General features: G+C 45.1%; 1 protein-coding gene across 1 annotated transcript; it reads left to right on the top strand.

Annotated features, from left to right (window-relative positions):
* Positions 1-62948: 62948 nt before the first annotated feature.
* XPO6 (exportin 6) lies at positions 62949-138362 on the top strand. The gene is given in 28 exon segments (XM_032230646.1): positions 62949-63647; positions 84250-84340; positions 86456-86568; positions 88478-88502; positions 88505-88537; positions 88540-88590; positions 88593-88619; positions 88622-88671; positions 90503-90662; positions 92385-92462; positions 93749-94202; positions 99055-99181; positions 101728-101837; positions 104872-104980; positions 109762-109854; positions 114804-114873; positions 117563-117722; positions 117864-117956; positions 118697-118841; positions 120234-120380; positions 121431-121620; positions 125668-125823; positions 127012-127126; positions 128618-128789; positions 130841-131002; positions 132454-132552; positions 134163-134393; positions 137594-138362. Coding segments are annotated over 28 exon segments (3387 nt in total). The 5' UTR covers positions 62949-63623; the 3' UTR covers positions 137696-138362.
* The last annotated feature ends 5817 nt before the right edge of the window (positions 138363-144179 follow it).

Genomic DNA, 144179 nt, shown 5'->3' with positions numbered 1-144179 from the left:
GCAGGTGGGGAAGGAGGGAGGTGGGCGGTGGAAGGAGCTCTATTGTTCCAGCCGCGCTTTTGTGCCCAAAACTGCCAAGCGACTTGGGCTTGGCCAACCGCTCTTCCCTTCCCCGCCGTCTCCCTCCCTCCCTCTCTCCCTCCCCCCCGCTCTCCTCGTTCCACCCCGTTCCTTGCACCGCGCGATCACCTTTGGCGAGCCTGGTGGAGAGGAGATTTGGGGAGGGGTCTGGGCCGTGGCAAGCGTTTCTCTCCCACAAGCCTCCCGCCCCATCACTGCAGGACCAATATTCTGCATGCAGGCATAAACCCACCCACCCAATCCGTTCTCTGGATAGGATCCCCTCCCCAGGTACCTGAACGCCCCCTCCCCACATCCCTCCAGCTCTTTGCATCCTCTCCTCCTTTGTCACAGCCCTGGCTTCCACGCCCCTCCCTCCCTCCGCGCGAAGCCCCTTCCCCGCCTGGGGTCGCCGTAGCACCTCCAATGCCCCCCCACCCAATTGCTCTCGCCCCTGCCCCTGGGCTGTGACTCCGACCGCCCGGCGAAAGACACCCATCCCAAAGACTGCCATGCCCCAGACGCACCTGTCTGGAAGGGTGGGGTGGGGGGTTTCCGGAGCGAGGCAGGGTCTGCGGTCTCAGCCGAGGCTGGCCGGGCGAGGGGTGCAGAGGCTGGGATCTCGCCCTGCGGAGCCCCGCGGCGCACGAGGGTCCCTCTGGGTCGCCGAGGCTGGGCGGTGGAGGCGAGGCGAGGCGAGGGGCGGCGGGCAGACGAGCCGGGGACCCCTGCCAGGGGGGGAGGAAGAGTTGGAGGAGGAGGAGGAGGAGGAGCGGCGGCGGCGGCGATCGCCCTTCTTCAGCGGCCCCATCGTCGCCTGCTCGGGGGGCAGCCCGGGGGGCGCGCAGACATTGTTGCAAAGCGGGCGAGAGAAAGGCGAGGAGCCGCACGCACGCACGCGCACCTTGCACACCCGGGGAGGGGGGGGGAGAAGCCTTAAAGGGGGGGTGCAAGAGGCAGGCAGGCACATGCACCCCCGGCGGGAGCTGGGGGGGGGGGGTCCCTGGGGTTGCAGCGCTTTAGCCGATGCCCCCTCTTCCTTCCAGGGTCTTCTCTGCCTCTGCGCGCGGCTGGCGAGAGGCGAGAGGCGAGCGGGGCTCCCTCCGCGGCTTCTCCTCCCTCCAGTCTCGGGCTTTTTTGCGCGGAAAGCCCGCTGCCCTCGCCGGGTCCTAGAGCCGATCGGCTTCCTCGCCGGTCTTGCGCCCCTTCTCCCCCCCTTCCAGGGTCGTGGGAGGCCGCTGCTTCTGCTCACCCTCCCTCCCTTGGAGAGCGAAATCCAGAAAGCATCTTCCGAGGGTTGGGAATGTGGATGAACAGAATGAACAGAATTGGAAGGGGCCTTAGAGGTCTTCTAGTCCAACCCCCTGCTCAAGCAAGAAGCCCTACGGATAGCGAACCTATGGCACGCAGGTGGCATGCAGAGCCCTCTCTGCGGGCACGCCAGCCGTCGGCCAAGCCCAGCTCCACCCTGCATGCACACACGGCTCCCGCCAGCCAGGTCTCTGCCGCGCATGCACAGGGGGCAGGGGGCATGCAGGAACATGAATGTATATGCACAGGGCAGGGCACATGCATGGAGGTGCTTGCATTGCATTTTGGGGGCTCACGCAGCACCCCAGTGCCCCATTTTGGCTTCTAAGCTGGTGCAAGACGCCTTCCGGGTCCAAAATGGGGCGCAGGGGCGCAGCACGAGGCCTCCCCCCCCGCCCCATTTTGGGCTTGGAAAGTCTCCTGCACCAACCTGGAAGCCAACAATGGGCGAGGGGGAGAGGCGGGGTCATGCCCGGGTGGGAGAGAGTGAACATCTCACATGCATTGCATGATGGATGTGGGTGTGCCCGCTTTTGACACGCAACGATAAAAATGTTTGCCATCACTGCCTTGTACCCTATCTGACAAACGATTGTCTGATCTCTTCTTTAAAAACTTCCAGGGTTGGAGCATTCCCAACTTCTGGTGGCAAGTTGTTCCACTGATTAATTGTTCTCACTGTCAGGAAATGTCTCCTTAATTCCAGGTTGCTTCTCTCCTTGATTAGTTTCCACCCATTGCTTCTTGTCCTGCCTTCAGGTGCTTCGGAGAACAGGTTCCCCCCCCCCTGCTCTTCTTTGTGGCAGCCCCTCAAATATTGGAACACTGCTATCATGTCCCCCCCAGTCCTTCTTTTCGTTAAACTAGACATACCCAGTTCTTGCAGCCATTCTTTGCACCGTGTTTTCCCGAAAATAAGACAGGGTCTTATTTTCTTTTGACCCCTGAAATAACCACTTGACCTTATTTTCGGGGAGGTCTTATTATTTTTGAGGTTGGAAGGGACCTTGGAGGTCTTCAACCCCCTGCTTAGGCAGGAAACCCTAGACCACTTCAGACAAATGATTGTCCAATCTCTTTTTAAAAACTTCCAGTGTTGGAGCATTCACAACTTCTGGGGGCAAGTTGTTCCACTGATTAATTGTTCTGTCAGGAAATTTCTCCTTATTTCATCCAATTGCTTCTCCCCCCACCACACACACCCACACACACTCCCCACCAAGTTTTCTATTTTTACAGGTAACATCCCACACCCAGAGATGGGTCATCAAGCCAGGGAAAATTCATTAGGGGATGGGCTGTCTCCCCCTGTCCCGCCCCCAGGATAGTGAGGCCTTAATTAAATATTTTGCAGCTCAAGGTTTGAAAAGGAGGGCAAAGGGGATTCCTTAGGCCTGATTCTGTCAGGGATAGAGGGGGATGGATGAGGGGTTTACTAGAAAGGTCCGTGGGGTTTGGGGGAAGGGGAGAAAATGGGTTGGGGTCCCCGGTGCTCTTTAAGCTTGACTTCTTGCATTTTTTCCCCAATAGAAAAGAATATTTGTAGCTCAGGGTTGCTTTTATTTTTTTTATTTTTTTGCTGGTGTTTCATTACCCAGTTAGGTAACATCATCAGGGCTAGAAGGGAGCGGATTTGCTCTCTGCTTGCATACAAGGAGGAGGACGTGGGCTCCTTGGGGCTTTCTGAGCTTGGTCGGCTTTTTGCAAACGTTTCATTACCCAGCTAGGTAACATCATCAGTATGTTACCTGATTTTCTCTCATCTGTAACTGATGGTGTTACATAGTTGGCTAAAAATAAAATGTCAGGCTCAGAGAGCATTAAGGACTCTGGGCTCCAACCTGAGATATAATTAGTAAAGGTTAAAGTAAAGGTTCCCCTCGCACACATGTGCTAGTCGTTCCTGACTCTAAGGGGAGGTGCTCATCTCCGTTTCAAAGCCGAAGAGCCAGCGCTGTCCGGAGACTTCCAATTTTAATTTTCCAATTTTAATAGATTTGCATGCCGCCCAATCCCAGTTTAAAAGTATTTAAAAAGTTTAAAAAGACGTCTCCAGGGTCATGTGGCCGGCATAACTAAATGCCAAATGTGCACGGAATGCTGCTAACTTCCCATCAAAGGTGGTTCCAATTTTTCTACTTGCACTTTTTATGTGCTTTCAAGCTGCTAGGTTGGCAGAAGCTGGGACAAGTCACGGGAGCTCGCTCCGTTAGGCGGCGCTAGGGATTCAAACCGCCGAACTGCCGACCTTTCCGATCGACAAGCTCAGCGTTTTATCCACTTAGTCAGGGGATAGAATTATTCTCTTCCAATGGGGGCAAAGTGCTTCTTTCGTGAGCTAACATCAGAAGGCTCCCCCACCAATCCAATCCCATTGGAATAATGGTTGTTGTCTCTGGCCGCCATCTTGACTTTTTTTACTTCCTTGTCACGTCATGTCCCGACAGCCACAAAAGTCCTTGCTTCCGTTGATATTTCCCCCCCCCCCAAAGTGTAGGCATGGACATCACCACCTCCTCATTGTTTAATTTATATTTCCATAGGGCCATAATGAGAACCTATGGCCTGGCAGTGTGTGTGGGGGGGCGGGGGTGTTACTCTTTCTGTGGAGAGTAATAGCTGCTTTCTTTAAAAGAAGCACCTAAGCATTTATGGAACATCTTGTCCTTATTCATGTATTTTATTTCCAATGCTTGTCAGGCCCATTAACTTTGCAATGTTTCATTACTTATGAAATGGATCCATTTATTTTAAATGAAAGCTAAATTAAAACCTCTTTTCAACTGGGTAGCTATCACAAGGCAAGCAAGTCCACCCATTTAGTAATTTCCCAAACATGTGTATGGGAGGTAGGTTGCCCTTGGGCACAGGGGTTCCTCATAGCCGGATAATTTGCAGAACATTATTTTCCCCCTCCAAAAATACACCCCCAAAAGACAAATCTTGAATGAGAGGATTTTCCGATTAAACAAAACAAGAAAAAAGCAAGAGAGTGAATTGAGAAATAAAGATAGTTTTCCTTATGTCTGTCTCAATGTGATTTCAGGGAAAGAGGAACATAGATCAAGATGAAGATTTAAATGAGTTTATAATAATAATAATCATCGTCATCATCCTTCCTTCCTTTCCCCAAAACCTTTCCTGAAAAGAATGAAAAGATCTTATATCATATATATAATGTAGTAGAATAGAGGATAGGATAGGATAGGATAGGATAGGGTAGGGTAGGATAGGATAGGATAGGATAGGATAGGATATAGAATAGAAAATAATAGAAAATAGAAAAAAGGAATAGGAACAGGAACAGAAATAAAAATGGACTGGACTAGACTATAGAAATAATAGGAATAGAATAGGAATAGGAATAGAATAAAAATAGGAATAGAATAGAAACAAAAACTGGAACAGGAACAGGAACAGGAACAGAACAGAACAGAATAGAATAGAAAAAAGAAAAGAAATTAGGAAAGAATAGAATAGAATAGAAATTGGGGAAGAATAGAATAGAAATTAGGAAAGAATAGAATAGAAGAGTTGAGTTGGAAGGGACCTTGGAGGTCTTCTAGTCAAACCCCCTACTTAGGCAAGAAACCCTACACCACTTCAGACAAATGGTTATCCAATCTCTTCTTAAAAACTTCCAGTGTTGGAGCATTCACAAGTTCTGGAGGCAAGTTGTTCCCCCGGTTAATTGTTCTCACTGTCAGGAAATTTCTCCTTAGTTCTAAGTTGCTTCTCTCCTTGATTAGTTTCCACCCATTGCTTCTTGTCCAGCCCTCAGGTGCTTTGGAGAATAGTTTGACTCCCTCTTATTTGGGACAACCCCTGAGATATTGGAACACTGCTATCACGTCACCCCTAGTCCTTCTTTTCATTCAACGTGAATTAATTTTTTCCTTCTGCTCCATTAACAAGTACAATTTGGGAGTGGTTTTCAGAATCGCTTTGGAGATTTGTGTCCAGTGTTGTTTAATGATGTAATGGATATGGCCACGCTCAGTTGAGGGATGAGCCCGACATAACCATGCGCATGATGCTTAAGGCTGACTGTGAATTGGGTCACCAGAGAATCTACACTTTATACAGCTTTTTAGGTGTTCAGCCTTCATTATGCACTTTCATTGCTGTTGGTGGCACAGTGGTTAGAATGCAGTATTGCAGGCTAACTGCTCACTGCCAGCAGTTCAATCCTGACCGGTTCAAGCTTAGCCTTCCATTCTTTCATGGCTGATAAATTGAGGACCCAGATGGTTGGGGGCAAGAGGCTGATTCTGTAAACCGCTTAGAAAGGACTGTAAAAGCACTGAGGAACAGTATATAAGTCTAAGTGCTAGTATTGCGACTACTTCTAAGGACAATGGGTCCACCAGGATGGGAAGCCCACCATAAAATTTTCAGCTCTGAATCCTGATGGACTTTATGAAGGTGGGGAGAATAAGAGCTCCCTTCTAGCACACTGAATTCTGGGAGTTGAAGTTCTTGAGGTTGGTGAGGTTGAGAAACTCTGGTTTAGGCAATAGAGTCGGTTATCAACACTTAGCAGACTGTTAAGAGCCCTGATGGTGCAGTGGTTAGAATGCAGTATTGCAAGCTGACTCTGCCCACTGCCAGCAGTTTGATCCTGACCAGCTCAAGGATCCTGACTCAGCCTTCCATCCTTCTGAGGTGGGTAAAATGAGGACGCAGATGGTTGGGAGCAAAATGCTGATTTTTTAAACCACTTAGAAAGGTCTGTGAAGCACTATGAAGTGGTGTTTAAGTCAAGGAGTTATTGCTATTACTGTTGTTATTCATTGTTCGATGGTTCAAATCCCTGGCGCTGCATAATGGAGTGAGCTCCCATTATTTGCCCAAGCTAGCAGTTCGAAAGCACGTAAAAATGCAAGTAGAAAAATAGGAACCACCTTTGGTGGGAAGGTAACAGCATTCCATGCACCTTCGCCATTTAGTCATGCCGGCCACATGATCACAGAGATGTCTTTAGACACCGCTGGCTCTTCGGCTTTGAAACGGAGATGAGCACTGCCCCCTAGAGTCAGGAATGATTTACCTTCATTGGACCCAACCAACTCAAACCATGTGACTCTGGGTTCGATTGACTGATTCTGTGCCATCAAGTCATTTCCGACTTCAAGAGATGATACAGATAGATTTTCTCCATGTTGATCTTTCCTAACCTGATCTGTCCAGGGCTTCCTACTTTGGACACGTTATGGGAAGACCCAGCTCTTTGGAGAAGACTATGATGCTGAGATAAAGGTGGAAGGACAGAGAAGAAGAGGACAATCAGAAGCCAGGGGGATGGGCTCGGTTACAGTGGTGATGGGGGCATTTTTGGAAGACATGAAGTACCAGTTTGGGACATATTGTCAGAGGAAAATCAATCTCCATGGCCTTTAAGAGTTGACACTGATTTGAAAGTGCATAATCAATCAGTCAATGCAAAGAGCCAGCTCTCTGCAGAACGCTGCAGTTTTGGGGGAAATGGAAGGAAAGAGAAGAAGACAACTAGCAAGAAGGGGAAATGAACTCAGATATGATGATGATGATGATGATGATGATGATGATGATGATGATGATGATGATGATGATGATGGAGACACTTTTGTGATTGATTGATTGATTGATTGATTGATTGATTGATTGATTGATTCTTGGGAGCAATATGCACTCAGAGTGCTGTAAAGAACTATGGAGCAGTATACAAGTCTAAGTGCTATTGGTATTGCTATTTATATCCTACCTTTATTAAGGTAAAGGTAAAGGTTCCCCTTGCACATATGTGCTAGTCGTTCCCGACTCTAGTGGGCGGTGCTCATCTCCGTTTCAAAGCCAAAGAGCCAGCGCTGTCCGAAGACGTCTCCATGGTCATGGGGCTGGCATGACTAAATGCCGAAGGTGCACAGAACGCTGTTACCTTCCCACCAAAGGTGGTTCCTATTTTTCTACTTGCAGTTTTTACGTGCTTTCAAACTGCTAGGTTGGCAGAATCTGGGACAAGTAACAGGAGATCACTCCGTTACACGGCACTAGGGATTCGAACTTCCGAACTGCCGACCTTCTGATCAACAAGCTCAGTGTCTTAGCCATTGAGCCAGGAAGGAAGGGACCATCCACCATCCAAGAAATGGTGAACCATTAAAGATGCAAAAGAGGGATGAACTGTAATGTGAATGACAAAAATGACCTTTATTACTTTCCAACAACTCAAGGCATCGAAGATATCCGACACACCTTCCTTCTAGTTTCCCTGCAACAAAAACCTTGTGAGGTGAGATGGGCTGAGAGTGGCCCAAGGTCACCCAGAAGGCTTTCATGGCTAAGGCCATGCTAGAACTCACCATCTCCTAACTGGCACAAAATCACATAGCTGGCTTTCTTGGCTAAGGCAGGACGTGAACTCACAGCCTCCTGGTTTCTAACCCAGTGCCTTCACCCCTAGACCAAACTGGCTCTAGATAAAGCATACAATACAGTGAGCGATGGGATGCCAACCACTTCTTGGCTTTCATCTCCCAAGTACCTGCCCTAAGTATACATTTAGACCCCAAAACAGCACCATGGACAGTTCCCTGTGTAGCAGTGGCTGGTTGAATGGCACAAAGTGAGCATTTTCCTGGCCTGGAAACTGTCCACCTCCTGTGATTCCAGGTAGATGGGTTTGGGGGTGAGGCTGGGGGAATTCAAAAAGTCAAGAGGGCCATTGGAATTCTGCAAAGCTCCCCTTGTTTATGCACAATGTGTTTAAAAGGGGGGGCATTGCTCACACAGTTGCAGCCACAACCTTGATTTGAGGAGAGGGGGGACACTTCCTCACTGCGGGGCAACTCACCACAGCCACCTTGCCATGGGACAACTCACCACATGAAAAGAGTTATCCCAATATCCAAGAAATAGGTAAATGTAAAGGTCCCCCTTGCATATATGTGCTAGTCGTGCCTGACTCTAGGGGGCGGTGCTCATCTCCGTTTCAAAGCCAAAGAGCCAGCACTGTCCGAAGATGTCTCCATGGTCATGTCGCTGGCATGACTCAACACCAAAGGCGCACGGAATACTGTTACCTTCCCACCAAAGGTGGTTCCTATTTTTCTACTTGCATTTCTTATATGCTTTTGAACTGTTAGGTTGGCAGAAGCTGGGACAAGTAATGGGAGTTCACTCCGTTATGCAGCACTGGGGATTCGAACTGCCGAACTGCCGACCTTTCTGATCGACAAGCTCAGTGTCTTAGCCATTGAGCCACCGCGTTCCTTCAAGGAAGGAAGGGGACCATCCACCATCCAAGAAATGGTGAACCATTAAAGATGCAAAAGAGGGACGAACTGTAATGTGAATAACAAAAGTGATAGTAGTTTTTAAAACTATTTTAAATAATTCAATTGTTGAATTGTCCCACCCCAAACTGTCCCGTGGTGGATTAGCCACCGTGAATAGTCCCTTGGCGAGTAGGCTGGGTCACACTGGCTGCATGGAATGAATAGAATAGAATAGAATAGAATAGAATAGAATAGAATAGAATAACAGAGTTGGAAGGGACCTTGGAGGTCTTCTAGTCCAACCCCCTGCCTAGGCCCGGGCATCTTCAAATTGCCAAGGTTGAGAAACACTGACAGAACATGTGTCAGTGCTTCTGGAGCCCACTGTTTGGGAGCTGATCTCAAAGGCAGGGAAAGCAAAAACCTACAACCAAAACTGAATGCAGTATTCCAAGTGTGGCCTTACCAAGGCTTTATAAAGTGGTCTTAACACTTCATGTGGTCTTGATTCTGTCCCTCTGTTGATGCAGCCTAGAACTGTGTTGGCTTTTTTGGCAGCTGATGCACACGGCTGGCTCATATTTAAATGGTTGTCCACTAGGACTCCAAGATCCCTCTCACAGTTACTACTTGGCCATGGTGAGTTGGGCGTGGCGAATTGGCAATGGCAAATTGTCCGACTCCCAGATCCAGGAATATACGTTCTCTCCTGGATCCCTTCATACAATCCTTGCATCCTCCTCTGACCAAGAATATCAAAAACAGCAGGCAGGCAGGCAGGCAGGCAGGCAGGCAGGCAGGCAGGCAGGCAGGCAAGAAGGAAGGAAGGAAGGAAGGAAGGAAGGAAGGAAGGAAGGAAGGAAGGAAGGAAGGAAGGAAGGAAGGAAGGAAGGAAGGAAGAAAAACAGTTGATGGATTGTTTTGATGAAGAGAAAAATGGATCTGATCCAAGGCTTTCATTCCTCATATATAAAACCAAAGTCTTTGAAGAAGCGAAGGCTAAATAATAAAAGTCTTTTTCCCTGTCTCTCACCAAAGAGTCCCTTACAAATGTCCGGAAGATTAGATGCCTCGCTTTGCTTCTTCCTTAACCCACTCTCTGCCTTGAACTCAATTCGCTCAGCAATGCCTGTGAGCATGGCATTGCCATGTGCCCAACGCTTCTGCCCATTTACTTTCTGAATTTGAATTATTTTTAGCCCTGACAGCCACATTCAGAAATTTCCGTTACTCAGAAAGGCTCTCACAGCTTGCCTGATGAATAATATTTATAGTGCCTATAATCTTTGGATGCGGAGGTGGGCTTTAGCGAGGGGGGGGGGTCGGTTTTAAAAAAAGAGAAAGGGAGAAGAAAAAGAGACGATTTTTTTTTTTTTTTTGCTTCCTATCTCCTGAGCTGGTACAAAAGGTTTCTCTGAACTTTTGTGCAGTGTTCAAAAGGGTTTGGGGGTGACAAAAAAAATGCAGAAAATGGAAGCTGTTCTAGTCGGGAAATTGGCTCAGCGGGAAAAGGAAGATCTGTTCGCTCCGGCTTAGAAATCTTTGGCTGTAAATGGGAGCAGCAGTTTAGAGGCTGTCCTGGGGAGGGTTATTACCAGCTGTGCTCACTCCCAAAATATTCCTTTCCTTGCTTCCCGATTTTCTCTTTCCTCCTCCATCCGTAACTTGGTGCTCTAAAGGCTTAAAAAATGCCTTTGTTTTGGTTAATAGGGAAATTTCTCCTGGAGGCATCCTGAGTTCCCATTTTGTTGATGGAGATTCTCAGTCATCCAGGTCAGGGTTGTCCCAAAGGTGCTTTTTTTTCCCAAGAGGCAACTGGACTTCCTTTGATTTTTTTTCCTTGAAGGCATTTCCCTCCCCATCCAAGAAGCTTCTTCAGTTCTGAATGAACGGTGGAGAAGGGAAAGGTTTATATGCCTCGCGGTCATCTGGTTATTAGTGCTCTCCTAGAACTCAGAGAGAGAGAGAGTACTAACGGCCAGACGAATGCAAGGAATACAAATCCTTCCATTCCTCCCTTTGTTCAGTCAGAACTGAAGAAGCTTCTTGGAGGAGGAGAGAAATGTCTTCAAGGAAAAAGAAAGAAAGTCCAGTTGCCTCTTGGAAAAAAATCACCTTTGGGACAACCTCCCATTTTTCTTCTGAAGCTCAAGAAAATACCCACAAACAGGCCCTCTGCAAAGGCTAAAATTCTCCCACACCTGGTACGCAGGTGCCCTCGACTTACAACCATAGCTGAGAGCAGAATTTCAGTGGCTAAACAAGGCAGTGGTTAAGTTACTTTAAAGAGAGAGCTAGTGCTTCTTGGCTTGGTCTACCTCGCAAGGCTGACAGTGTCAGGGTTCCAAATAGCATCCAAAATTAAATCAGAGTCCAAGGCAAAGGATTCCTCAACGTTCCAATTGATTAAGAGAGCCACGCTGGCACATCTGGGAAAACCCGAATCTGAAAGCTTCCTGGTTTTCCCCACCCAGTTGAAAGTTCAAGATCTTGACCCCCAAACCCACAAGTCCCATCCCATGGTCCAATCTCCCTCTGCCATGCTAGTGGTTCCACCCATCCAGTTCCGGTCAGGTGCAGAGGTGCAGAGACAAAGGATGACCTTGTCTTTCTAGAAAGAATTTTGTTATGGCTACATAGCATCTAACTCCGTACAATCCTCCCCTCCCATTTTCCCACCATAGAAAATGCCTAGTAGAATAACAGAAAGTATGGCGGGCCAAAGACCCAAAAGAAAAAATGGCTGTGGGCCTGACAGAGGGTACATGTGGATGAAAGAAGGTGGCGTACTCCATTTTTTACTCCTGACTTTTTGTGCAGGAGGTCAGGCTAACGAATTATTTTTTTTAAAAAAAAAATAGTCAGCAGTTTTATAAATGCAAGATTCCTGAATTTGAGGTGGCTCTGGAGGTCTTCCAGGGCCCCCTCCAGTTCATCACCTTGGATGATTTCTTGCCGCGCGGACTGTTTTCCTCCCTCCTGGCAGAGCGCCGGAGGAGGAAAATGTTGAGCAACTCAGTTGGTCCAATAAAGACCTAATATTTATCAGGAATGGCTGCCTGGTCCTGGAAACGCTCCAAAGTTAGTAATCCGATACCTCGTAATCAAAGAGGGCTTCTGTGAAGGGGAGGGGAGGGAAGATGCCAGCTTCAGACTCAACTGGGAATTGAATTGCAGGGTGCAATTAAGCATAGCCCAATTAAGCATTTGCTCAGGTTTGAAATCCTGGTGCAAGAGAGAGGAGTGGGGGAGTGGGGTGGGGGGGAGAGAAATGGCTTGCTTAATACGGTCACAAAATAGAAATCCTTGGGAAATAAAGCATGAAATGTTCTTTCCTTTACAGCGTTCGATTAAAAGCCTGCTTACTGCCTTGCCAAAGAACATTGATCTAATAAAGCAAAATGCGCATCTCAAGAGCTATGATTATTATTATTTTTTGAGAAGGAAAAAAAAAAGCCAGGCTGAAAAAATTAATAATCGGCCTCTAAGCAATTCAAATAGTTCCCCCATAAACGTTTTGCAGAGCCGAGGCCCCGGTGTCAATGTGATTTCTTCCCCACTTCTCTAGTTGTTGGGGTACAACAGTGGGACAGGCTGGTTCAATGACTTAGGCGTGGTATTTGAAAAGGACACTGAGGACTAGAACCTTGGCTGGCTTTTGTTTTTATTTGTCGAGATGGAACAGAATGAACCAAAGTCCCACATGATTCTTTCAGTTCTACTGCTCTGCGTGGCTCTTGGGAACCCCACATTGAGATTCAGATTATAAATGATTGTTTACTGGGGTTCCCCTGGGGGAGGGGTCCGGGAATGGTTCTCTTGATTGACCTCCATTTGTTCCCTCCCAGCTTGTTCATGCAAAAGACATTTTTTATTTAAGAGAGAGAGAGAGAAAGAGAGAGAGAGAGAGAGGAAGAGGGAGATAGAAAGAGAGAAAGACAGAGAGAGAGAGACAAAGAAAGAGAGAGAGACAAAGAAAGAGAGAGAGAGACAGAGAGAGAGAGAGACAGAGAAAGGAAGAGAGAGAGAAAAGAGAGAGAGAGAAAGAAAGAGGGAAAGAGAGAGAGAGAAGGAGAGAGAGACAAAGAAAGAAAGAGACAGAGAGGGACAGAGAAAGAAAGAGAGAGAGAAAAGAGAGAGAGAGAAAGAAAGAGGGAGATAGAGAGAGAGAAAGAGAGAGAGACAAACAAAGAAAGAGACAGAGAGGGACAGAGAAAGAGAGAGAGAGAGACAGAGAAAGAAAGAGACACAGAGAGAAAGAGACAGAGAAAAAGAAAGAGAGAGACAGACAGACAGACAGACAGACAGAGAAAGAGAGACAGAGAAGGAAAGAGAGAGGGAGAGAGAAAGAGAGAAACAGGCAGAGAGACAGAGAAAGAAAGAAAGAAAGAGAGAGAGAGAAAGAGAGAGACAGAGACAGAGAAAGAAAGAAAGAGAGACACACAGAGAAAGAGAAAGAGAGAGAGAGACAGAGAAAGAAAGAAAGAGAGACACACAGAGAAAGAGAAAGAGAGAGAGAGACAGAGAAAGAAAGAAAGAAAGAAAGAAAGAAAGAAAGGGAGGGAGGGAGGGAGAGAGAGTGGGAGGGAGGGAGAGAGAGAGAGAGAGACCAGGTGAGACATTATCCATTTTTCTGTTGTTGTTTTGTCGTCATGATAAACAACAGAAACTGGTGATAGCTCTTGAGAATGGGCTAACTCTGGTTCATGATGGAAGAAAGTGTGGTTATAATGTCCCTGCTCTCAAATCTGAGCTTAAAGTGCCCTCTAGTGTCACTTTATATTACTGTAAGGAAATCTCTGGCTATCCACACAGCAGTGAGCCTTCCTCCAGCAAGCAATTTCCCCCACTCTTTTAATCTGTTTTGCAACCCTTAACAGGCAGGGATCCTGCCCCCCCCCCAATTGCTTCTTCATATCCCTGTTGATCTAGTTATTTTAAAGCACTTCCCCAGGCTGCATTTCAACGCAAAAGTTTCAACAAAATATTGGCTCAGTGCCAGCAGGACAAGGAAGCAGGAGAGAAAGTTAAGAGAGATGGATAAGGAGAAAATATATTAATAAAATGGAAAAATGCTTATAGCCAAAATAGTAGTATATACATTAATAGGCAATACATTCTTACTACAAACCCCAATAAGTTGTGTGGGAATTTATGATTAGGCAATTTAATCCAATTAATAATATTAACAGTGTGTTGAAGTATATTGTGAATTTAAAATGGTAAGGACTAGAAATTGTGGGAATTATGAGATACACTCTCGGGACTGATTAACTATTGTCAATATTTGGTATTATTAGTAATCCTACACATTTAGAATATTGGAGCTATGGTGGAATAATGAACCATTTTAAAAATATTAAATGATAGTATTTAGTAGGGGATAATAAATATAGGGCTCAAAGAAATGTTATTCATGTTTAAACAAATTAATGAGGAAACCATAAAGGATTATGAAAAGAGACTAATATTGTTGGGTTTGGAAGATTAGAATTATACATGTTTATTTCTATTACTATTGTTAGTGTTGTTTAAAAAAGACTTGACCAGTCAACATACTGCATACTCCACAAAATATGTATGTTTATATTGGAAAAGTGGGAAAAATGACAAAAAAAAGGATGCAGTTCAAAAAAAAGTCAAGATGGACACCATAACTGCCCAAATTAAGGTCTCCCTCTTTTTACAGATACTGCAACATCCTGGATGACAAGATAAATGAGATTGTGGGGAGGGCAGTTTCCAATGAGAGCTACAAAATGCTATAAATGCATCCGAAACTTAATTCTGGCTAAAATGCAACCATTAACTGCTTCACTTAGAATAGTGTTTCTCAATCTTGGCAACTTGAAGATGTCCAGACTTCAACTCCCAGAATTCCCCAGCCAGCGAATGCTGGCTGGGGAATTCTGGGGGTTGAAGTCCGGGCATCTTCAAGTTGCCAAGGTTGAGAAACACTGACTTAGAACATGTGTCAGTGCTTCTGGAGCCCACTGTTTGGGAGCTGATCTCAAAGGCAGGGAAAGCAAACGAGAGACCAACAGGAGATCAGATTCCCCCGGGGGGGGATCCGTGCGCCTGCCAGCCATGCGCTGCGTTGCCAGCTGTTTCCTCTCTGGCTTCTAAAACCCCGTTAGCAAGCCGAGGGCAGGGCGGGGGGAAACAGCCAGCTCTCACTGAGCCCCAAAATAAACAGAAAATGTCAAATTAGAAAAGGGTGCCGGGAGCTTCTTCGGAGAAAATGAAAGATGTAGCAGCCTAAAAGAACATGGGATTTCTTTGTTTAGATCCTGTGAAATGCACAAGAGCTGGAAAGGGAAATAAAAGCATTTGATGGGATTGATGCTAACATCTGCCCCCAAATCAGTGGTGGGTTTCAAAAAATTTTTGAACCTACTCTGTGGGTGTGGCCTCCTTTGTGGGAGTGGCTTGCTGGCCATGTGACCTGGTGGGAGTGGCTTGCCAGCCATGTGTTTTCCCTCTCTCTCTCTCCCTCTCTCTCTCTCTCTCTCTCTCACTCACTCACTCACTCTCTTTCCTTCCTTTTGTCTCTCTGTTCCTTTTTCCTTTTTTTCTTTCATCTCCCTCACTTTTTCTTTCTTTTTTTCTTTTTTTCTTTTTTTCTTTTTTTCTTTTTTTCTTTTTTTCTTTTTTTCTTTTTTTCTTTTTTTCTTTTTTTCTTTTTTTCTTTTTTTCTTTCTTCCTTTCTTTCTCTTTCTCTTTCTCTCTCTGTGTGAGTCTGTGTGTGTGTGTGTGTGTGTGTGTGTGTGTGTGTGTGTGTGTGAGTGGTGGGTTTCAAAAAAATTTGGAACCTCTTCTGTAGGTGTGGCCTGCTTTCTGGTAAAACCTCTTCTAACCGGTTCGGTAGATTTGACGAACCGGTTCTACCGAACTGGTGCGTACTTGTAGGAACCCACCTCTGTCCCAAATCCAATGAAGCTCTGACTGCATCACCAGAGGGAGAGCATCACAGTGTTGGAACCACTTTATAATGTCTTGGTAAGACGTTATATTGGAGTGTTGCATCTAGTTTTGGAGAATAGAATTGAAGAGAATATAGACAGAAAATAGAGAATACAAATATATGGAGATATAAATAATGAATACTATTATAAGTGTTAATACTATGTTTGTTACATTGTAGGACAAGGTTATAGTGAGAGGAAGGCAATGCAGAAGGGAGAATTATAAAAGCTAAGAAGTAAAGCCGATAGAGAAAGCGGTAAAATTACTGTATATTGTTATCAGAGGTGGGTTCCTACCAGTTCACACCTATTCGGTAGAACCGGTTCGTCAAATCTACCGAACCGGTTAGAAGAGGTTCCACCAGTGGACCCGGAAAGCAGGCCACACCTACAGAAGAGGTTCCAAAATTTTTTGAAACCCACCACTGGTCCTTGGATATGATTATTCTACACTATCATGCTCCTATTTATAAAACTCAGTGCCTCTGTGAAAGGTAAGGATGACTCCTGCGTTTGTGGTGCAATCAGAACATTGCATGTGTTGAAGTTGTTTTAACGCAAACCAAAGATGCCTTTTAAAAAACAAGTTGACATCCTATTCTTATGCATGACAGTGCTGTGTGTGAGGTAATTTAAGGTGGTTCTGACAAGTGTCATCGGCATCTTCATATCCGGTCACATGGGCGGCAAGCCACTCCCACCCGGTCACATGGGTGGCAAGCCACTCCCACAAAGGAGGCCACACCCACAGACTATGTTCAAACAATTTTTGAAACCCACCACTGATTGTTATGTATGTTCTGTGTTTTGTTTTGTCTTCTTGTGTTTTTTTTCTTTGCTGTGTCTTTCCTATTGTTTTTAAAGATCAAAACATTTAATAAAAATTATTTTAAAAAAGAATAGAATAGAATAGAATAGAATAACATAGTTGGAAAGAACCTTGGAGGTCTTCTAGTCCAACCCCCTGCCTAGGCAGGAAACCTTATACCGTTTCAGACAAATGGTTATCCAACATCTTCTTAAAGACTTCCAGTGTTGGAGCATTCACAACTTCTGGAGGCAAGTTGTTCCACTGATTAATTGTTCTAACTGTCAGAGAATTTATCCTTAGTTCTTGGTTGCTTCTCTCCTTGATTAGTTTCCACCCATTGCTTCTTGTCCTGCCTTCAGGTGCTTTGGAGAATGGCTTGACTCACTCTTCTTTGTGGCAACCTCTGAGATATTGGAAGACTGCTATCATGTCTCCCCCTAGTCCTTTTCATTAAAGTAGACATACCCAGTTCCTGCAACTGTTCTTTGTATGTTTTAGCCTCCAATCCCTTAATCATCTTGGTTGCCCTTCCCTGCACACTTTCTAGAGTCTCGACATTTTTTTTACATCATATTACATTTACAAAAAATATGTTGAGGTTCTAGAAAGAGTACAGAGAAGAGCAACAAAGATGATTAGGGGACTGGAGGCTAAACAATGAATGATTGCGGGGACTAGGTATGTCCAGTCTAAAGAAGAGAAGAACTAGGGGTGACATGATAGCAGTTTTCCAATGTCTGAGGGGCTGTCATAGAGAAGAGGGGATTGGCTTATTTTCCAAAGCACCTGAGGGATGGACAAGAAGTAATGGGTCGAAAGAGAGATCCAACCTAGAATTAAGGAGGAATTTCCTGATAGTGAGAACAATTAATTAGAGAAATGACTTGCCTCCAGAGGTTATGGGTGCTCCATCACTGGAGGTTTTAAGAGAGTTTGGACAAACTCTCTTGAGCAGGGGCTTGGAGTAGAAGACCTCCAAGATTCTTTTCAAATCTGTTATTCTGTATTCTATTCTACGTCCTCACCAGGCCAAAAAGAAGGGTTAGAATATTGTCCAAAATTTTTCAGGTATCCAATAGCAATAGCACTTAGACTTATATACCGCTTCACAGTGCTTTACAGCCTTCTCTAAGCGGTTTACAGAGTCAGCCTCTTGCCCCCAACAATCTGGGTCCTCATTTTACCCACCTCGGAAGGATGGAAGGCTGAGTCAACCTTGAGCCAGTCAGGATCGAACTCCAGACTGCGGGTAGAGTCAGCCTGCAATACTGCATTCTAACCACTGGGAGGGAGGGAGGGAAGGAAGGAAGGAAGGAAGGAAGGAAGGAAGGAAGGAAGGAAGGAAGGAAGGAAAAGAGCAGTAGCAATAGCACTTAGACTTATATACTGCTTCACAGTGCTTTATAGCCCTCTCTAAGCGATTTACAGAGTCAGCCTCTTGCCCCCAACAATCTGGGTCCTCATTTTATCCACCTTGAAAGGATGGAAGGTTATGTCAACCTTGAGCCAATCATGATCGAACTGCTGGCAGTGGGTACCCTTAATGTATTAATGTTCAGGAGGAAAAGAAAGGAAGGTGGAGATATGTTGTTACATACATTATATAGGTGATATATATGCATGTTACTCCCCTTTACTCCAGCAAAATTTGAATATCTGGGATATCCAGACGATAGATTCACCCAGCAGTCTAAACTATATTATATTTAAATATGGTTTATAGGCTAAATCACCAATCAACGTTATCAGGTGTACCAGACAGGAAACACAGCCAGATAAGTTAATTCTGCTTTATTGCAAAGCTACATTATCAGAATCTTGCAGATCTGAAAGTACAAATCATCCACTGCCTCTTTTGCAGCCCGATGATATAGGAAGGAGAATCTTTCTCCATTACCAGGCTCCAAAAGCCAAGAAATAGAGGTTCTTCTAAGCAGTTTCCTTTCTTGTTTCAGAAATCTTGCCAAACTAAAGCAAAGTATTTGCACCCTAAAACCCTATATTCAGGGAACTACTAAGGAGGTGCCGTCTTCACTCTCGTTCTCCAAAAGATTGGCTGAACTTTGCTGTCTCTTGGTCCCCTGGAAAGCAGCCTCTCATTCCTGGAAATATGGTTTACATTACACATCCACCACCCATTGTGCAGCTCTGGGCTATGCTTCCTCTTATCTGACCATTCAATAGGCAGCTTCTCTTTGCTTGGTCTCCCAAAGTCTTTCACACATCCCATCCCATCACCATTGATTGGTTTGACACAACAATTAGGACTAGGAGTGATAGCAGAGTTCCGATATCTCAGGAGCTGCCACAAAGAAGAGGGAGTCAAGCTATTCTCCAAAGCACCCGAAGACAGGACAAGAAGCAAAGGATGGAAACGAATCATTGAGAGGGGGAATAGAATAGAATAGAGTAGAGTAGAATAGAGTAGAGTAGAGTAGAGTAGAGTAGAGTAGAGTAGAGTAGAATAGAATAAAGAGTAGATTACAGTAGAGTAGAGTAGAATACAGTAGAATAGAATAGAATAAAGAGTAGAGTACAGGAGAGTAGAATAGAACAGAACAGAATAAGGAATAGAGTAGAGTAGAGTAGAGTAAGGTAGAGTAGAATAGAATAGAATAAGGAGTAGAGTACAGTAGAGTAGAGTAGAACAGAACAGAATAAAACAAGGAATAGAATAGAGTAGGGTAAGGTAGGGTAGGGTAGGGTAGGATAGAATAGAATAGAATAGAATAAGGAGTAGAGTAGAGTAGGGTAGGGTAGAACAGAACAGAATAAAACAAGGAATAGAATAGAGGAGGGTAGGGTAGGGTAGAATAGAATAGAATAAAGAGTAGAGTACAGTAGAGTAGAACAGAACAGAAAAAAATAAGGAATAGAATAGAGTAGGGTAGGGTAGGGTAGAATAGAATAGAATAGAATAGAATAGAATAGAATAGAATAGAATAGAATAAGGAGTAGAGTACAGTAGAGTAGAACAGAACAGAACAGAATAGAATAAGGAGTAGAGTACAGTAGAGTAGAACAGAACAGAATAAAATAAGGAATAGAATAGGGTAGGGTAGGGTAGGGTAGGGTAGAGTAGAGTAGAACAGAACAGAACAGAACAGAACAGAATAAGGAATAGAGAATAGAGAATAGAGAATAGAGAATAGAGAATAGAGAATAGAGAATAGAGAATAGAATGGAATGGAATGGAATGGAATGGAATGGAATGGAAGGGACCTTGGAGGTCTTCTAGTCCAACCCCCTGCCTAGGCAGGAAACCCTACATCATTTCAGACAAATGGCTATCCAACATCTTCTTAAAGACTTCCAGTGTTGGGGCATTCACAATTCTGGAGGCAAGCTGTTGCACTGATTAATTGTTCTAACTGTCAGGAAATGTCTCCTCAGTTCTAAGTTGTTTATTAGGAGAGATTCAACAGCTGCTTGTTAACCAGAGAAGGGCGTGTCGGTTTGGAAGCAAGAGAAAAGGGAGGCCAACACAACTGTGCCGTGTCGGGTTGCACCAAAAGTTGTGCTGCTCATGTTTCTCTTTACAAGGTGGGGCTGAAGGACTTCCACGTTAACAGATAAGAAAGAGCATTGACACACTCTTCCCTGCGTCGATTTGATCCTAGCTTCGATTTTTATTGCAGGAACTCCTCGACTTACGACACCACAGTTGAGCCATAAATTTCCACTGCTGAGCAAGAACAGCTGTGAAGTTATTTTTGCCCCATTTTATGACCATCCTTGCCAGGGTTGTTAAGGGAATCACTGTAGTGGTTCAGTTAGTAGCAGGGCTGTTAAATGAATCTGGCTTCCCCATTGTCAGAAGGTCGCAAAAGCTGGGATATGGCAACCGACACAAGTACATGCCAGTTGCCAACTGTTTGAATTGTAATCATATGATTGGAAAGATGCTGCAGCCGTCATAAATACCATGTTTTCCCCAAAATAAGACAAAGGTCTTATTTTTTTTGGACCCCCAAAAATAAGCACTTGGCCTTATTTTTGGGGAGGTCTTATTATTTTTGAGGTGCAGGAGGCCCTTAACCTCAGCCCGCAGCCCACGGATCAGCTGATCCAGAGAGGGACGGAACTTCTGTCTCTGTTTCTGGCACACTCTTGCCAGCCCTGGCATCCCTGGGCCTGCCGCTCTTTTTTGCGGCTGCCACTAAGAGAAGGAGCGCAGTAGCTAGGGTTTGTGGGAGCGTTCCGTGTGGATGGCAGGTGCATTTGGGGGCCATGGGGCATGTTCCCCCTTCCCCTCCCAGGAAATGGCAGGGACTGGCTGCACATGCATTTAAATATTTAAGGGGAGGGCTTATTTTAGCGCATGGGCTCAAAAGCCCAATTGGGCTTATTATCCGGGGAGGTCTTATTTTCAGGAAAACAGGATACATACATCCCAGTTGCCAAGCACCTGAATTTTGATCGTGAGACCTAGTTCAGGGTTGAGAAAACTGCGGCTCTGAAGCCGCATGTGGCTCTTTCCTCCCTCTGCTGCGGCTCCATCACAGTTCGGCGCCACAATTTTGAGAGGAGCTTCCGGTGGGAGGGGGGGGAGAAGCACAGTGCGCCAGGAGAAGACTCTATGGCAAGGGGAGGGTTTTCCAGTTGTCTCCACAATTGATAGGGCTTTCGGTTATGACAGGAAGAGTCTCCTCCTAGCTGTGCTAGGAAGAGACTCTATGGTGGGGGAACTGAACTTCTGGTCAGCTCCAGAATTGAACAGGGGGCTTCCGGTTAGGACCTTTGTGGCTCCCGCTGTTTTTTCTGTGGGAAACGGGTCCAAATGGCTCTTTGAGTGTTTAAATTTGCCAACCCCTGACCTAGGAGATACTGCAATGGTCATTAAGTGTGAAAAACCGTTATAAGTCCATTTTGTTCAGTGCTGTCACAGATAAATCAAGCATTATCTCTGTTACTTCATCTTTTCCCACTAGATTTATATAGGGCAATGTCAGCAGAAGCCCAGCCAAACCAAAATGGAGCTTCAGTGTGTAGGAAGCCCCCACCCACAAGATTAAAATAATCATAATATTAAAAAGAAGCAAGATAGAATATTTCCCCTAAAGGAGGAGAAAAAAAAATCTTAACAAAGGCAGACAATAGTCCCAGTCTTCCTGCCCTATGAAAAGAGCCTCAAGCAGAAGCTCGAAGAGAAGATTTAGGAATTGAGATTTTGTATCCATTCAGAAAGACTGGGCCAATCTATTGAGACTCCAAATAAGCAACACAAAACAAAGCTGACAAGATTAGCTCAGACAAACACCTAAGATTTGCACTTCCTCTGTTGCCTGTCAGCCATGACCCCTATGTGACCCCATAGGAATCTGGCAACAGCCATTAAAATATTAAAGGTCACATTCTTACCAGAGGTGATATTCAGCAGGTTCTGACCAGTCTGGAGAACCAGTAACGGAAATTTGGAGTAGTTCGGAGAACTGGTAAATACCACCTCTAACTGGCCCCGCCCCAATCTATTCTCTGCCTCCTGAGTCCCAGCGGATCGGGAGGGAATAGGGATTTTGCAGTATCCTTCCCCTGCCACATCCACCACCATGCCATGTCCACCAAGCCACGCCCACAGAACAGGTTGTAAAAAAATTTGAATCCCACCAGTGATTCTTACACAGGAAAATAGGCATCTCGATCATAAAACTCCAAAGAATGTATAAAAACCCACCTGTTCTCACCCACTTTTTGTCAGCTACCCCAGAAACATGCTGCTGTCACTGAAGTTACTGGCTAACCAAATAAACAGAGTCCTTCTTTCCTGCAGCCTGCCTCCATTTTATTTCCAGCATCTTTCTCCCAGCTTGGAACGAGACCGGATTTTTATTCCAACAAAAGAAAGGTGGGGGGGGGGGGGGGAAAGTATCGTTGTTATTAAGGAAGCCTAATTTTTTTAAGCCAAAGGACCAATTTCCTTCTCTCTGACCCGGGAAGGACAACTTATCCTCTGATTTAAAAGAGCAATAAAATTTGCATTCATTTTTTCTCTCCCCCCCACTTCACATCAATGTCAAGGTTGAGTAAGACAGAAACTTCCTATTTATTTTTAATAAGTACATTTAGATCTGTATATCACAGCGGTTTTCGAAGGCTGTGTTGCCACAATGGCCCAGTGGGACTGGCACAGGAGCAAAAACAAGAATGCAGTGCTGATCAAGTTTTTAAAAAACAAAATTGTGTCTCCCTTCCAAGTATCTTGGAGCCTTCTGCCCCCCCCCCCCCCGCCTTCCCCCAAGGGAATCTTAACCATTCCTACTGCCTATTTCTTAGCTCAGGGAAGTTTTGGAAGAGGCTGCTTTGCTTAAGGATCCCTAGAACACAGAATAATAGGCTTCGAAGGGTCCATGAAGGTCTTCTAGTCCAACCTGCTGCTCGACAGAATGGGACAACTTGACACAGGCAACTCACTGTGGCCAGCTCGCTGAGGGACAACTGGCTGTCGGTTAACAATTTAACAATTCTATTTAATTATTTAAAATAAATGAAAAAATGTTTTAATTTTTGCCATTCACATTTCGTTCTGTCCCTCCTTGTGCACACTTTTTTAAATGAGACTGTTCCACCATTTCTTTGATATTAGTGTAACTCTTGTCCCACAGTGAGTTGTCCGGCACCGAGGTGACTGTGGTGAGTTGGCCATGATGAGTTGACCGTGGTGAGTTGACCGTGGTGAGTTGGCCATGGTGAGTTGGCCATGCCAAGTTGGCTGTGGTGAGTTGGCTGTGGTGAGTTGGTGGTGGTGAGTTGGCTGTGGTGAGTTGGCCATGGTAAGTTGGCCATGCCAAGTTGACTGTGATGAGTTGGCCATGGTGAGTTGACCATGGTGAGTTGGCTGTAGTGAGTTGGCTGTAGTGAGTTGGCCATGGTGAGTTGGCCTTGGTGAGTTGGCCATAGTGAGTTGGCCATGGTGAGTTGGCCATGCCAAGTTGGCTGTGGTGAGTTGGCTGTACTGAGTTGGCCATGGTGAGTTGGCCATGCCAAGTTGGCTGTGGTGAGTTGCCTGTGATGAGTTGGCCATGGTGAGTTGGCTGTGGTGAGTTGTCCGTGGTGAGTTGTCCATGGTGAGTTGGCCATGGTGAATTGGCCATGACAAATTATCATAGACCCCTGCTCAAGCAGGCCTTATACCTCTCCAGACAAATCCAACTTGTATTCCTCTCTTGCTCTTCTGTTACTTGCTTTGATTCCCCTTACCATTACCAAATGGTAAACATGACTTCCCCTTTCCCATTACCAAACTAGGTAACGTGATCAGTGCTAGTAATGAAATGTCTGCAAGCAAACAACCAACCTGAGAGAGCATCAAGAACCTGATCGGTCAAATCCTGGTCTACAAATATTATCAATTCTGAAGTTTCTTCCCATCCCTTAAATCCTGAATCACACTTCCAAGTGGCCACCTATTCAGCTCGAGAGTCAGCTACACCAGCCGAGATGTTTGAGACTGCCAATTTCTCTTTGTATTTTTTTAAAAACGACCTTGGAAAGTGTTCATTTGAAAGAATCCCCCATCCATCACCATCTGCTTGGCACCATCAAATCCATTTAAAACAGAGGTTATGGCCGTCACCCAGCAGGAGGGGCAGGGATGGAGAAGTGGGAGGAGATGACCAGCTCAGGGAGACTGGTAATGGGAAGAACACTGGATGAACTGGTTAAGTTTTGGCTTTGGTGGGCATCTGGCTGATGGCAGAGCAGGATGACTGAAATAGAAGCAGAGGATAATTGTCCTGAGTTGCCAATTATAAAGGCAAGCACCCTGTCAGGTTTGGATACAGGTAGTCATTGGCTTACAACAGTTCCTTTAATCATCTTCATTTAACAGCCCCATAATCTCTTATGGAGTGGAGTCTGGGCAACTGAATGGAGCTAGCAGAGTGTGTTAATGGCCGGATGCCTTTCCCTGTTGCCAATGAGGAGTTTTGTTCAGCAGATATAGTCTCAGTGTGCCCAGAGAGAGAAATATCTGCCTCTACCTAGGATCGAACTGACAAGGAAGGTTCCCAAGTGCGAAGCGAGAGCTCCACTTCTAGATTGCATTAAATGACTTTTAATGAATTACTAACATTTATAACGAATGTTCAAAATTACAACGGCACTGGAAAAATGTGACTTACGACTGTTTTTCACACTGACGACCAGGGGTAGGTTCTAGCTGGCTGGCAGTTCGCTTGTCCATGTGCTGGCTGGATGCATGCTGCATGTTTGTGCGCAGTTCAATGGAAATTGTTCTGCACATACACAGAACTCCCAAAAAAGATGGCGGCAGCAAAGGCAGCGACTGGGGAACCACTTTGGGGGCGTGGCCAGCCTGGGTCACTGCTGGTTCTGCAACCTAGGCTGGCGTACCCCTACCGCTTCGGTTGAACCCACCTCTGCTGACGACCGTTGTAGCATCTTTGTGCTCACATTCAGATGCCTGGCAACTCATGTTTATGACGGTTGCAATATCCTGAGGGTCACGTGATCACCTTTTGCGACCTTTTTTTACAAGCAAAGCCAATGGGGAAGCCAGATTCACTTAACAACTGTGTGGGTAATGTAACCACTGCAGTGATCCCCTTAACAACAGTGGCAAGTAAAGTCATAAAATGGGGCAAAAAACCCCGTAACCTCTGTCTCACTTAGCCACAGAAACATTGGGGGATACAACTGTGGTCGTACGTCGAGGACTAACCATATTGGAAAGGATCAGAAGGAAGATCCAGTTGAAATCTGCAGTGCAGTTAGTCCTTGGCCTACAACCGAAATGGGGGCCTGCCAATTACAGCAGCAAGAAGAGGAGAATGGACGTAAAGCAGGTAATCATGCGACTGTCAGTGTCCCAAGTAACACCCCCAATGAAAGAAGACTCCGAGGCTTGAGTTTCCTCAAAGTCCCATTTTATTAGAGATGTCCTATTGTCACATCTGGGAAAACCCGAATCTGAAAGCTTCCAGGTCACATGGCCCAATCAGGCACCGTCCCAACTGGAGATGCCTCCCAGTCACACCCCTCGAGGTGCAGGGCAAGTTGTCCTTGACTCTCTGAGAAAGAAATGTTATTATGACTGTATATCTCCCCAGCTCCATATAATCCCCCCCTTCTCAGTTTCCCACAGCACTAAATGTGTCACGGCTGAAAATCCAATGCCCAAAATGGCTTCCAGTGACTGATCAAATTTTACAAACTTTTTTGTGGCAGTTGTTAACCCATTTTTTTTTTTTTTTTGGTATCGGGCATTTTGTTGCCCAAATATGAAAGATATTCCAACAGGAAAGTATCCAGATTTGCTTTCTTCATTTTGTTTTTTCTCCAAATAGAATGTTCCCTTCTGAGAAATATTGTTTTTCAAGACCAAAAGGACAGTGTCCTTAGCACAATCTGGGCATTTCTCCAAGCGCAGGAGTTCGCCCTGCCCCGCAAGGGACTTTCGTCACCTCCGAAATCATTCTGCAAATTGGTTTGGCTGGTGGCTCATGCGTTGCACTCCTGTGATTAATTGAATAAAGCCACCGCGGCTGAGTTGTGAGTTCACACATCATCACGTGAAGCCCGAATCGAGCCAACCACCCTCTGCACGAGCTGAATACTTTATAATTGTCGGATAATTTTCAGCATATGGCTTCATGTGCCAACAGGTTGCCCACTGCCGAGTGTAAATGACCCCAGCAGTCAGGGATCTAGGAAATTTTGTTCACGTTAGATTTAGACGAGACTCTTGCCATTCCTCTTAGAAGTTGCCTTCAATATTAAGGTTGTTGTTGTTGTGAGTTGTGAAGTCATGTCTGACCCATTGCGACTCCATGGACAACATTCCTCCAGGCCTTCCTGTCCTCTACCATCCTCTGGAGTCCATTTAAGCTCACACCGACTGCTTCAGTGACTCCATCCAGCCACCTCCTCCTCTGTCATCCCCTCCTTCTTTTGCCCTCCATCGTTCCCAGCATGAGGCTCTTCTCCAGAGAGTCCTTCCTTCTCATTAGGTAGCCAAAGTATTTGAGTTTCCTCTTCAGAATCTGGCCTTCTAAAGGGCAGTCGGGGTTGATCTCCTCTAGGACTGACCGGTTGGGTGGCCTTGCAGTCCAAGGGACTCGCAGGAGTCTTCTCCAGCACCAGAGTTCAAAGGCCTCCATTCTTTGGTGCTCAGCCTTCCTTATTGGACTGGATTACTGTAACGCGCTCTACATGGGGCTGCCCCTGAAGAGTGTTCGAAGACTACAATTGGTCCAGAACGCAGCCGCGCGAGCGATATGGGGTGTATCAAGATACACCTATATTACACCTATCCTCCGCGAGCTGCACTGGCTTCCTATTGGTCTCTGGACGCGCTTCAAAATACTAGTCGTTACTTTTAAAGCCCTTCATGGTTTAGGACCTGGCTATCTGAGAGACCGCCTCCTGCCACTTACCTCCCAACGACCAACAAGATCGCACAGGTTGGGCCTCCTCCGGGTGCCGTCAGCCGGACAATGCCGGCTGGCGACTCCACGGGGGAGGGCCTTCTCTGTTGCTGCGCCGGCCCTGTGGAACGATCTACCTGCAGAGATCCGGACCCTTACCACTCTCCCGGCCTTCCATAAAACCGTCAAGACCTGGCTTTTCCGGCAGGCCTGGGGCTGTTGATTGATATCCAGCCCCGCTTAGATGGAATGCGTGATATGAATTTTAATATTGTATTTTTATTTTTTTTATCTCTATTTTTTAAAATTAAATGTTTCTTGTCTGTTGTGAGCCGCCCAGAGTCCCTATGGGAGTGGGCGGCATACAAATCCTAATAAACTTGAAACTTATGGTCCAACTTTCACAGCCATCCATTGCAACTGGGAAAACCAGAGCCTTGACTAGACGCACTTTTGTTGGCAGGGTGATGTCTCTGCTTTTTAGGATGCTGTCTAGATTTGCCATAGCTTTCCTCCCCAGGAGCAAGCCTCTTTTGATTTTTTGGCTGCAGTCCCCATCTGCGGTGATTTTGGAGCCCAGGAAAATAAAATCGGTCACTACCTCCATTTCCAGCAATTCAGAGGGCTGGATGCCATGATCTTAATTTTCTTAAAGTTTCAAGCCAACTTTTGCACTCTCCTCCTTCACCCGCATCAAGAGACTCTTTAGTTCCTCTTCAATATTCAGATTATAAGATGATTTTAAGACATGCAGATTTTACATCAGATTAATAGAGGGAAATACAATTAGTCGTTGACATACAGCTGTGATGGGACCTGCCCATTGTGGTTGCAAAATCATGACGGTCATAAATCACAACCCAATTTTACGGCAATGCCATGATTTCCTGTGGGTGCTGTTTTACTAAAACCTGGAAGTTCTAGATGCTGAGCTTGTCGATCAGAAAGGTCGGCAGTTTGGCGGTTCGAATCCCTAGCACAGCCTAACAGAGTGAGCTCCCGTTACTTGTCCCAGCTTCTGCCAACCTAGCAGTTCGAAAGCACATTAAAAAATGCAAGTAGAAAAATAGGAACCACCTTTGGTGGGAATGTAACAACATTCCATGCGCCTTTGGCGTTGAGTCATGCCGGCCACATGACCAGGGAGGCGTCTTCGGACAGCGCTGGCTCTTCGGCTTTGAAACGGAGATGAGCAGCACCCCCTAGAGTCAGGAACGATGTGCGAGGGGAACCTTTACCTTTACCATACAGTGCATTATGCCTGAAGCTTTGGCCTTAGACAAAATAGGTCAAATGTTTCTTTTTCTCACTGTGGGGGTTTCTTCCTGTATGCAATTAATCCTCAATCTTGATGCCATCTTTCACAGCCAGGAAACGAGATGAAGACCGACTGTTCCATTCCACCAAAAAAAATCTGTTTTTAGGCTCCCCTGGCTGTGTTCAGAGGCAAGTGGGCCACGACATATCAGTTACTGGCTCCATGGAGTGTGAAGTTCTAGCAGCACAGTTGTCGGTGTGTGTGTGTGTGTTTGTGTGTGTGTATGTGTGTATGTGTGTATTCATGTCTGCATGTGTGTGCCTAATTTGCTTGTCTTTTTTGCACTTCCGACATGTAAAATTAGCAGGTGACACTGTTCGTCTCCCCCCATCTTTTCTCCTACCTAGAGAGAGGGGGTGGGGGTGAACTGCTACCTGTTAAGATTTGTGGTGTGATCTTCTGCTGTTTCTGAGGGCAGAAGGGAAGAAAGAAAATGTCACTCTTCTCGGAATATAATCTGAAGTTGTGTAATGAAGCAACCAACCAGAAACAACACTGATTTCCCCATAAAAATATACAGTAATCAGGGCAGAAGGGAATAGAATGGAATGGGGCTAGGCTAGGCTAGGCTAGGCTGGAATGGAATAGAATAGAATAGAATAGAATAGAATAGAATAGAATAGAATAGAATAGAATAGAATAGAATAGAATAGAATAGAATAACAGTGTTGGAAGGGACCTTGGAAGTCTTCTAGTCCAACCCCCTGCAGGAAACCCTACACCACTTCAGACAAATGGTTATCCAACATCTTCTTAAAGACTTCCAGTGTTGGAGCATTCACAACTTCTGGAGGCAAATTGTTCCACTGGTTAATTGTTCTAACTGTCAGGAAATCCCTCCTTAGTTCTAAGTTGCTTCTCTCCTTGATTAGTTTCCACCCATTGCTTCTTGTTCTGCCTTCAGGTGCCTTGGAGAATAGTTGGACTCCCTCTTCTTTGGGGCAGCCCCTGAGATATTGGAAGACTGCTATCCTGTCTCCCCTAGTCCTTCTTTTCATTCAACTAGACATACCCAGTTCCTGCAACCGTTCTTTGTATGTTTAATTGTTCTTTATCTGTAGGGAGAAGTGTCCTGAACTAGTCTAAGCACACATGGCAGGCTCTGAGTGCAGGAGGTGGGGAAAGGGGGTCAACAGATTCCCTGGGGAAAAGTCCACAAGTCTTAAAGTTACCACGGTTGAATACCCCTGACTTTGATATCTATGGAGATTCTCAGTCATCCAGGTCATGGTTGTCCCAAAGAGGCTTTTTCAAAAGACAAGAGGACTGTGGATTTCCTTTTTTTTTTTTACTTCTGTCACCTAATGCACCTAATGTCTTGTAGCAGTTGTTTCTTCACTATCGTGACAGCCAATCACTCTCTCTCACCCCAGCCCACTTCACTGGGTTGCTGTGGGGAAAATAGGAGGAGAAGGGAGTAGGTTTACTGCCTTGAGTTATTTGTAACAAAAAAATAAAATAAAGGTGGGTATAAGTATAAATATAATAAATAAATACAATAAATAAAAAATAAATAAGGCTGCCTTTTCTCCAAGGGTTCAAAGCAGTTTAGGTGGGCATCTCTTCATTTTCATCCCTGCCACAGCAACCCTGTAGAGCAGGGGTGAGCAATTATGACAACATTACGACCTATGGACTTCAACTCCCAGAATTCTCAAGGTTCGGGAATTCTGGGAGTTATAGTCCACAGGTCATAAACTTGGCAGAGTTGCCCACCCCAGCTGTAGGGTAAGTTGGGCAGAGAAGACAAAGGAGACTTGATGATTGAGCTTGATCATTTTATTTTATTTAGTTGTTTAGTTATTTAGATATTTAGTTATTTAGATATTTAGTTATTTCTATATTTAGTTTTTTAGTTATTCAGTTATTCAGATATTTAGCTATTTAGATATTTAGTTATTTAGATATTGTTATTTAGTTATTTAGATATTTAGATATTTAGATATTTAGATATTTAGTTATTTAGTTATTTAGATATTTAGTTATTTAGATATTTAGTTAGTTAGATATTTAGATATTTAGATATTTAGATATTTAGTTATTTTGATATTTAGTTATTTAGATATTTAGATATTTAGATATTTAGATATTTAGATATTTAGTTATTTAGATATTTAGTTATTTAGTTATTTAGATATTTAGATATTTAGATATTTAGATATTTAGATATTTAGATATTTAGATATTTAGATATTTAGATATTTAGTTATTTTGATATTTAGTTATTTAGATATTTAGTTACTTAGATATTTAGTTATTTAATTATTTAGTTATTTAGTTTGTCAAGCGTGTATAAGATAGCAGATAGAAATATAAACATGATTATGAATACAGAAAATGGATACTAATAAATGGGGACAGTAGGATAGGGACAGTAGGGATGTTGGTATGTTTATGCATGCCCCTTACAGACCTCTTAGGAATGGGGTGAGGTCCACGCTAGATGGTTTAAGGATGAAGCTGTGGGTGGTTTGAGGATGTAATGATGGAGTCAGATAAAGCATTCCAAGCGTTGACCACTCTGTTGCTGAAGTCGTATTTTCTGCAATCGAGTTTGAAGAGGTTTACCTTGAGTTTGTATTGATTGCTTGCCCGTGTATTATTGCGGTTGAAGCTGAAGAAGTCGTTGACAGGTAGGACATTGTAGTGGATAATTTTGTGTGGCATAAGGGATTCTATTGTGAGCAGAGGAGTGAAGAACTCTTCTCATGAAATACCTCTAGACTCGCTCGATTGTATTAATGTCCGATATACAGAGTGGATTCCAGGCAGACGAGCTGTATTCGAGAATTGGTCTGGCAAAGGTTTTGTATGCCCTAGTTAGCAATACAATGTTTCCGGAGAAGAAGCTTCGCAAAATTAGGTTAACAACTCTTAATGCCTTTTTTTTGCAATGCTAAAGTGAACATTGAACATGGGGTCTGTCTGACTTGCTTACCCCACAGCCCGCTTGCTGCTTCTCTTCCTCCGTCTTTCTCCTCCCGGCTTTCAATCCGGCCCCGTCCTTCTCTGCAGCCTTCTGACATAGTTGCTAACGCAGATGGCCCCAGGAGAAATAAATTCCTGTAATCCAAGCTGCTCAATTAAAGTTGACAATTGCAGACTCCGGCACTAATGTGTATCATCGGGAAGGCCAGAAAGGGGTAGAATTCTCAAATTGTTGCTCTGTTCATTTTTATGCATTTCTTTTATCATTGCAATTTCTTGGCGCTTTCTGTCCAAGAACTGAAGGCGATGTACAAAGGGGCCCTTTCCCTATTTGCTTCCCACAACAGAATTGCAAGGCTGGTGGGCCTGAGAGGTACAGGTAGTTCTCAACTTACAGCAGTCCGTTTAGTGGCCATTTGAAGCAGAGGGGGTATCCAGCCAGTTCTCACAGGTTCTGGAGAACCGGTAGTGGAAATTTTGAGTAGTTTGGAGAACCGGCAAATAGGCTGGCCCTGCCCCGGTACCTCCCAGCCTCCCAGCTGATCTCCTTTCATTGGAGAGCCGAGGTGGCGCAGTGGTTAGGGTGCAGTGGCGCAGTGGTTAAATGCAGCACTGCAGGCTACTGCTAGATCAGCAGGTCAGCGGTTCAAATCTCACCGGCTCAGGGTTGACTCAGCCTTCCATCCTTCCGAGGTGGGTAAAATGAGGACCCAGATTGTTGGGGGCAATATGCTGACTCTCTGTAAACCGCTTAGAGAGGCCTGAAAGGCCTATGAAGCGGTATATAAGTCTACTGCTATTGCTATTGCTATTGCAGTACTGCAGGCCACTTCAGCTGACTATTATCTGCAGTTCAGCGGTTCAAATCTCACCGGCTCAAGGTTGACTCAGCCTTCCATCCTTCCGAGGTGGGTGAAATGAGGACCCAGACTGTGGGGGCAATATGCTGACTCTGTAAACCGCTTAAAGAGGGCTGAAAGCCCTATGAAGCAGTATATAAGTCTAACTGCTATTGCTATTGCTATTTCATTGCCCTGAATAGGAGAACAGAACTGGAAAGCAGATTAGTAGGGTGGGATGGGAATGGGGATTTTGCAGTATCCTTGCCCCAGGAGTGGGGAGGGAATGGGGATTTTGCAGTATCCTTCCCCTGGAGTGGGGTGGGAACTGAAGAAGCTTCTTGGATGAGAAGCAAAACATTTTCAAGGGAAAAAACCCCAAGAAACTCCAGTTGCCTTTTGGAAAAACACATTTGGACAGCGAATGGGTGGTTGGCCAAGTGAACTGTGTTGGTGTTAGTTGCGAAGTCATGTCCGACCCATTGCGACCCCATGGACAACATTACTCCAGGCCTTCCTGTCCTCTATCATCCCCCAGAGTCCATTTAAGCTCACACCGACTGCTTCAGTGACTCCATCCAGCCACCTCAGTCTCTTCTTCTTTTGCCCTCAATCGTTCCCAGCATGAGGCTCTTCTCCAGGGAGTCCTTCCTTCTCATCAGGTGGCCAAAGTATTTGAGTTTCCTCTTCAGGATCTGGCCTTCTAAAGAGCAGTCAGGGTTGATCTCCTCTAGGACTGACCGGTTGGATGGCCTTGCAGTCCAAGGGACTCGCAGGAATCTTCTCCAGCACCAGAGTTCAAAGGCCTCCATTCTTTGGTGCTCAGCCTTCCTTATGGTCCAACTTTCACAGCCACTCATTGCAATTGGGAAAACCGTAGCCTTGACTAGACGCACTTTTGTTGTCAGGGTGATGTCTCTGCTTTTTAGTCTGCTATCTAGATTTGCCATCGCTTTTCTCCCCAGGAGCAAGTGTCTGTAGTATTTAGGAGATTCAGAATATCATTTGTGCTTCGAGTCACAACGCCTTATCGAAACTGGAGCACCATTTAGCATCTCAAGAATCCTCGTGGTTGAAAATCCACCTTCTCTCTTCCTGTTCTCAAATATTTTTTTTAATCTCTGCTCCTGCCCCCATTCTGTCTCTCAAGCTATTGCCAAATTCATCTACCTTTGCTCAAGTCAGAGAGAGGTGTGTTTCTAAAAAAATCGACACCTATCCGAAATGAATTCAAAGCTTGGTTCACACCGCTATTTTAAGCAGAGGTGTGGGCAGTGTGAAGAGAAGACAGGAGATCAATCTAATAAGTAAATAAGCTGGGTTCTGGAGCAGGCTCACCAACCATTCAGACCTCAGGGACCACTAAATTCATAATTTTAAATCCCTGCAGACCACTAATATGATCTGCCTAATGACTGGCTGGGTGGGTGTGGCTAGGTAGTCACGTGACTGGGTGGGTGTGGCCAACTCAGTGTCACTCACGTCAAGGGGTGCCTCGCCAGCAGGGCTGGATTTAGATGAAAAGAGGCCCTAGGCTATTCCACTTATGAGGCCCTTTCACCTCCCATTTTTAAGTTTGTAAATTACATGAGAGACAATAAAATACATCATTACTGTGATATATCAATATATATCAATATATATAGCTGGCCTCCCGATGGAGGGCGGCTCTGCTCTGCGGCAAAGGCAGTGAGGCCAGCCGCCTCCCCTGCTGCGCTCAGCTGCCCGGCTCGACCCCCTCGCCCTCACCTGCCTGGCCTCTGGTGGGCTCCGCGTCGATGGGGCGGCTACTGGGAGCGGCCGCGCCTCTCGCCTGACCACCGGTGCCGGGAACGTGGGTGGGCTCCCCAACTGCTGCGGCGCTGGAACGATCTTAACCAATACCAATACATTTTTATGTTTATTAGTCATATGCATAGAATTTCTCCTTATTTTCGGTTCAGTGTTTTAGTGTTCACTGTTTTTAGAATAGTGTAATTTTAATTTTGCTAACAATTTGAATGTAGGCCCCTCTTGATCTTGAGGCCCTAGGCTGAAGCCTAGTTAGCCTATAGGAAAATCCGGCCCTGCTCGCCAGCCTCTACTTGCCCCTCCTCTTCCAGTCCCCACTTGCCTGACCATCTGGGCTTCTTAGGGCCCCAACAGGAAGCAGTTGTTGGAGCTAAGCAGCCGCCATGAGAAAGAGTTGGCAAAATAGCTCAGGTCAAATTAGATCTAACCGAGAAGGAGGCTCAGCAGAAGCACCTCACTGAGGACTAGGAGCATAGGCTTTCCAAGCAGAGGGAAGACCTGTGGGAGTGCGGGGGCAAGTACCGGCACCTGGAGGCTCAGCGGGCTGAGATGGTCAGCCAGTTCCAGGCCGTGATGCAGTCCCACTGGAACAAGGCCCTCCGGCTCTTCGCCACCAGCGGCTCTTCCCTCCAGCCTTCGCCCAAAGCCCCACACCAGGAGGCAGAAGCAGACCCCAAGTCGGAATTTCTGACCCCCTCCGACCCACACAAAAAGACCCCAAAGGGGAGGACTCTCTGCAGCAACACAAATATTCATTGCACGCATCCGGCCCAGGGGCTGTAGTTTAAGGACCCCTGATTTAGTGCAACATAAAAAATGCAAATAATTTTTCTGCGGACCACCAAAATTTTCTCATGAACCACCAGTGGTCCACGGACCACCAGTTGGTGACCCCAGTTTTGGAGGACAATTTAGCACCAAATGCCCACCATTTTGATCAGATGTTGTTGAAGTTCCTCAGCATTTTAACACCTTCTGGCTGAGAGGTCAAGGAGGCTCAGCTCTCACACAGCCATCCGGTCATTCATAATTTGAGCCAAGGGGAAAGCTGGGTCAGCAATGGGACACCTGCTTTGTTGCTGGCCTGATTGTACAGTGCTAACATGTCTTTCTCAGGCGGGATTCACCCGACATGCAAAGCTGAACTTCTTGTGGTTTCAAACCATCTGTCTGAAATGGTATCAAATGTCCTGCTTTGAGCAGGCGGTTGGACTAGAATAGGGGTCTCCAAGCCCTGGTCCGTGGCATGCCAGCAACTGGGTCATGCAAACAAGCAAAGCCCCACCCATGGGATAGCAATAACACTTAGACTTATATACCATCTCACAGTGTTTTACAGCCCTCTCTAAGCGGTTTACAGAGTCAGCCTCTTGCCCCCAACAATCTGGGTCCTCATTTTACCCACCTCGGAAGGATGGAAGACTGAGTCAACCTTGAGCCAGTCATGATTGAACTGCTGGCAGTTGGCAGAAATATTGCATTCTAACCACTGTGCTATAAGGAAGGAGAATGAGAAAGGGAATTAAGAGAGGAAGGAAGGAAGGAAGGAAGGAAGGAAGGAAGGAAGGAAGGAAGGAAGGAAGGAAGGAATAGCAATAGCAATAGCAATAGCAATAGCAATAGCACTTAGACTTATATACCATTTCACAGTGTTTTACAGCCTTCTCTAAGTGGTTTACAGAGTCAGCCTCTCATCCCCAACAATCTGGGTCCTCATTTTACCCACCTCGGAAGGATGGAAGACCCAGAAAACCTTGAGCGGATCAGGATCAAACTGCTGGCAGTGGGCAGAGTTAGTCTGCATTCTAACCACTGCACCAGCAGCGCTCCTACTAGCAATAGTACTTAGACTTATATACCACTTCACCGTGCCTTACAGCCCTCTCTAAGTGGTTTACAGAGTCAGCCTCTTGCCCCCAACAATCTGGGTCCTCATTTTACCCACCTCGGAAGGATGGAAGGCCGAGTCAACCTTGAGCCTGGTAAGATTCGAACTGCCAAATTGCAGGCAGCCAGCAGGCAGCAGAAGTCGCCTGCAGTACTGCACTCTAACCACTGCAGGCAGCATGCAACTCCATGCCCCATCTGGTCCACAGAAGAACCTTTCTCCATGGAACCAGTCCCTAGTGATCAAAAGATTGGAGGCTGCTGGATTAGAAGACCTCTGAGGTCCCTTCCAACTCTGTTATTCTGTTACCCTGACCGCACAGACCACAGAATACCGGGGCCCGTGTCCTCCACTATCTCCTGAAGCTGCCCAAACTCATGTCCCTTGTGTCGATGACACTATCAAACAGTTGCAGAAAATGACAGGCTTTAGACTTCTCAGGATACAAGAAAGGTTTATTTGATAGTCAGGTTCAGAAAGCTAGCCCATGGCTAGCGTTGCAAGTTCTGAACCACCTTCATTATCGAAGCACACGTTCTTATACATTCTCAAAAGCATTGCAACACGGAAATACTTAACTCATTTCTTATTGGTTATTTTGGGGGGAAAGCCTTATAAGTAGGTGAGGGTCTTTCTTCTCCTTTTGTTATAGGTATGGACCACGTGCCATTAATGAACTTTATCTGAACCTTGTGGTTTGGACTTTTGACATAGGGACGTTGGCTGGAACATCTTGTGGTTAGCGGCTGATGACATTTCCTTTAAGCAGGCTTCTAACTGTCCCTTTTATGCCACGTCTTCATTCTTATATTTTTAATCCATATGTTATTCTACTGCATAACTATCTCCTCTGCCATCCCCTTCCCCTTTGACCTTCCATCTTTCCCAACACCAGGGTCTTTCCCAAGGAATCCTCTCTTCATATTTGACGGCCAAAATAGTTGAGCTTCATCTTCGGTATCTGTCCTTCCAAAGAACAATCAAGGTTGATTTCCTTTCAGATTGACTGATTTGGGCAAATCTTAATAGAACGTCAAAGGTTCCAAATAGCATCCAAATGTAAGCCAGAGTCCAAGACTAAGTATTGCTCCAATTTATTATCTGAAAGCTTCCCGGTTTTTCCCACAAGTTGAAAGTTCAAGATCTTACCCCCACACCCACAAGTCCATCCTGTGGTCCAGTCTCCCACTGCCATGCTGGCAGATCCACCCATCTAGTTCCGGTCCGGTGCAGAGGTGCAGAGACAAAGGATGACCTTTTTAGTTTAGTTTACTTCATTGTCGTTACAACTCATACAACAAAATTAAATGCCATCTGCAGTGTACATTATAACTATAATTATAAAACACAAAAACACATCCTTGGCATGCTATACAATTGAATTGAAAACCCCTGCTGTTATTCAACAAACTATGGTCAAGTCAAACTGGCTTAGCCTGACTGAGGAGAATCATCCTAGTGCAGGGGTTGGCAACCTTCAACACTCAAAGAGCCACAAAGGTCCTAACCAGAATCTCCCCCCACCCCCCATTCAATTCTGGAGCTGACCGGAAGTCCACTTTCCCCACCATAGAGTCTCCTCCTAGCATGGCATCCTTTTTCCTCTACCTGTCCTAACTGAAAGCCCTATCAATTGTAGAGCTGACCGGAAAACCTGCCCCTTGCCATAGAGTCTCCTCCTGGTGCGCCGTGTATTCCCCCCCTCCCAACTGGAAGCTCCTCTCAAGATTGTGGTGCCGACCGGTGACCGGGAGCCGCAGCAGAGGGATGAAATAGCCACATGCAGCTCCAGAGCCACAGGTTGCCGACCCCTGAACTAGTATAAAGCAGATTGACCTCAGAACTAGTCAGAGACAGCACAAAAATCATTCTCTCTTTGGGGAAAAATCAGAGGAGGAAGGAAGGCATGCTGGATATGTTTGCCACCTTGAGTTATTTGTAAAAATAACAAAGGGGGGGATACCAATAAATACATAACTAGATAAGCAACATCACGCCCAGGGGCTTCCCGGCTGAACTATTGCTGCTGTAGGGAAAAAGAAGAGATGAATGAGTTGGAGGGACGGGACAACCTGGTTGCATCGACTCTGTTGGTGATTGAGAAGAGTTACAAACTTGTAAGGGAAAGGATGTCAGGAGTGACGTCATCTCTGGCCTCTGGTTGAAAATTGGCCAGGCACAAAGCCTCAATCTCTGCAGAGAGAACCATGGCAACTCTACGCCTGTGAGAAGTTTCAACAGACTTCTGAACCAGGTTTATCCAGCTAACTTTGTGTTTTGCATTCACAGCCTGCAACCTAAAGATAAAGGTTCCTCTCACACATATGTGCTAGTCGTTCCCGACTCTAGGGGGTGCTGCTCATCTCCGTCTCAAAGCCAAAGAGCCAGCGCTGTCCGAAGACGCCTCCATGGTCATGGGGCCAGCATGACTCAATGCCGAAGGCGCACGGAACGCTGTTCCTTTCCCACCAAAGGTGGTTCCTATTTTTCTACTTGCATTTTTTACGTGCTTTCGAACTGCTAGGCTGGCAGAAGCTGGGGCAAGTAACGGGAGCTCACTCCATTACGTGGTGCTAGGGATTCGAACCGCCGAACCGCCGACCTTTCTTATTAACAAGCTCAGCGTCTTAGCCCTTGAGCCACTGTGTCCCCCTTAGCCTGCAACCTAGACCGACCCAAATTGCTAAGCTAAAAATGTAGCCGGTGGGCTTGGTATGCCATGTGCGTTGAGGTCCCAGCCTACCCTTGAGAGCAGGTAGTTCTGGGTATTAGAATTAGAATAACAGAGTTGGAAGTTCTAAGTTGCTTCTCTCCTTACTTAGTTTCTACCCATTGTTCCTCGTCCTGCCCTCAGGTGCTTTGGAGAATAGCTTGACTCCCTCTTCTTATACGTATATGGTGGAATAATAGTCTGATTTGGTCTAAGGGAGGTTTTTAACTCCTACCATTTGCCACAGTGAAATGGGCCACAGAGCCCGCTTGCAACATCAGACTGTTTTTCTAGGATGGGAGAAACAAGGGCAACAGTGTCCCTGAGCATGTACAGACAACTCCACTCCTCTGCTCACAACAGAATCCCTTATGCCACCAGACTTGAAATTTTCGGTTTAAACAACTTAGAATTACGCTGCCTTCAGTCTGACCTAAGCATAGTATTATCTGCTACAACGTCCTACCTGTCAATGACTACTTCAGCTTCGTCCGCAACAATACACAGGCATACAATAGATACAAACTCAAGGTAAACCTCTCCAAACTCGACTGCAGAAAATACGACTTCAGCAACAGAGGGGTCAACGCCGGGAATGCTCTACCTGACTCTGTGGTTTCATCCCCCAACCCCAAGAACCTTAACCTTAGACTACTGTGGACCTCAACCCATTCGTAAGAGGTCTGTAAAAGGGGGTGTGCATAAGCGCACCAACATGCCCACCGTCCCTGTCTTAATGATCCCTCTTATTCGTATCCATTTCATATATTCAAATCGTATTTATATTTATATATGTTATCTAATACATGCTTGACGAAATAAATAAATGCAACACGATAAATAAAATAAAATCATTCATAATAACAACCACCCTCCCTGCACGGTAGAGTTTGGGATCAAAAGGTTAGCATTTCCTTATTTCCGACCTTCCACCCGAATATCAGATTCGGAACACCTCGACTCTTGCAGATTTGCCCACCGGTGCGCAGAGAAATATGGGGAGCCTACCTGTTGGATTGCAAAGGCTGGAGCTCCTCCTTCTGAAAGCAGGTGAAGCAGAAGGAATCCATCTCTCCGAGGAAGCAAGGCAAGGGGCGATCCTGGCCAGGCCACACCTGACAGACGTCAGCATTTTGCGAGGGACGGGAAGGGCCCTCCGCGTTCAGCTGTCCTTCTGGCCCAGCTTCCGTGGGCAAACATTTCGCGCCTTCGCTTCTCCAGTTTCCCGCTGCTCCTTCCAGGGTGCAAAAGGTTCCCCCCCACCTCCTGTTGTGGGGTTGCTGTGCTGGGGATGGAAATAAGGAACTTTGAGAGCCGGTTGCTTTGTAGGTATCTAGCGAATTCCTTGGCAGGTCCCGGCTTCCATTGAGGAACGGCTTTTCCTTGAAAATTGGGGCCACCTTCAGAAGACCTTGCTTAGCAGATTTTAGAGGGTGCTCTTCCTTGGAGAACGTTTCACGTTGACGTCTTCTCTGCAGCCGAACAAAGAGGCCACTGCTTCTGTTCTGTGTCTTCTCCTCTTGTTAAACCTTGCAACGGCCTGTCGGTTGCAGGCATGGGCTTCCAAAGAGACCTTATTCCAGAACCAGAGAAGAAGTCAAGGAAGTTCTCAATCTTCAGCCAAAAAGCTTGCCAAATGAGAAATCAAGCCTTCCTGAGATTTCTCCCATGTCTCTGTTGGTCACTTCCCAAAAAGTAGGTTACCATCTGCTGGAGATGTTTGTCTTTGCTGACTCTGGTTCTGCTGGAGATGATGGGGAAAATCCTAATTCAGCCCTGTAGCCAAGCCAGACTTTGTCCTCTGGTCTTCCGGACATCCCAGGACAACTTGCCTTATGGAAAGTTTTCTTTTCCCTTTGGGTAGAAACAGCCAGCGCTGCACTCTGGACCTCTTGGTTAGGAAGAGGAGAAGTGATGCCTTGGTAGAAGGTAGCACCTCTATGAATGTGTGTGTGAGAGAGAGAGAGAGAGAGAGAATATGTGCCTGCCTGTGCATGCATGCACACCGAAGAGAAAGGAAGGGAAGGATTTACCCTGGGCAGCCAAGGCTGAGTTCCATGCTCACAATCTCTCTCTTTTCTGCCCTGGGAATCAAAACTTCAAGACCTGCTGAATAGACCGAGATTCACAGGGCTGTCTGGTTGACCGAGCCGCCAGCTCTCTCTGACAGATAAAGCAGGCAGGGTATTAATAGCTCCAGCTTCACGCGGTGAGGCTGGAGGGTTAACTCTTCCTCTGCCACAGTTCTGGTCCACATGCCTTGAAGACTGAACAGCAGCCTTCATGCGCCTCTCTCTCTCTCTCTCTATTAGAGAGAAGTGGGGGGGGGGTGTCTCTGGATGACCAGTCTCTGGAGGCTGGAGCAATAGGGTGCCTCCCCCTTTTTAGCTATTCATACTCTAGAGTTTTTGACAGCAGCCTCGCCTGAAGGAATGGAAGGGAAGAAATATGACAATAAACATAACTGAAAAACTGGATTGGTTAAATTAGGATAAAGGTAAAGGTTCCCCTTGCACATATGTGCTAGTTGTTCCCGACTCTAGGGGGCGGTGCTCATCTCCGTTTCAAAGCCGAAGAGCCAGCGCTGTCCGAAGACGTCTCCGTGGTCATGTGGCCGGCATGACTAAACCTCAAAGGCATACAGAATGCTGTTACCTTCCCACCAAAGGTGGTCCCTATTTTTCTACTTGCATTTTTACACGCTTTGGGACTGCTAGGTTGGCAGAAGCTTGTACAAGTAAGGGGAGCTCACTCCGTTATGCAGCACTAGGGAATTGAACCGCCGAACTGGCGACCTTTCTGATCGACAAGCTCAGCGTCTTAGCCACTGAGCCTCTGCATTCCTCAATTTTTGAGGTATTGCTAAAAATACCAACTTGCAAAATATGTGCTACTTGAAAAGCTGCTTTTGTTGATTTGCTAATTGAATTCAGTGGGGAAAGTAATTATTTACAATTAAGAGGTGAGTTCTGATTCATAGAAGGAAATAATTCATGCTAGTAACTAATACTAATACTGAGCCACCACGTCCCCTTAAATTGGGTTACAGGGCATAAAAAGGGGTGTCTTAACTCAACTAGATTCCCAAGACATGCTGGACTTGGTTCGAAGAGGCTGAGCTGCTTATGATTCAGCATCTTGTGGCAAACAGGCAATGGCCGTAGCCCCTCGCATGAATCAGAGTCAACATTTAGTCATCACAATAGTGTCTTATGGGGAAAGGTGATAATAATTTACAGTAGAATAATTGATGATATTTGTCCAGTGTGTTCGAAGAGGACCTTGACATCTAACAGATTGTGGGGCTGTTCACGATGTCTCCGCAGGTGCCTGGTAAGGCCTATACCGACAGAGAATGGTCTGCCACCTGTCGGGCAGACATGCGGGGGCACCATTGTTGCAACATTGGCAGCTTTGGCTTTGCAGAGTGCTCGCTTCTCTTGTGCTATAGTTGTCCTTCTGGGTTCACCGACAAAAGGGCGAACGACAAAACCGCGCCCGACTAAACCGCATCGCTGACGTCATCAACAAGGCGACAACAGCGCGGAGACAGAAGCACACTGTAAACCCTAAACCTAAACTTAACCCCTAACCCTAAACCTAACTCTAAACCTAATCCTAAACCTAACCCTAACCCTAAACCTAACCCTAACCCTAACCATAACCATAACCCTAACCCTGAACCTGAACCTGAACCTGAACCTGAACCTGAACCTGAACCTGAACCTAAACCTAAACCTAAACCTTAACCTTAACCTAACCCTAACCCTAACCCTAAACCTAACCCTTAACCTAAGCCTAAGCCTAAGCCTAAGCCTAAACCTAACCCTTAACCTAACCCTAAACCTAACCCTAAACCTAACCCTTAACTTAACCCTAACCCTAACCCTAACCCTTAACCTAACCCTAAACCTAACCCTAACCCTAACCCTAAACCTAACCCTTACCTTAAGTTAAATCGGCTTTCTTTCAACGCTCTATTTAAAGCGCCCTTCTTTCTCCGCGCTGGCTGTTGTCGCCACGTTGATGACGTCAGCGACGCGGTTTAGTCGGGCGCGGTTTTGTCGTTCGCCCTTTTGTTGGGTCACGGTCCTTCTGTCCTCAGATGGCAGGTTTGGTGGATCAGCGTGCGCCATGTCACTCGATCTTGTGCAAGGGTATCCCCAGGAGGTGGGGTTGGATATCCAGGGACTTGAAGGAGTCTTTCAACGTGTCTTTGTATCGCTTCTTTTGTCCCCCGTGCCATCACTTTCCTTAGGACAGCTCACCACAGAGGAGCTGTTTGGGGATGCGGTGGTCTGGCATTCTTGCAACATGGCCTGCCCATGAGGTTGGGCTGATTATGATTGAACATCTTGTGGCAAACTGGAAATGGCCTTAGCCCCCTCCATGAATCAGAGTCAACATTTGGTCATCCTAAAGTTGGTGGGAGCACACAATCGTGTGTTATGGGGAAAGGTAATAATAATTTACAATCAGGGGTGGGATTGAAAAATTTTAGCAACTGATTCTCTGCCCAGTTGCCGGGTGGGTCATAACACATGGTGGGTGTGGCCTAATCAGCCTCCTGCACCACAGCAGGGGGAATGGCATTTTCACCCTCCCCAGGCTCCGGAGTCTCTCCTCGAGGCTCCGGGAGAGCGAAAACAGCCTCCCCTAGGCTCCAGAGGCCCTCCAAAGGCCACAAATGGGTCTGTTTCCAGACTTCCGGAACTTCCAAGAGGCCTGTTTTTCATCCTCCCAGAGTCTCTGTTCATACCCTGCACTTACCCGGCATCCAAAATGGTCCTCATAGAGACTCCTTGGAGGGGAGGGGTGGGCAGGGCCAGCCAGTCCTTTCAACTACTGGTTCGGCAAACCAGATGTAAAATTAGCATCCGGTTCGCCCAAACCGTTCTGAACCAACCGAATTCCACTCCTGCTTACAGCATAATAATTATTATACTTGCATGCCGCCTCACTCTCAACAATTCTGGGTAGTTCACCCCAATCAAACCAATAAAGCACGAAAGTTAAGGGGGGGGGGAAAACACGGCAATTGCAGTGGTGGGATCTCACATTCCTGTGCTAAAATGCTATAATGAGGCAGCTAATTCGGGTTTAAAGTATGTTGTGTGAATGCAACCTTACACAGAAAACCAACAGCTCTTTCTCAGGAAAGAAGGTGACCTTCTAGTGATCTTAATCTGTACGTCCCCCAATTTGATGTCTTCTGGGTATGAAAACACTGGAAATCCAACTGATTTGGAAGCTGTTCTACCCAGGCTGTTTTTTTGTATGATGTTCTAGACTCAGTTTAGTGAAACGTTTGTTTCCCAAATGAACCCAGTTGCCTGAAGTTGCAAAATATAACTATGAAATAACCCACTGCCCTCCAGCTTAAGAGCCCTGTGTGAATGTAGCTGCTGATGAGCAAATAGCTCTCTTCAGAATCTTAGACAATAATCTTTTTTACCTTCATCTAGATCAGCGCGCTGGCTGGGGGATTCTGGGAGTTGAAGTCCACAGGACTTAAAGTCACCAAGGTTGAGAAACACTGATCTAGAGATTTATTTATCCATTTTATATAAATGACCCTAAAGAGCTTCTTTAAGGCAAAGAGAAACTCCACCGCTAGGCTAAAAACTTTCTGCCAGGGCTTAGCACAATAACAGAAGAACAGAGCTGGAAGGGACCTTGGAGGTCTTCTAGTCCAACCCTCTGCTCAGGCAGAAGACCCTATATCATTCCAAACAAATGATTGTCCAAACTCTTCTTCAAAACTTCCAGTGATGACCCACCCACAAGGCAAGCTGTTCCACTGATTAGTTGTTCTCACTGTCAGGAAATTCCTCCTCAGTTCTAAGTTGCTTCTTTCCTTGATTAGTTTCCATCCGTTGTTTCTTGTCCCGCCCTCGGGTGCTTTGGAGAATAGCTTGACTCCCTCTTCTTTGTGGCAGCCCCTGAGATATCAGAACTCTGCTATCCTGCCTCCCCTGGTTCTTCTTGTCCTGCCTTCATTTGCTTTGGAGAATAACCAGTGGTGAGATTCAAATAATTTAACAACCGGTTCTCTGCCCTAATGACCAGCTGGGTAGGTGGGGCTCGGTGGTCATGTGACTGGGTGGGCGTGGCCAACTCAACATCACTCATGTCGATGGGCACTTCACCTTAGCTGTTACAATGTACTAAGGGTTAACCAGAGAGGCAGTTTCTGTAAGCAGGGCAATAAAGATTAAGCTAGAAACAACACCAGAATGTTTCCTTCCTGCTTTCCTTATAGGATTAGCCCTGTGAAGTGGGGAAAAAACAAAATGAGATTTCTTCCAACAACCGGTTCTCCCAACTGCTTAGAAAGTTAATAACAGGTTCTCCCGAATAGGTGCAGACTGGCTGAATCCCACCACTGAGAATAACAGAACAGAATAAAAGAATAAAAAGAATTGGAAGGGGCCTTGGAAGTCTTTTAGTCCAGCCCCCTGCTCAAGTGGGAGACCCTATACCCGTGATGGCAAAGCTATGGCACGCATGCCAGAGGGGGCACACAGAGCCCTCTCTGTGGGCACGCATGCCATCACCAGCTGCTCTTCTGGTTTCTGGCAGCTGGTGTTCATGAGCGCTGGAGCACTGGAAAAACGGCCCATAAAATGGCTAGAAATGCCCCCAAAACAGGCTGGTTTTCGGGCCATTTTCTGGATCATTTTCAGGCCATTTTCTGGGCTGTTTTCAGGCTGGTTTTTTGACCATTTTTCTTTTCTTTTTCTTTTGCCGTTTTTAGGCTGAAACTGGCCTGGAAAATGGCTTGGAAACAGCCAAGGAGGTATGCATGTGCCATCCAGTTGGTAGTCGGGTTTCTGGCACTCTGGCACGTGGCCATGCACACACGATTCGCTTTGGGCACTCAACGCTGAAAAGGTTCACCATCCCTGCCCTATACTATTCCAGACATGTGGCTGTCCAGTCTGTTCTTGATCGCTTCCAGCGATGAAACTCCCACAACTTCTGAAGGCAAGCCTGGTTAATTGTTCTCACTGTCAGGAAATTTCTCCTTCGTTCTAGATTGCTTCTCTTCTTGGTTCGTTTTCATCCATTGTTTCTCGTCCTGCCTTCTGGTGCTTTGGAAAATAGGTTGACCCCCTCTTCTTTATGGCACACACACCAGAGGTGGGATCCTACAAGTTCGGTCTGGTTCAGCCAAACGGGTAGTGGTTTGGCTGCCTGGGGTCACTAGAACCGGCAGTGACCCAGGCCTGCCACGCCTCCCCCGAATCGCTTCTCCTACGCCAGCGCCATCTTGATTTTTGGTTCTGTGCATGCACAGAAAATTTTCACTGCAGAAATGTGTTTTTCCCTTTTTCTAACGTTTTGTCCATGCGCAGAGCTTTTTAGTTGCAAATGTGCATGTGTGCGGTGCAAATTGTTTTTTTTTTTTCATGCTGAACCGGCAGTAATCCGGGCAGCAACCCACTCCTGAAACACGCCCCTCAAATTTTGGGACAGTGCTTCGACCCGTGTTTCTCAACCTTGGCTCCTTAAAGATGTGTGGACACCAACTCTTCAGCTCTCGTCATTCTTCTGTCTCTCTGTTCTGGCCCAGATTGATCAGGAGAGGGGCATAATTGAAAGCAAATGGTTGCCAAGGTCGAATAACCAGAGAAAAACAATTCTTCAGACGGCCTTCAGAAGCCTCGTCATGTTGCAACAAAGCCTAGCGTCTTCTGAGAAATGTTTGTTTGGCTTTTGATGGGCTTTTACAAAGTCCCAGCAAGGTGGTTGCCTGTGAGGCCAGCTCTTTGTCAAAAAGGAACTCCGTGCCTGTAATACATTCCCTGTAATGCCAGTCAGTGCCAAGCCCTGGGGTATTGATATGCCGCAGGAGCCAAAAGACGAGCTTAATAATATATCTTGCAGAAAGAGATGGAAATTGCAGAAAGTGGATTGACGCAACCGCCATTATCCTGGCCTCCAATCAATGAACTGGAGAGCTTCAGATTGAATTTGGAAACGTAGGTGCCTAAAAGCAGGTGCTCCCTGAACATTGAGAAGTGAGTGTGTTTGTGTGTGGGCGCGCACGCACTTGTATAAAACTTTGACTTTTAAAGTAACGTGACTGCACTTGTATACTGTTGCTCTTTAATTCCACTGTAAAAATAGGATAAGCTGAATATGTTAATAGATAGTAGAAATACACCGAAGGGAGGAGTAGAGGGATAGAAGAAAGAGGGGTAGAGAGGGTGGGAGAGAGGACTGGAGGGAGGGTGAGAAGGAAGGGAGGGAGTGTACCGGGAGAGGGGAGTGGTAGAGGGGGAGGGGAAGTAGGGTAGAGGGGAATGATGGAGGGAAGATGGAAAGTTGGAGGGGGGCGAAAGAAAGGGTGTATGGAGGGTTGAAGAGGTACGTTGGGTCTTTATTTTGGGGGGTATTGTTGACAAGAGGAATGGCTGTGTTTATTGTTTAATGTTATATGACCCCGGTTATGCACAGTATATATGTGACTGTACAAAAATGAAAATAAAAAACACATTTACAAACTAAAAAAAAAAACTTTGACAAAGTTCACAGCGGCAATAAAAGTAAAAGCAAAAATAGTAAAAAGAAAAGAAGAGAAGAGTAGAAGTGAGCAAAGAGAAGGGGAGGGAGAAAGAGAAAATGAGAGGGAAAGAGAAGGAGAAAAATATATTTAAAAAACCTACTTTGAATCTTCTTTGGAGATTAACATAGTTAATTTTCACCCTTCTACATTACTGTATATCTCATCATTCTCTTTTTCCTGTAAACATACTTTTTAATCAAGAAGTTATCCATTTGTTTTTATTTATTCTCAACAAAAAAAAAAGCCCATAAAAGTCCTTTTGCATTGAGCACCAAGCACTGATTCCTCTTCCAATTTGGGGGGAAATCAAACAAGACCAGATTTAAATAATTATGAAGAGGCTTTCAACTGAGCGCACAACAAACAAACAGATTCAAAATAATGAACATGCCAAGACATCAAAGCCAACCAGTCCCTTCAAATATGTACATATCAAAACTACAAACAATACCTATAAAAATCTTGCAACCTAAGGGCAAAAAGCCCAATTCATTTACAATGGGCCAAAGAACTGCAAAAACAAGAAAAGCAACGAAGAGTTCCTGTGTCTTAAAGTGGACAAAGTTGAGAAACGTTGAGTTAAACTGCAAATGGGAAAGCTGGAGCTTAAAACCCTCTAGAGCAGTGGTCTCCAACCTTGGCAACTTTAAGACCTGTGGACTTCAACTCCCAGAGTTCCTCAGCCAGCTGGCTGAGGAACTCTGGGAGTTGAAGTCCACAGGTCTTAAAGTTGCCAAGGTTGAGACCACTGCTCTAGATGACTCAGCTTTTCCCAATCCAAACCTTGACAAGCATATGTTGGAAGAAATGCCCTTCTGGGTTCAGTTCCAAGGGGGTGGGGGCGGCGGAGACACTGGAAACATGGAAGCTGCTTGGAAAGATGGTTTAATGGTGGACAGGATGGTATGGCTTCAGCTCCTGAACAGAAAAAGGGGAAATCACATGCTTCCAGATGTTGGATGAAGAAGAAGAGAGAGGCAGAGATGCTGAAAGTCCCTGGTTTTATGCCCTCTCTGGCCTTTGATCTTGTATTTCGATTGGTCATCAGATTCCCAAAGGGCAATGCAGGGGTAACTCTCTAGGCTGTGTTTTGAGTCCAGGTTTGGTTGGGCATTACTTCTTCCCAGGTGCCCTGTGATGAGATGGGTAAAGGGCTAATACTATCATGCCTTAACCCCATCACCCTGGAGCTGAAGGGGGAGATCTTTGTTATGTAGAGTAGACTGCCCCAGGTTTTTTGTAAATGGCTCATTGACGAAAGGTGGGGGCTATTCAGCGCGAGTCTCTTTCCTGCATAAAAACATGTTTCTCCATTTCTTATCCAGGGAAATGCAATATCTGCCTTTTCAATATTTCCCAGGATATTTCATTTTTCTAGGAGAGGGGTGGGTGCTAATTTCCTACACATATTAAAAAGCAGAGACATCGCCTTGCCGACAAAAGTCCATATAGTCAAAACTATGTCCCAAAGATTCATTTTCTAAAGGCAACTGGACTATCTTGTTTTTTCTTTGAAGATGTTTCGCTTCTCATCCAAGAAGCTTCTTCAGTTCTGAAGAACCTTCTTCTCCAAGAAGCTCAAGAAGCTTCTTGGATGAGAAGCGAAACGTCTTCAAAGAAAAACCAGAAAGTCCAGTTGCCTCTTGAAAAAAAAGCACTTTTGGGACAATCATGATCCAGATGATTGAGACTCTCCATAGACAGTCAAAGCTATGGTTTTCCCAGGAGGGGTGCAGGGCTGTGAGAGTTGGACCATAAGGAAGGCTGAGTGCCAAAGAATTGGTGCTTCCAAATTGTGGTGCTGGAGAAGAAGTGTTAATACCACTTTATAAGGCCTTGGTAAGGCCAAACTTGGAATACTGCATTCAGTTTTGATCGCCACGATGTAGAAAAGATTTGGAGACTCTAGAAAGAATGCAGAGAAGAGCAACAAAGAGGATTGGGGAACTGAAGACCAAAACACATGAAGAACGGTTGCAGGAACTGGATGTGTCTAGTTGAATGAAAAGAAGGACTAGGGGAGACATGGTAGCAGTCTTCCAATATCTCAGGGGCTGCCACAAAGAAGAGGGAGTCAAACTATTCTCCAAGGCACTTGAGGGTAGAACAAGAAGCAATGGGTGGAAACTAATCAAGGAGAGAAGCAATATTGAGACTCTAGAAAGAGTGCAGAGAAGAGCAACAAGGAGGACTAGGGGACTGGAGACTAAAACATGTGAAGAACGGTTGCAGGAACTGGGTATGTCTAGATTAATGAAAAGAAGGACTAGGAGAGACATGATAGCATCTTCCAATATCTCAGGGGCTGCCACAAAGAAGAGAGAGTCAAACTATTCTCCAAAGCACCAAGATGGTAGCGCCATAGAAGAACTGGTTCAGGGGTGTGCCAGTGCCAATGACCCAGGCCGCCAAACCACTACCGGTTCGCCTGAAATGGTCCAAACCGGTAGGAACCCACCTCTGCTAGGATTGTACTTGCACAAAATTGGAAAAAATGACGATATCCCTATGGATGAGAATGTGATTCGGAAAATATTAGAATGTGCAGAAATGAATAGGTTAACACTTGAAATGAAAGAGAAGAAACAATCTGATTATTACAGTATATGGGAATTATTTTATCAATGGTTAGAGAATAAATATGAAAAATGGAAAAAAGCAGAAGAGTGAAATAGAGAAAACGTTTTAACAAAGTTAAATAAGTGAAGAAGAGGATTGTTTTTGAATATAAAGTTTTTTATTTTTTGTTCTCTGTATACAATTATAAGTATACATTCACATAGTTATTCTTTTTTTTATATTCATGGTTCTTATTCATTCGTCATTCCATTTATAGAATTATAATATTCCATTTGGGTTGCTTTGTTTACCATCCCTCACCTGTTTTGACACCACCTTCTTCTCCCTTTCTTTTCTCCCTCCTTCCCTTCTCTACTTCCTTCCTTCCTCCTTTCCTTTCCTTCTTCCCTTATTTCTCCCCTCCTCCTCTCTTCCTCTTCCCCTTCTCTCTTTCTCTCCTTCTCCCTTCCATCTTCCTCTCCTCCTCTCTAGCTTCCTTCCCTCCTCTTCCTCTTATCTCCTCTCAAGAAGAGGATTGTTATAGTATTAGGTATGGTATATATTAGCATTAGCATTAAGAATAGATAAAACAGTTAATATGGCTGTAATCTGTAATTGCTATTGTATAAAATATTTGCACAAAAGATATGTACCCAGATGACACACTGTTTAATGGAAGATGTTTGAATTGAAATAAAATAAAATAACATTACAAATTACATATTACAAAAAATAATTTGAACAAACTCCAGGAACCAATGGAGGATGGGAGCAAGGGAAGGGGAGAGAGAGGCTGGCATGCCATGGTCCGTGGGGGTTGGGAAGACACAACATCGCAACTGGACAACAATAACAACCACTTATCCTAGTAGATGGCTATGGAAAAGGAAAGGGGGGGGGAGGTGAAGACTCCATGTGTATATCAAAGGTGGGTTGCATTGCTGCCGGTTTGGGTGGAAACAATTTTCATGCCAAACGTGTGCTCTGCCTGCGTGCCCATTTGGACCTAAAAAGTCCTGTGCATGAGCACAATGTTAGAAAAGGGGGGGGGGTTGAATTTCTGCAATGAAGATTGTTCTGCGCATGCGCAGAACTGGAAATCAAGATGGCACCGCCGCCGATAGAAGCGGTTTGGGGTTACTACCTACTCGGTTGAACCAGCCCGAACCGGTGGGAACCCACCTCTGGTGTATATCAGTGGTGGGTTTCAAAAATTGTTGGAACCTACTCTGTGGGTGTGGCCTCCTTTGTGGGAGTGGCTTGCCACTCATGTGACCGGATGGGAGTGGCTTGCCGCCCATGTGACCGGATATGAAATTATGAATTAGTACTTAGGTCGGTCCAAGTAGCTATTCAGAAACTTTGGCATTGAAGCATGCAAGTCTTAAAGCTGTCAAGTTACAAGATCCTTGCCAGTGGTGGGTTTCAAAAAAGTTTGGAACCTCTTCTGTAGGTGTGGCCTGCTTTCCGGGTCCACTGGTGGAACCTCTTCTAACCGGTTCGGTAGATTTGACGAACCGGTTCTACTGAATAGGTGCGAACTGGTAGGAACCCACCTCTGGTGTATATGCTGTGAGTTCGTTGCGGTGGGAGAGATGGGAGATAAATGCAAGAAAGAAGCAGGAACTTTGTCCCTCTGCTGGGTTCCTTTTCTTTACCTGTAACTTGGGTGGGGAGCGTAGCGGCGGTTGTGATGCCCTTGCGTTGTGGTGCCTGTGGAGAGCAGGGAAGGACTTTGTTATCTCATCTCCTGAATTATTCAGCAGGCCCTTCGTTTTTCTCCGCACCATTCAAAGCCAGACCTGGGCTGGCTAATAGGGAAAATCAATTGTGCCTTAATTTCGAGGGCCAGGAGGCTTTCAGTGGCTGTACACAGGAGCGCTGGGCATCTTCGGCTGGGACAGCTGCGTGGAGAGGCCGTGGCCACATCGGAAAGCCAGAGAAGGGATTGAAGATGGGGCAGATCCAAGCACAGAGCTGACACGTGATTATCAGCAGGTTCTGACAGGTTCTACGCTGATCTTTCAAACTTAATTTCTGATCCGCCCCCTCCCCATTCATCATGCTTGAGATGTCTCATCCATTTTGACTTTAATTTCAGCTCTTGGAGTTACACCTTCCATTTTGCCTTTAGTTTTCAATGCTCCAGGAAAACCTGGATGTGTACAATAGCAGAATTAGAAGGGACCTTGGAGGTCTTTTAGTCTAACCCCCTACCTAGGCAGGAAACCCTATACCATTTCAGACAAATGGCTATCCAACATCTTCTTAAAGACTTCCAGCGTTGGGGCATTCACAACTTCTAGAGGCAACTTCTGTTCCACTGATTAATTGTTCTCACTGTCAGGAAATTCCTCCTCAGTTCTAAGTTGCTTGTCTCCTTGATTAGTTTCCACCCATTGCTTCTTGTTCTACCCTCAGGTGCTTTGGAGAATAGTTTGACTCCCTCTTCTTTGAGGCAGCCCCTGAGATATTGGAACACTGCTATCATGTCTCCCCTAGTCCTTCTTTTCATTAAACTAGACATACCCAGGTCCTGCAACCGCTCTTCATATGTTTTAGCTTCCAGTCCCCTAATCCTCTTTGTTGCTCTTCTCTGCACTCTTTCCAGAGTCTCCACATCTTTTCTACATCATGGCGACCAAAACTGAATGCAGGATTCCAAGTGTGGCCTTACCAGGGCCTTATAAAGTGGTATTAACACTTCACGTGGTCTTGATTCTATCCCTCTGTTTATGTAGCCTAGAACTGTGTTGGCTTTTTTGGCAGCTCCTGCACACCGCTGGACTCCAACAATTCATTGTCACCTCAGGGGCAGATAAGGTAAACTTTCTGTGCATGAAGTCTCAGGTCAATGAAATGTGACCAATATCCATTAATATTAGGAGCCCTGGTGGCACAGTGGTTAGAGTGCCGTATTGCAGGCAAACTCTGCCACAGCCTGGAGTTTGATCTTGGTGGGACTCAAGGTTGACTCAGCCTTCCATCCTTCTGAGGTGGGTAAAATGAGGACCCAGATTCTTGGGGGCAATATACAAATAATGCTGACATTGTAAACAATCAGAGAGTGCTATAAAGTGCTATGGGGCAATATATAAGCCTAAAATCGGGGGTAAAATCCAGCAGGTTCTGACAGGTTCTGGAGAACCGGTAGCAGAAATTTTGAGTAGTTCAGAGAACCAGAGTGGGGAGGGAATGGGGATTTTGCAGTATCATTTCCCTGCCATGCCCACCAAGCCACGCCCACCAGGCCACACCCACAGAACCAGTAGTAAAAAAAATGAATTTCACCACTGATGATTACCCTAAGCTGGGATTCGTTTTAATCAGGGCTTGTTGAATAAGTGACAACTGGGTGGGTTGGCATGTTGTGCCGTCAATATCAGGACCCACAAACCGCACAAGGGTTATATTATATGAACGCAGGGAACCAAAATTAAATCAGTGATATTGGAATTTAATGATATCTATGAAGCCAAGAGACATGGGGGCTCAGGGGCTAAGATGCTGAGCTTGTCGATCAGAAAGGTTGGCAGTTCGGCGGTTCGAATCCCTAGCACCCCATAACGGAGTGAGCTCCCGTTACTTGTCCCAGCTTCTGCCAACCTAGCAAAATCCATTCTCACCCCACTCCTGGGGCAAGGATGTTGCAAAATCTCCATTCCCATCCCACTCTGGGGCCAGCCAGAGGTGGCATTTGTCGGTTCTCTGAACTACTCAAAATGTCAGCTACCAGTTCTCCAGAACCTGCTTAATTTCACCCCTGGATTACATCACGGTGATTTGCATGGATTGTCTTCCATCTCTTTCCTCCTTTTAATGATTTTGTCTGCAAAATAGGAATGCTCTTACTGATCTACCTTATAGATTTAATGAGACGCAGCCTGGAGACACAAAATTCTTGGACTGTCCAATCAGGAGGGTTCAGTTCTCAGGTTTCCTTTCAAAGATGAAAGGAGTGTCCTTCAAGGACAACAGAATGTCTTTGGCCCCGGTCTCTCCCTGAGCTACTTAGACCATTTTCTCCTTCTCTCCCCCCCCCCCCGCCTTGCGGATGTTCCCCATTAGCACAAGTCCTTTTAGGACCTCAATGTTTTCCAAGGATATTGAAAGCCTCGGGAGATTACCCAACAGAAAAATGGAAAGAAAAAAAAAACCTACCTAACTCTCAGAATAGAATAATGGGATGGGGTGGGGGGGTTTCCTCCTGAAATTGGGAACCAGTTCCAAAAAGGAATTTAGTCTTGGGTAGTCTTGGGAACTCTGAATTATGGGGAAAATTTAAAACCAGCATTTTGGAGGTTGGGTGAGGTATAAATGGAAAGGGAGATAGGGAGGGAGGGTGAAAGGAAGGAAGGAAGAAAAGAGCTGAGGAGGGAGGAAGTGAGGGAGGAAAGAAAGCTGAAGAGGCAGGGAGGAAGGAAAGAGCTGAGGAGGGAGGGAGGGAGGGAGGGAGGGAGGGAGGAAGGAAGGAAGGAAGGAAGGAAGGAAGGAAAGAGCAGAGGAGAGAGGGAGGGAGGGAGGAAGGAAGGAAGGAAGGAAGGAAGGAAGGAAAGAGCTGAGGAGGGAGGGAGGAAAGAAAGAGCTGAGGAGGGAGGAAGGAAGGAAGGAAGGAAGGAAGGAAGGAAGGAAGGAAAGAGCTGGGGAGGGAGGGAGGGAGGTGGAAGGAAGGAAGGAGCTGAGGAGGGAGGGAGGAAGGAAGGAAGGAAGGAAGGAAAGAGCTGAGGAGGGAGGGAGGAAAGAAAGAGCTGAAGAGGGAGGAAGGAAAGAGCTGGGGAGGGAGGGAGGTGGGAAGGAAGGAAGGAGCTGAGGAGGGAGGGAGAAAAGAAAGAAAGAGCTGAAAAGGGAGGGAGGAAGGAAGGAAGGAAGGAAGGACCAAACCTTGTTTGTTGGTATTATTTAAAGTAGTAGATATTTTAACCAAACTTTTGTTTTTAAAATAGAAGACTGGGAAATCTGGTGTTATACAGCATGCTAAGACCCTAAACCAACCTCTTTATCACTTAGGGCAAATTGTAAACCTAGAAAAAGTAAATGTTAAAAATTGAGGGAGTCAAACTATTCTCCAAAGCATCTGAGGGCAGGACAAGAAGCAATGGGTGGAAACTAATCAAGGAGAGAAGCAACCTAGAACTAAGGATAGTGGGATAGTGAGAACAATTAACCAGTGGAACAACTTGCCTCCAGAAGCTGTGGATGCTTCAACACTGGAGGTTTTTAAGAAGAGGTTGGATAACCATTTGTCTAAAGCAGGGGGGGAATTGCTGATGGCGATGCTGCTGGTTCTCTGTGCGTGCATAGGTGCACAGTTGCCTATAAATTATAAAAGGACTAAAAAACATGCCAGCAACAGCATGGGTGACTGGGGAACCGGTTCAGGGGTGCGGCCAGCCTGCCGTCCATACCGGTTCACCAACCCAGTCACAATTTCCACTACCATTTCACTCGAACCAGTATTAACCAGTAGCAACCCACCACTGCTCTGAAGTGGTGTAGGGTTTCCTGCCTAAGCAGGGGGTTGGAGTAGAAGACCTCCAAGGTCTCTTCCAACTCTGTTATTCTTTATTCTATAAATCAGCATGGTCTGGATCCGTTTCTGCCCAACTCCAGCAAATTTGCAAACCGCAGGTGCCCCCAGCAAGGTTATCACAGGTGTTATTTCTTCTTCACTGGCTTCATTCTTATCACTTCTGCCTTCCATGCGAAAAACACAAAGCAGAGCTTTAAAAAAAAGCCATGTTGGTTTAGGAGAAATGGGGAGGTTTTAAGAGCTGTCAGGGGGGTGGGGTTATAGGGTCACGGATGGCCCTGCTTGGCTCTGTTCTATGCCCTGTCCGTGAAATAACTGGGGAGATTTTCATGCAGTATATCCGGGTGGACCACTGCTACAAGGCAGTGGTGAAATTCAATTTTTTTACTACTGGTTCTGTGGGTGTGGCTTGGTGGGCATGGCTTGGTGGGCGTGGCAGGTGAAGGAAACTGTAAAATCTCCATTCCCTCCCCACTCTAGGGGAAGGACACTGCAAAATCCCCATTCCCTCCCCACCCCACTCTGGGGCCAGCCAGCGGTGGCATTTGCCAGTTCTCTGAACTACTCAAAATTTCCGCTACTGGTTCTCCAAAACCTGTCAGAGCCTGCTGGATTTCATCACTGCTACTAGGGGCTGTGCAATGGGGTGGAGGCTTCCTAAATTAACAATTTCACTTTGCAGAGAAGCAGATTGTACTTTAATGCAGCTGGGGGTCGATGCTTTCAGAAGGGCATAACTGTCAGGCCCAAAGAATCGGGACTACGCATTACGTTCCAGTTAAGTCAATTTATTGTTCATGTACTGTTGGAAGAAATGTGCATCTGGGTTCAGTTCCAAGTGGCAAGAAAGACACTGGAAACATGGAGACTGCTTGGAAAGTTGGTTTAATGGGGGACAGGATCACATAGGTTTTTTGGTCCTGGGCAAAGAAAAGGCACAGGGAATGGAGAGAGGGATATATTTATACCCCCTCTTGGGCCCCGCCTTGGAGCTTCCTGTTCCTGTGTAAGAAATGTATTCTGATTGGTTGTCAGAATCCCACGGGGCCATGCAGGGGTAACTTTGTAGTGTCCTGAGTCCCAAGCTTGGTTGAATCTTGCTGGGTGATGTCATCTCCCCAGGCACCATGTGGTGAGTTCTGTTGCTAGATGGATAGAGGGCTAATCCTACCTTTGTTGGGTCTTGGGTGAGGACATTTGCCTATGAATAGACCTAGCTCAGTGATGGTGAAGCTTTTTGGCACCAAGTGCCCAAACCAGAACAGGCATGCATGTGCATGCGCCGGAGTCCTGGAAAGACCAGCTAGCTGGCATGTGCATGCCTGTATTGGGGGCATTTTTCGGGTTGTTTTCAGGCCATTTTTGAGCTGTTTTCAGGCCATTTTCCAGGCCGTTTTCCGGCAATTTTCAGGCTGTTTTTCAGGCCATTTTGGGTTAGGCCCTTTTTAGGCCCTTTTCCCACACTCCAGAGCTTGTGAAGACCAGCTAGCAATGGTGCGCATGCCCACAGAGAGGGCTGTGCGTGCCACCTATGGCACCATAGATTTGCCATCACCAACCTAGCTATCTCTTTAGCTCTTAAGTGCGAACGTTTGCTGTGGGCTATTGAGGATAGTGTGGGCTATTAAGAATGAGTCTGTTTCCTGCCCTAAAAACATGTTTCTCCATCTCTCATCCAGGGAAATATAATATTCTGCCTTTTTAATATTTTCTAGAATATTTCATTTTTCTAGGAGAAAGGTGCTAACTTCCTACACATCTCCTCCTCCTCATTCTCTATCATCATCATCATTATCCAGTTTGGTCTAGAGCAGTGTTTCTCAACCTTGGCAACTTTAAGATTGGGAACTTCAAATTCCAGAATTCCCTAGGCCAGCCAGGAAGGAAGAAGGAATTGTCCAATCACTTCCAAAATCTAGCCAAAAAATATTACAGGAGCTTGTTCAAGACTCAACATTGATCAGAAGACACAAAAAGAACAAATGTAGTCTACAGCCCTGAAATTCCTTGAAAGCCTCCTAACCAACCCAACTCTATGTAGACTTTTGAGAGCAGCCAAGATTAGCTGGGTGCTGCCATCTAGCTGAGAACAGTCACAGATACATTAGAAGATGGGTATCTTTTATATAAAAAATAACTTTATTAAGTTTTATAGAACATAAAAAACTAACACGCATTAATAGCCAAAAAGAATAATAAAGAGAATGAATAAAGAGAAAGATAGAGCATAGGAGTGCCGAAAACAAAAGCTTTATAAATAAATAAATATATAAATAAATAAATAAAGCATAAATAGAAAGTTACTTCCAACTTCTGTTACAAAGGATAGAAATAAAACTTAAATCCAGCTCTTAATTTAGGGCTGCATCATAGAAACAACTTTCCCAACAATCAGTAGTTTTTTTACCCCTAATCAAATCCACATGTCATAATTTGGGTTGTTTTTTTTCCTATTTCTCGCAAAATGTCCACCAAATAGTTCCAGTTACTGTTGATGTTCACTAATATCTTTTCTCTAATGAGAGCTGTTAATTTTGCCATCTCTGCCCAGTTCCATGACTTCACTAACCATATCTTCCTACTATCATTGTGGAATATTTCCAAGATTTAACACAGAATAGAATACTATCCATTAATTACTATTAATCTTCTTATTGTTCCTATCACCCATCTCCTCCAACTTATGACTGTATGACTATAACTTTGTTGCTTGTATCCTTATGATTCATATCCAAGGTGGCGCAGTGGTTAAATGCAGCACTGCAGGATACTGCTAGATCAGCAGGTCAGTGGTTCAAATCTCACCGGCTCAGGGTTGACTCAGCCTTCCATCCTTCCGAGGTAGGTAAAATGAGGACCCAGATTGTTGGGGGCAATATGCTGACTCTCTGTAAACCGCTTAGAGAGGCCTGAAAGGCCTATGAAGCGGTATATAAGTCTACTGCTATTGCTATTGCTATATTGATCGTTTCCTAATATGATTTGATTGCTTATTTGTACCCAACGACTATCATTAAGTGTTGTACCTTATGATTCGTGACGAATGTATCTTGTCTTTTTATGTACACTGAGAGCATCTGCACCAAAGACAAATTCCTTATGTGTCCAATCACACGGCCAATAAAGGATTCTATTCTATTCTATTCTATTCTATTCTATTCTGCCATGAATGAGGGATTCTAATTCATAGTAGGCTGAATCTACACATTGCCAAGAATAAACAAATCATATTATGGATTATGTGTCGTAGGAAGTAAGGAAGAGAACCATGATTGTGCAGTCCAAAATTGTATAATTTGAGGGGTTGGACCTGACATGGCTTTGTTAAAAATAGCCAGATTGTCTTATTTCCAGACCATATGTGAAACTCTTGCCAATAAAAGATGTTTTATCTGATGCTTAATTTTAACCAGTTTCCAGAACAATTGTGGGATGTTCTCTTTAATGGAATGTTCCTCCGGGCTTTTAAAGATTGGACTACTTAGGCATCAGGGTTTATAAAAAATATAATCCTTTTTCATTACAAAATCGTCTTTAATTGCCAAGCCAGAATGATCCTCTTTGATCCTCTTTGATCCTCTTGGATGCTTTTTCTGAATCCTATTCTTAGCACCATGACTCGCTTGATTGGATTCCAATGGATCCACTTGAAGTTCTGCAACATGCAATTTGGAGAGAATCGTTATAAAAATGCTTTAAATTTATACCAGGAGCTTTTGCAAATGAGATAATGGCTCAGAAGCTGAAAATCGGATAGAAAATCTCATCTTTTTCAGGAGTACTATGCAGCAGTTGAGGAAAAAAGCTCAAGAATATGGATTACTGCAAAATATCAGTGTACCATTAGATGGCAGTAAAGAGACACAGAAAACTGCTTCCATCCTGTGGTCATCTTGTTCGTTGTTGTTACAGTCAATGGAGTCAGTCTTCACCTCTGCTGATTGCAGGAACAAGAACATGTGAGGGGAAGTTGCATCGTTCCATAGTCATATGATGTTTGACAATCACGATTGGTGGTTTCCAGTGGAATAAATGGACTCGCTTTACGACTGTCACAAATAAAAATCACAAAATAAGATCACTTACATGGGTGCCTCAACCTAAGACCATCATGATTTATTGACAGTTATAGGCTCCATTACAGTTGTTAAGTCAAGGATTACTTATAGAACTCAGTCTTAGTTTCTAATCCAATAAGTAGAAATTTCTTGACAGTGAGTACAATTAATCAGTGGAACAGTTTGCCCCCAAAAGGCATGGGTGCTCCACAGTGGTGGGATTCAAATAATTTAACAACCGGTTCTCTGTCCTAATGACCAGGTGGGTAGGCGGGGTTTAGTGGTCATGTGACTGTGTGGGCATGGTTAACTCAACATTATTCAGGTTGATGGGCACTTTGCCTTAGCTGTTACAATGTGATAAGGGTTAACCGGAGAGGCAGTTTCTGTAAGCAGGGCAATAAAGATTAGGCTAGAAACAACATCAGAATGTTTCCTTCCTGCCTTCCTTACAGGATTAGCCCTATAAAGCAGAAAAAAACCAAAAGAAGATTTCTTCCAACAACCGGTTCTCTGAACCTCTTAGAAAGTTAAGAACCGGTTCTCCCGAATAGGTGCAAACTGGCTGAATCCCACCACTGGTGCTCCATCACTGGAGGTTTTTAAGAAGAGATGGATAGTCATCTCTTCCGGGATGGTATAGGATCTCCTGCTTGAGCAGGAAGTTGGATTAGAATACACCCAAGGTCCCTTCCAACTCGGTTATTCTATATTCTGTATGTTTAAAGATAAAGGTTCCCCTCGCGCATATGTGCTAGTTGTTCCTGACTCTAGGGGGCGGTGCTCATCTCCGTTTCAAAGCCAAAGAGCCAGCACTGTCCAAAGACGTCTCCGTGGTCATGTGGCCAGCATGACTAAATGCTGAAGGCACATGAAACACTGTTACCTTCCCACAAAAGGTGGCTCCTATTTTTCCACCTGCATTTTTACATGCTTTCGAACTGCTAGGTTGGCAGAAGCTGGGACACATAACGGGAGCTCACTCTGTTACGCGGCACTATGGATTCAAACTGCCAAACTGCTGACTTTCTGATCGACAAGCTCAGCGTCTTAGCCACTGAGCCACCGCATCCCTCTGTATGTTTAACTACTACACCAAACGGGCTCCCTTAGATCTGATAGCCATACTCAAAACCCAATTCACTTAAGTTTGTGGCTGCCCCATTTTTTTTCTATCATCTGCTTTGCTATTTTCCTCTTTGGAATCTCAGAGAATCACAGTCTCTCAAACATTCCAAAAGTCTGACTTCGTGTTAAGTAGTATTTTTTTTCTCTCTCTCTCTTGAATTTCAGTCATTTTACTAAACTTTTGCAGCCTTAGGATTCCAACTGTGTCTCAGCATTAAAAAAAAATGGAAAAAATAAGAGAGGTGCAATCTGATGCAATCTCTGTGTTCAGCACAGGATGTTCTTCTCCATCTGGGAAATTGATGACATTTTCATGCTTGCAAAACTGCAAAGTCCTGCCGTCACGGCCACCTCCTTAACAATATGCTAAATTTCTCTCCCACTCTTCGTGGCACAGTTATTCTTCAAGTTGCCTTGGGGAATGGATGCAAAGATTTAGCCCTAGCAATTCCTGTGAAATCAACATCTGTATCATTTTTCAACTGCAAATCGAAACCAGTTCATGGCGACATCCTCCTCCAGTTTCTTTATACTGCATTTGCCAGGGGCAAACTATGATTTCACATAATCCTTGGATTATATCTGCTTATCTGTATATTTGAATTGCTGTTTTAGTAGCTAGTGGACCAACCTCTGGGTAACAGGTTTTGTCTTTCTATGTGTCATTGAGGGTGAAATTAGGAAGTATGAATATATTTTAATGTAAGCATGTGTATTAATAGAAGAATTATATGGATTAGAGGATTGGAATAGTGATAGGAAACATAATAGTGAAGGAGGGGGGAGTTAAAATAGAGATAGAAATAAGAGGGGAAATATAGTATATGTATATATTAAGGTATATGAAAGAATAAGAAGAAGGTTTAGAACTGAAGAGCAGTAATAAAAGATATGGGTATATAATATGAAATAATGAAAATGAAATATAATAATTATGAGTAATAATACCATGTCTATCTGTATTGAAAAGTATGATACTCAGATATCACATCATTCACACATTGATATGTATAAACAATATAAAATAAAAAACTTGACCCAAAAAAGGAAGGTTTGTGAATTTGGTTTTGGTCAGATTTATCTTCTAGTCTAAGTAAAGCAAGGTGCATTGTAAAAGGGTTGCTTGGTGGTGAGATGAACAACATACATATTTAATAAATTAATTAATCAACAAATAAAAATAGTACAGGCTTTAAAAAAGGTCTTCTAGGTCAGCTGAAAAGTTTTTTCAGCCTTTTGCACAGATAGACGAGTTGAATTTTCCACAAACATAAGGGCGGATATTTATAAAAACATGAAGATTATTTACAAGATCCTGCTTTTTTAATGTCTAAATTTCTGCAGTAATTTTAGTGCATGTTTATTATTTATTTGTTCATTGTAAATATACTGCTTAATGACAGAGTTGCCAGCCGTAATGAGGGACATTAAGAGAGGACTACCAGTAAAACCCATTAGAGAAGTTTTATTTATTTATTTGTTCGTTTATTGTTTATTTATTTGCTTGACATCCCAGTTTTCCATTCAATTCAAGCTAATTTTTAATTAATTTCTCAATATTTTAATGTTTATAGTTTTGATAACATTTTAAATATTAAATTCATTATGCAAACATATTGAAACAAATAATAAATTATCATTTTAATATTTTATTAAATTTTAATCAATATTTTAGTTAACATACTTAGTAACACTGTAATATTAAGATTTATTTAATATTTTAATCAATATTTCAATTTTAGTCTTGGTAAGATATTACTTAACATATTTAAATTTGTAGTCTAACAGTAGGTGCAATGTAAAAATTAATTATTTAATAATACTGTAATGTTAATTAAACTGAAGCTATTAATATTTTATTTAAGTAATTTTAGTCCTGATCATATTTTACATTTAATTAATCATCTTAAGACATTTTAATTAAATATGCCTGTTTATTTAATCAAGGAATACATTGAATAATTCTATTTATTAAATAAATGGATGCATTTATTTATTAATGTTATCACTTTATTTTAATCAGACATTTTAATTAAATGTCATTTGATTTAATCAATGAATACATTGAATAATTCTATTTATTAAATAAATGGATAAATTTATTAATTTTATCACTTTATTTTAAAATGTGTCATATTTAAATTGTTTTAACTAATTTTAGTTCTGATCATATTTTACATGTAATTAATAATCTTAAGACATTGTAATTAAATGTCATTTTATTCAATCAAGGAATTCACTGAATAATTATATTTATTAAATAAATGGATAAATTTATTTATTAATTTCATCACTTTATTTTAATCTTAGACATATTAATTAAATCTTTTGATTTAATCAATAAATACATTGAATAATCCTATTTATTAAATAAATGGATAAATGTGTTTATTAATTTTATTAATTTTAAACGATGTGTCATTTTTATTATTCTTTTATTACAGCTCTCGATTAAGTCGAGGCTTCAAGGTGAAAAAAAAACCCGCTCCCTATTTTGGCGGGAAGAATGTGGATCCCACTACGCATGCCCACTGGAGGGAGGGGGTGTGGTTTGTGTGTGTGTGTGAGAGAGAGAGAGAGAGAGAGAGAGAGAGAGAGAGAGAGCGTTGGGGGCGGGGCTTCGTCTCGCGAGCGAGCGTTAAGCGCGCCCGCGCGGCCTCTTTCTCCGCGCGGCCTCTTTTCCCTGCGCGCCCCCGCCACTTCCGGCAGAGAGAGAGAAAGAAAGAGAGAGGAGCCCGGCCGTGCACCCGCGGGGAGGCCGGCTTGAGTGGGTCGTTTCCGGTGCGGTTGGATTCCGGAAGTCAGGCAGTGCGAGCGGAAAGCAAGGGAGGGCGAGCCCGCGGAGGGGGCGGGCCGTGGGCGGGCCATTTCCCCACCACCACCGCCACCGGAGAGGAAGACGAAGGAGAGGCGGAAGTCCGGATTTGGGGGCGGTTGCCAAGGCAGGGGCTGCGAGGAAGAAGGAGGAGGAGCAGGAGGGGGCTAGCGAGGAGAGACCCCCACCCACCCACCCCATTAGGCCAATCCCACCCTCTACCCCAGAAGACAGGTAAACCCCCCCCACTTCAAGCAGAAGCCCCTCCCCATTAAATCCCGCTATTCTGCCCCCTCCAAGACCCCCTCTTATTGGAGGCCCCTGCCCCCCATGGGAGGAGCCCCCCTATAGGCTGACCCCCTTCCCACCCACCCCCCTTCTTTATTTTATTGCATGGGCTCCTTTTAAAATGAAACCTTGGGCCAAGTTGAGGCTTTTTAAATAAATAAACCCCTATTATTTCTTTTTTTTTTCCTGGCTGCTGCTTGCGCCTGTTTTGATGGGTCCCTGAAGCCCCCAGGCTAGGGGAAAAGGTAGCTTCTTCAAGGGGCCTTTTATTATTTTTTAATTCTTCTTCCTTCCTCATGGAGGAAGAAGTCCTCCCGAGAAACCATGACCTGAGCTGGGTCCAAACCTCCCCCACCTCCCCCCCAAAAAAATCCCCATCCGAGGAACCCCGGGGGATCTCGCTAATCTTGGATGGACACTTCCCATCAAACCATGGTGAGTTGGAAAGGATCCCGGCTTTGCTTCCAATGCAGGGTCAGGAGTGAAAAATAGGTTGCAAAAGAAGAATGGGTAAAAATGGTTTCGGTTTCCTGCATCCTCGCAGCTTTGTGAATTTCCTGGGTGGTTATATCCTCGTGGCAGATATTCGGGATGTGGAAGGGGGGCACCGGACCCAAAGGAGGAGGGGGGGTATTTGCTTAGTTTCTCCTATGCCAAAATAATGATCCCTCTAAGCTTTGCTTTGCTAGTGATTGGGCTTGTGCAACATCATATATGTTGCACAGCACATAGTACATGCAATGATAGATGCCATCATTAGATAACAGTCCTGAGTTCCTGCATTTGGGCTGTCCGTGGAAGGAACAGATTCAGAGGCTCTGCTTAACAAAGAAACTTGGATAGTTGGAGGGGGCTTTGTGGCTCATTTTCTTTCTAGTCAAGCTGGTGTCATAAAACTGGCTATGGTTAAAGAAAGGATGTTTCATAGAGTGGGTAGGACCTTTGGGGGAAGTCCCACTGCATGCATTTGTAAAACTGCTGCAATCTGTATCATATCCAGTACCTTTTGATAAGCCTCAAGTTTTTCAATTTAATGGCATTTTCTCTTTTTTTTAAAAATAAAACCTATCTGAAAATTTGAGATCAGGAATTCCATGCTGCCTTCAGAGCTTGGCAGATCAAATCAACATGCCAAGTCCAAGATGAATTCAGTGAGAATTCAAAATTCAAGGGAAAAAAAATCTTATTTACAGGTTTTCAGAACCTCCAAATGACTATTAGTTTTGATTGCCCACATCTGAGAAAACTGTTTTGTGCCATCTCAGATCCAGGAAGGATGAATTTCATTAGCATTTAAAAAAAGAAAACCACTATATTTTTCTGCCAATAAGAATTGTAAAAAAAATATATGGTGTCACTTGCAGTAGCACAAAAATTAGTTACGTTTTCTACAGTTGTTACATCATGAAAGCGATACATCTGGGTGTTGTGGCATTAAATATAGATAAGCTAGATAATAAATATTTGTGTATCTTTTCAGATTATTCAAAGTATTTCCCTGGGTGATTTGTTACATCAATGTAACTTTAGCTACAAACTTAACATGAGATGTTCAGTTTTCATTGTTACTATAGTTCAGCTATAGGTATCATAGGATTTTAAAAGCTGGCTTGAGCTACCAGATGGCAAGGTTGCTTGAGATTCCAAATGATCTCAAGAGAAGTTATGTGCCACTCTACCTTGTCTGAAAATTGAATGCATCATTCCCATTAAGAAAATGCTATTTTTTCCTGGGGTTATTGCTGTGTAAAATGCTATGCAAAATTAATACTCTTCTTATATCCATCTGGCCTGCAATGCAATTAACTGTGAATTCTCACAGCTCTGTAGTCTGGGCATAAAAGTTGCAAGTTTGATCTAAAGGAGGCCATCTTTTCTTTGTATATCTTTCTAACAATAATTTTTTCCCCTTTATAAGTTAGAAAACAATAGCCAGTACATATTTGAGATGAGGATTCAATAAAGGCATGAATGAAGAATTAGCAATAATGGACAAACTATCCAGGAAGTAAGGCTGCTGCATCGTTCATTAAGTCATCTAACAATGCCAAAGAAATATTTTATACTTTAAAAATTTGGCTACAGTTACAGTGTTACCTCTGAGTGGTCAAGTAACATTGCTTTTTCATATTTTTCCTTAAATAAGATTTGTAAGGGTCTGCGTTTAGTTTTCTTTCCAAGCACACCAAAGCCTGTTGCCTTCTTGTTAATTTTTGAAAATTGTTGGTCGCCGCAGCATTTCCTGTTCCTTTGCACAATTTGAGTCATACAAATTCATTCTCATGGTTCCTTTATGTTGCAAGGTGAAAGAGAATCATGCTATTTGCTTGGCTTGAGTCTAGAGGAGAAAACTACTCTCTACCTTCATCATTTATCTGACAGTTCTTTCCCCCCACCCCTATAAAGACAAATACTGTACTAAGAGCAAAGACAAAAGGCAAGTATAGTTTAAAAAATACTTTTAAGGCATGTATAATAAACAAAATCTTTTCTCATTCTAATTGAAGAAAGATCTCTTGGGAGTCGATCTTATGAGAAGGGTCTGGCTATTCTGACAGACTATAGACTCGATTTCATTGAGAATAGAATAGAATGAAATTAGGAAAGAATAGAATAGAATAAAATTCTTTATTGGCCAAGTGCAATTGGACACACAAGGAATTTCTTTTTGGTGCAGATGCTCTCAGTGTATATAAAAGATATTCGTTAAGAATCATAAGGTACAACACTTAATGATAGTCATAGGCTACAAATAAGCAATTCAGGAAACAATATCAATAAACCATAAGGATACAAACAACAAAGTGCACTCATAAGTGGGAGGAGATGGGTGATAGGAACGATGAGAAGACTAATAGTAATGCAGCCTTTGTGAATAGTTTGACAGTTGTGAGGGAATTATTGTTTAGCAGAGTGATGGGAAAAAACTGTCCTTATTCAATTCAATTCAATTCAATTTATTAAATTTATATGCTGCTCTTTTCCCCCGAAGGGGTTCAGGGCGGCTCACAACTCGAACCGGGGAGGGGAATACAGACAAAAGATTTAAAACAACAACACATAACAATATAAATTTAAAAACTCACAACAGTCATACCATTCGAGACGGGGGCAAACAGCTCTTTAGCCCCAGGCCCTGTCGGAACAACCAGGATTTGAGGGCTTTGCGGAAGGCTGGAGGGTGGTGAGGGTTCGAATCTCCACGGGGAGTTCGTTCCAGAGGGTCGGAGCAGGCCACAGAGAAGGCTCTCCTCTGGGTAGTCACCAGTCGACACTGGCCGGCGGATGGGATTCGGAGGAGGCCTAATCTGTGGGATCTAATCGGTCTAGTGGAGGTAATTGGCAGTAATTATGTCCTAGTTGTCTTGGTGTGCAGTGCTCTAGGATAGGAGTTGAAACAATTTATGTCCAGGATGCGAGGGGGGTCTGTAAATATTTTGGGGCCAGCATCAGTGTTGTGTTTGACCTCGGGTGCTGTGTGAGTGTGGCTGGGGGGGTGGGGGGCGTGACTGCTTGGCGTCACTCCTGTTTCAGGGGGAGCACCTGTGGTCGCCCAAGTGCTCTGCCAGCAAAACTGGAGCTTGGGCGGGGCGTATGTGGCCCTTCCCCAAGCTCTGTCTTCACTGGCAGAGGGTTGAGGAGGCCGTGGAAGCCTAAAATGGAGCTCGGGAGCCTGGTTTTTTGACACCCCCTGCTATAGACTAAACCTAAACTAGCCATGTGCTATAGCTTTCAAATAGACCGGCGCATTTTGTCCTGCATTCTTAAAGGTACAGTGTTGAGAACATGGGAATGAATTGTTCCTCCATGAGCTGCATTAGGCATGTTTAACCTGAAAAAGAAAGGAGGAAAGAAGGCACGATAACCATCTTCTGATATTTGAGACGCAGGGAAGAGAGTGTGATTTATTTACCAGAGGCTAGGAGTAAAAATCGATGGAAACTTAACAAAGGGAGGAGTCAAACTTGGAATAAGGGGGAATTTCTTGGCCATCAGAGCAATGAAGCAATTGAACAGTTTAGCTTGCCTTCCTAGTGATGTGGTTTTCCATCCCTGGAGGCTTTCAAGAAAAGATTGGACAACTACTTGCCTTAGGATGATACCAGGATTTCTTCCCTGAGCAGCAAGGTAGATTAAAAGTCATCCAAGACCTCTGAAACCTTATGTTCTATAAATATAATATTTACGGGCATGTTAATTTTACGGCCATGTTGATAATCAAAAACAAAGTGATCACCAAAGAATTGACTCCATACCGAGGAGGATAGCCTCTCTCAAACTTCCCTGCCTGTGAATTTGGCACTTTTTTAATTCTTTCTCAAGCTAGAAAGGATTGTTGTTGATTGCGAAGTTGTGTCTGACCCATACGCGACACCATGGACGACGGTCCTCCAGGCCTTCCTGTCTTCTACATCCTCTGGAGTCCATTCAGCTGGATGGAGCTTCAGTGGCTCCATCCAGCCACCTCATTCTCTGTCGTCCCCTTCTTCTTTTGCCCTCCATCGTTCCCAGCATGAGGCTCTTCTCCAGGGAGTCCTTCTTCCTTCTCATTAGGTGGCCAAAGTCTTTGAGTTTCCTCTTCAGGATCTGGCCTTCTAAAGAGCAGTCAGGGTTGATCTCCTCTAGGACTGACCGGTTGGATGGCCTTGCAGTCCAAGGGACTCGCAGGAGTCTTCTCCAGCACCAGAGTTCAAAGGCCTCCATTCTTTGGCACTCAGCCTTTCTTATGGTCCAACTTTCGCAGCCATCCATTGCAACTGGGAAAACCATCGCCTTGACTAGACACACTTTTGTTGGCAGGGTGACATCTTTGCTTTTTAGTAGGCTGTCTAGATTTGCCATAGCAGAAAGGATAGTTAGGGTTTATTTTTATTTTTTTAAGGACAAAAATAAGTTCTTGACAAAGAAAAAGAGGTGAAGATTATGTTAAAATTTCAATGTTGTAGAGCCTAAAATGGGATCCTGGGATTTTTTTCCAGAAGAGTAGAACCCAATACTTGTCATTACCGTAGGAATCCTGGTCTATTGGCATTATCGTCGTTACGTAGCACTGAACAAACTCCTATACATTATGCTTCAACTAATTTCTTGATAGAGCTCAGGATGTTGTCATGCCTTTGTTCCTCAGAACAGCCTTGTGAAATTCAGCCGAGATGGTAAGACACCCAGCCAAAACGTCAGTTCCACATTGCCCTGGTATCACGGGATGGGTCGGTACTGTTAACTTCCATATGGTAGATGGGGGGTTAAAAAATGAGCCAGGTTAATAGTGAGAAGCCATTTTAAGGAGGCTATGGCAGAGTGACATTCGAATGGGTGATCTCCAGGTTCAGAAAGCAAGAATTTCAGGCTCTATGGCAGCAGTTCCCAACTGGTGTTTCGTGGACGCAAGAAAATTTTGGGGGTCTGCAGAAAAATTATTTGCATTTTTTATATTGCACTAAATCAGGGGTCCTCAAACTACGGTCCCTGGGACGAAAATATGCAATGAACGTTTGTGTTGCTGCAAAGAGTCTCCCCTTTCGGGGTCTTTTTGTGGGGGTCGGAGGGGGTCAGAAATTCCGACTTGGGATCTGCTTCTGCCTCCTGGTGAGGGGCTTTGGGCGAAGGCTGGAGGGAAGAGCCACTGGTGGTGAAGAGCCAGAGGGCCTTATTCCAGTGGGACTGCATCGTGGCCTGGAACTGGCTGACCATCTCAGCTCAGTGATCCTCCAGGCGCCGGTCCCTGGCCTTGCATTTCTGCAGGTCTTCCCTCTGCTTGGAAAGCCTATGCTCGTAGTCCTCAGTGAGGTGCTTCTGCTGAGTCTCCTTCTCGGTCAGATCCAGTTTGAACTGAGCTGTTTTGCCAATTCTTTCTCACGGTGGCTGCTTAGCTCCAGCAACTGATTCCTGTTGGGGCCCTAAGGAGCCCAGGCGGGCAGGCGAGGAATGCCTGGGAGGGGAGCAGCGTGTAGAGGCTGCGAAGCGCCCCTCGGAGTGAGTGACATCAAGTTGGCCACACCCACCCAGTCACATGACAACCTAGCCACACCCACCCAGCTGGTCATTAGGCAGATCATATTAGTGGTCCGCAGGGGATTTTAAATTATGAATTTAGTGGTCCCTGAGATCCAAAAGGTTGGGGACCCCTGCTCTATGGGGTAGTAGCTTCTAAAAGTTTAATCCTTTTCTTTTTAACTTTGTATTTAAAGCTTTATTTCAACACCACATTGCTATTCATCTGTAGTCATTTGCAGTATTATTATTTTGCAAAGCCAGATAAGGCACCGGTGGGCTGTAGACTTCAGCCAAATGCCAAAGGATAAAAGCCAAATATTGAAATTTAAAAATTGGTGGAGGTGGTACAGTGTTTAGTGTTCTATTAAAGCTTTGGCTCTAATCATATTTCTGGGCTTACATTTATAAAGGTTCTTTTATTAATTTATCCACATGTTTCCAAGCAGAGGCCAACTGAAGATAGCTTGCGGTAACTTATTTGTTTGTGCAAAGTATTTCTCACGAAATGAAAACCAAACAAAAGCAAAATTACAACACCAATAGTACAGCTGCTAGGAAGGCCATAAATACATTAGAGGAGGTGGCAGAATAAATAAATCTAAGCCCCGCTGGGGAGAAAAAAAACTGAAAAATTGGCTTTGAAAGCCATGCTGAAAGTGACAAAACGGAGACCCACTACTCAAAACCATTTTGTGTTGGCTTTTCTCAGTTCAGAAGAGAAAGGGTGTGTTGCAGGATTTAGGAACTGATATGCTGACAAGATAAAAGGAGGGATGCGGTGGCTTAGTGCCTAAGATGCTAAGCTTGTCGATCAGAAAGATTGGCGGTTCACATCCCTAGCGCCGCATAATCAGGGAAAAGGGCGGCCTATAAATCCTAATAAAATACTAAAAAAAATACTAAATAATGGGGTGAGCTCCTGTTAACTTGTCCCAGCTTCTGCCAACCTAGCAGTTCGAAAGCACGTAAAAATGCAAGTGGAAAAATAGGAACCGCCTTTGGTGGGAAGGGAACAGCGTTCCGTGCGCCTTCGGTGTTGAGTCATGCCGGCCCCATGACGACGGAGACGTCTTCAGATAACCCTGGCTCTTTGGCCTTGAAATGGAGATGAGCATCACCCCCTAGAGTCGGGAACGACTAGCACATATGTGCAAGGGGAACCTTTCCCTTTATGCTGACAAGAGTCTCATGCTGCCATTATGGAGATTCTCAGTCTTGTGGGTCATGGTTGTCCCAAAGGTGCTTTTTCCAAAAGGCAGCTGGACTTCTTTATTTTTTTTTTAAATTTGAAAACAATACTTTTAAGAATTGAAGAAGCTTCTTGGATGAGAAGTAAGGTGTTAAAAGGGGGGGATACCAACCAAGAATGTCCAGTTGCCCTTTGGAAAAAAACCCTATGGGACATTTCTACCTTAAGGTGCAAGTACTCCTTGACTTATGAGCACAATTGAAGGCCAGAATTTATGTTGCTAAGCGATGCTTTTGTTCATGGAGTTTGCCCCATTTTATGACCTTTCTGGCCACAGTTGCTAAGTGAATTGCTGTGGTGAATGAAGTTAGTAACCTGGTTGTTAAGTGAATCAGGCTCCCCCATCAACTTGGCTTGTGAGAAGGTCACCAAAGGGGACCACGTGATCTTCGGACACAGCAAATGTCGTCAGTATGAACCGGTTGCCAAGCATCTGAATTCTGATCATGGTCATAACTGTGAAAAATGGTCAGAAGTCACTTTTTTCCATTGCCACTGTAACTCTGAATAGTCACTAAATGAGCTGTTGTAAGTACCTTGTGGTTTATGGGTGTTGCTTTCTACAGTGACAGGCCAGAAAATCGCTAATCCAAAATGAGATAGCTGTTTATAAGCCATGTTTTTGTAACGTCTTCTCTGCATGTGCATTGTGAAATCATAGCTTACATTTAACTAGCTTTCCCTTCAACGGCAGGAAAGGAGGACTTTCCAGCCACACATTCAAACTAGGCCTTAGGTAAACAATAATGCTTAACGACACACACAATGACTCTGTTCACTGAAGGTCTAACTCAGGGGTGGGCTTTATAATACAATAGCAAAGTTGGAAGGGACCTTGGAGGTCTTCTATTCCAACCCCTGCTTAGGCAGGAAACCCTATACCGTTCCAGACAAATGGCTATCCAACATCTTCTTAAAGACTTCCAGTGTTGGGGCATTCACAACTTCTGGAGGCAAGTTGTTCCACTGATTAATTGTTCTCACTGTCAGGAAATTTCTCCTCAGTTCTAAGTTGTTTCTCTCCTTGATTAGTTTCCACCCATTGCTTCTTGTCCTGCCTTCAGGTGCTTTGGAGAATAGTTTGACTCCTTTTTGTGGCAACCCCTGAGGTTTGAGGTTTGAGGTTTTATTTAATTTGTATGCCGCCCTATTCCCGAGAGACTCAAAATACAAAATAAAAATAAAAAAGACAATTTAAAATAGAGCAACAGTCGTAACCCCAGATGGGGCTGGAAAATTCAGCCCCAGGCCTGCCAGAACAGCCAGGTCTTAGTTGCTTTGCGGAAGGCCGGAAGGGTGGTAAGGGTCCAGATCTCAACAGGGAGATCGTTCCAGAGGGCCGGAGCAGCCACAGAGAAGGCCCTCCCCCGGGGAGTTGCCAGCCGACATTGACTGGCAGATGGAATTCGGAGGAGGCCTAGTCTGTGGGATCTAATAGGTCTTTGGGAGGTAATTGGCAGGAGGCGGTCTCTCAAGTAACCAGGTCCAATACCATGTAGGGCTTTAAAAGTAATAACTAGCACCTTGAAGCGTGTCTGGAGACCAATAGGCAGCCAGTGCAGCTTGCGGAGGATAGGTGTGACGTGGGTGTACCGGGGTGTACCCAGAATCGCTCACGCGGCTGTGTTCTGGACAAGCTGAAGTCTTCAAACACTCTTCAAAGGCAGCCCCATGTAGAGCGTGTTATAGTAGTCCAGTCTTGAGGTGATGAGGGTGTGAGTGACTATCTGAAGGGCCTCCCGGTCCAGGTAGGGTCGCAATTGGTGCACCAGGCGAACCTGGGCAAAGGCCCCCCTGGTCACAGCCGACAAATGATGTTCTAGAGTCAGCTGCGGATCCAGGAGGACTCCCAAATTGCGAACCCTGTCTGAGGGACGTATAATTTTACCCTCCAGGCTGAGAGATGGATAGCTGGACTGTCTATGAGATATTGGAAGACTGCTATCCTGTCTCCCCTAGTCCTTCTTTCCATTAAACTAGACATACCCAGTTCCTGCAACCGTTCTTCATATGTTTTGGTCTCCAGTCCCTAATCATCTTGGTTGCTCTTCTCTGCACTCTTTCTAGAGTCTCCACATCTTTTCTACATCATGACAACCAAAACTGAATGCAGTATTCCAAGTGTGGCCTTACCAAGGCATTATAAAGTGGTATTTGCAGCAGTGGGTTTCTATGCTCCATTGCTGGGTGAGCATGGCCATGGTGGGCGTGGCTTACTCGGCTCCTGCACCACGGTATGGGTGGGGCAGTGTTTTTCGCCCTCCCCAGACTCCGGAGTCTTTCCTTGGGTCTCCGGGAAGACGAAAACTGCTTCCCCCAGACTCCGGAGGCCAGAAATAGGCCCGTTTCCGGGCTTCCAGAACATCCGGTAGGCCCGTTTCCCCCCCCCCCCCATCCCTGAAACTTCATGCGGGCCGTGCACTTACCTGGCATGATGAACAGGATGCGTGGAAACTCCTGGGAGGAGAGGGGTGGGCGTGGCCAGTCAGGGGAGTTCACCGAACTGGGCAGAATCTGTTTTTTCAGCCTATTTGTCCTTGTTTTTATTGTCCTGTACCGTCTGCCAGATGGTAATAGTTCAAAAAAGGGAGCCCAGGATGAGATGGATCTCTAAGGATGTTTTGAACTTTCTTAAGGCAGCGGGGGCTATCAAGCTCTTCCAAGGAGGGGAGGGGGCAACCCATGATCCTCTGGGCAATGACGTTGACCCTCTGGAGCGCTGTCCTATCTGCCACTGTCCAATTGGCAAACCAGACACAGGAGCAGTAAATTAAAATACTCTCTATGGTGCAGCGGTAGAAGGTCACCAGCAGTTTTTCCTTCAGTTGTTGTTTCCTGAGAAGTCTCAGGTAGTATAATCTCTGCTGGGCCCTTTTGACCAGGGCTGCAATGTGAGTTGCCCCAGGTCCGGTCCTCTTTTATGATAACACACAGAAACTTAAAACTGGCCACTTGCTCCATTCGGTCTCCATTGATAAACAAATACAATTTGTTGTATTTGTTAAAAACCTATACCGTGTACGGGCTCTGGGAAGTCGGGGGGGGGAAGGGAGGTGGGGGGGAGGGGGGAGGGGGGATATATAGTATGTGTTAGATTTTATAGTAACGCGATTGCACTTGTATACTGTTGCTCTTTAATTTCACTGTAAAAATAGGAAAAGCTGAATATATTAATAGATAGTAGAATACACTGAAGGGAGGAGTAGAGGGCTAAAAGAAAGAGGGGTAGAGGGGGGAGAGAGGACGGGAGGGAGGGTGAGAAGGAAGGGAGTGTACTGATAGAGGGGGAGGGGAAGTAGGGTAGAGGGGAATGTTGGAGGGAAGAAGGAAAGTTGGAGGGGGGCGAAAGAAAGGGTGTATGGAGGATCGAAGTGGTACATTGGGTTTGTATTTTGGGGGGTATTGTTGACAAGAGGAATGGCTGTGTTTATTGTTTAATGTTATATGGCCCCGGTTATGCACAGTATATACAGGGCGGGGCATAACCTTTTCCTAGGGGGTCACAGCAAGATCGACAGCAGTTTACAACTTCCGCGACACCTCATTTTAAAGCCCATAAAAAACTGAATTCAATGAGCTATTAAATGTTAAATTTGCTTTAAGAATGGCTGGAAAATTCGATTCGGAAGAACAAAGGATCATTGACAGAATAAAATGCATTGCCTTTCGAGAGGCTCGCGATGCTGGAGCGACGTTTATCAATCGAAAATGGATTGCAAACAAATTGAAACGTCATCCGGATTGGGTTACTGATAATTGGAACAAAACAGCCCAAGAATGTTTCACAAAATTTGGAGAAGGGCGTCCTCTGCAACTGTCCCAAGAAAGCAAAGCCATCATTGCAACTGGCAGTCGCAAACAACGAAAAGGAAACCGAAAAGTGGCCCAAGAAATCCTTCAAATTCGTGGAAAACGAGTTGATCAAAGGACAATCGGCCGATATCGAGAACGAGAAGGTTTGAAGCCATTCCACGTCATTTGCAAACCATTGAAAACTCAAACACACGTTCAAGATCGGCTTTGGTTGTGCGATTGGTTGTCTGAATGGACCGAGGAAGATTTTCTTCATTTGGCGCCATCTGACGAATTCTTCGTTTATGCCATTCGAAAACTGAATTTCCAGAACGATCGAATTTGGGCTAAAGACGTCGACGACATCGCCAAACATGAACGATATCGACAAATCGTTCGCAATCCGACTTGCATCAGGATTTTCGTCATTTTCACAGCCAAGAAACTGCATTGGGTTTGAAGGATAAAGGGGAATCCTGGGATGGCAGTTATTTCCGTGAGAAAATTTTATTGGAGAATGTCATTCCATTTCTCAGTGATCCAGACAATGTCTTGGTGGTTGGTGAGGCTGTCTTTCTTCATGACAAAGCTCCTTGCATGCGTGCAAATGCGACTCAGCAATTGTTAAAGGAAAACAATGTCGAATTTTGGGGCAATGACGTCTGGCCGGGAAATTCGCCAGATCTCAATCCGGCAGAGAACATTGGGGCCATAATTAAGGATGAAGTGGAAGCTCTGATGATTCAGGAGCAAGGTCAAAATCGATATTCGGTTGAAACTTTGAGAATGAATTTGGAAACTGTGTTGAAAAATCTGGAAAATCGAACGGAACTGTTTGAAGATTTGTTGTGTTCTTATCCACCTCGTTTGAATGCTGTTCGAAGGGCTAATGGTGGTCATACTGACTATTAAATCGTGTCAATAAACTCAGTTTTTGATGGGCTTTCGAATGGTGTATGAATTATTTGTGTTGTTATTACAAGTGTTGCTGTGACCCCCTAGGAAAAGGTTATGCCCCGCCCTGTATGTGACTGTACGAAATGAAAATGGAAAAGAAAAACACATTATCAAGAAAATATATATATATATATATATATATATATATATATATATATATATATAAATAATATATATACAACATACATACATACATACATACATGTGTTTTTTATTTGTGCTGATAAATAAATAAAGGGAGACTAGTATAGATAACGGATAAAGAGCCTGTGGCCTAATGGCTAAGATCTCTGCCTAGTATGCCTAGTATGCCATATAGCCCAGGTTCAAATCCCAGTAAGGGTATGGCTAGCTGATGAGAGCTAAATAGCTTGAAATAGATCTATACTAGTCTCCCTTTATTTATTTATCAGCATAAATATCATATATATATATATATATATATATATATATAATATATATATATATATATATATATATATATATATATATGATAAACAAAGGCTAGACGTCTGATCTTCCTATAGTCCACTATAAGCTCCTTGGCCTTATTGCTGTTAAGGACCAAGTTATTATCACCACGAAAGCAATTTGTCTTCCATAGCATTGTGTTACAAAGTTCTTGAGGTAATGTAATGCTTCTTTCATAAGCCTCATGCCATTTCCTGTTGACATTGTCATAAATGAGATCACAACTTGACTCAGGAGAAAATTGTGAGAGCCATGATGCCGTTGAATACTTTTGCTCTTAGGTCACCCAGTGATCTTTTTTTTATTCCCCGCCGACACTGCATTTGCCAGACTTGGAGAAGTCTCCAGGTTATATTTATATGCACTTTTATGCACACTGAGAGCACCTGCACCAAAGACAAATTCCTTGTGTGTCCAATCACACTTGGCCAATAAAGAATTCTATTCTGTTCTATTTTCAATTTCAATTAAGAACTTGACCTGCCGTATTTGAGTAGATGTCAAACCTCCCCATCTGGAAACTGATGAGCTGTGATATGAATCACATTTTTTTTTCCTGTTCAAGAAACCTGATTCCTCAAAATCCTTTTAAAACCTGGTCAGGCTGCCTTTCGCTGGTTTTTTTTTCCACCAGCAGACACAATGAGTTATATCTTGCTTATAAATCGTGGTTTTTTTTTTTTTACTGTGATATATGAACTGACTGCTGCAGCATCCCAAAAACATATAGGTAGTCCTCAACTTATGACCACAATTGAAGCCAAAATTTTCCACTGCTAAGCAAGGCAGTTGTTAGTGAATTTTGTGTCCCCCCCCCGTTTATGACCTTTAATGTTGTTAAGTGAATCCCTGCGGTTGTTAAGTTAGTGGCATGGTTTGTTAAGTAAATCTGGCTTCCCCATTCTCTTTACTCGTTGGAAGGTTGCAAAAAGGGATCGCGTGACATCGGGACACTGCAACCGTCATAACTATGAGTCAGTTACCAAGCGCCCAAATATTGATCACATGACCACAAGGACGGGGCAGCAGTTGTAACTATGAAAAACACAAGTCGGTTTTTTTCAGTGCCATTGTAACTTCAGATGGTCACTGAACAAATGGTTGTAAGTCGAGGACTCTCCTAGACCGATTCCTGACCAAAAGCAAGTATAGTTTGTATCCTCTTAGCACCCAAGTAGGATGATTGCCAAAGCTCTGTATACTTTTGGCTTCTGTTGTTGAGCTGAGAAGTCAGTTTAATGAGCAGAAATTCTTCCCCTATGAACCCCACATGGGCTGAGATTCCTCTGGAGTGTTTCATCCCTTAGTCATCGGGATTAGACAGAGATACACTGCACAACAACAACCACTTTCAGAGAGAGAGAGAGAGGAGATGGATGGATGGGTGGAGCATGGATGGATGGGTGGAGCATGGATGGAGAAAGAGAGAAGATGGATGGATTTAGTGAGAGGAAGGAAGATGAGAGGAGAAAGAGGAGGGAGGAGAGAGATAGGGGAGAGAGAGATAGATAGGAGGGAGAGAGAGATAGAGAGACAGAGAGAGACAGAGGAGGGAGAGAGAGGACAGATAGATGACAGGGAGGGAGAGAGGGAAAGAGGGAAAGACAGAGAGGGAGAGAATGACAGAGATGACAGATAGATAGACAAACAGATGAGAGAGAGAGATAAATAGGGAGAGAAAGAGAGAGAATACATAGAGAAAGATAGAGATGGCAGATGGAGGGAGGGAAGGAGGGAAAGAAAGAGTATATAGAGAGATGATAGATAGAGGGGGAGGAAAGGACAGGGAAAGAGAGTAGATAAAGAGAGAGAGATGACTAGAGAGAGGGAGAGAGGAGATGAGGGGGTAGAGAGAGAGTAGATATAGATAGATGATGATAGTAGATAGATAGATAGATAGATAGATAGATAGATAGATAGATAGATAGATAGATAGATAGCCATTTAGATGGATGGATGAATAGAGTGAGAGAGGGAGAGATGAGATATATGAGAGAGAGGAGAGAGAGAGAGAGGGAGGAAAGATGACAGATAGATAGAGAGAGGGGAGAGATGACATAGAGAGTGAGAGAGAGATAATGCTGGATACTTGAAAACGTTTCCTTCTTGTTTTGTTTCTGCTGTGCTCTGAGCTGTTTACTGCATCTAAATGTTTGAACAGCAAATAGTTGTTCATGAGTAGATCTTCCAACAATAACCTCCTTGAGGAAAGATGAAGGGTGACCTCAGGGGTGGGTTTCTCGCCCCGTTCCAACCGGTTCAGTTGGAATGGGGCCGGCGTTGTCCTCGTGCACGCGCGCGGTGCACACATGCGTACTAGCGTCTGTGCGATGCTCCAGCTGCTCCTGGAGGATCGCGCAGGCGCTGTATGCATCCTGCGCATGCGTGGAAGCGCAGAACTCGTCAAAACCGGGTAAAGAGCGCGGGCGGGCAGGTGGGCCCTTTGCCGTTCCCGGAAGTTACTTACTTCCGGGTTCGCCGACCAACCGGTTCGCAGGGACCGCCGCGAACCGGTTGAAACCCACCCCTGGGTGACCTGTTGTAAAAAAAAGAAAGAGGCTAAACCCACACGGAAAGAGGACATTTTCCTTCTCCTGTACAGATCTATTCAACCTTAGCCTCTCAATTATCTTTTTGTTAGTAAATATTGTACATTGTGTTACTTCATTTTGCAAACAAGTTTTGATTTATTTATTTTTTTGCAGAGGAGATTTCAGCCTCCTTAAAATGGGCCTCAGTTCTTTGAGAAAGAAGTTTCTTAGATGGGGGGTTGAAAGCAGGATACTTCGTGCAATCCGTCAATCGTTGTTTAAATGCCATTCTTTTGCATCAAAACGAGTGATCAATTTGTGGGGCCTGGTTTAGCGCTAATGGGCTTCAAAGTGCTACGTTTTATGTCCGTGCCAGAAGAATGAACCAGGAGGACTCTGCCTGTTTGTGAAGCTCCGGATTGTTTATTGGCAAGGCTCAAGGCGGAAATCCAACAGGTGGAGCAAATAAAATCTCAGATTTAGGTAAAAGTTCAGTTTTGGTCGTGAATTTCTGGGTTGCTTTCAACTGTGTTGCAATGTTTTGTTTGAAATCCAACTAGGAGTTGTGAAATATTCTGTGGCCTGAAAGATGCTATAAAAGTGACCCAGGGCTGGGAAATATTACAGCAAGGAGTGGGCAGGGCGGTTAGATAACACAGTAAATGATTACCTTGTAGCAGGGGTGTCAAACTGGATTTCTTTGAGTGCCAGATCAGCATTGCCTGACTAGGTGGCTCAGTAGCTAAGACACTGAACTGGTTGATCAGAAAGGTCACTATTTCTCAGTCCAACCTGCCTCACAGGGTTGTTAGTGTCGGGAAAATAAGAGGAGGTGTTAGGTATATTTGCTGTGATAAAAATCCAATAAAACAATTTCATGAGTCTGCTTTTGTAGAAATTCTTTTAAAAAAATTTTTTTTAAATTACGAGTCCGGTACCTTTGTTGAATCCATTGGTGTTACAGGATTGTGATAATGTAATGAGTATATCGGATTTAAATTAAGATGGGTGATCAGATCCTCTTTTGAACCACAAGATTGCTACATGATTATTACATTTCAGTAAAGCTACCTTGCGGGACGTGGTGGCTCAGTGGCTAAGACGCTGAGCTTGTCGCTCAGAGAGGTCGGCAGTTCGGAGGTTCGAATCCCTAGCGCCGCGTAATGGAGTGAGCTCCCATTACTTGTCCCCGCTTCTGCCAACCTAGCAGTTCGAAAGCATGTAAAAATGCAAGTAGAAAAATAGGAACCACCTTTGGTGGGAAGGGAACAGCGTTCCGTGCGGCTTCGGGAGTTGAGTCGTGCCGGCCACATGACCACGGAGACGTCTTCGGACAGCGCTGGCTCTTCAGCTTTGAAATGGAGATGAGCACCGCCCCTAGAGTCAGGAACGACTAGCACGTATGTGCGAGGAGAACCTTTACCTTTACCTTACCTTGCAGATGACTAAACGAAGAGACACAAAGCTTCCCGTGTATTACTCTAACAAGACTGGATAAATAAATTTATAGCCTTGTCACCAAGTACTTGGTGGTTTTGAATTCTGCTCACCAGCCACAGCGTTAATTTGTTTTAAACCCTCATGTAATGTAATTGCACATTGGGTTGGATTCACCCTGTTACAGCAAAGCTATTCTTACAATCAATTCTTGCTGTTCCCGGCCACTAATTGGGAGTTAGTAAGGAGAACAGCTTGCGCTGACATGGAAAATCATTACAGTACAACTTTTAAAAATATCGTCTTTCCAATCACACGCTTGGAAGGAAGGAGCTTGAATTCATTAGTCATTGGGAAGAGACAGCTTTTGAAATACTGTATAGCTGTTCAAATATAGAAAATCTAATGTATTTTTCATTCGGAAAAGTGTCTTGGTAAATCCAAACAGTATTGTATTGCATTCCTCCCACAATCCCTTTAAACAGTTTGCAGGCAACGATATTAGTGAATAACTGGCCAGTTCTATATGACATTTTAGGGGAAGAAGGAAATAACAATTTTAATTTAATTTAAAAATCGTATATTAGAAATAATGTTTACATTTTCCCCCAAAGATCCTTAGGTGCTATGTGTACTGTACAGTAAGTGTCATAGCAATAGCATTTAGACTTGTATACCGCTTCACAGTGCTTTGCAGCCCTCTCTAAGCAGCCTACAGTTGACATATTGAGCCCAACAATCTGTGTCCTCATTTTACTGACCTGGGAAGGATGGAAGGCTGAGTCAACTTTCAGGCAGTCAGGCTCGAACTGCTGGCAGTCAGCAGAGTTAGCCTGCAGTTCTGCATTCTAACCACTGCACCACCAGGGCTCTTATCAAAGTTGTTTTCAAAAAGTGTTAAGTAAATTGATGGATAAAAGGTCTGTCAAAATGTTTGGTCTTGAAGCCTCAGTATCTTGGCCTGTTTGAAGGCGTTTCCAAATACTAATTGAAGGGGTACACCGGTGGCAGAGATGTGGAACTCCACCTTCTGTTTGCAAGTGCTCAGAATATCTTGCTAGCTATCCTGTGAAGCAAAATTCTAGCTGAAGGGGCCTTGGTCCTTGGAAAAATTATTCTTCGCTCTCTCTCTCTCTATCGTGCGTGCGTGTGTGTGTTCCAGCATAACTAGAGCAATTAAAACCAAACTTGGTACACACATGACTTACTCTCTGGAAAAAAATACTGTGTGGGTAAGACACCCCTAACATCCCGTGTGTGTGTGTGTGTGTGTGTGTGTGTGTGTGTGCTGTTAAGATACAGCCTGTTGTGCCTTAAAATGCCTTCTACTATACTGCCCTAAAATGGCTTCTATTGTACAGCACAGTGGAGTTGCCATGGTAATGGCTTCCCAGTACTCCACAAGGGGCGCTCTCTTGTAAGGGGAAAAATCCAACATTAGACATCCAACATTTAGTCCAGACATTTTCCCCCTATAAAATAAGTACCCTGGCAATGCCGGGTTATCAGCTAGTATTTTATAAACATTTGGCATCGTACTGTACATGAGATTTAGAGGAGGTTGTAGCAAGATCACTTAATATTTCAACAAATGTGGGTTTGGCAGCCTTGTAGAATATGCACTAAAAATGTTATTTTGCAAATGAAAGAGGATCACTGGGGTATTGTTGTTTGGCTGGCGGTCGTCTCTTCTAGGCAAGATTACAGCTGGACTGAGCTTCTTGTTTTGTAGATTTAAAAAAGGTGATAGAAGTAGTGCAGTCTCCTTACTCATTAAACCAGAAAGACCAAAATTGGCTAGTGCAGGGGGTCTCCAAACTTGGCCAGTTTTAAGACTTGTGGACTTCAACTCCCAGAATTCCCCAGCCAGCTAAAATATGTTCACTGCAGCAACAGATTAAAAACACTCTTAATTTTGCTTTATGTATCTTTGGTCCTTGTCAATACAGCATTAGCCCAGAGGTCTCCAAACTGGCTGAGGAATTCTGGGACTTGAAGTCCACAAGTCTTAAAGTTGCCAAGTTTGGAGAGCCATGGGCATGTATTGACAAGGACCAAAGATACAGAAAGCAAATTAAAAGTGTCTTCAATCTGTTGCTGCAGTGACCATATTTCAATGGCAACATCACCATTCTTGATTTTTGCCACCGATTTTACCCTGTTTTCCGACGTAAGAGCAGAAGACAGAATATCTGATCCAAACATTCAAATTTGAGCTGGAAACCCAGAAGAGAAGATGAATATTCTCAATAATAATGACACTGTGGTAATATAATATATAAGCCACTCAACGTTACCTTGCGGTGAGATGGGCAGCCAATACATTTAATAAATAAAATAGAAAAAATAAGCATTGGAGAGAACTGCAAAAAAAGGATGATGAAAAAGTACAACCAACCGTTTATCTATTGAAAAGATAAATTTTCAAAGAGTTGTGAAGGAGAACTTAAACCTAAAGCACTGGCTAGTTTGACAGCTTTTCACATTTTTCATACCTGGAATAATCTCCAGATCAGTAATCTTATGAGAAGTGCCTTCTATTTTAAAACTACGAAGAGCCAATGAAAATTCAGTCGCCTGTTGCTAAGATACAAGCTGCAATGAGTAAGCCAGCCTAAATTCAGTTTTTCCTAAATAATGTGAGTGCAAATAGTCCTGATAAAAGTAGGCGAAACTGTCGTTATAAAATCTACCCTTTGAAAATTGGAAAACCCAACAGATGGTCTTAAGATTCCTGTAGGTTTCTAAAGTTGAAGCAGTCCTAATTGATTTACAATGTCCAGTTGGGTATTTACGCAACCATGGCCTAATGTTATGGATTTATGACATTTTTGGGTCATAAAATGTCATTTTATGACAAGTTTTTGCATGGTTTGGCTGTAAACCGTGGGAAGACAATAAGAATGCAATAAATAAATACAATGCAGATCAACTCTAGATCACAAGATTGAAGAAGCCTATAATATGCTTGTTAAACATTGGATGTACGGTATTTTCACTCTTTGTAATGGAAAAGGAAACCATGTTGAAAATGTAGCCACTATTTACCAAATGACATTTGAAGAAAAACAGTCTTAGCTGTTGTTTTGATGTTCAGTTACTTTAAGTCCAGTTTCTCTATCACTTTACCGTTGTATGCCATTTTTTCAATGACCTCCTTATTGAATGCACCCACTTCCAATCTTCCCAAAGATGCTTTTCTAAAAAGCAATTGGACTTCCTTGTTTTTTTTTCATAGAAAAGGTTTTGCTTCTCATCCAAGAAGTTTTTTCGGTTGCCTTTTGGGAAAGCATCTTTGGAATTAATAACCATGACCTGGACGATTGAGAATCTCCATAGCCCAAGAGAAAATGGTTAAAAGAGGAAGAAAGGGGAAAAAAGAGTTACATTAGTAGGCTAAAGAGAATAGTAGTAAGATTGTTATTGTAAGGTAACAATTTAAGAAATAAAGAAATGATAGTACATTGTTAATAGTAGAAAACATTTGAAAGAAATGCTGTCTATGCTTAAATTGAATTAGAGGATGTATGCTGTTTATAGCAAAATATACCCATATATACCCATATACGAAAGGAAAATTTGGTGTAGGTTTGAAGGGGCAATTGAAAATATTGTTTATGTATTGAGAAAAAATAACTATAAAGATGGGAAATAATAGAAGAGAATACAGTATAGGTGGTACCTTGCTCAATAGTAGTAACTGTGAGAGGGATCTTGGAGTCCTAGTGGACAACCATTTAAATATGAACCAGCCGTGTGCAGCAGCTGCCAAAAAAGCCAACACGGTTCTAGGCTGCATCAACAGAGGGATAGAATCAAGATCACGTGAAGTGTTAATACCACTTTATAAGGCCTTGGTAAGGCCACACTTGGAATACTGCATTCAGTTTTGGTTGCCACGATGTAGAAAAGATGTGCAGACTCTAGAAAGAGTGCAGAGAAGAGCAACAAAGATGATTAGGGGATTGGAGACTAAAACATATGAAGAATGGTTGCAGGAACTGGTTATGTCTAGAGTAATGAAAAGAAGGACTAGGGGAGACATGATAGCAGTCTTCCAATATCTCAGGGGTTGCCACAAGGAAGAGGGAATCAAACTATTCTCCAAAGCACCTGCTTTGCATCCTGTTAGCACCCAAGTAGGATGAAGCAATGGGTGGAAACTAATCAAGGAGAGAAGCAACTTAGAACTGAGGAGAAATTTCCTGACAGCTAGAACAATTTATCAGTGGAACAACTTGCCTCCAGAAGTTGTGAATGCCCCAACACTCAAAGTCTTTAAGAAGATGTTGGATAGCCATTTGTCTGAAATGGTATAGGGTTTCCTGCCTAAGCAGGGGGTTGGACTAGAAGACCTCCAAGATCCCTTCAATTCTACTATTGTATTATTGTACTGTTGCTCAAATGTTTGGGAACTTGGGTGGAGGCAAGGTCAGAATTGAGCAACACAATCCGTGGAGCCAGGTAGAAGCGTAGCTGGACGCCAAGTCGGTGTTGAACCACTAGAGACGCATAAAATGTTTTTTTTTCCCCTTCGACAATATAAGGCTGCATTTTGTAAACATTCCAAGTGTGACTATTTCTCTTAAAATGTCTTTGGCAGGCATCGGAAGAGGCCTCACTCCGAGCCTTAGAGAGCCTAATGACGGAGTTTTTCCACAACTGCACTACGAACGAGAGAAAGCGTGAAATTGGTAAGCTGGCCTCTTCCCCATTTTCTCCCCAGGTTTTGGCCCAGATTTTGGAATTAAGGCAAGTTCGTTTCGTTTCGATATCTGCTCTCATAAGCCCCTTTGAGCACAGCCATCAGGGTCCCAAGTAACGCCCCCAACGAAAGAAGACTCTGAAGCTTGAGTTTCCTCAAAGTTCCATTTTATTAAAGATGTCCTATTGGCACATCTGGGAAAACCCGAATCTGAAAGTTTCCAGGTTTTCCCAAATAAAAGTTCAAGCACCTACCCAGCACCCACATGGTCCAATCAAAGCACTGTCCCAACTGGAGGTTCCCCCCAGTCACACCCCTCAAGGTGCAGGGCAAGATGACCTTGACTCTCTGAGAAAGGAATGTTATTTTGACTACATCTCACCCCTACTCCATATAATCCCCCCTCGCAGTTTCCCACAGCATTAAATGTGGCAGGTCTGAAGGTCTGACAAACAGCACGTTTAGGGGAAGAGCAACCAAGATGATTAGGGGACTGGAGGCTAAAACATATGAAGAACGGTTGCAGGAACTGGGTATGTCTAGTTTAATGAAAAGAAGGACTAGGGGAAACATGATAGCATCTTCCAATATCTCAGGGGTTGCCACAAAGAAGAGGGAGTCAACCTATTCTCCAAGGCAGCACAAGAAGCAATGGGTGGAAGCTAATCAAGGAGAGAAGCAACTTAGAACTGAGGAGAAATTTCCTGACAGTGAGAACAATTAACCAGTGGAACAGCTTGCCTCCAGAAGCTGTGAAGGCTCCGACACTTTTTAAGATGTTGGGTATCCATTTGTCTGAAGTGGTGTAGGGTTTCCTGCCTAGGCAGGGGGTTGGACTAGAAGACCTCCAAGGTCCCTTCCAACTCTGCTATTGTATTGTATTGAAGTGCACGCTTGCAAAATATTCCATATTTTCCCTCCCTTTTTAAAAGATGTTTTTCTTCTCTCTTTATTTTTTTTAAAAAAGCAATAATCTGCCAGCCACTGACAGACTGTTGAAAAGACTTTATGTTCCAGAGAACCTTAATTAGCGACAGGGCAATTATTGGGGGCCAGTCAGCAGGTAGAAGGTTGGTGAAAGTGGGATATGAATTGTAATGGAACATTATTCTCCCCCCACCCCCCGGTTCCTTTTAATGAATAATGATTGTTCTTTAGAACAGGAGTGGGCTAGAAGTACATGGAAAACCACAAAGCCCTGAGGAAACCGACCTTAGATCAACCAAGGCTTTTTAGCCCAGTGGTTCAAAGGAAAAAGCAGGTTTTTTTAAAGCATTTCAACATCAGCAGGTTAAAAATAAGTTTTAAGTCCTGCTGTTAGGGTTATATCAGTCTTCTCTTTATAAGCTCAGTGGTCTTTGGCTGCAGCTTTTAGAACCTCTGATCGATAGTGACTTAAATGTAAATAACGGTATAAATAGCTCAGGGCCGGGCCTTCTGGCTTTTCTCGTAAAACAAGAGGGATGTAGAAAGGACTTTCTCTTGTGCAGCCCCTCCTTTTGGTCTAAATTCTAATATGTTGTGGCCCACCAACTGCCAGCAGAGCTGACAGCACATTCGGACAGTGCGGAGGTTGGGGAGGAACATGGGCCAGTCCTGGAGTCTGGGGAAGGCTCGGACGAGGGCTCTGTGTTGGAGGCAGAGAGGGCCAGAGCTGTATGCCAGTTATCAGCTGCCTTCAGAGTCAGACATCAATGAGGCAGACGAACAGCTGGAGCCTGTTCCCAGTGTGTGCATGTGCAGAGTTGCCAGATGAAGGGAACAGCTAAAGAACAGGGGTCGACTTGGAAGTAAGGCCACAGGTGGACAGTGAATGGCCCCTCCCAGAAGAAACCGAAGAGGAGTGAAAGGGGAGTGGAGTTTGCAGGAGACAATTAGTTCGCTTAATTAGTTCGTGACTCTCTGAGTCTCCTTGCCAAGTTCTACAGATATCGGCCTGGCAGCTCTCCAAGCCAGATAAGGTCTGTGACCGTAAATCCTCCCTCGAAAGACTTTGCTGAAGGTGAATGAGCAGAATTCACAACAAATTAATAAAAGGGTTTTTTGTCATTTTGTTTCTGTGCAATGCATGTTTGATTTGATTTTGCTTCATTTCTCTATCTAGAAGAGCTTCTGAATAACTTCGCTCAGCAGGTCGGTGCCTGGAGATTCTGCCTCTATTTCCTGTCGAGCACGAGAAATGACTATGTCATGATGTATAGTTTAACAGTATTTGAGGTGAGCTATCAGACTGGGCTTACCATGCTCGTAATAGGCTTCTTATAACAGCGGGACCCAAACTTTGCTGCACGGCATTCAGGGGGGAAGTGGGCCACGCGAGTGGCAGGCTGGTTGGCACAAACAGCTCAACTTGCGCGAGTGATGGGTCAACGCAAATGCGCACAGGTGCTGCTCCATCGCGCACACAAATTGAGTTGCACACATGCATGTTGTGACCTGCCAGTAGCCAGTACAGCTGGCAGCAGACTCAGACAGTAAGGAGGTTGGGGAGGAACCTGGGCCAGTCCTGGAGTCTGGGGAAGGCTTGGATGAGGGCTCTGCATCGGAAGTAGAGAGGGAGCCAGGGCCATCTGACAGTTATCAGCTGCCTTCAGAGTCAGACATCAGTGGAGCAGATGAATAGCTGGAGCCCGTTTCCAGTGAGCGCATGGACAGAATTGCCAGACAAAGGGAACAGCTAAAGAACAGGGGTCAACTTGGGAGTGAGGCCACAGGTGGATGATGAATGGCCCCTCCCAGAGGAAAGAAAAGAGGAGCGAAAGGGGAGTGGAGTTTGCAGGAGACAATTTGTTCGCTTAATTGGTTCTTGACTCTCCGAGACTCCTTGCCAAGTTGTGCAGATATCAGCCTGGCAGCTCTCCAAGCCAGAGAAGGTCTGTGACTTTCCTCCTTGAAAGACTTTGCTGGATGTGAATGAGCAGAATTCACAATAGAGGGGTTTTTGTCGGGACAAGGAGTTTGCTTCATGCTTTCGGGAAGCCAGAGTCAGAAAAATGCGCGTTCTCCAGCCAGCCACTCACAATTCCGAATAGGCCATGGCCCAGTAATGGGCTGTGGGATCAGGATTTAAACAGACATCACCCTATTTGGTCCATTAAATGAATATTTCATTCCTTTGCCTTGGTACTGGTACTTTGTTCCAGAATCTATACTTGGGTTGCAGAAACATGTATTGGAGAGGGAACCAAGAAATGTTGCTCCTTAACAGATTATTCAATCTGTTTCAGTCAAAAACAATTCATAAAGAATGCAGAGGGTTGAAGGTTTTTGTGTGGGTGGTGAAAGCTATAAAACAAAGTATACGAAGTTGTCACTGATTTTAAAAGAAGTTAGTTTCAAGCTCATTTATGGCTATTTATGGCAGAGAAAGTATTTTAATTTATTTTTATGTATACTTTTGAGTTAGATAGGGTGTTTTTTTTCAAGCATGAATCAAATGGAGCAAAATGAGATTAAATTTGTTTCAATAGTTGCCTATTTCTCTCTTCTGCAATCCTAGTATTAGTTACTAACATGAATTAGTTCCTTCTATGAATGAGAACTCACCTCTTAATTGTAAATAATTACTTTCCCCACTGAATTCAATTAGCAAATAAACAAAAGCAGCTTTCCAAGTAGCACATATTTTGTAAGTTGGTATTTTTAGCAATACCTCAAAAATTGAGGAACGCAGTGGGTCAGGGGCTAAGATGCTGAGCTTGCCGATCAGAAAGGTCGACAGTTCAGCGATTCGAATCCCCGGCACCGCCTAACGGAGTGAGCTCCCGTTACTTGTCCCAGCTTCTGCCAACCTAGCAGTTCAAAGGCACAGAAAAAATGGAAGTAGAAAAACAGGAACCTCTTTTGGTGGGAAGGTAACAGTGTTCTGTGCACCTTTGGCATTTAGTCATGCCGGCCACATGACCACGGAGACGTCTTCGGAGAGAGTGCTGGCTCTTCAGCTTTGAAACGAGAACCGTCTCCTAGAGTCGGGAACAACTAACACATATGTGCAAGGGGAACCTTTACTTTTACTATTTTTAGCAAGCTCACCTCTACATTTAAGACCTTTGAGTATTAGCTTTAGGCTTGAGCAAAGAAGGTTATGTTTCACCTTGTTCATCATGACAATGTCTGTCTGTTTCAGAACCTGATTAACAAGATGTGGCTTGGGTCCCATCTCAGGATAAAACAGAGATTCGCAGTTGCTGCCAAAACTTCTTTTAGCTCACCATAAAACTTTGCATTACTTCATCCGAAACAACTTTGTAAGGTCATTGTGGATATTGGCCGCAAGACTGGCCCATGTTTTATCATGACTTCTTCACAAATATCATACAGGTAAGATTTAAAAGCTTAACAAAGTCATCTTAACTGTGGTCCATTCTTATGCTGGGGCCTTCGAGGCAGCCCTGACTCCTGGATTTCAGAAGTCATTTTGCCCTTGCCTGCTCCCTACCACTGAGAGGAGAGAGAGTGGTTGGCCTGAAGTCGCCCAAGCTGGCTTTGTATCTAGGGTGGGACTCTTAAAATTCATAGTCTCCTGGTAACTAATCACTCTAACTGTTATGGCAAACCTATGGCACCCATAAAAGCGGTGGCACGCAGAGCCCTCTCAGGGCCAGCTGCCCTTCTGGTTTCTGGTGCAGCGGCCAGCTGGCCTTCATGGCCACTGGAGCACCTGAAAACACCCCCAAAATATTGCCCCCCAAAACAGCCTAAAAACAGCTGGAAAATGGCCCGGAAACAGCCCAAAAAAACCAGCCATATGCATTCCGGCCATCTGGTCCTCAGATTTCCGGTGCTTTGGCTCACGCACATGCAGGCGTGTTCTAGTTTGGGCACTCGATCCCGAAAAGATTCACCATCACCGCCCTGTAATATAATCCTTGCTTTCCAACCATTTGTTCAGCAACCATTCGAAATTACAACAACACTTTTTATTATATCTTAATGTCAATATTTTTTAACATAGTGTAAAAATTAATGTGTATTGCTGGTTTTTGGCCGTAATTAAGATTTACTTACTTACTTACTTACTTACTTACTACAACGCTGAAAAAAGAGACTCACGACCAGTCCTTGAATTTCCACATCCCAGCACTGGTCATGGTCACGTAACCGTGGTCTGGACATTGGCAACCGTCTTACATTATGACGGTCACACTGCCCTGGGGTCACGTGATCGCCATTTGCAACCTTCCCTGCTGGCTTCCCACGAACAGAGTCGATTGGAAGCTACAGGGGAGGTCACTCCGCTAAGTACTTCTGCCTTCCCCAACTGGTAGTAGCTATCCCTTGTGCCGCCGTGCTCGCACCATACCTTGCTTGCCACCCTGTTTGTGACCTGCCTAGGACTCCTTTTAAGGACCCACAGTCCTGCTCAATGGCAGCAATGCGGATTGCTGTTGCTAAGTAATGCAGGCTGTGAGACATTGTGCTTTACAACTGCATTGCTTTAAAAAGGCTTTAAAAATTCCAGTCGTAATGACAGTCATTAACTGCGGACTGCCTAGCTATTCTGTGTTGTGGGCCTGTGGAGCTGGAAGCAGAGTTGGACAGTGAGGAGGTTGGGGGAAGGAACATGAGCCAGTCTTGGGGGCTGAGGAAGAGCTCTGCGTCGGAGGCAGAGAGGGAGCTAGAAAGCAGTGAGGCAGAGGAACAGCTGGAGCCTGTTTCCAGTGTGTGCATGCGCAGAGCTGCCAGAAGACCAAAACAACTAAGAAAGAAGGTCGACTTGGAAGTAAAGCCACACCTTGGAGGAACAAATGCGGAAGGGGCTTTTGCAGGAAGCAATTTGTTCATTTGGTCCAGAAAGTTCTGTTTGTTATTATAAGAGACTCTGTGCCAAGTGTTGCTTTGCCCTGTTTTTGGACAGTAGTTATCTGGCAGCGTTCCAAGCGAGATAAGGTGCCTGTGGATAAACATTCCTCTGAAAGACTGTTTGCTAAGCCTTACGGATGGGAATGAAAAGAATTCACAGTTGTGTAAATTAAAGAGGTTTTGTCGGAACCAAGATTTTGCTTCTTGCTTTCTAAGGAAGCCTGGGTCAGAAACATTCTGAATGTATTGACTCCACGGGTAGCTTTCCAAAGAAAGGACGGATGGACGGATGGATGGATAGACAAATAAGAGAGAGCTATTCATGCTAAAAATCCATTCTCTTCAACAGTTAATCCAGTCCCCAGTGACAACCCCACTTGGGCTGATCATGCTGAAAACCACATCCGAAGAGCTGGCCTGCCCACGGGAGGACCTCAGCATCGCCCGGAAGGAGGAGCTGCGGAAACTGCTCCTGGAGCAAGTTCAGAATGTCCTTGGGCTCCTCACAGGTGAGTGAGACAGGAGAACCCAGGTAGCACTGCAGCTGACAAGAGAAGCTGGCAATATTCGCTTTCGGATGGATATCAAAGCATCTTTCATTTAATTTTATTTATGGACTTATTGTTAAATTATTTCCCCCTACCTCATCATGGGGGATCCTCTAGGCCAGTGGTCCCTAAACCCCTGGGGTATGGACCAGAACTGGTCTGTGGCATGCCAGCAACTGGGACATGCAAACTAGGCCAGCCACAGGAATTCTGGGAGTTGTAGGTCCCCACATCTTAAAATTGCCACAGTTGAGAAACACTAACTACCGTAATTTTTTGGAGTATAAGACACACCTTTTTTCCTCAAAAAGGCTGAAAATCTGAGTGAGTCTTATATACTGAATGCAGCATTTTTTGCCCCCCGAAACTCCGCCCCTTCACCAAATAGCTGTGCATAGCTTTAGGAGCTTTCCAGAGTGCTCCTGGGGGCTGGGGAGGGCAGAAATGAGCAAAAATGGGCCCTTTTTTGCTCAATTTCCCCCCCCCCAGGCCCTAGGAGCACTCTATAAGCTTCCTAAAGGTTATCCATGCCCTTTTTTTGACACAAAACGGGCCCATTTTTTGCTTGTTTTTTCACGCCCCCCCAGGAGCACTCTACAAGCCTCCTAAGGGCTATTCCTGCCCTTTTAAAAGGGGGCGGCATTTTTGCAAAAAACGGGCCATTTGGGGGAGGTTGCAGAGTGCAAAAACTTTTTCTTTAATTTGCCTCTTCAAAACCTTGGTGCGTCTTATACTCCGAAAGATACGATACACAAAATACAAGGAATTATTTCTTTTTTTAAATGGCATAGTTTCGCTGGATGTCTTTAAAGTCTAATACTGTAAAAGAAAACTTTCCCACGCTGTACATTATTTTAAATGCCTCTGTTAAGTTTCCCCATCAATCTCTTTTTTTTCCTGAAACAAAAATAGTGTTAGGACCTCAGGAGAGTACACTTTTTTTTAAGCAGTCCATTGACTCAAATCTGAACCCTAAATAACCTTCCATTTGTTGCCAAAATTAATTGTCAGTTTTATTTCTGGAACTCCTGCTGTCTCTAAGACTCCTACCCATTTTTTTACCCTGCTAAGAAAGAGAGGTTATCAGCATTCTCCTTCGGCATTCCACATGGAATCTTTCAAAATAAAGTCAGGAATCAGGTCCAGATTGACAGGTGAAAAGACCATGATACCCAGAGCGCTTGAGGTTCAAATTTGAGGAATTTGAATTCCACAAATTCCCCGAATTCCACCGACATGCTTGAAATAACAAACTTGTAACGGAGGCTGAGGGACGCAGTGGCTAAGTCGCTGAGCTTGTCGATCAGAAAGTTGGGCAGTTTGGCGGTTTGAATCCCTAGCGCCATGTAACCGAGTGAGCTCCCGTACTTGTCCCAGCTTCTGCCAACGTAGCAGTTCAAAAGCATGTAAAAATGCAAGTAGGAAAATAGGACCCACCTTTGGTGGGAAGGTAACAGCGTTCCATGAGCCTTTGGCATTTAGTCATGCTGGCCCCATGACGACAGAGACATCTTCGGACAGCGCTGGCTCTTCAGCTTTGAAATGGAGATGAGCACCGCTCCCTAGAGCTGGAAACAACTAGTACATATGCGCGAGGGGACCTTTTACCTTGATCTTTTTAACTGAGGCTCAATATGCGAATGGATTTGCAGCTGCTGAGACTCCGTTCTTCTTTCGTGACAGGTATTTTGGAGAGCATTTGGGATAAATACAGTGTTACGGCCGCCACCCCACCACCATCTCCGACGTCTAGAGAAAGTGGTAAAATCTTGCGCCACCCTTTCTTTCTCTTTCTGTTTGGTGTCCGTACAGGTAGTCCTCACCTTACAATCACTTGCTTAGTGGCCATTCAAAATTTACAACAGTACTGAAGAAAGGGACTTACGACCAGTCCTCACGCTTACAACAGTCACAGTTAACGTTATCACAATTTGGGTGCTTGGCAACCGGTATGTATTTACAAAATTTGCAGCATGCCCGGGATTACGTGATCACCCATTGGCCGCTTTGGGGCTAGCTTCCTCCAAGCAAAGTCAACGGGAGAAGCTGGGTTTGCTTAATGACCACATGGGAATTGAAGTCCACATACCTGAGAGTTGCCAAGGTGGAGAAACCCTGCATTAGGGAGTCACGTTGCCTTTGCTACTTCTCTGAGAAAACTTTCTAATGACTTCCAATGCCTGACGTCTTTATCAATCGGCAAGAGCAGCTCATCAGTGCTAAGAAGCCTAAATCGGGGTGCAATTCTTCACGTTAATTAAAGCCACCCTAGGAAATTGCAATGGCTTGCTGTCTCATTAGCACAGATTGCTCCTCACACAGACAGACAGCAAAGGGCTCCTGCCTGATATTTTGGCTGCGCAGTTTTACCATATTCTTCAGAGTATAAGATGCACCTTTTCCCCACCAAAAAAGAGGGAGAAAATCTGGGTGCATCTTATACACTGAATACAGCATTTTTGGCCTTCCGAAACCCTGCCTCCTTCACCAAAATGGCCATGCAGAGCATTTAGGAGGCTTATAGAGTGCTCTCGGGGGCTGGGGAGGGCAGAAATGAGCAAAAAATGGGCTGTGTTTTACTCAATTTTGCCCCCAGCCTCCAGGAGGACTCTATAAGCCTCCTAAAGGCTATGCATACCCTTTGTTTTGACAGAAAGGGCCATTTTTTGCTAGTTTTTGCCCCCCCCCCCCAGGAGCAGTCTACAAGCCTCCTAAAGGCTATTTATGCCCTTTAAAAAAAACAGGCCCTTTTTCGTGAAAAACGGGCCATTTTTGGGAGGTCTGCAGAGTGCCAAAACTGTTTTTTAAACTTGCCTCTTCAAAATCTTTGTGCTTCTTATACTCTTAAAAATACGGTAATTGGGGGAGATCAGGAGCTCCCTTGGGAAACATGAGATGGGGGATGATTAGGCTGACTCTGCAAACAAAATGGTGGGGGCTGTAAAGCACCGTGAAGCATTACATAAGTCTTAAGTGCTATTGCCATATTGTTGGCAAGTCTTAGCATGACTGGGCTTACCTGTGCACATGTCCTTTTCCCTCTACAGGTGATCTCTTGAGTAGCCTGTTGCAGAGTCCCAGTGCAGCCAAATTACTCAACCAGCCAATCCCCGTCCTTGACTCAGAGAGCGAATACGTTTGTTCCCTGGCTCTGGAGTGCCTCGCCCACCTCTTCAGCTGGATCCCTCTGTCGACCAGCATCACCCCATCCCTCCTCACCACCATCTTCCACTTCGCCCGCTTCGGCTGCGACACCCGCGTCAGGAAGATGTCCTCCCTCAATGGGAGCAGCCAGAACGCCTCCTCGAGTCACGAACGCGGCCAGCTGGGCGTGCTAGCTATGTCTTGCATCAACGAACTCATGTCCAAGAACTGTGTGCCTGTGGAATTCGAGGAGTACTTGCTCCGGATGTTCCAACAGACCTTCTACCTCCTCCAGAAGATCACCAAGGAGAACAACGCCCATTCGGTGAAGAGCCGGCTAGAGCAGCTGGACGAGAGGTAAGGCCGGACGATGCCAAGCCCAACCGCTCTTCTTGTTTTAACTTCAAGAATAACCTTTGCCGATGACTTGTTATGCATGGTGTGTCTAATCGCCTTTTTTCAGAGCCCCGGGATGGAGGCGGGGAAAACAGCCTGGTAAGTGTGACCCAGGTACGTGGCCGCGGGGCGGTCGGCTTGGCAGAAACGAGTTTGGGGTGGCCTAGGAGTCGTGTTTCTTCTCCCCCCTCCCTTCCAAACCCCCCCCCAATTCGTTACAGTTTGGCTGCTGCTCTGAGGCGGTTCAAGATCTCAATTTGCCTCCATTTGGTTGTGGCTGTAAGCAGCCGAAGAGACCCGGTGAGGTAAAGGGATATTCATGGTTTCCTGGTTGGCATCTTCCTTCGGAAGGAAGGGGTGGAGGGGTCTGGTTTTAAGGGAATAGAAGAGACCTTAGGTCCGTGATGGAGAACCTATGGCACACCTGCTGGAAGTGGCATGCAGAGCCATCTCTCCAGCCACACCGGCCATTGCCCGTTGCTCTTCCGGGTTCCGATGCACACGTGTGCACCAGCCAGCTAGTCTTTGCGCGCATGGGAGCACCAGAAACTGGAAGAGCCGCTCCCTGACACGCAGGTGCATGCCAGGAAGCTGACCTTCCAGTTTCCGGTGAAGCACATGCGTGCCAGCCAGCTGGTTTTCACGCATGCATGCGTGCCTGAAACTGGAACCATGCATGCCAGGTGCGTGCGTGCGTACACTGGAAACTGGAAGCTCAGCTTCCCGACACGCACATGCTCGCCGGGGAACTGCTCTTCCGTTTTCCAGCGCTCCCGTTTCAGCACTCGGTGCTGAAAAAGTTCACCAACACTGCCTTAGGTCCTTCCCCAAATGGGGTGGTCTCCTGAGGGGCTGCGTTGGCTAAGGGTCGTGGGAGATGCAGTCAGTTCTTCTCCGGGAGAGCCTCTTGAAGAAAGGGAGGAAAGAATTTTAGTGTTTGTTTTTTTTCAAAGCGCTGTTGGAACAACATCAGGTAGGGTAGTAGTTGGAATGAATTTAGCTGCTTGGAAATAAATTACATCAGACGCATTCCAAAGGCAGATTCTGTTCTTTATTTCTGATTTTCTTCGGGAGTGGTGCGGTAGCCTAGAGGTGAAGCTTTCGCCTCCCAATCAGAAGACTGTGAGTTCGATCTTAGGTAGAGGCAGATATTTCTAATCTGGGTACACTTAGCCAGCATACACCTGAAAGTTCCCAAGGTTGAAAAACACTCATTTGTAATGGGCAGAAACCTTTGCACACAAAACAAATTCACCACAACTTTCCTACGGTCACCGTTATCCCTCCAGAAACAAGCATCATCATCAAAATAAACTGCGCCATAGCAATTCCTGTACAGCCCTCAAATTTTATTGTATAGAAGCCATCTTGTGTTCCTTCCCTAGTCCCAGATACCAATTCTCCTTCCCCCAAGACGTAGGTGTCACAAAGAGGAGTGAAATTTCTCTCTCTGGGCACACTTAGAATATATCTGCTGAACAAAACTCTGCATTGGTGACAGGAAGGGCATCTGGCCAGGAAACACTCAGCTGCAATCAGTTGCCCTGACACCACCCTGCAAGGGATTATGGGGTTGTTAAAAGATGATGATGATGATTTCTGATTTCCTTCTCCTTGCCAATGCCTTTTTAAAGCAAGCGTCCCTTTGACCAGATTCTGCCTGGATTTCAGGGGTTTTTCTTTTCTTTTGTTCTTGCAGACTCCATCCGAAAAGCCTCGGGGCTTGTTTTGACAGCCCTTGAGGGAAAGGGCCTAAAGCACAAAGGGCACATTTTAGGTTTTTGGCAAGCGTTGTTGAAATGGAGGTTTGCAGGAGCGGCTGCAGAATGCAGCCCTCGCATTTTATGCTGATGTGCTGGGCAGCCCATCTGTCGTAGCTGGCAGGAAGGAAAAATTCTGCCTGCGGACGAATGTCGCTTTCTTTTTTAAAAAAAAAAACAACCACAAAATAAACCAAAAACTTAGAAAGAAGCTGGGGTAGACTGTTGTCCTTGAGAGAGAACGATTTTTCTTTAAGATATGTGAGTGACTTGAGGACACCGGTCAGATCTTAGCAATACCCAGTCAATTTCTTATTAATTCTCATCTCTAGACCAGTTTTTTTTCTCAACCTTGGCCATTTTGAGATCTGTGGATATCCAAGTCCCAGAATTCCACAAACAACCATGCTCCGATGGGAATTCTGGGAGCTGAAGTCCAGGTGTCCTGGAAATTGAAGTTCACAAACACTGCTTTGGACCTTCTAACTAACCTCTTGGAGGCTGGGTATGGAATTCTGGGAGTTGAAGTCCAGACATCTCTAGCCAAGGTTGAGAAACACTGCGCTGGACCTTCTAACTGCTGGACCCCTATGTGATGTCTTCACGCCATTTTTCTTTTCTAGAATACTTTCCTACTCCAGAGAAGAGGGGGGGCTGATATTGAGTGAAATATGTGTTAAACCTGGATGGTTGCCTTAGCAACTACAGCTGCAGTGGATTGGCTGAAGGGAGTGCTAAAGTGGGAGGAAAAAACAGGATGAGTTTAAACCTTTCAATAAAATAGAATAGAATGGAATAGAATAGAATGGATAGGAATAGAAATTGAAATAATATAAATGAAATGGATAGGAATAGAAATAGGAATGGAATGGAATGGATAGGAATAGAAATAGAATAGAAAAGAATAGAATACTTTATTGGCCAAGTGTGATTGAACACACAAGGCATCATCTTGGTAGGAATCTTCGGCCGGGCACATCTGGCAGAGGTTCCTTTGGGGATGGCGGAGAGGGGGCAGTTTGGATGGGCTCGCACGGTCTTTCGAGGCTTTTTGCTTTCCGAGCTTCCCACCCACCAGACAGAGCGAGGGTCTCCAAACTTGACAACTTTTAAGACTTTGGGACTTCAACTCCCAGAATTCCCCAGCCAGCAAGTTTGGACACCCATGTTCCAGAGCAGGTGCAGGTGCGTTGGATATTGCTGAGAATAGAATAGAATTAGAATAAGAATTAAAATAAGGATTAGAATTAGAATAAGAATTAGAATAAGAATTAGAATAAGAATTAGAATTAGGAATAGAATTAGGAATAGGAATAGAAATAAATAGGAATAGAATAGAATATGGAATAGAATAGAAAATAGAATAGAATAGAATAGAATTCTTTATTGGCCAAGTATGATTGGACACACAAGGAATTTCTCTTTGGTGCATAAGCTTTCAGTGTACATAAAATAAAAGATACATTCATCACCAACCATAAGGGACAACACTTAATGATAGGATACAAATAAGCAATCAAATCATACTAGGAAACAATTAATATAAATTGTAAAGATACAAGCAACAAAGTTACAGTCATACAGTTGTAAGTGGGAGGAAATGGGGGATAGGAATAATGAGAAGACTAATAGTGACTTCCAGTTTGCTCGTTGGATTGTTTTTCGTCCTCCGGATCCTTCAGGGAAGCCTCCTGAAGATCCCTGAAGGCTCCAGAGGACGAAAAAGGACTCAACGAGCAAACCAGTAGTCACGGGGGGGGGGGGGGAGGAGCATCATGCATTGCATTATGGGTGTGGCACGCCCACGCATGACCCCCCCTGCGCTCCCCACGCTTATGGCACACGAGCCAAAAAAGTTTGCCATCGCTGGTATACAGTATTGGTGTCAAATCAATGCAAATTTATGACGATCGGGTCTAGCTTTGGAAAGTGAAAATATGGGAATTGCTTAATTTAAAAAAAGGTCTACGTTGTGGCACTTTAAATTTTGTGAGTGGACAGCCGTAAAACCTGGAAGCTGTATGTTTTGCTTTGCTTTTTTTTGCATATTTACTTTGCATAACTAGAATTTTCATAAAGCTCTTGATAGCCCATCAGTTCTGCTTTACAGACCGAATGAATGTTTAGGGTGACAACTTTGTTTCTTCAGTACCTCAGCATTGTATCCTACTAACAATGGGTTGGCTTTATGAAAGGAGACCCAGTTTTTAGATAATTATTTATATCACAGGTTATTATTTTAAAAAGAAGGCCGTTTACATTCATGCTTAACGTAACACAATATCTAGACTAGCATTCTCTTGGGAACTTGTAGTTTGCTAGAAGGCAATCATGGCTTTCAAACCACCCTCTGATCAGTGTAGAAACTTATTTTGCAGCATAGGTTCAGAGTTGAACAGAATTCTTAACTGATCCAATTTCTCCATCCAACAGCGAGAATGGTGAAATGCATAAACCAGGGGTGTCAAACTCAATTTCATTGAGGGCCACATCAGGGTTGTGTTTGACTTCCGGGGTGTGTGTGTGGAAATGGAGTAGGCCTGGCCAGCTCAACATCACTTGTGTTGGGGGAACCCGTAGCAGCCCGAGCACTCTGCCAGAGGAAACGGGCTCTCGAGCTCCGTTTCGGCTGCGACAGCCTCCTGCAACCCTCTGCCAGCGAAAACGGAGCTCGGGAGGGACTGTGGGCCAGTCCTTCGCTGTTTCCAGGGTGGTCCCGCAGGCCAGATCTAAGCACCCTGCAGGCTAGATCCAGGCCCTGGGCCTTGAGTTTGACACCCCTGGCATAAACCATTAAGGAGGTTTCATTGTGGAAGCTCTTAGCTTGAACAAGCACTAAGTCTTTTTCTGCTGTTTCAGGTAATAATGGAAGGCAGGGTTTCCCGCTGCATAGGTAATGATGGTAGAGCTTTCATTCAATTGTTAAAAAATGACGATGAATCTGTTTATCTTTTCAAAGAGCAATCAAGTGGCTTTTTTAATTCCTTATTCTTTGTTGCTTCTTAGCCATCACCCCCTTGGCTTACTCGGGTTCCTTCCTCTTTCTCTTGCAGCTACATAGAGAAGTTTACTGACTTTCTACGCCTTTTTGTGAGTGTCCACTTGAGAAGGATTGAGTCCTACTCGCAGTTCCCTGTGGTTGAATTCCTTTCACTGCTGTTCAAATACACATTTCATCAGGTACTCACTCCTTTAAAATTGGCAGCCCTGTTCATGTGTTGTGATCGCTATCTTGCATAGAAATATATTTCTGCAAAGGTGCAAAACTGTTTTCTGTGTATTTTGGCTCAGGGGTTCTGCATGAGGAACTCTTGATTATTTTTTTCCTGTTTCGTTTATTAACCTTGCATTTCAAAATAGAGCCTGTCTTGGATTGTGGATTGTCCTCTGCGAAATCTGCATGTATGTTTTTCCCACCTTGGAGAAGATCTATCTATGTACAGGTGGTCCTCAACTTACAACAGTAACAGTCATTTAGTGACCGCTCGAAGTTATAGCGGTTCTGAAAAAAGCAACTTGTGATCGTTTTTCACACTTAACAACCATTGCAGTATTCCTATAGTCACGTGATCAAAATTCAGGTGCTTGGCAACTGATTTATCTTCATGTCAATTGCATGTGGTCATGTGATCATTTTGGGGTGATCTTCTGACAAAGTGTCATGATCCTGACTAATGAACCCAAGCAAATCAGAACTGAAGCTGAGGTCTTCCTCTAAGAACTTCTTTATTGGGTACATTATATCGTCACAATCAAATGGAAAACCAATGTTTCCCGCTGTTTCTGTATAATTAAAAGAGGAAATAACTCCCTCCCCAAAAATCACAGATCAAGTTGCCCAATTAGGTTAATTGGCAGGCTCTCCAGGCACTCCTCCCCGTCTCTATCCACCACCTGTAGAGATGACCTTGGTTCCTACGAGAAAGCTCTGTGTTTTGTCTAGCAATGCATTCCATCCTCCTTCCCCCACTCTGTGGCAATAGAGGAATAGAAAAAAATGACTGCTGCCAGGTTAGATTCAAAGTTGACACAAAATCATTGGGAAAGCCAGATTCATTTAACAGCCAGGTTACTAAGTAAATGACTGCAGCTATTCCCTTAACAGCCGCGGCAAGAAAAGTAATAAAATGGGGGAAAATTCACTCAGCTAATGTTTCACTTAGCATCAGAAATGTTGGGCTCAATTGGGGTCGTACGTTGAGGACTACCTGTAGACACCAAGAGTCAACCCTTGGCATATAGCAATAGCAATAGCAGTTAGACTTATATACCGCTTCATAGGGCTTTCAGCCCCCTCTAAGCGGTTTACAGAGTCAGCATATTGCCCCCAACAATCTGGGTCCTCATTTTACCCACCTCGGAACGATGGAAGGCTGAGTCAACCTTGAGCTGGTGAGATTTGAACAGCCGAACTGCAGAACTGCAGTCAGCTGAAGTAACCTGCAGTGCTGCATTTAACCACTGCGCCACCTCGGCTCTGTCTGGATATAATTAATCAAAATTGCAAAAAAGACCCAACTCACCTGAGTCACCTGTAATTCTCGGGAAAGGTGAAAGGGAAGAGGAAGAAACTCAGGAGTAAGTCAGATGGACTTGGTCAGAGTGACTATGGTGAAGCGTTGCAACTCCTAAAGGGCCAGGTTGGGGAAGGGTCCCTGTGGAGAATATCTAGGTCAGTTATGGCGAACCTTTTTTGGCTCTCATGCAGGGAGGTTGTGTGCGGGTGTGCCACGCCCATAATGCTATGCATGCGCCTCCCCAATGCGTGCATGTACGCACGATTATCTCCCACCCGTTTTTTACAGGTTTTTTTTTCACCCTCCCCAGGCTCCAGAGGCTTTCTAAGACCCTAAGGAGGGCAAACCAGCCTCCCAGCTCCCCCCCGCCCTTTAGAGGCTTCAGGAGATCCCCTGAACCTTCCCTGAAGGGCAAAAAACAGCCCTACGGGGAACCCGGAAGTTCGGGAATGGTGACTTCCGGTTTGTCTGTAGGGCCAATTTTCGACCTCCGGACCCTTTCAGAGCCTTTCCTGAAGGCTCTGGAGGGCGAAAAATGGTCCTACGAGCAAACTGGAAGTCCGTTCCTGAATTTCTGGTTTGTCCATAGGAGCGGTTTTTCGTGCTCCGGAGGCTTCATGGGGCTTCCCTGAAGCCTCCAGAGGGCGGAAAATGGCCTCAAAAGAAGGCCGAAGTCAGCTAGCCAACTGACAGGGCAACGCCTGGCGTGCCCTAACAAATGGTTCCGGGTACCACCTGTGGCATGCGTGCCACAGGTTCGCCATCGCAGATATAGGTGATTGCTGAATGCTATAATGATGCCACCTAATCAGCGCAAAAACCAGCTGCTTTGATAAGCCCGTATTACTAAGAAAGTTGGAAGAAAAGCAAGGAAAATGGTCAGCAGCCAGGTGGAGGTACTCAATGAAAAAAGCAATGAATGTACCACTTGAGAGATCTAAAAGGCCCAGTTGGGGACATTTTATTTTCGGGACAGTCGATTACTGTGGTTGCTAAGAGATGACATCGAGTTGATATCATGTAATCAGTGCAGCGGTGGGGTTCACATTTTTTTACTACCGGTTCTGTGGGCGTGGCTTTGTGGGCGTGGCAGGAGAAAGATACTGCAATAGGAGAGGTTTAATTTTTTTTTATGGAATGACTTACAAAGGTGTCTGTTCACCACCAGTTGTGTGGCTAAACAACCTGTTTTTGATGTACCCGTTTCAGCCCACGCATGAAGGTTACTTTTCCTGCTTAGACATCTGGGCTCTGTTTTTGGACTATTTGACAAGTAAAATAAAGAATCGCTTGGCAGATAAAGAAGCCGTACTCAACAGGTAAGCCACAGAGTTTGATGTTCAGGTTGGGTAATCAAAAACACACACGTTATGCCATGATTACTTGACTCAGTGTTTTTTGCAATGTTATTCCCCTGTCAGTCTCCTAGGGGGTTGGACTAGAAGACTTCCAAGGTCCCTTCCAACTGTTACTCTATTCTATTTTATTCTATTCTCATTCCAATATTCTAATGTCATTCCATTATTCTATTCCATTCCATTCCCTATTCTATTCTATTCCATTCTTCATTCCAATATTCTGTTCTATTCTCATTCCATTGTTCTGTTCTGTTCTATTCTCATTCCATTCCCTGTTCTGTTCTATTCCATTCCATTCCATTCTTCATTCCAATATTCTAATGTTCATTCCATTATTCTATTCCAGTGTTTGTCAACCTTGGCAACTTGAAGATGTCTGGACTTCAACTCCCAGAATTCCCCAGCCAGCGAATGCTGGCTGGGGAATTCTGGGAGTTGAAGTCTGGACATCTTCAAGTTGCCAAGGTTGACAAACACTGTTCTATTCCATTCCATTCCATTCTTCATTCCAATATTCTATTCCCTGTTCTATTCTATTCCTATTCTCATTCCATTCCCTGTTCTATTCTATTCCATTCCATTCCATTCTTCATTCCAATATTCTATTCTATTCTCATTCCATTGTTCTGTTCTCATTCCATTGTTCAGTTCTATTCTATTCCAGTCCAGTCCATTCCAGGAATAGGTAGTCCTTGACTCACAACAGTCCCATTTTCTGCCCGTTCAAAGTTACATATAAGTGACTTATAACCATTTGCAACCGTTGCAGCATCCTGACGGTCACATGCTCCAAATTCAGAAACTTGACCACTGACTCATGACGGTTGCCCAGCATCACGCGATGATGCCCTTTTGCGACCTTGTTACAAGCAAAGTCATTGGGGGAAGCAAATTCACTTCACAAGTGGCTTACTGACTTATCGACTGCAGTAATTCACTTAACAGCTGTGGCGAGAAAAGTCATAAACTGGGGCAAAACTCACTTAACAAATGCCTCGCCTACATGACATAAATTTCGGGCTCAGTTGTGGTCGTAAGTCAAGGACCGCCTGTACTGTTTGCTTGAGAAAGAGTGAAAAAAAACATACTCCATGTATGTGGAATTACAGTCAGAACATGGAATTATGAGCTGTTTCTCTTGAAACTACTGGTAGGAGTCAAGTCTGGAATGTGCACCATCTATCTATCTATCTATCTATCTATCTATCTATCTATCTATCTATCTATCTATCTATCTATCTATCTGCCTGTCATCTGTCATCTATCTATCTACCTACCTATAGTTCTATGTGTGTCCGTGTATGTGTACACCAGCATAACTGGAATGCCTCAAGCAACTTCAACCAAATTTAGTACACAAATCACTTACTCTCTAGAAAAACTACTGTGGGAGTTAGACACCCCGAACACCCCTCAGGGTGTGTGTTCCGTTAAGATGCAGCCTGTTGTGCCTTAAAATGGCTTCTACCGTACTGCCGCAAAATGGCTTCTACTGTACAGCGCAGTGGAGTTTCCATACGGCTTCACAGTACTCCACAAGGGGGCTCTCTCTGGTAAGGGGGAAAATCCAACATTAGAAATTACATTTGGTCCGGACATTTCCCCCCTATAAATAAATACCCAGGCAACGCCGGGTTGTCAGCTAGTCTAATATAATTAAATACATATTAAATATCCAGTGAGTGCATCCTTCAGCCTCAAGCACTCCCTGTATTAAATTTGAGAACAACAAAGCTAATGTACCAGAGGGAAATGTTGTGGTCTGGCCCATTAAGCCTGGAACAATTCTTAATTCTTTCAATCCGAGTTTGATGACTTGGAATAGAGAGAAGCGGAGCCAGCCGAGCCAGCTGTCCCTTGTAATAGCGAAGCACGAACAAGCAGAAATAACACTGCATTCCTCTTCGTGGACAAACCTTCCTTTTGCTGAAGCTCTTTCTGCAGTCATGGGAACAGGAAATGTAAAGTGAATGTTTACACGTAAATGGGAGTGCGGTTGCAACACAGGGCCGGCGTTTGAGGCTTCCGCTTAGCGAAGCCACTTCACTGCTTTGTGTATTCATTAGAGCTAGTGGTGAAATCTATTTTTTTCTGTGGGCGTGGCTGGGGTGGTGGTGGTGGTCATGTGACTGGGTGGGCGTGGCCAACTTTTTTTTCACTTTTTAAAGCCATTTTTTCCTGCTGGTTCGGGCGAATAAGCAGGAAAAATAATGCTTAAAAAAGTTGGCCACGAAGCCGATCTGTGCAATCATCGGAAGCTCCCACCCCCCTCCGCTTTTTAAAGCATTATTTTCCTGCCTATCCTCCCAAACCGGCAGGGGAAAAAATGCTTTAAAAAGCAGGGGGAGAGAGGGAAGCTTCCGACGATCGCACGATCCTCGGAAGCTTTGATTTTATTTCCGGTTCTCAGATCCAAGGACAATCGTCCCTATCGGTTCTGGCCAAACTGGGCCGAACTGGGAGGATTTCACCCCTGATTAGAGCTGTGATGATGAACTTACGGCACATGTGCCACATGAAACTAGTTATCTGGCAGCACTCTAAACGAGATAAGGTGCGTGTAGATGAACATTCCTCAGAAAGACTGTGCCCGGCTGACTGCGAATGAAAGGAATTCACAGTCGTGTTAATAAAAGAGGTTTTGTCGGGACCGAGACTTTGCATCTTGCTTTCTAAGGAAGCCTGGGTCAGAACAGCAGTGTCCTCAGCCCAGGGATCCATCTCAATACATCGGGGACTTCTCTTTTGTCTTGCAAAATTCAGAGCAGGCTACTTGGCAATGTTGCCTGCACACAATGCTTTGAGGAAACCCTTTGATTAAGTTCACTAACAGAAAAACGGACTGGTTTTGAATGAGTCCGGTTGCAGCCTGCTTGGTGATTTCCGCTTGCAGCAGCAGGGCTGGCTAAAGTATTTCCTTGGCGACAAATGAGGTCACGAGCCTTTTCTTTCTCCCTGCTTCTTCCTCATTTTGGACCGTTTTGCTTTCCCCCAGATACGAGGATGCTCTGGTTTTGCTGTTGACCGAAGTCCTAAACCGAATACAGTTCAGGTACAACCAGGCCCAGTTGGAAGAGCTGGACGATGAGACGCTGGACGATGATGTAAGAAACTGAGTCCTTGGAGGTGTGAGATTGCGGGTTGGGGGGCAGCCTATAGGCCAAAGGATTCCCTCCCCACAGCATCCCTTTTTGCACCTTTCAAAGGATGCCCCAAAGGTGCTTTTTCCAGATGGCAACTGGACTTTTCCCTGAAGATGTTTCGCTTCTCAACCAAGAACATTCTTCAGTTCTGACTGAATGATGGAGGACGGAAGGATAAAGCTGCTCAGATGAGAAGCGAAACATCTTCAAGGAAAAAAGCAAAGGAAGTCCTGTTAGCTGCCTTTGGAAAAAGCACGTTTGGGACAACCACGATCTGGATGACTTGAGAATCTGCGTAGACACTGGTTACCATATTGTGAGACTAAAAGTGTTACGAAGAGACCCGTTCTCAGAATGGAGGCAGTAGAAGATGTACCCAATAGAGAACGACAGAAATGAGATTCTGTAAGATTTTCCAAACCCAAGGATCTAACTCAAGGGTGTCAAACTCAAGGCCTGCGGGCCGCATCCAGCCCGCAATGTGGTCGGATCCAGCCCACAGAGCTGTCTTGGAAAATGTAAGGAACCACCCTGCGTCGCTTCGGCCCAGTCAACCAACGTTGCTTCGGCCTGGTCTACCCAATGCAAAGGGGAAACATGCCAACAGTTTGGGGAGTGGTGTCAAGCTGGCCACGCCCACCCAGTCGGTCACTCCCAGAGAATGGAATCAAGCTGGCCACGCTCTCCCAGCCGGTCATGCCCTCCCAAAGTCAATCACAGCCCTGATGCGGCCCTCAGTGAAATTGAGTTTGACACCCCTGATCTAACTCCTGTCGCGCTGAAGGGAAATGAGATAAAATGGACTGTTCCACTTTAGATCAGCGGCCCCCAACTTTTGGGGCACCGGTTCCATAGAGAGAGATTTTTGAGCGTGGTTTCACATGCTGCCTGCATCATGAAGAGAGGCAGATACGGCGGGGACCTTAGGGCTGGCCATTACCGGGGAAGGAGGGTTCGCTACATTACAGAGATCCCTCCTTCCGGCCCTAGGAGTCCCACTCCAAGACCAGATGGCGCGAGTAGTCAGGACCCTGGTCTCAGGCTGTTGTCGCTAAATGCCAGGTCTGTTGTTCACAAAGCTCCCCTCGTCCGGGACTTAATTGTTGACGAGAGGGCAGACCTGGCATGTATTACTGAAACCTGGCTGGGCACAGAAGGAGGAGTCCCCCTTGTAGAGATGTGCCCAGAGGGATTTCAGGTGCTTCATCAGCCGAGAGCCCAGGGAAGGGGTGGCGGTGTGGCTATTGTAATCCGGGAGTCTCTGTTACCTCGTAGGGTCCCTGCTCCGGAGCTTGTCGGGTGTGAGTCTCTGCTGATAAAGTTGGACCTCAAGGGTCAAGTGGGTTTGCTGCTAACGTACCTGCCTCCCAACTGCGTTGCAGCATCCCTCCCCTCGCTCCTCGAGTCAGTAGCCGAGCTGGCAGTTGAGTTCCCCAGGCTTATAGTTCTGGGGGATTTCAACTTGCCATCGCTCGGTGAACGCTCTGAAGGGGCGCAGGAGTTCATGGCTTCCATGACAGCCATGGGCTTGACCCAAGTAATTCGGGGCCCAACCCATGCAGCGGGTCACATGCTCGACCTCGTATTTCTCTCGGAGCAGTGGATGTGTGATCTTGGTCTGAGGGGTAATGAGATCATACCCCTGTCGTGGTCAGACCATTGCCTACTGAGGCTTGACTTCCGGAGGCCAAACCCCCACCGTGGGGAGGAGGAACCGACCAGGTGGTTCCGCCCCAGGCGACTTATGGACCCTTTGAGGTTCCAGACGGAGCTTGGGGTTATTCCTGATACCCTCGCCCACAGTTCGGCGGAGACTCTGGCTGCTGCCTGGTACTCGGCGGCGTCGGAGTCTCTCGACCGGATTGCGCCACTACGGCCCCTCCGGGTCAGTGGATCCCGGAGAGTTCCCTGGTTTACCGAGGAACTCCGGGAGAAGAAACGCCGGAGGAGATGCCTAGAGCACCAGTGGAGGTCCGATAGGTCCGAGGCAAACCGAGCACTCTTAACTACCTGCACCAAGGACTATGTCCGAGCATTAAGAACTGCAAAAAGATCATATATTTCTTCCTTGGTTGCGTCCGCCGAGTCACGCCCAGCCGCCCTGTTCAGGATAACCCGCTCCCTCCTTAATAGGAGGGATGCGGGAGACCCCTTGCAGGGTAGGGCTGAGGATTATGCTCAATTCTTGGCGGACAAAGTAGCTCGGTTTCGATCGGACTTAGACTCCACCGCAGTAGATCCAGCTGAGACACAGGAGGATCATTTGCCACATCAGTTCTGGGTTGAGTTCCAGGAAGTTGCCTCTGGGGATGTGGACAAGGCCATCCGAGCTGTAAGTGCCTCCACTTGTATTCTGGACCCGTGTCCCTCCTGGCTGGTGGCCAACAGCAGGGAGGTGACACATGGCTGGATCCAGGCGGTTGTCACCGCCTCCCTTCGGGAGGGGCACTTCCCCGCCGCGCTCAAAACGGCGGTGGTGAGACCCCTCCTAAAGAAACCATCGTTAGATCCAGCCATCTTAAACAACTTTCGTCCTGTCTCCAACCTTCCCTTTATTGGGAAGGTTGTTGAGAAGGTGGTGGCCTTTCAGCTTCGACAGGCCTTGGAGGAAGCTAGTTATCTTGACCCCTTCCAGTCCGGCTTCAGACCTGGTTACAGCACAGAAACCGCTTTGGTCGCATTGACCGATGATCTCTGGAGGGCCAGAGATGGAGGCTATGCGTCCATCCTGGTTCTCCTTGACCTCTCAGCGGCTTTCGATACCATCGACCATGGTATCCTTCTGCGACGACTGCGGGAGGTGGGAGTGGGAGGCACTGTTTTGCGGTGGTTCTCCTCCTACCTCTCGGACAGGTCGCAGTCGGTGTTAGTAGGGGGGCAGAGATCGTCCCTGAGGCCCCTAACGTGTGGAGTACCTCAGGGTTCGGTCCTATCCCCCCTACTATTTAACATATACATGAAACCGCTGGGCGAGATCATTCGGAGGCACGGGATAAAATACCATCAATATGCGGACGATACGCAATTGTATCTGTCCGCCCCGTGCCAACTCAATGAAGCGGTGGACGTGATGAACCGGGGTCTGGAGGCCGTTAAGAACTGGATGAGTGCTAACAAACTGGTGCTCAACCCGGATAAGACCGAGTGGCTGTTGTGTTTCCCCCCCAATAATTTGGCTAATACACCAACGCTTAGGCTGGGGGGTCAAATTTTATACCCCTCAGATAGGGTCCGCAACTTAGGAGTCCTCCTGGATCCACAGCTGACTTTTGACCATCAGCTGTCAGCTGTGACCAGGGGGGCATTTGCCCAGGTTCGCCTGGTCCGCCAGTTGCGGCCCTACCTAGATCGGGGGGCCCTCACAACAGTCACTCGAGCCCTTGTGATCTCTAGACTGGAATACTGCAATGGGCTCTACATGGGGTTGCCCCTGAAGTGCATCCGGCGACTACAGCTAGTCCAAAATGCAGCCGCGCGAGTGATAGTGGGCGCACCTCGGTTCGCCCACGTTACACCTGTCCTCCGCGAGCTGCACTGGCTGCCTGTTGGTCTCCGGGTGCGCTTCAGGATAATGATGACCATCTTTAAAGCACTCCATGGTAGTGGATCTGGGTACTTGAGAGACCGCCTTCTGCCGATTACCTCCCTAAATCGACCAATCAGATCGCACAGACTGGGCCTCCTCCGAATTCCATCTGCCAGTCAATGTCGACTGGCGACCACACGGAGGAGAGCCTTTTCTGTTGCTGCCCCGACCCTATGGAACGAGCTCCCCATGGAGATCCGCACCCTCACCACGATCCAGACCTTCCGCGCAGCCCTCAAGATCTGGCTCTCCCAGCAGGCCTGGGGATAGACTTCCAATTACCCGCCCGAGTGTTTGATTGCTGAATGAAAGTTGTGTTTTATTATTTTTCTTTTGTTCACAAAGTGTTTGTTTTGACCTTGCACTTCCCCTCCCCTGTGGTTGTAAGCCGCCCTGAGTCCCCTCAGGGAAAAGGGCGGCATATAAATCCCAATAAAACCTAAAAAACCTAAAACCTAATGAAGATGGGAGCTTCACTTGTTTCCAGTTTCTGGCATGCTATGGACTGGTGCCAGTTCATGGACAAAGGGTTGGATATCACTGCTTTAGAATACAGACGGGTAACATCATCTTTAAACCATCCACCATGCTGAAAATATTTCCCGTCATTTGAAAACCAGCATGGGGAGATTAGAACCTTTCTCCTTGGAGCCGTTTTGATTTCACAGTGTACCGTATTTTTCGGAGTATAAGACTCACCTTCCCCCCCCCCAAAAAAAGAGCGTGGAAATGTTGGTGTGTCTTATACACTGAATACAACCATTTTTGGCCTCCCAAATCCCACCCCCACATCCCATTTTGGGGGGGAAATGGGCTGTTTTTCGCTTTTGCCTTCCCCCAGCAGAACTCTGCAGGCTTCAACAGAGCTGGGGGAAGGCAAAAAAAACGGTGTTTCTGCCTTCCCCCAGGCTTGCTGAAGGCTGCAGAGTGCTCCTGGGGGCTGGGGAGGACAAGAACTTTTTTTTTCTTACTTACCTCTTCAAAAGTATTGGTGTGTCTTATACACCAGTGCGTCTTATAGTCCGAAAAATATGGTAATTGCTTCCCCCCCCCCTTCCAATTGTTCCATTAAGGTTCCGGGTTTAGAGTTATGAGCCTGACTTTAAAGGAAATTTTAAAATGGCAGATTACATCTTTGTTTTTAACCCTTCAACAGCAACAGACCGAATGGCAGAGGTATCTCCTTCAGAGCTTAGAAGTTGTGGCCAAAGTTATGGAGCTTTTGCCAACTCATGCCTTCTCTATGCTGGTAAGTGTATAGAGTGAATATCGTACAATAATAAAGAGCAGAGCTGAGAAGGATCTTAGAGGCCATCTAGTCCCATTCCTTGCTCTGTGCCGAGGTGGCGCAGTGGTTAAATGCAGCACTGCAGGCTACTGCTAGATCAGCAGTTCAGCGGTTCAAATCTCACCGGCTCAGGGTTGACTCAGCCTTCCATCCTTCCGAGGTGGGTAAAATGAGGACCCGGATTGTTGGGGGCAATATGCTGACTCTCTGTAAACCGCTTAGAGAGGGCTGAAAGCCCTATGAAGCGGTATATAAGTCTACTGCTATTGCTATTGCTGTGCGGGATCCACTAGAGCAGGAGTCTCCAAACCTTGGCAACTTTAAGACTTGTGGACTTCAACTCCCATAATTCTTCAGCCAGCATGCCTCAGGCTGTCAGCACTACCTGGCAGGGGTGGGACCTGGCCTGCCATTTGGATGTAGCCTGGAAAATCCTGTTTATGATATTTGGGAGAAGAGTTAACTTTTGGGGTTTACCTGAAAACAGGAGTAGGTAAAATAATTTATGTTAAGCACGACATGCTAGCATCCTTGTTAATCCTTCCCTTTGTGATTATCGTCCTCTCTTGCGCTTGCTCTGGGCACTCTCTTAAGTACAACAGTGCTCATTGCTTTCTCCTGATTCATTTAATTTCACTCCGTATTTTTCAGCCTTGGGAACTTTTAAAATGGTGGGCTTCAATTCCCAGAATTCCCCAGGCAGCTATGGGGAGCCCATACCTCTTAGGAGTTCCCAAGGTTGAGAAACTCTCGGTAGAACTAGAAGTTTAATTTTTTTTTCCCCAACTCGCCATGGAAAGCAATGTGCTAAAAAGTTATCTGTGCCTAAAATAAGGTTGTAAGAATCAAGTTGGCAAACTTTTATATAGGGAAGATTTGAGGGAAATTCTGATACCGGAACCCAAATAGATAAAAGAAACTTCATTTTTAAACGTAAAGGTTCTCCTCGCACATATGTGCTAGTCGTTCCCGACTCTAGGAGGGGTGCTCATCTCTGTTTCAAAGCCGAAAGAGCCAGCGCTATCCGAACATGTCTCCGTGGTCATGTGGCCGGCATGACTAAACGGCGAAGGCGCACGGAACACTGTTACCTTCCCACCAAAAGTGTTTCCTATTTTTCTATTTGCATTTTTCACGTGCTTTCGAACTGCTAGGTTGGCAGAAGCTGGGACAAGGAACGGGAGCTCACTTCATTACGTGGAATGATTAAAAACTCTGTTACTAAAAACTTCATTTTTAGGCCCCCTATAAAACTCCCAAGTGTTGCCATTGGTTTATGCTTACCGCAGTGAAAGTGATTCTTTTTCACTAGTTTCTAATGTTCTCCTTCCTTATTCGCAATATACTCACGTGGTTGGTTTTTTCAGTATGCTGGGGTTTTTAAAAACTTTTTGAACCTCACGTCCCTGTTCCAATAACATTGGAAACATGTGATTAGCCACCGTGTAGATAATAAAAGCAGCTTGAGGAATGAAAGCTGCTCTGTATTTCTTCCTATTCGTGGATGAATGGATCTTTGCGGGCACATTCCACATCCTGTTGAGTGGAAGAGCGTTTCCCAACATCTTGCACGACAGAACGAAAAAGAAACAGCAATGTTCGGAGTTTTTTGTTACTTCTGCAGAACATTTGTGCAATGTGATTTTGTTTCTTTTCCCACTTGCTACACAAGGGTAACTTCCATGCCTAATTTTATTACAGGAGTGAAGACCATTATTACATCTGTTCTAATTTTTGAATCCGTCGTAGACTTTTGACCCATGGGTCTCTAATTCACATTTTAATACCAAATCTATTCCGATAACCTTTGTCCTTGACCCAAAGGTGCGTTTTTTTCAAGAGGGAACTGGACTTTCTGGATTTCCTTTGAAGATAATTTCGCTTCTCATCCAAGAAGCTTCTTCAGCTCTGATTGGATGGTAGGGAATGGAAGGATTTATATCCCTTGCAGACAGAGCTGGTCATTTGCATCCTTTGAGAGGGTGGTTGAGGCCACTTGGAGGTTTATCTGTGTCCTCAGGGTCACCTGAGTGGTGCAAATGGTTCCTGCAGTCTGCAATTTTTTTCCCTTTGGAAATCCGTTCCTCCTCCCACATTCCAAGGTGTCCATCCCAAATTGTATACTTAAAGGTCTGTAGAGATTCTCCTTCATCCAGGTCATGATTGTCCCAAAGGTGCTTTTTTCAAGAGGCAACTGGACTTTTTTGTTTTTTCTTTGAAGACATTTTGCTTCTCATCCAAGAAGCTTCTTCAGCTTTGAGCTTCCTGGCCGAGAAGCAGTGGTGGGTTCCGGATCTCGGTGCAACTGGTACGGTGCAACGGGGCCCGGCGTCCTCCACATGAACGCGTGCAGCACGCGCATACGTTCTTACCTGCAACGCTCCAGCTGCTCGGCGGAGCATCGCACAGGCGCCGTATGTTCCATGTGCAGGCGCCGTATGTTCCATGCGCCCCAAAGAGCTCAAATACAGGTAAGGACGGTGGGCGGGCAACCCAGCCCTCCGGAGCACCTTACCGAAACGGTATCCGGTGCTCCTGGCAGGCACCGGTACGCCCGTACCAGGGCGTACCAGTTGTAACCCACCACTGCCGAGAAGTGAAACATCTTCAAAGAAAAAACCAGAAAGTCCAATTGCCTCTTGAAAAAAAGAATCTTTGGGATAACCAAGAACTGGATGACTGAGAATCTCTACAGGCCTCCCTTTGAATCTCCAAGAATCTTCAGTCCTTGACTGAAGCTGCTGCTTTCCACAAGGAATCACAGGATACCAGTGTTGGAAGGCACCTTGGAGGTTTTCTAGTCAAACCCCTCTTCGAGCAGGTTGCAAATCCCGCCTTGAAAAGATGGGCAGGAAATAAATTGGATAAAGAAATGAAGTTTTAAAAACTTCCCTTTTAGGTATTACTGCAAGAATGCTGCCAAGTTAGAAATATTACGGGTCATCCTTAACTTATGACTGGTCACTTAGCGACTGCTCAGTGTTATACCCTTGAGACCCCCTTCCCCCAAAATGACCCAATTGCAAAGTTCAAGGGCTGCTCCCTCCATGGTCACATGATCACATTTGGAGTGATGGGAAATCAGTCCTAATTATGGCAGTCTCCCCCAGTCAAACGCTGACATTTACTTACAGTTTTTGGCCAAAAAAAACCCACCTCCCAGCGAACAATGGATTTGCTTAACAACTGCGGCATTCATTTCATGACAGCGGATTCACTTAACACCATGGTGATTTACTTAACGACTGCCGTGGGCTCCATTATGGGCATAAGTCAAAGGCTACCCGTATGGGAAAATTTTGCAAAAGCGAAATAGAGCAGCTGGAGGAAAACCCGTGGTTGGTTCCTACCGGTTCCGACTGGTTTGGCTGAACTGGTAGTGGTTTGGCGGCCTGGGTCACTGAAAATGGCAATGACCCAGGCGTGCCATGCCCCCAAATTGGTTCCCCAGGCTGCGCCATCTTGTTTTTCAGTTTTGCGTATGCGCAGGACAATTTAAATGTGCAGAACAATTTTAATTGGACTGTTCCTGCGTGCGCAAAGCATGCACATGAGCGAACCGGCAGTAGTGCCTACCGGAATTCACCACTGAGGCAAACCCTAGGAAGTTGGCCTAATGTTGGTTTAACTAGGTTCCTGGAAAGAAGAGCTTATTACGATTCCTGCGCTGTACGTTTCATAATCTTCTGCTGAGAACCGATGGCATACCTGCCAGATTCCATAACGGCCCTTGCCTGAAATTAGTGCTTTAAATTTCTTGGTTGTGACAAGCACATATTGCAGAGACCAAGGGGTTTCCCCACTGTTTCTCCCCCATTGCTTCAAAAGGACGAGATGACATTTCCTGAGGGGAACTAAATCACTCCAGACATTTTAATTATGTATTCAATATTTTTTACCTGCTGTGTTGAGGGAGAGAGAGAGAGACTCGTGGCAATTTATAATGAAACACCCTGAAGTCTCTAATAAAACAGTCTAAATAATTTCACATAGCAGTAATCCATAATTAAAATACAGATAAAAATCAGAAAACTACCCCGTCGAAAAGCAATGAAATTAATGGCACGGTGTCAGTGTAGCCTGAAGAGGAAGAGGCTGTATTATGTAGAATAGGGTGATTGATATAAAAACAATATATTGAAATATTGAATAACCAAATAGCAAGTTGAAAAAGCAATAATGGAAGATCTTAATGTAATATAAATGTTGGCATTAATATTAGTAATATAAGTTTGTTAAACGTAACAAATATGATTGATCTTATTTACATCAAAAGGTATGATAATTAAGATAGGGTGATCAGTACAAAAATAACATATTGAAATATTGAATAACTAAACCATGAAAGATTAAAATTCCATATAAAGAAGTGTGTTACTACTATATATTATATAAGCTTGTTAAATGAAACAAATATGATTAATACTTTTTTTGTGTATGAAATGCATGATACTCAGGTACCACACTTTTCACACACTGATATGTAAAAAAAAAAAAAAAAACTTGCGGGGGGGAGATGAAGAGGCTTTAAATGGTGGTCTCAGGTTTTAAAACTTTGTTTACCATGAGGTGGCGTTAAGAAAGACACGGTGTAGGTCAGACTGGGAAATACTTATTGCTTTTGATAAATGTTTTCCCAATGGTTTTTCACTGAAAGACTTATGCTATCCGGAAATTTGTGTCCCAAAGGTGAGTTTTCAAAAACTGGACTTTTTTTTTCCTTGAGAACATTTTGCTTTTAACACGTGCTGAGAGGGCCAGATTGGGAAACATGCAATGGAACTACGCTGATCTTTCAAACTTAATTTCTGAATTCTCCCCCTCTCCCCAAATTCATCGTGCTTGAGATGTCTCATCCATTTTGACTTTAATTTCAGCTCTTGTAGTTACACCTTCCTTTTTTGCTTTAGTTTCCAGTGCTCCAGGAAAACATGGATGTGTATCTGGGACTCCAACAGTTCGTTGTCACCTCAGGGACAGGTAAGGTAAACTTTCTGTACATGAAGTCTCGGGCCAGTTAAATGTGACCAATCTCCATTAATATTAGGAGCCCTGGTGGCACAGTGGTTAGAGGGCAGTATTGCAGGCAAACTCTGCCACAGCACAAATGCAACACAAATGTAACAGAGGCAACAGTAAAAATACTGGCTTTCTTTCTGGATGGTCTCTTGTGACGAGCCGATAGACAGAGAAAAGAAGCAGTCTGCTTCCTCCCATATTTGGGCATACCAGGTGTTGTGACACTAAAATACATACATACATACACACACACACACACACACACACACACACACACACACACACACGTATATCGTCTTAAATGCTATTGATGTAAGAGTCAGGGCATTAAAGGGAAAAGATCTCAGTTGCTGGCATTTGAAAGGAGCTGAAAACATGTCTCTGGAAAGAGATCAGGGTCTGGCACAGAAGAACAGATAAGTTGGAATGTGATGGGGAATTTAACATCCATTGGCCCAGCTTTGAGAGAGGGCAGGATTTCATACCAGGGTTGTGTACAATTCATTGCTAAAATATTCGTATCACTCCTAACAAGCCTTTTGTCAGTAACCACAATCTATAGGATCCACCTATTTCCTATTTCTCTTTTTTGCCATTTTACCCAGCGCCTTGTCCCCAGTGCACAATAGCTGTGGCAAAATGCACGCCCCTTCCTTGGGGCTATCCTGGGAAATTATACCCAACTGTTCTGACCCCCCTTGTCCCACACCAAAGCACGCCGAGCCAAAGATACTTTACGGAATTTATTAACAGACAGACAGGTCCTTGGCAGCAAACCAGCACAGACAAGCCTTGGCAGCAATCCAGCCTGCCAAGCTAACACCACAGTTCTCCAGCATTAGTTAATATGTTGACTCTTGCAAAAGGGGCGTGTGCACAAGCATTCCTTTTATAGTCTTGAGAGGAGCCTAATTACCACCAGCTGAGTGCAATTACCTCCTGTAACTGCGCAACTGTTCCTTACGCCTATTAGCTCTCGGGTGCCGGGCATCCAGGAAACCTCCCTTGGCTCCTCCCCACTGCTGATGTCCGGATCACACTCCCTTGTCTCCTCCCCACTGGTCCAAGGCTCAGGCGCTTCCTGGTGGCCAACCAGCCTCTCTGCGCCCTGCTCGGAGTCGGAACCCTGACTCATAGGGCCCCTCGCTGTCGGAGTCTGGTGACAGCTCCAACGGCTCCTGCTGAGCCACAACACTCAACTATATCTGATAAAGGGTATATTGTGTTCTGCAGAAGAGTACGCATTAATAAAATCAGCATTGAGCTTTTCATTATAGCCGTCTCCATTTTAATAACCATTTTTAAACAGTCTCCAGAATCATTACAGAGACATAGGAAGGTACAGTGTGTGACATTGATTGACAATAGTGTTTTGAAGGGGAGGACTGAAAAGGACATTTTTGGAACAACATACACCTGGGTGCTTGGCAACTGTCTCATATTTATGACGGTTGCGGTGTCCCAGGGCCACCTAATCTTTTGACCAGCAAAGTCAAGGAGGAAACCAGATTCATTTTACAGCAGTGTTACTAACCTAACAACTGTAGTGATTCAGTTAACAACTGTGGCCATGAAAAATGAAGCAAAACTCAATTTACAGCCATCTCACTTAGCAGCAGAAAATTCAGATGTGGTCATAAATTGAGGACTGCCTGTAGCGCCCGAGTTTAAACTCAAGATTTAGGGTTTGGATTGTTTTTTGTAGTACCATCAGGTTACTTTGGTCTGAAAAGCATTTGAAGCTTTCATGGAAGGAAGATGAGCAAGAATGAGGGAAAATTAAAGTAGGAATATCCTTTTCAGAATCATCCCTTTTCTTTTAATTGGAGCCATGAAAGGCTCTCCAGTTCAGATCTGTGACAAGCCAAGCCAAGCCACTCCTAGACCAAAGGCCTACAATGCAATCCCAATAATTGCTTCATTTCCTGCAAAAGGGAAGGGGCATTATAATCAGATTTCTCCTCTGAGAGCTTCAAATACTTTCAGGGTTTAGTTTAGTTTCCTTGATTGTCATTGCACCTCGTACAACGAAATTAAATGCCATCTTCAGTGTACATTATAACTATAAAAATAAAAACACACTTCCTTCACATTTTATATAATTCAAATTGAAAACCCGATATTGTGCTATCCTGTAGAATTCAGTGTAGTTACTGCCCTGGGACAGAAGCTGTTTTTCAGCCTATTTGCCCTTGTTTTTATTGTCCTGTGCCGTCTGCCAGATGGTAATAGTTCAAAAGAAAAGGGGAGCCCAGGATGAGATGGATCTTTAAGGATGTTTTGAACGTTCTTAAGGCAGCGGGAGCTATAATGCTCTTCCAAAGAGGGGAGGGGGCAACCCATGATCCTCTGGGCAATGGCGTTGACCCTCTGGAGCGCTGTCCTATCTGCCACCGGGCAATTGGTTATCGTTGTGGATGAGCTCAATCCTTAAATTCCATTAAGAGCAAAACTGGGACTAGTCCAGGGGGAGGGCAACTGTGGCCCTTTTATAGCCTGCGGACTTCAACTCCCAGAATCGCTGAGCCAGCCATGCTCACTCCTGGACTTAGGGGGTGAGGAAACAGAGGCCCATTTTGATAGGGTTTTCCTAAACGGGCCAAACCGTCCCCCACGTTTTCCCATCAAGGCATGTGGGCTGCCCCTCCAGGTCACCGACTGAACATCACTGCGGAGAATGACTGCCGGCGTTTGCACTGTTCTTTACGGGACCTCAGCTCCTTACTACAGGCAGTGGGACGGCTGGCGGAGTACTTCACCGGGGACATGTTCGCAGCCAGGTTCAGCGATGCTCTTACCGTGGTGGAGAGGTAGGTCAAACCCACCTAAAAAACTTAAGATCAACTTTATGTTACAGCAAGCAGCAAAATTCTGTTCGTTCATAAATCGCAACTCACTTCCTTTTTTTTTCCTCTCCACCCCCCCCCCCCCTCTTTAACCTGATTTTCCAGGTTGGTCAAAGTGACGCTGTACGGGTCCCAGATTAAACTCTATAACATTGAAACGGCGGTGCCATCTGTACTAAAACCTGACCTTATTGATGTGTGAGTATGATGTGAAAACCGCAGCACTAGAAATGCTCTCCTAAAATCCGGGCCCTTCATTGGACACCCATAAGTGTCGTCCTTGAGCCTTGCTTTCGGAGGTACCAAGAGCCAATTCTGGGATGAGATGGGCTTAACCGTGGTTGAGTCATCTCCACCAGATCAATTCCAGGTGTTCTTCTCCAGATGGTATTTCTCAAGATCTGAGATCAAGTCATTGTCCCAGACTTTGGTAGTCTTCATGAATCCCAGAAGTATTCCTCCTGGATCCTCTTCTCTCACATGCCCTGTTTATCATATAAAGAACGGTTGCTGGAACTGGATATGTCTAGTCTGATGAAAAGAAGGACTAGGGGAGACACGATAGCAGTCTTCCAATATCTCAGGGGCTGCCACAAAGAAGAGGGAGTGAAACCATTCTCCAAAGCATCTGAAGTCAGGACAAGAAGCAATGGGTGGAAACTAATCAAGGAGAGAAGCAACTTAGAACTAAGGAGGAATTTCCTGACAGTGAGAACAATTAATCAGTGGAACAACTTGCCTCCAGAAGTTGTGAATGCCCCAACACTGGAAGTCTTTAAGAAGAGGTTGGATATCCATTTGTCTGAAGTGGTGTAGAGTTTCCTGCCTAGGCAGAGGGTTGGACTAGAATACCCCCAAAGTCCCTTTGTTTATGTCTGTTTAACACACACACCCTTCTTCTCCTTCCTTTTTAACTTTAAGGTCCTTTCTCTTTCCAGACACGCCCAATCCCTGGCAGCTCTGCAGGCTTATTGCCACTGGCTGGCCCAGTTCTACAGCGAGGTGCATCAGCAGAACCTGAACCAGTTTGTCTCCTTGGTCTCCACTGCTTTGGAAGCGATTGCTCCGTTGATCAGTTCTAAGGTATCTCCTGCCCGGCTTTCCATTTTCTCCTCCTTTGGCCAGGTGTTGCTTTTATCTGTTGAGGGACCCCTTCTCTTGCTCCAAATGTCAGGGTCCCAAATAGCATCCAAAAGTAAATCAGAGTCCAAGGCAACGTATTGCTCAAAGTCCCAATTCATTAAGAGAGCCATGTTGGCACATTTGGGAAAACCCAAATCTGAAAGCTTCTCGGTTTTCCCCGCTCAGTTGAACGTTCAAGATCTTGCCTCCATACCCATAAGTCCATCACATGGTCCAATCTCCCACTGCCATGCTGGCAGCTTCCACCCATCCAATTCCGGTCAGAGGTGCAGAGACAAAGGATGACCTTGGCTTTCTAGAAAGAATGTTGTTATGGCTACATAATATCTAACTCCGTACAATTCCCCCTCCCATTTTCCCACAATAGAAAATGCACAGTAGAATAGTAGAAAGTGTGGCAGGCCAAAGACCCAAAAGAAAAGATGGCTGCAGGCCTGACACCAAAGCTCTTATTTCCAGCTTTGTTAAACTTCCTTTCTGGGCGGGGGAGGGGTGGGAGGAGGAGTTAATTGACAGGGATCTCTGAAATAAAGTTGCCCAGCATCCCAACCCAGAATCAGAGGCAGACGTTTACTTCGTTCCTGCTTCTCTCTCTCCCCAGTCCTTTGTATTTTGGAGAATCGATCCGTTTCAATTCATCTTGAAGATCCTGGAGTTGATAGAAATGTTAAACTGACTATGTCAACTGCAGACAAAGAAAACTTGTATAAAATGTTTTCTAGATGGCACTTTGCCACCAGCAAGATTGGCTAAGATGTATAAAACAGATCTGCTAAATGTTGGAAATGCAAGCAATCAATAGGTTTCCATGATCATATGTGGTGGACATGCCCAAAAGTTTAAAAAATTTGGATGAAAATACATACTTGGTTGGGGAAAAAAATGATAAAGCAGCACTTTGATTTGAAGCCTGAAATATTTCTGTTGGGCATTCTACCGGAAAAAAATATGATAAAAAGAGTATGCATCTGGTACTACATATATTAACTGCAGCTAGGATTGTGTTTGAGCAACATTGGAAAAATGGTGAAATACCGTCAGATGAAAGTGTCATTAAGAAAATACTCGACTGTGCAGAAATGGATAGACTAACGCTTATTATTAAAGAAGTCCAGACTCCAGGTCCGGCCCATGTTCCTCCCCAACCTCCACACTGTCAGACTCTGCTGCAGGCCACCAATGGACCTCAACAATCTGATCTCTCAAACATTGTCTTCATTTCCAGACCTAAACCCTTTCTTTTTCTTTCCTTTTTCATCAGAAGCTGAGGTCTCTTATTTTTCTCTCCTTCTCTCCTGCCCTCATTCTCCTCCCACCCTGCCCTTCCTCCAGGTACAGGAGAAGCTCCTCTTGTCAGCCTGCCATCTGCTCGTCTCCTTAGCTACCACTGTGAGGCCCGTGTTTCTAATTAGCATCCCAACTGTGCAGAAAATGTTCAACAGGATAACCGACAGCTCTGCTCAACGCCTTTCGGATAAGGTGAGGATGACTTTGGGGACCCAACTCAGGCATCTCATTCCGGTCAGTTTCAAACTCTCTTGTTCCTGAAACAAAATCCCAGGAAGGGATTTGTTCCATTTGTCTGGAACCTGTATAGTCAAGAGCTGTAGTCTCATGCTTGAGGAGGGGGTTGGACTAGAAGACCTCCCAGGTCCCTTCCAACTCTGTTTATTTTTGTATTCTGCAATACCATAACTGTCAACTCGCAAAGCAATCATGGTCTGCTCTTGAGTTGCCATGGGCAGGAAGGGGGAAGAACTGATGGAGCAGTTCAGCAACCACAGACAGAAGCACATTCCATGCCTACCTTCTTCAAAGAAGGTCTCAGATTACCGGAGTTGGCCTGAAAGACGTGGTTTTTACAGCCCGTGAAAGTGCTTCATTGGACAATGTGATTAATGACACACTCTGGGAGATTGGGGGGGGGGGGGGACAGGGTCACAGTTGAACCATAAATCACTTGGAGTCAGAGCTGATTTCACTCGGGTAAGTGCTGACATGTTGTTCCTAATAAATAACTGGATTTCTTTTAAAATTCAGCTCAAGGCTCATGAGTTAATTAGGGCATCCGTGGGAACCCTGACAATAACCTTCTGACAATGGTCAGAGAGCAACTCCTAGTTCAGGGGTGTCAAACTCAATTTCATTGAGGGCCGCATCAGGGTTGTGTTTGACCTCCAGGGGCTGGAGTGGGGGTGACCAGCTTGACATCACTTGTCTCTGCGCCTGTGGTGGCCCGAGCATTCTGCCAGCAAAAACGGACTCCCGAGCTCTGTTTTCGGCTGCGACAGCCTCCTGCAACACTCTGCGGCCCTCCTGAGCTCCATTTTCTCTGGTAGAGGCACTGCAGGCCAGTCCTTCGTTGTTTCCAGGGCAGCCCCGCAGGACAGATTTAAGCATCCTACTGGCCACATCCTCCTCCCCCCCCCTCGCCGGGCCTTGAGTTTGACACCCCTGTCCTAGTTGCACGATCTTTCTTCTTCTCTTCCTCTCTCTGGCCTTCAGCTTGGTTGATCTTCCTCTCTGCAGGCCCAAATCCTCCTGTGCAGATCCCTGTCAAACATCTTGCTCCTCCCGTGGCCAAACCTCCCGGAGGCTGAACAGCAATGGGCCATTCGTTCAACTAACCATGCCAGCCTCATATCGGCCCTCACCAGGGATTACCGCAGCCTGAAATCCAGTGCCATCTTGCCCCAGAGGAAAAATCAGCAGGACAATAGTAAGTCACCCCAGCGCAGGTTTTTTTTAAGTAGTCATAAACACGGAGACATTGGGGACAAAGGTAGTTTTTTGAGATCAGATCCCCGTTTAGAGGTGGCTGAAAATTGCTACTGAATTCCTGGCAGTTTGCTGGAGCAGGCCTCTGTTTTTAGGCTGTACATACTGGTATTTGTTTCTTCCTTCCTGCTGTATTTAAATTACTATAAGGGAGCATTTTCCCTAGGTTGTCCCAAGAAAAGCAACGTTTTTACTCAGAATTCAAAGTGCTAAACTTAAAACGAGGGAGGCGGTGGCTCAGTGGTTAAGATGTTGAGCTTGTCGATCAGAAAGGTCGGTAGTTCGGCGGTTCAAATCCCTAGCGCCGCGTAACGGAGTGAGCTCCCGTGACTTGTCCCAGCTTCTGCCAACCTAGCAGTTCGAAAGGACGTAAAAAAGCAAGTAGAAAAATAGGAACCACCTTTGGTGATAAGGTTAACAGCGTTCCGTGCGCCTTCGGCGTTGAGTCATGCCGGCCACATGACACGGAGACGTCTTCGGACAGCGCTGGCTCTTCGGCTTTGAAACGGAGATGAGCACCGCCCCCTAGAGCTGGAAACGACTAGCACATATGTGCGAGGAGGACCTTTTTACCTCTGCCTTTTAAACTTAGAACTCAGAACTGAAATCTAGTTAAATGAAAAGAACAACTAGGGATGACATGATAGCAGTGTTCTAATATTTGAGGGGCTGCCACAAAAAAGGAAAAGTCAAGCTATTCTCCAAAGCACCTGAAGGCAAGGCAAGAAGTAACAGGTGGAAACCTATCAAGGAGAGATACAACCTAGAAATTAGGGAGAAATTTCCTGACAGTTAGAACAATTAATCAGTGGAATGATTTGGCTTCCAGAAGTTGTGAGTGCTTCATCACTGGAGGCTTTTAAAGAAGAGACTAGACAGCCTTTTGTCAGGAATAGTATAGGGTTTCCTGCTTCAGCAGGGGGTTGGACTAGAAGACCTCCAGTGACCCTTCTAACTCTCTTATTCTGTATTCAGATTCTCAAGCAAAAAAATCCAGCCCAGATTTAAACTCGAAGCTACATTTTACAGCTAGCACCTCCCCACCCTTTTGTAGATATTCTGGAGATTGCACAAGAAATGTGTGGGGATAGGATAGGATAGGATAACAGAATGGAATGGAACGGAATGAAGGATGAATGGAATAGAATAGAATGCTGGATAGGATAGAACACAACACAACACTCCAGAAGTTTTGAATGCTCCAACACTGGAAGTCTTTAAGAAGATGTTGGATACCCATCTGTCTGAAACGGTATAGGGTTTCCTGCCTAGGCAGGGGGTTGGACTAGAAGAACTCCAAGGTCCCTTCCAACTCTTGCTATTGTATTATTGTATTACTTTATTGGCCCCATGTAATCGGACACACAAGGAATTCGTCTCCAGTGCACGACTCTCAGTGTACATACAAGCAACAAGTGATAAATCATGATCATAATCACCATAAAAGACATTCATCATAAATCATAACAGCAGTTAGTAAAAGCCATAGGATGCTAAATAAGCAATCAATATAAATCTTGCTAGGATACTAAATACAACAATATAAATTGCAAGATAAAAGCAACGAAGTTGATTTAAAAAAAAAAAAACAAATTTGGACTTCCAGTTGGCATGGTGCCTTCACTCAGAAAGAGATTAAGCATTTTCCTCACAAGCTGGTAGCAGGGCTAGAAATTGGCAGACATAACGCAAATATACTTTTTGTTTAGCTTAAAAATTCCTTTTTTGATCCTCAAAGAACTTGTCCCCAACAGCTCATGTTCCCAAGGTTCCTTTGCAAACTCGAACAGGCGGTGGTGGTGGGGTTTTCCTGAAATTTTGAGAAATGCTATCCATTTTCAGATAAAAAGAGAATGTTTGGGGATGAGGTAAGAGTATTAAAATAACTTAAAGCCTGTTGCAAAAAAAAAAAGGATTTGAAAGCTTTTAAATTGGATTTTTTTTCATCGTTTGCAAGTGATGTTTATACTAATAGCTGTATTAGCCTAAGCTTTGTCAAGGCTTTTTGCCTTGACATGAGAGCTATAAATAACTAAATGTATTAAATCTGGTTTGAACCTAATTGCATGCAACCAGAACTGGTGATGTTTAGCGTAGCTATCGTAAGTAATTAGCAGCGTACAAAATGTTTTGTTTTGGACTGTATTCAGTACAAAACTCCATGTAACATCTTGTACACATGCAAAATTATGATCTTGAGCACTTTTAGAAGTATGTTGACACGTGACACAACTGGGGACCTGCTTTTGAGTTTAGAACTCTTTTCAGAATGCTGGAGACTGCTGTTTGTGCCCTTACAAGAGGACATTTTGTTAAAAAGCCGTACTCAGTACAGTCTGAAATGAAGCCCTTTGAAGTGGCTTGCACACTTGTGCAAGGACGAAATGTGTTGGAATATTAGTAGCTCGGGTTGGTAGTTAGGCTGTTGCTTTGAGCTCTGAGCTTGGCAATTTGGTTGCAAACATTTCGTCACCATTCAAGGAGACATCATTGGTGCATTTTGAGTTGTGCTCGTTCCAACAGACGAGCACAACTCAAAACGCATGACGATGTCTCCTCAAATAGTGACAAAACATTTGCAACCCAATTGCCAAGCTCGGAGCTCAAAGCAATAGCCTAATTTGTTCAAGGATGCTTTACCAGAGGCGTTAAGTTTTGCAAACTAACATATGTAGGGAACTTGTTTACACAGATGTTTAGAAATGGACAACACAAGAAAATTGCATACGTGCATGCCTTTAGCTGACAATTGATCACGTGTTTATGCAATAGGAATGATAGTTGATAGGAGGATTTATTCTGTTATACCAAGAAATTATCGTCTCCTGAGTCAACCCTGCCAATAGTCTTCCGTGGCATTTCTGGACAATGGGGCATGGCACTTCTATAAATTAAAGCTGACGGCAGGTATTAACAATTAAGTTCAAAAAGAAATAAAAATCTCAACAGGAAGAGAGCCTGTTTTCCTATTCATGAAAACCTGCCTGCTGTACAGGTTGTCTTTGACTCACGACCACAACCGAGCCCAAAATTTATGTGGCTAGCCTAGACAGTTGTTGAGATTTGCCCTCATTTTACGACCTTTACAGACACGGTTGTTAAGTAAATCACTACAGTTGTTAAATTTGTAACACCGTGGTAAAATGAATGAATGGCTTCCCCATTGACTTCACTGGTCAGGAGGTCTCAAAAGATGGTGACGTGATCCAGGGACACTGCAACCGTCACAAGTATGAAACCAGTCACCAAGGTGCCTGAATTTTGATCACGCAAGCACGGGAATGCTCGAATGGTTGCCGGTGTGAAAAAAACAGTCATCAGTCACTTTTTTCAATGCCGTTGCAACTTCTAACGGTCATTAAACAAATGGTCATAAGTCAAGGACTACCTGCATTCTCCCCACCCACCCACCCATGGGTCCATCAGAACTAAGCAATTGGTCATAATGGAGCCGCAAGAGAGGCCCATTTTTGGATAGAGTTCCTGGAAGCCTATATGTCTTTCCCAAGGAACTCAGTCATTGTAGAGCAGAGGTGTCAAACTCATATTTCATTGAGAGTCACTTCAGGGTTGTGTTGACCTCTGGGGGGGGGGGTGACCAGGGGGGACGTGGCCAGCTCGACATCACTCGTGTTGGGGGCGCCTGTGATGGCCCAAACACTTTGCCAGCGAAAACAGGCTCCCAAGGTCCATTTTTGGCCGCGACAGCTTCCTGCAACCCCCTGCCAGCAAAAATGGAGCTTGGGGGGTGGGGGCATGGATACGGTGCTCATGAGCTCTGTTTTCAACTAGGACAGCCTCCTGCAACCCTCTGCCAGCGAGGGTTTTCAGGGCAGAAACCGGATCCGGCCCATGGACCTTGATCTTGACACCCCCATTGTAGAGCCTCCAGCTAGGGAAGCTCGCCCCACTGCCTCCATCTCTTCTGAGCATAGCTGCTGATACTGCCATGGGATGACGGTTGGTCTGTTTCCTCTTGATCTTGCAGCAAAGGTCCTCACCCACCGGACTCTCAGCGTCCTGGAAGACATCGTGGAGAGCGTCTCTGGGGAAGCCACCAAATCTCGTCAGATCTGCTACCAGTCGCTGCAGGAGTCTGTCCAGGTCTCCCTTGCTCTCTTCCCAGCTTTCATTCATCAATCAGGTATAAACTCAGACCGGCTTTCCCCGGCCCGTCAAACTTAGTATGTCCGTCTCCGATTAAAACAGGTCTTGTTCCTGGATAGCAAATGCTCATAGAGAATGCTGTTGTCCTGTTCCAAGAGCAGGAAGCAAACTCCTTTTATTAATTGAGTGTGAATTCTGCTCATTTACATCCAGCAAAGTCTTTCAAGGGAGGATTTACAGTCACAGACCTTATAAGTATAATCTTTATTGCCACTGTACTTAAATACAATGAAATTGGTTTTAACCTCACTGGTACAAAATTATAGCAGAAATGAAAAAAGAAAGAAAAAGAAGAAAAAACTAGTGTGTGCATGGAATGATTGTGGTTGTATTTAAAAGTCTCACAGCCCAAGGATAGAAACTATCTTTAAACCTATTTTTTCGGCTGGCTATGCTTCGATGTCTTTTGCCCGATGTTAGAAGTGCAAAGAGACACTGGCCAGGGTGTGAATCATCTCTGAGTATCTTCTTGACTCTGCTAAAGCAGCGAGACCTGGCGATGTCATCCATTGGTGTCAGAAGGCAACCAATGGTTTCTTCTGCCAAATTGATCACTCTCTGTAGTGCCAATACCTTGGAGAGCTGACAGGCCAATATCTGCAAAACTTGGCAAGCAAGGAAGGAAGGGCAATAGCAATAACGCTTAGACTTATATACTCCTTCCCAGTGCTGTACAGCCCTCTCTAAGCGATTTACAAAGTCAGTCTCTTGCCCACAACAATCTGGGTCCTCATTTTACCGACCTCGGAAGGATGGAAGGCTGAGTCAACCTTGAGCCAGTCAGGATCAAACTACTGGCAATTGGCAGAGTTAGCCTGCAATACTGCATTCTAACCACTGGGAGGGAGGGAGGGAGGGAGGGAGGGAGGGAAGGAAGGAAGGAAGGAAGGAAGGAAGGAAGGAAGGAAGGAAGGGAAGGAAAAGAGCAATAGCAATAGCGCTTAGACTTATATACCTCTTCCCAGTGCTGTACAGCCCTCTCTAAACGGTTTACAGAGTCAGAATATTTGCCACCAGCAACCTGGGTCCTCATTTTACCGACCTCGGAAGGATGGAAGCCTGAGTCAACCTGATGTGGGATACACACTGGAAAAAATTCATTGGGGATGGAGAGCAGCTTTCATTCCCTGATCCTCGTTCTCTCCTCCCTTTCTGTTTTTTTCAGACATCACCGACAAAATGCTCAGCTTCTTCCTGACCCTGTTCCAAAGTCTGAGGGTGCAGATGGGGGTGCCTTTCACCGAGCAGGTGATCCAAACATTCCTCAACATGTTTACCAGGTAATGCCTCCGTGGAAGCATCAGACGCAGCCATCAATTGTCATGCCCAACTTTAGTAGTTCTGCAGGAGATGTTGCTACGGGAAAAGCAGATGCCAGTTCACCAGTTAAGGGCTTATTAACTGAACTGGTGTGAAATTTGGGGGGGGGGGGGTTGTTCAGCAGTGATCCCTCCAGATTGAGGGAGTCTCTGTAAACCAGGTCATCCTATTAATAATAAATATTGCCCTGGGCACAGAACTAAAATATCACGGAGAGCCAATTTGGATTAGTGGCGAAAATGTTGACCTAGGAACCAGGTATCTGTGAGTTCTAGTCCTGCTTTAGGCATGAAAGCCAGCTAGGTGATTTTGGGGCAATGACCAGGAGATGTAGAGTTCTAGTCCCACTTTAAGCATGGAAGCTAGCTGGGTAACTTTGGGCCAATGACCAGGAGACAGAGAGTTCTAGTCCCGCCTTAGGCACGAAAGCCAGCTAGGTGATTTTGGGTCAATTACCAGGTAGTCTGAGAGTTCTAGTCCCACTTTAGGCATGAAAACTAGCTGGGTGATTTTGGGGCAATGACCAGGAGACAGTAAATTCTAGTCCCACTTTAGACATGAAAATCATTTGAGTGACTTTGGGCCACTCCCCCTCTCTCAGCCCAACCCACCTGATTCCTAGTTGTGGGGAAAATATGAAGAGAAAGAAGTGTTAGATATGTTTACCACCTCGAATTACTTACAAAAATAATAAAGGTGGGATTTAAAAAGATCATATAAATAAATAATTGGCAGGCTTTTGCAATCAAAGTACTTGGGTTTTCTTGACTTTAATTTCAGTATTTAATACAGAATACCCTGCAGAGCTTTGAATCTGGCCCAATCTACGGTCTCAGAGACCTACCCAGCTTTGAGCATCTCTTTAAAGTCACCAGCTTTGTGTCCCAAAGGTGCTTTTTCAGGAGGCAACTGGACTTCCTTGTTTTTTCTTTGAAGAAGTTTCAATTTTCATCCAAGGAAGCTTCTTTAGCTCTGACTGGATGGTGGGGAATGGAAGGATTTGTACTCCTTGCAGACAGCTGGTCGTTTGCATCCTTTTAGAGGGTGGTTGAAGTACTTGGAGGTTTATCTGTGTCCTCAGGGTCCCCTGAGTTGGTGCTTCTGATTCCTGCAGTCGACGTTTCTTTTTTCCTCTGGAAATCCATTGCTACTCCCACACCATTCCAAGGGTGTCCATCCCAAATTGCATAGCTAAAAGTCTGTAGAGATTCTCAGTCATCCAGGTCACAGTTGTCCCAAAGGTGCTTTTTTTCAAGAGGTAACTGGACTTCCTTGTTTTTCTTTTGAAGATGTTTTGCTTGTCATCCAAGGAAGCTTCTTCAGCTCTGACTGGATGGTGGGGAATGGAAGGATTTATATCCCTTGCAGACAGCTGGTCACTTGCATCCTTTAAGAGGGTCGTTGAGGCCACCTGGAGATTTATCTTACCAGCTTTGGGTCTTTTGCCACAGGGAGCAGCTGGCCGAGAGCATCCTCCACGATGGAAGCACCGGCTGCCGGGTGGTGGAGAAGTTCCTGAAGATCCTTCAGGTGGTGGTGCAGGAGCCTGGCCAAGTCTTCAAGCCCTTCTTGCCAAATATCATTGCACTTTGCATGGAGCAAGTCTACCCGATTGTTGCCGAGGTAGGACAAGGTTTTTATATCAGGGGGTATTGTGGCCCACCAGTGGCCAGCAGAGCTGGCAGCAGATTCGGACAGTGAGGAGGTTGGGGAGGAACACGGGCCAGTCCTGGAGTCTGGGGAAGGCTCTGATGAGGGCTCTGTGTCGGAGGCAGAGAGGGGGCCAGAGCCGTCCAACAGTTATCAGCAGCCTTCAGAGTCAGACATCAATGAGGCAGAAGAACAGCTGGAGCCTGTTCCCAGTGTGCGCATGCACAGTTGCCAGACGAAGGGAACAGCTAAAGAACAGGGCTTGACTTGGGAGTAAGGCCACAGGTGGACGATGAATGGCCCCTCCAAGGGGAAATAAGAAGAGCGAAAGGGGAGTGGAGTTTGCAAGAGACAATTGGTTCTCTTCGTTAGTTCGTGACTCTCCCAGACTTCTTGCCAAGTTTTGCAGATATCTGGCAGCTCTCCAAGCCAGAGAAGGTCTGTGACTGTAAATCCTCCCTCGAAAGACTTTGCTGGATGTGAATGAGCAGAATTCACAGTCAATTAATCAAAGGGGTTTTTGCCGGGACAAGGAGATTGTTTCATGCTCTTGGGAAGCCTCGGTCAGAGCAGGGGGAGAGGAGCAACTGCTGAGGGCTGGCTCATCATCCGTCCAAATTGGACGTGCTTGTTGGCAAAGCAATTCAACAAAGTAAGATGGTCCATTTGTGCCAGGAACCAAGAATGACACAAGGAGATCCTTCGGAGTAGCTTCTTTCTTTGTTGCTCAACTGTAAGCAGGAATCTTGCCAGACTAAAGCACAAATCTGCATAACGATTAGATACGCTCCTGAAAGGTTAGGGAAGGTCAGCCCTGCCTCTCTTCCTGCATACCAAGGATTCCGTCCTGAGCTGCCGCTTCACTCCTGGGGAAAGAACCTTTTTCCTCTTACAACTCTGTGCCAGATTCCATCACACCTTTTCTGGAAAGAAGCAGGTCAACAGGCATGTGTGGGGGAGGTGCACATAAGGGAGATGCGGACGCATGCACGGAGGGGGGCGGGGATCATAGGCACTTGCGCTTGGTGCACAAGGTAGGTCGTGCGTGCATGCATGGGGGCAGGGCACGCGGGGAGGGTGTCGCACACTCATTGCATTATGGGTGCGCATGTGCTCGCTTTCAGCACACAACAACAAAGAGGTTAGCCATCACTGCATAGAGTATGAGGGAGGGGAGCTATAGGCCCAACACAATCAGACTTGCAATATTCTAATCTGCTAGCCCAGGGGTGTCAAACTCAAGGCCCGTGGGCTGGATCCAGCCTGCAGAGGGAAACAGCAAAGTACTGGCCCACATTGGAAACAGCAAAGTACTGGCCCATATTGCCTCTGCCAGTGAAAATGGAGCTCATAAAGTCCGCGTGCTGCCCTCCCAAGCTCCATTTTCACTGGCAGAGGGTTGCAGGAGGCCATTGCAGCCATAAACGGAATTTGGGAGCCTGTTTTGGTGGGCAGAGCGCTCGGGCCACCACAGGGGCCCCCGACACAAATGACATCAAGCTGGCCATGCCCATTCTCGGCCCCCCGATGTCAACCCTGATGTGGCACTCAATGAACAGTTAAGACAAAAGGGACAACTCGGGAGTAAGGCTTGGAGATGATTGGCCCCTCCCATAAGACATAAAAGAGGAGCAAACGGACGTGAGCCTTTGCAGGAAGCAATTATTTTGTTCATGCTGGTCGGTTCAAACTCTGAGAAACTCCGTTTGACTCTGTGCTCCGTGTGGTCTTGCAAAACTAATTGGCAATTAGGTCTCTGGCAGCATTTCAAAGGAGATAAAGTTGGGCGCTTATCAGCATTACCCTGAAAGACTTTGGCAGACTTCTGTCGGACTCTTCACAGACTGGCTGTGAATCATTATGGGCTGCGAATTATGGGCTATGAATGACCATAATTCACAGCCATTTAAGTAAAAGGGGGTTTAGGGGATTAAGTGTGTGATTTATGCTTTAGGTGTAGCCTAGGTTTGCTCCAACGTGTTCCAACCCCTCGTGCTTTTCTTGCCCCCCTCCTCCCTCCCCAGCGGTCATCTCCTGATGTGAAAGCTGAACTCTACGAGCTGCTTTTTCGGATCTTGCACCACAACTGGCGGTACTTCTTCAAGTCCAACGTCCTGGCCAGCGTCCAGAGAGGAGTAGCTGAGGAGCAGATGGAGAACCAAGCCCAGTTCTCTGCCATTATGCAGGTATCATAACACGACGATTGATGATGATGTTATCCATTCGGCCATTTCCGACCCTTAGCGATTCTGTGAGCCAGGTATCTCTCCGCATCTTCTGATCTTGCGCTGCTTCTTTGAGTTGTTCTATGCCCTGGCTGGCGTCGTTCTTATTTGAGCTGCGGTGGCGCAGTGGTTAGTATGCAGTACTGCAGGCTTCTTCTGCTGAATGCCGGCTGCCTGGAATTTGGGAGTTTGATCCTGACCAGCTCAAGGTTGACTCAGCCTTCCATCCTTCCGAGGTGGGTAAAATGAGGACCCAGATTGTTGGGGGCAAGAGAGGCTGACTCTGTAAACCGCTTAGAGAGTGCTGTAAAGCACTGTGAAGTGGTATATAAGTCTAAGTGCTAGTGCTCTATCTATCTATCTATCCTTCCTCAAAGCCACTGAGCCATGGTGGCATAGTGGTTAGAATGTAGTGCTGCAGGCTTCTTCTGCTGAATGCCGGCTGCCTGGAATTTGGGAGTTTGATCCTGACCAGCTCAAGGTTGACTCAGCCTTCCATCCTTCCGAGGTGGGTAAAACGAGGACCCAGATTACTGGGGGCAAGAGGCTGACTCTGTAAACCACTTAGAGAGGGCTGTAAAGCACTGTAAAGTGGTATATAAGTCTATATCTATCCTTCCTCAAGGCCACTGAGCCATGATGGCACAGTGGTTAGAATGTAGTACTGCAGGCTACTTCTGCTGCCTACTGGCTGCCTGCAATTTGGCTGATCAAATCTCACCAGCTCCAGGTTCCTTCCTTCCTTCCTTCCTTCCTTCCTTCCTTCCTTCCTTCCTTCCCTCCCTCCCTCCCTCCCTCCCTCCCTCCCTCCCTCCCTTCTGCAATGATTAGAATGCAGCATTGCAGGCTGACTCTTGCTCACATCCAGGAGTTTGATGCTGTCCAGGCCCCAGGTTGACTCAGCCTTCCATCCTTCCGAGGTGGGTAAAATGAGGACTCAGATTGTTGGGGGCAAGAGGCTGACTCTGTAAACTGCTTAGAGAGGACTGTAAAAGCACTGTGAAGCAGTATATAAATCTAAGTGCTAGTGCTCTATCCTTCCTCAAGGCCACTGAGCACTGAGTCTAAGGGCTATTGCTATTCCTTCCTTCCTTCCTTCCTATGCAGTATTGCAGGCTAGTTCTGCCAACTGCCAACAGTTCGATCCTGACTGGCTCAAGGTTGACTCAGCCTTCCATCCTTCCGAGGTGCATAAAACGAGGACCGAGATTGTTGGGGGCGATAGGCTGACTCTGTAGACCGCTTAGAGAGGGCTGTGAAGCTAAGTCTAAGGGCTATTGCTGTTTAGTGCAGGTTCACATTCTGTGCAGCCAGAAGCTTCCAGTTTTAGTTCTCCCTGGGGTATCTCTCTGTGTCATCAGTTCTTCCCACTGGCCTAAGCCACACCCTCCTGAGTCTTCTCTCTTCCCTAGGCATTCGGCCAGTCCTTCCTGCAACCTGACATACATCTGTTCAAGCAGAACCTGTTCTATCTGGAGACTCTGAACACCAAGCAGAAACTGTACCACAAGGTGAGCGGGGATTTATTCTGAAAGCCAGAGGAGGCCGATAGCAGCCGGCAGGTGACGGAAAATATTCTTCCCCGTAACTGCCTGAATGGGAAGGGCTGTTGGCTTGGCGAGAGCCCAGCGCACCTGCCGTTTCCGAAAAACTCCCCACCCAAATGCAGATATGTCTGCAGTGAAATGGTTGTCGCAAAGGTGTTTTTTCAGGAGGCAACTGGACTTTCTTGTTTTACTTGGAAGACGTTTCGCTTCTCATCCAAGGAGCTTCTTCAGCCACTATCCAGTCAGAGCTGAGGAAGGTTCTTAGACGATGAATAAGGATGGGATGGGATGGGATAGGATAGGATAGGGAATAAGGAATAAGGAATAGAATAGAGAATCAGGAATAGAATAGAATAGAGAATCAGGAATAGAATAGAATAGAGAATCAGGAATAGAATAGAATATCAGGAATAGGGTTGGAATAGTATAGGATAGGATAAGATAGAATAAGGAATAGAATAGAATAGAGAATCAGGAATAGAATAGAATATCAGGAATAGGATAGGATAAGATAGGATAGAATAAATAATAAGGAATAGAATAGAGAATCAGGAATAGAATATCAGGAATAGGATAGGATAGGATAAGATAAGATGGAATAAGGAATAGAAGAGAAGAGAATAGAGAATCAGGAATAGAATAGAATATCAGGAATAGGATAGGATAGGATAAGATAGGATAGAATAAAGAATAAGGAGTAGAATAGAATAGAGAGGATAGAATAGAACAGAAAATAGAATAGAATAAACTTGACTTTATTGTAATTTTGAATGAACACTAATTGGCATGCATTACGTACATACATTCATTGCATACAGCTCTTAAAAGGTCACCACCTCCAATTTTATATTACGTAAACATGACAAGATAAATAAATAAATAAATATAAAATTATGTATATACCAACTTATATTATATGACACACAGAAATAACACAGTCTAGTTCTACATGTTTACGGTGAGAAAAACGAACCTTGTGAGTTTGCCAGATGGCATAGACCAGGGACGGAGAACCTTTGAGACACCAAGCGCCCAAACTGTGTGTGGGTGCCCAAACTGAAAGGTGCATGCACGCATGCCCAACAGAAACCCAAAGGCCAGCCGGCTGGCAGGAGGCAGGGTATCCCAACACCGGCAGCGTGGCAAGAGGTAAGATTTTTTTTCTTTCGTGAGCTTCTGTTTCGTCCTTTTCAGGGAAACAGAAGCTCATGAAAGAAACGCCATGGAAATCTGACGACACACACACATGCCGGCTGAGAGGGCTCTGCGTGCCACTTCTGGCTCACCATCATGGGCATAGAGGGAACGAAGCTGTTACAGAATCTGGAAGTTCCACTAAGAAATCCTCCAAAACCTCCTCCCAGAGGGGAAACGTCTTCCAAGAAAAAAAAAGAAAGAAAGAAAGTTTGAAAAGCTTTCTTGAAAAAAGCACCTTTGGGGACAACCAAGGCCCGGGTGGCTTGGAAGGTCTTACAGACCTGTAATGAAATGGTAGATTTTGGGGGGAGTGGGGGGTGGGGAGGTATCCCCGTTCTCACCCCCTTTTTTTTGTTTTTGTTTCCCGTTTGCTGCAGAAGCTCTTCCAGGCGTCGATGCTCTTCCAGTTTGTGAATGTGCTGCTCCAGGTCCTGGTGCACAAATCCCACGACCTCCTGCAGGAGGAAATTGGCATCGCCATCTACAACATGGCCTCAGTGGACTTCGACAGCTTCTACTCGGCTTTCCTCCCGGGGTTTTTAGCCGGCTGCGACAGGGTTGACACCAACCAGAAAAACGTCCTCGGGAGGAACTTCAAGATGGACAGGGTGAATTTGGGCCGGAGCTGGGCTTGGGTTGGCCCCTCTGCAGGCTGACGGTCTCCTTTATCCCCAGTGGCCAAGTACAGTTAGTCCTTGACTTAAAAGCCGTCCCTTTAGTGGCCATTCAAAGTTAAAACAACAGCGGTGGAAAAAGTGACGTATCAACATTTTTCACACTTCGTGATGAAATTCAATTTTTTTTACTACCGGTTCTGTGGGCGTGGCTTGGTGGACGTGGTATAGCTTGGTGGGTGTGGCATGGCTTGGTGGGCATGGTGTAGCTTGGTGGGCATGCAGGGGAAGGATACTGCAAAATCCCCATTCCCCCAGCACTCAGGCCAGCCAGAGGTGGCATTTGCCGGTTCTCCGAACAACTCAAAATTTCCGCTACCAGTTCTCCGGAACCTGCTGGATTTCACCCCTGCTTCGAACCATTGTGGCATGGTGACGTGATCAGAATTTAGAAGCTTGGAAACTGGCATGTATTTATGACAGTTGTAGTGTCACAGGATCAAATGATCCCCTTTTGCGATCTTTCTTTTTTTAAAAAAAAAATCCATTTATTTTTCTTTTCAAATACATTGGCGCTTTAATGAACAATGTATTGTCTCAGTCATTTTAGGTTTACAAAATAATAATTCTGATATTGATGATAATAATAATGATCAATTTACTTTATGCTCAATACTAATGACAGTAATAGTACTATTCAGGTATATAGAATAGAATAGAATAGAATAGAATAGAATAGAATAGAGGTTAGAGTTTAGAATAATATAGAAGTTAGAGAATAGAATAGAACAGAATAGAATAAGAGTTTGGAGTTTAGAATAGAATAGAATAGAGGTTAGAGTTTAGAATAATATAGAAGTTAGAGAATAGAACAGAATAGAATAAGAGTTTGGAGTTTAGAATAGAGTAGAATAGAATAGAATAGAATAGAGTAACAGAGTTGGAAGGGACCTTGGAAGTCTTCTAGTCCAACCCCCTGCCTAGGCAGGAAACCCTACACCACTTCAGGCAAATGGCTATCCAACATCTTCTTAAAGACTTCCAGAGCATTCACAACTTCTGGAGGCAACTTCTGTTCCACTGATTAATTGTTCTCACTGTCAGGAAATTTCTCCTTAAGTTCTAGGTTGCTTCTCTCTTTGATTAGTTTCCACCCATTGCTTCTTGTCCTGCCCTCAGGTGCTTTGGAGAATAAGTTGACTCCCTCTTCTTTGTGGCAACCCCTGAGATAATGGAACATCTGATAATAGTCTTTCAACTTCTAACAACTGCATCTACATGTTAATCGTAATATAGTATTTTCCCCATTTCTAATTTCTACCTCTATTTTCTAATTCTTCATCAATCAAATCTTATATTAAGAAATATTCTATATCTATTCCTTATCTCTTGCCCTTTTTCGTATATCGACTCTTTTTTTTTTGGACCAATCTCCCATGCTCCTCTTTATGACGGTTAGTGTCCCGGGGTCATGGGATCCGCTTTTGCGACCACCTGACAAGCCATGTCAATGGGGAAGCCAGATTCACTTAACCACCGTGTTACCAATTTAACAACTGCAGCGATTCACTTAACAACGGTGCAAGAAAGGTCGTAAAATGGGACAAAAGTCACTTTAACAACTGTCTTGTTTATCAAACAAAACTTTGCGCACCGTGGTGGGCGTTAAGTCGAGGACTACCTGTAAAATTCCCTTGGAAGGGCCACCACATTTTAATCCCTTCTGTAACATTCCAGATTTCCTATCCCATAGCCATCCTGAGCTTTTACCCGGGGTTTATTTCCATGCAATTTCTCTTCCTGGGAAGGCATTCTGGGAAAATGGACGGGGGCTTATTTTCCGAGAATCATAAAAAATACAAATTGTGCCCCAGAACCTTGGACTTCGTATTGTTTGCTTGTGTATTTCTACATTGGCTCGGTGACTTTTCATCAAATAATGGAAAAAGAAAAAAGAAAATTGATTGAGAAAGCTCGTTTGCTTTTCAATGGAGGCTGGTAAAGTCAAAGTGTCCTCATTTTTGTTAAAAAAAAAACCAAAAACTTTATGAGGTTTTACAGGTAATCATTTGTTTAGCGATGGTTGGAAATTGCAGCCACACTCGGAGGGGGGAAAACAATTATGACTGTTTTTCATAGGAATGCTTTTCATACTTACGACGGCTGCAGCGTTCCCAGGATCACACAATCAAAATTCAGACATTGGCAACTGATTTGTGTTTATGACGGTTGCAATGAGCTGCGGACACCTGATCCTCCTTTACCACCTTCTGATAAGCAAAGTCAGTGAGGGAGCCAGATTCTCTTCACAATCCTGTTACGGCCTTAACAGCTGCAGCGATTCACTTAACAACGGTTGCAAGAGAGGTCGTAAAATGGGACACTTAACAAACGTTCTGCTTAGCAGCAGAAATTTTGAGCTCAATCGTGTTTGTAAGTCGAGGCCTATAGCTGTATGGTAAATGTAGAATAGAATAGATATGGAATAGAATAGAATAAATATGGAATGGAATAGAATAAATATGGAATAGAATAGAATAGATATGGAATAGAATAGAATAAATATGGAATGGAATAGAATAGAATAAATATGGAATAGAATTAGAATAAATATGGAATGGATTAGAATAGAAGAGAAGAGAATAAATATGGAATAGAATAGAATAAATATGGAATAGAATAGAATAAATATGGAATAGAACAGAATAAATATGGAATAGAATAGAATAAATATGGAATGGAATGGATTAGAATAGAATAGAATAGTCCCAAAGGTGCTTTTTTCAAGAGGCAAGTGGACTTTCTTGTTTTTTCTTTGAAGATGTTTCGCTTCTCATCCAAGAAGCTTCTTCAGCTCCAAGAAAAACCAGAAAGTCCAGTTGCCTTTTGAAAAAGCACCTTTGGGACAACCATGGCCTGGATGACTGAGAATCTCCATAGACTCTGAGCTTGGTTGTTTTCTTGCAGACATGTTTTATTACCCAGCTAGGTGACATCCGTGCTAACCCCACTCCCTTCTAGCACCGATGATGTTACCTAGTTGGGTAATGAAACGTCGGCAACAAAACCACCAAGCTCAGAGCACCAGGGAAATGCTCCTATTCTAAGCAGCCTTTTTGAGCCTGACCAGAGCTTAACCAGCAAAGACCCTCCTCTGACTCTAACCCTTCTGCCGTTTTCTTCCCCCTCCCCAGGATCTGCCGTCGTTCACCCAGAATGTGCACAGGCTGGTCAACGACCTACGCTACTACAGACTCTGCAATGATAGTTTGCCCCCGGGGACCGTGAAGTTATAGCCCGCGACGACGACGGACTTGACGTGTCCCTCTCCCGTTCAAGGAGTGGACCTGGTGTAGCCACTGCCTTTGTTCCTCCGATCTCGGCGAGCCCTTCGGGGATGCAGAGCGCCTCAACCCCCGTGCGGCTCAGGGCCCGGAGAGCAAAGGCCGGGCCCCTTCCTCCGTATCTTCCTCCCATCTCGACCTCACGGCTGAGTCAGCAGCTCTTTCCTCCCGCGGGGGGACTCGGAAACCCGGAGACCGGCCATTCTCCCTCCCCTCCCCACACCCCGGCTGGGTGTTTTGTGTCTTAATACCGTGGCATTGATTTAAGTCTACAGGTTTTCGGTGACTCGTCTTGTGCAGCCATCACGAGGCGGAAACACCACCAAGTCTACTTGAGGGGGTCTTCCCACCTTCATGCCATTCCACCTGCTGCCCTCCCTTCCCGCCGTCGCTGAGAGGACCGATACCCGCCTGCCCTCAGTCCTGTTTTTACAATGCCTTGAACCCTCCCTTCCCTTGGCGATTCAAAGAGGAAGCGAGAGAGAGAGAGAGAGAGACCAACAGACTGACTTCTGTTTCTTTTATGATTATTTTTTAAAACTGTGGGTTTTGTTTTTATTTTCCTTGTCATTCCATTGTGATACTAAAACTGCTTCATGGAAATAAAAAAAAAGGCTTACTTCATTGTTTTAAAAACAGACGGGAAAGCAGCCTCACTCTCGTAGTCTCGGGGCTAAGGCAACGATGGCAAACCTTTTCAGCACTGACTGCCCAAACCGGAACACATGTCCGTTTGCGTGCGCCAAAGTGCCGGAAACCTAAAGACCAGCTGGCTGGCATGCACATGCCTGTTTTTTGGCCATTTTCTGGGCGTTTTGGGGCAAAATGTGGCCTGAAAACAGCCTGAAAAATGGTCTGAAAATGGCTCAAAAACAGCCTGAAAGCAGCCCCCCAAAATGGCCAGAACAAACCCCAAAACGGCCTGTTTTTTTGCCATTTTCTGGGTGTTTTGGTTCAAAAAATGGCCTGGAAAAATGGCCTGAAAACAGTCTGGAAAATGGCCGGAAAATGGCTCAAAAACGGCCTGAAACCAGCCTCCCAAAAATGGCCTGGAAAAGCTCCCAAATGGCCTGTTTTTTGGCCAGTTTTTGGGTAAAACATGGCCTGAAAACAGCCTGGAAATAGCTCAAAAACAGCCCCCCCCCCCCCCCCCCCATGGACTGAAAACAGCCTCCCACAAACAGCTTGTTTTTTGCCATTTTCTGGGTGTTCTGAGTCAAAAAATGTCCTAAAAACAGCCTGCAAAATGGCTTTAAAACAGTCGGAAAATGGCTCAAAAACAGCCCCCCAAAATGGCCTGTTTTGGGGGCATTTTCTGGGCATTTTGGGGCAAAAAATAGCCTGGAAAACGGCCTGAAAATGGCTCAAAAACAGCCTGAAAAAGCCCAAAACCGGCCTGTTTTTTGGCCATTTTTCGGGCTGTCCTCAGGCCATTTTCTGGCACTCCGACACCTGTGAAGACCAGCTGGTGATGGCGCACGTGCCCACAGAGAAGGCTCTCTGTGCCCCCTGTGGCCAGCACAGGTCTAAGGCCCCAGGACGCCCAGATACCCTCACTGGAGGGTCCCCATCATATTTGCTTCCAGTTAGTGAAAATGGATGAAGCCCTGCGTGAGCCCTTGGACTGGACGATCAGACAATCAGCTTTGGATCCAGCCTCCACAGAGAGTCCTCGACTTAGAGCAGTTCTTCTAGTGGCCATTCAAAGTTGCAACGGCATTGAAAAAAAAATGACTTGGGACTCTTTTTCACGCCAACAACCATTGCCGCATCCCCATGGCCACATGGTCAAAATTCAGGCACAAGACTCACTTAACAATTGTCTCACTTAGCCACAGAAATATAATTGTGGTCGTAAGTCAAGGACACTCTGCGTACTACCATTATTTTATACTGATTTTTCTAAGGGATGCTTTTCTTTACGACAGCCCAATAAGGTAGACTACCATTGTGATTCTCCTAACTGATGAATGGACGCTGAGTGAGATGCTTAAGGCCACTTAGTGAAAAGATGGATAAACTGAACCACAAATACTTCAGCTTCGATCCCTGAATTCCTCTGCCATATTAATTCGGCCCATGGACTAGTGCTGGGCTTTTAATGCTGCTGGTATTAAATTTAAGGGGCATGGTGACTCAGAGGCTAAGACGCTGAGCTTGTCGATCAGAAAGGTCGGCAGTTCGAATCCCTAGTGCTGCGTAATGGAGTGAGCTCCCGTGACTTGTCCCAGCTTCTGCCAACCTAGCAGTTTGAAAGCACGTAAAAAATGCAAGTAGAAAAAATAGGAACCACTTTTGGTGGGAAGGGAACAGCGGTCCATGCGTCTTCGGCGTTTAGTCATGCCAGCCACATGACCACAGAGAACGTCTCCAGACAGCACTGGCTCTTCGGCTTTAAAACGGAGATGAGCACCGTCCCCTAGAGTTGGGAACAACTAGCACATAAGTGCAAGGGGAACCTTTACCTATTAAATTTAAATTTACTGACAGAAATAAAACATTAAATAAAAATTTAACACAAAAATAGTTTGTCGCAGAAGTGGCTGCCTGCAAAAGCTCCTAGATTGTGACTGAAAGGCAAAAGCCGGAAGCAGTATGCTCTGTCCAATATGTGGGTAGACCAGGTTGCCCTGATAGACAGGTCTCGCCGGAAAAAACATTTAATGTCTCCCCTGGTATAGCTGACAAAGCAAGGAGAACCAGTGGCTTAGAGGTTAACACATCTACCTAATATGTAAGCAACCTGGATTCGAATCCCAGAAAGGCTAGCTGATGAGAGCTAAATTGCTTGAAACAGCTCTATACTAATCTCCCCTTATTTCTTTGTGGGTACAAATCATTTCGACACAAAAATAGTTTGTTGCAAAAGCAACTGCCTGCAACGGCTCCTGGATTGTGGGGCTGAAAGGCGAAAGCAGAAGCAGTGTGCTCCGTCCCATCCATGGGTAGACCAGGTTGCCTTGATAGACAGGTCTCACTAAATAGAACAATGCTGCTGGGTTTATTTTAAATTCTGGAGCTCTGGATTTTCTGAGTGGCAATTTGTGTTTCCAGATAGGACGATCTGGACAGACCGGACGTTTGAATCCTTTGGACCGATGTTTTTTTTCCTCCATGCTTTTATTCTTCGACATGTGAGTGCTGAAACATGGAATCTCAGTCCACGGTTGTAAGGTGGATTTTGGCCCCCAAGCTGGCCATGATGTCCCTGGCCTGGGGTTGGGATCAGCAGCTTGCGAAAAGCCTGGTTGCAGGTTGCAGGTTGAATGTTTACCCCCATGCGTAATTTCCTCATCAGGATCGATCGACCGAGGGCACCTATTTATTTGGACAGTGTCTGGAGCCAGATGAAAGCAGCTGTGTTTTTGATATTTGGAGGTTTCTGGTTGTTACTTGCAAAGTTGTGTCCGACCCACCATGACCCCATGGACAACGTTCCTCCAGGCCTTCCTCTCCTCTACCATCCTCTGGAGTCCGTTTAAGCTCATGCCAACTCTTCAGTGACTCCATCAAGCCACCTCCTTCTCTGCCATCCCCTTCTTTTGCCCTCCATCGTTCCTAGCATGAGGCTCTTCTCCAGGGAGTCCTTCCTTCTCATTAGGTGGCCAAAGTATGTGAGTTTCCTCTTCAGGATCTGCCTTCTAAAGAGCAGTCAGGGTTGATCTCCTCTAGGATGGACCAGTTAGAAGGCCTTGCAGTCCACAAGTCTCACAGGAGTCTTCTCTCCAGCACCAGAGTTCAAAGGCCTCCATTCTTTGGCACTCAGCCTTCCTTATGGTCCAACTTTCACAGCCATCCATTGCAACTGGGGAAACCATAGCCATGACTAGACGCGCTTTGGTTGGAAGGGTAAAGTCTCTGCTTTTTAGTATGCTGTCTATTTGGGGGTTAGACTCTCCTAAAATACCAATATTAAGAAAAACCTAATGTCCTCCTAGTTTGAGATGGTTATGGACCGAAAAAGTAGAGCAGTGACATTGAGTTGCACATGCTTCAACGTTTCATCCTTGACATACGACCATAATGAAGCCTGCCCATTGCTGTTGTACGTTGTGATGGTTGTAAAGCAGGTCGGTTATGTGAGCAATTCAATTTTGTGATGGTTTTTTGTGGCAGTTATTCTGCACACACATCGGTCATTAAATACCATAACTGTTAAGCAAACCAGTGGTTCCCAATGGGTGACATTTTGCCAGAAATGGGAAGGGAAGGCCAGTTTTCTGCCAAACCATCTTAAAAAGCACTGGGCTCAGTGGCTAAGATGCTGAGATTGTCCATCAGAAAGTTTGGCGGTTCAAATCCCTAACGCTGCTTAACAGAGTGAGCTCCCATTACTTGTCCCAGCTTCTGCCAAGCTAGGAGTTTGAAAGCACGTAAAAACTGCAAGTAGAAAAATAGGAACCACCATTGGTGGGAAGGTAACAGTGTTCCGTGCGCCTTCGGCATTTAGTCATGCCAGCCACATGACCACGGAGACGTCTTCGGACTTTTTGGCTTTGAAATGGAGATGAGCACCGCCCCTTAGAGTCGGGAATGATTAGCACATATGTACGAGGGGACCCTTTACCTTTAGCCTAAAAAGTGGTCACGTGACCACCCAAACCCCTGCAAATGGTTGCCAAATGCCCCAACTTTTCTTGGAAAACTTGACAGTGGGAACTTTGAATCCGCACCAAAAGTACCTTTTTTTTCAGGTGGGTTGCAACTTTGAATGGTTGCTAAGGGATTGGTTCTAAGTCAAGAACTAGTTGCATGTCAACAATAGGGGATCGGGGACTGGTTTTCATTGACAGTTGGGGTGATATTTTGGGAGAAATGACCAGAAGCAACGGATCTGGAGAGTTTTTAAAGGCCAGAAATTGAGACTGTGGTCGATCGAGCCCATCTGTGTTGGGTGAGAGCAAATATTTGTTCAGTTTACTCTTAAAAGCTTCCAGCACTTCTGGTTTCAATGATTCGATATAAGGTTGTTCTGTGGCCCATCCCTCACTGTGTCGGTATAGCTGTTATCCATTCTAAACTTGAGCTTAAAGGGGAGGGGAAGGGAGGGGAGGGAGGGACGGACAGTAGGAAGGAAGGAAGGAAGGAAGGAAGGAAGGAAGGAAGGAAGGAAGGAAGGAAGGAAGGAAGGAAGGAAAAAAAGTTGGAATTAAGATTGCCGGGAGAAATAGCAACAGCCTCAGATATGCAGATGATACCATTCTAATGGCAGAAAAGTGAAGAGGAACTAAAGAGCCTCTTGATGCGAGTGAAGGAGAGTGCAAAAGTTTGCATGGAACTCAACATTAAGAAAACTAAGATTATGGCATCCAGCCCTCTCAATTCCTGGCAAATAGATGGGGAAGAAATGGAGGTAGTCACAGACTTTACTTTCCTGGGCTCCAAGATCACCGCAGATGGGGACTGCAGCCAAGAAATTAAAAGAGGCTTGCTCCTGGGGAGGAAAGCGATGGCAAATCTAGACAGCAGACTACAAAAGCAGAGACATCACCCTTCCAATAAAAGTGCATCTAGTCAAGGCTACGGTTTTCCCAGTTGCAATGGATGGCTGTGAAGTTTGGACCATAAGGAAGGCTGGGCGCCAAAGAACGGAGGCCTTTGAACTATGGTGCTGGAGAAGAAGACTCCTGCATTGAGTCCCTTGGACTGCAAGGCCATCCAGCCAGTCAGTCCTAGAGGAGATCAACCCTTATTGCTCTTTAGAAAGCCAGATCCTGAAGAGGAAACTCAAAAGACTTTGGCCACCTAAGGAGAAGGAAGAAGGACTCCCTGGAGAAGAGCCTCATGCTGGGAATGATTGAGGGCAAAAGAAGAAAGGGACGAAAAAGAGAAGGAAGTTGCTGGATGGAGTCATTGAAGCAGTCGGCGTGAGCTTAAATGGACTCCAGAGGATGGTAGAAGATAGGAAGGCCTGCAGGAACATTGTCCATGGGGTTGTGATGGTTGGACGTGACTTTGCAACAACAACAACAAAAATTCAAAGAATCTATCGAAAGGAAAGGATAGGGGTTGGGATGGGAAGGAAGAAAAAAGAAAGGGAAGGGAAGGGAAGGAAGGATGAAGAGAAAAAAGAAAGATAAAGGAAAGAAAGAAAAAGTAGGAAGTTTGGGGAAAAGGCAATTTTGGAGAAAGCCAAGAAAATCAGTCTGGAATTATGTATTGAAGAGCACATCAGACATCAACAGCCGGAGGGAGGAAAAAGTCTCTGCCCTTGATGGCAATGCTAATATTTTCTCTGGGCTGTTGTGCTAAGAGCAATGAACTCTGACCCTGAGCTCTTTGGGCCGCAGCCAATTTGGGAGCTGGGTTCAGTGGACAGATTTGGAGAAAGTGAAATGCCCTGTGGGGGGGGGGAAGCAACTTGTGGTTCAAGGCCTGATTGGCCTCTAAATTTTGACCAGTGGATTCTTCCTCTTGGAGATATTGTTGGTCGGCA

Source organism: Thamnophis elegans, chromosome 14 (assembly GCF_009769535.1).
Source record: "Thamnophis elegans isolate rThaEle1 chromosome 14, rThaEle1.pri, whole genome shotgun sequence".
Classification (NCBI taxonomy): Eukaryota; Metazoa; Chordata; class Lepidosauria; order Squamata; family Colubridae; genus Thamnophis; species Thamnophis elegans.
Note: the sequence above shows the minus strand (reverse complement) of the source record. Positions and strands in the feature narration are given on the sequence as shown.